Here is a 144179-nt window from a genome sequence, read left to right as displayed (position 1 = left end):
AGCCCTCTCTGCTATGCATAGTAAGTAAATAGATAATAAGCAATGATGTGATAAGCCGTTCAAAAACACATAATGCACACAACCCACGTAAAAGAATAAATGGACACAAATCAGACGTCAAGAATTACAACATTCAAAAACCAATCGGAGAACACTTCAATCTCCCTGGCCACTCGATTACAGACCTAAAAGTCGCAATATTACAATGAAAAAATTTCAGAAACAGACTCCAATGAGAGATTGCTGAATTGGAATTAATTTGCGAATTGAACACCATCAAATTAGGCTTGAATAAAGACTGGGAGTCGATGGGCCATTACACAAAGTAAAATTATTTCCCCATGTTTATCCCCCGGCATGTGTGCGTGTGCGTGCGCGCACACACACACACACACACACACACACACACACACACACACACACACACACACACACACACACACAGTTCCTTAAATCTCCTTGTCAGTGCTGGAAATGGGCCATTTTCATTACCACTACAAACAGTTCTTTTTCTCTCCTGCTCCTTAACTGATCACTCTCCTTACAGCGTGTATGGTAACACCCTTTGTTTCATGTTCTCTGTGTATACATATATATCTTCCTACTGTATTTTCCACTGCATGCATCCGATGAAGTGGGCTGTAGCCCACAAAAGCTTATACTCAAATAAATCCATTAGTCTCTAAGGTGCCACAAGTACTTCTGTTCTTTTTGCACAACCCACAGTATCCCATCCATGATGTCCCAGCTCCAAGAATCCTAGGAAGCCATTTCTTTAATCATTGTCAGTTTCTTTGGAATGTGTATCTTTTCCTCACCCAAAACAATACAACAAAAAACCCTCCCCACTGTCAGTGTTATATAAATATGCAGCCAAGTTAGGCTATTTTACAAACGTTTCCTTCAAAGAAAGAGGATGGAGGAAATAGCTCATAATTTCATGAGAGGTCCAAGTGGGTTTGGAATGGCAGGGGCTAGAGAATACCACCCTGGGACAGTTATTTCCTAACTGTCCTGCTGCTCTACTGACATCCAGCTAAATGTGCCTTCTATTGTATTTCTGGGGAGCAGTGCTGTCCCCTAGTGGCCAATTTGCGTATTTCCTATGGATGAGCCAAGGCAAAAATTCACTGCCCACTTCAGCTTCTAAAATAGGGGGGGGGGCAAACTTTTTGGCCTGAGGGCCACATATGGGCATGTAAATTGTATGGTGGGCCATGAATGCTCACGAAATTGGTGGTTGGGATGTGGGCCCTGGGGTGAGGCCAGAAATGAGGAGTTCAGGGTGCGGGAGGGGTCTCCAGGCTGGGGCAAGGGGTTGGGGTGCAGGTTGGGGGATGAGGACTCTGGCTGGCTGCTCGGGCTCTGGGATGCAGGAGGGTGGGGCCGAGGGGTTCGGAGGGCAGGAGGGGGATCAGGGCTGGGGCAGAAGGTTGGGGTGCAGGAAGGGGTGCAGGCTCCAGCTGGGTGTGCAGGCTGTGGGGTAGGGATGAGGGGTTGGGGGTGCAGAAGAGTGCTCCAGGCTGGGACTGAGGAGTTTGGAGGGGGATCAGGGCTGGGGCAGGGGGTTGGAGAGCTGGAGAGGGTCAGGGACGCAGGCTCCGAGTGGCACTTACCTCAAGCAGCTCCCAGAAGCAGTGGCCAGGCAGCTCTGCACACTGCCCCATCCACAGGGACTGCCCCTGCAGCTCCCATTGGCTGCAGTTGCCAGCCATTGGGAGTTGAGGGGGTGGCACTTGGGGAGGGGCAGCATGTGGTGCCCCCGGCTGCCCCTACACATAGCAGATGGAGGGGGGGACATGACTCCGCTTCCGGGAGCCACGTGGAGCCATGGCATGTGCAGAGCAGGGCAAGCTCGAGGGCCGGATTAAAATGTCTGAAGGGCCAGATGCGGCCTCCGGGCTGTAGTTTGCCCTCACCAGTTCTAAAAGGTGCCTGGCTGTAGTTAATGAGGTCATAATAATATTGCTTTCTTTTGTAATATTCCGTTCATGGTGTCACACGGAGAAGAAAGCCATTAAGGAGAGAGATCTTATTTTCAAAGCCTGATTTGTCTCCCTCATGTTTCTAACTGGGCAGAACCCAAACTGGCTCCAGTCTTGTGATTATGTGCACCAGCCTCACTGGCAACCTCCAGAGAAAGGAGCAGGGCTCTGGGAGTAGGGTGACCAGATAGCAAGTATGAAAAATTGGGACACTTTTTTCGGAGGGCAGGGGGAGGGAATAGCTGCCTATATAAGACAAAGCCCCTAATATCAGGACGAGACGTCTGGTCATCCTGCATGGGACTAACTAGTGTTTGGCATAGCTGCTGCAGCAGAGGGAGCTAACACATTTTAATTTGCCACATAACACTGGTGGCTGATTTGGGTGTTTTTTTGGGGGACTTTGGGGGGGGGGGATGGAGGGGACTGGGTACACCAACGCTGGTTTAATTTACAAAATTCTAGTGGCATCTTCATAAAGTCCCCTTTATACATCCTTCTTTAAAGGCAAGAAGGGTTCTAACTGAAAGCTAACAGTGAGGATGAATGGCCCCCTGGTTAGGGCTTGTTTGACCTTGGGTGAGTCACTGAGGCCCAGCTCCACAAAAGAGACGTGGGTGTTGGGTTGCTCAGTGTTGCAGCACCCAGAAAGTAACAGGAACAACACTGTGACCCACAAAGCCTGAGTTTAGGTGCCTACGCTCTTATAGAATGAATGGGGACAGGGAGGTACTCTGGAATATGATCCACAAAAAACAGCATGCTATGTGGGGAGCCGTCTAAACTAACCAATGGGGAATGCCAACAGGAGATGCATATGCTAAGCCCCGGCCCTTTTATGGCATTTTGTGCCTAAATCTGGGCTGCAAGGAGGCGCCTATCTCTGCTTGTGATTCACAATCTGGGGGAAGATAGATGCTTAGCTGCAAAAGTCACATGTGGGCCCCGATCCACTCGGTGTGCTCAGAGACTTTTGTGAACCACAATCTAAGGTGCCTGTTTCTCCCCGTTCATTGTACGGGAGCCTAGGCATCTAACAGAGGCTTGGTGACTCACACTGTGATTTTCTAGGCGCACAGAAAATTAGCATCAAACCTAAGTACCTTTGTAAATGTAGGCTCCCCGGGCCTCGGTTCCCTGCCTGTAAAATGGCACGTTCAGCCTCACAGGGGGTGTGTGAGGATAAATCCATTATGGATGGCGAGGGGCTCTGACACTATGGAAGTGGGGGTAATATAAGTACCTAAGCGCTCTAGGTTCTAGTCAGACTGAACTCTAAACCCAAAGGAAGCTTCTGAAACTGGAATGGGCTCTCAGGCCTGAAGTAAACTCCCAAAGCTCATGCCAGGAGCTTGCTCTGAGCTGAACTAAACTCTGGGCTCCAGAAGTCTTCTGAGTTATGTATGTCACAATCCCCAGCTGGAGGGAGCTTCTGGGCTGTGCTAAACCGTCCAATTGGAAGGAGCATCTCCTGGAGCAGGCTTCCCAGCTAAACTGAATCTCCACCTGAAATTGGCACCTGTGTGAGAGCATCTGTATAGTCCCTTAAACCCACTCCTAATAGGTTTTGCCCAATCATCCCCCTTCATCTGACTCAATATGGAGCCTCACAGCTACTAGCCAATGCTGCAGCCTTTCCCGCTGCCAAAGAAAACATCACCAGTGTGGTACCCCAAGGTGAAAATATGTCAGTCCCTGTTTTGTTTTGTTTTCTAGATAAAGATAATTGGAAGGAAGAAAGGAGAAACCCCCTGCAGAGCACTCCCTGCAATTGGGTCCTATTTCTCTGTCCCTCACTGGGACCCAGAAAGGAATTTTAATAGAAATTAACCATCTCACAAACCAGCTTTCTGGGCCACCATCTTCTCTATTAGTTCAAAGCTGTAGGGCATGAGGGACAGTGAGAATGACTCCCTAGTCCGGTGGAGAGGGCACCCAGCTGGGAAAGCCAAGATCTATTCCCTTTACTCCAATCACTCTTTCATTTTTACCTACACTGGAACAAACAGGAGAGACCATGGGACTCCCATGTCAGAATATCCCAGTGCTTAATCGTTAGAGCACTCACTGGATAGGTGGAAGACCACTGTTCAAATCTTTGTTCCCCTCTGCCAGAGAAGGGGGAATAGAACCTGGATCTCTCACATCCCTAGTGAGTGCTCTAATCACTGGGCTAAAAGTTATAAGGTCGGTAGTGCCACCACTGCTGCTGCTGCTCTGGGGTTTAGGTGGGAGACAGGCATCTGAACACCTAGCGGGAGGCAGCAAGACACAGGCCCAGAGGCAGAAACATAGGTGCTGAGGGAACTTTTACCCTGAACACTTAGGTACCAAGTGTGTTTAGGCACCTATGAGGTTTGAGGGGAGTTTTGTGGATCATAGTGGCATGAAAACTAGGACTCACACACTTAAATCAGGGGTTTAGGCTCCTTAGCACCTTTGTGGATCTCACACAAAATAACTAATTTCAGCAGAATAAAACCACCCATCAGTGTCCTATACATGGGTATTATTAACTGGCCTCCAATATTAGCTGTCGTTGGCAGCTGTTGTGACTTATAATTAACATGATGTTCCCAAAGTTGCAAAGCAAACTCCACTTTGCTAGTTGTTTGATCACAGCTCATTGCTCAGGCTCTAGGGTGCAATGAGGCTTTCTGCGTGCCTCCAGACTGGCATCTCAAAGTCAGCGCCTGTATTTCCGATTCAAAACAACTGTGAGTCATCCAAGCAAAGATACTACAACTAACCTGTGTGTAGTGGAGAAAGCCACAGGTGGTGTAACTACAGTGGTGTAAGTGGTGCACTCACTGGTCAGGGACCACAAGATTATAGGGACTCGACCAGAGTACTATTTCAATTTAGAACCTAGGAGTCCAGAGACCCAAGGCGGGTGCCGTGCTCGGTCTGGAGATAAGGGGATTGCAACCCTAACTAGTACAGTGGATAGGGCCCACACATCCAGGAACCTGGATACCTACTGCCTGGAGATGTAGATGCCAGTTGGTAGATACAGACTACCTCCATTGGACTGAATGCAGGTATCCAGAAATTGGGGTGACGGGCTGTCTGTGCTGATGCTGAAAGAGGCTTCTAGCTGTGTAGGACACTTGGATCTAGCCACATATAGATAACCCCATTCGTGCCACCACCAGCCCAGCAGAAGCTGAGCCAAGCCATGCCATGCAGCAAAGGAGACAGGCCTCTCGGGGAGAGTGGGGCTCATTGGCCCCTGAGGAAGGGCGCAGCTGAGAGGTGGGTCCACTCCAGCTGGGGCAACCCTGGGCCTCAGATGTGAGCAGCTGGAAAGGACATGCAGAGAAGGCATGGGGGCATTGCACTGTTGGGGGTTGGGAGCAGCCTGGAGACACTCCTCTTACTTCCCCTCCCCCAGTGGAGTGCAAGGTAGAAGTATCAGCCACTTTGCATGGTGGAGGTGGCAGTGAAGAGGAACTGGAAACTTGACTCCCAGCTCTGCTTCCCACAGTGCTCCGAGATCTGAGTTGGGGAGTGGGGGTCGGGGAGCTGAACTGGAGTTGTTGAGGGTGGGGGAAAGGGGTTGGAGTGGAGCTCAGGGGCTCTGGATCAGCACTGCGAGAGGATGGTTGGAGGGGAGCTGAGGGAGGGATTGTGGGGGCCTGGAAAGGTGGGAAGTGTGGGGCAGGCAGTGAGCTAAAAGGGGCTGGAGGGGGGATTAGATCAGGGTTGGGGGAGCTAGCGTTGGACTGAAGGAGGCTGGAAGGGGGTTGAGGAAGAACTGGAGGAGAGCAAGGTGGGCCATGGAGGGAGCTGGAGGGTTGTAAGGGAGCTGAGGCTAAGGGGGTGCTGGAAGGGGGTGGATTGCAGAATCAGGAAGAGGGCTTATTCTAACCTATTCTAACCTATTCTTGCACCAGGACCCTCTGAGACCGTCTTACACCACTGAGTCACAGCTTTGGGGACATGTTCCAACAGTGACTTCCAGCAAACTCATTGTAATTCACCTTCTTTTTTAATTTGGAACTATTAATTTCACAGCTGAGAACCATCAGGACTGCAGCTGCAAACTATATCCTAACCAAGTTTTCTCTAGAGCAATTACTTTGCAGGTTTGATTGAACATAATATCATCCAAAAATGTAGAGAGGTGAAGAAGGGGCAAGTGTGTTAACTATTTGTATTGCAGGAGTGCCTGGGAGGAGAGAAGAGGGCAATTGGGACACCTGTGCCTCTGAAAACTTCCCCCTCCGCACCTCGACCAGGTCAAGGCCCTGTGAGCTTGTGCAGTGGATTTATTTAACCTTTAAGAGTTGGGGGTGAAGTTTGCTCTCAGTTTACTCTGTTGCAAATCCTGAGTGACTTCACAAGAGTTTCTGCAGCTTCACTCTAGCGTAACACTGTGTCTACACTACAACTTCTGTGGGCAAAACTGATGTTGCTCAGCGATGTAAATATTCCACTCCCTTGAGAACATGTTACGCCAGCATAAATCCTAGTGTGAACAGCGCTGTGGCAGCGGGAGACAGCTACCACCACTCGTTGGGAGGGAGGGGGCGGATTAATTATGTCAACAGAAATGCTCCAGAGCGCCTACATGAGAGCTCTTACAGTGGCACAGCTGCACTGGTACAGGGGTGCTGCTGTAAGCTCTCTACTTTAGATAGCCTTAGGCTATGTCTACTCTGGCAACTGAACAACAAAACTTTTATCTTTCAGAGGAGTTAAAAAAAAAAACTGAAAGACAAAACTTTTGCCACAACAAGTGCCAGTGTGAACAGCTACACTTGGCAGGCTTGACATAATTTTGCTGCTAAAAATATTTCTCAGTTCCATAGCATCAGTACAGTTTCTGGAACATCTCCCAGGGTAAGAACCTGCAACAGGAGGTGTGGAGGGAAGATCGAGTCTTGCTTCCTTGACTCCCAGCACCAGTTGTTTCAGATCACCTGTCTCCCAAGTCTAGCATGATGGGAGCTTTGTACCAAGACAGAGAGATGCATGTAGGGTGACCAGATGTCCCGATTTTGGGGTCTTTTTCTTATATAGGCTCCTATTACCCCCCACCCCATCCCGATTTTTCACACTTGCTGTCTGGTCACCCTAGATGCATGTGTCCCTCATTTTCTCCTTTTTGGTTCTCTGATTTTCCCCAGAATCAATAGGGCTCTAACCACTGAAGCCTAGAATATTCCCTGAAATTCCCATCAGGTCTTCCTGGAGAGTGTGACTACCCTCCCCACCCCTAACGGAGGATAAGCAGCAGCTGGAACATCTGCTGCATCCCACAGGCTCCCTGCTCTGCTCTTGCTTTGAAAGACTCTTGGGGATCTGAGTGCAGACTGTCATTCTGGCTGCTGAATTTAGTGCCTCCTTGAACAGTTTTGAATGGGTTCTTCGGGGTTAAGTTGCTCTTTCATTTTGATGCATCGGGTTTGGGGAAAGAACAAACAATTCCTTTTCTGTTGCCTTCCTACGCACACTTTGGTTCCAGGAGTTTACCTAGTCTGTCAGGGAGAACTGATACAATCTCAGGCTAACCCAAACCTGTACTGAAATAAAAAACCTAGGATAGCCAAGTCCCCCTCTATGTGGTACCCAGCTAACCTCCCTGCACACCAGTGTCTCGTTGAGTTTCCACTTGCCTGTTGGTGGTTGTCATTGGATTTAAAGCAGGTCTAGGACATGACAACGAATGCCTCCTTCAGCAGGTCACCTTGAAGAGACCCAGAAAACAGTCCAATGCATGTATCACAGGCTGCATCACAAAATAGCCAGGACGTTCATGCCATTTTATCAGAAAGGCCCCATGCACCATAGCAAGTTGCACTTAAATTCTGCAGCAAAGCCCCCAGATTGTGTAGCACTCCAGCAGCGCAGACTGAAACAGAGGGTGGTCCAATAAAAGATATTACCTCACCCACCTTGTCTCTGCAAACTCTGCAGAAGTCTACGTTACATTAAAAGATTTAATCAAATATGAAAATAGAATCAGTGCAGTAAGGGGAAGGGTTACATTACATTTATTTTGATGCTGTCCTCACACTTCTGTTTTCAATACGTCAAGGATTTTTGTACTGACATGATACAAATGAATCAGAGAAGCCAGAGGATTAATGTTGGCATTTAACTTTTCATGTTCAGGTTTCTGCGTTAACTGCTGGTTAAGATGGACAGACCACTGCAGCCCTTTGAGCTATTGCTTTAGGCTGTCTGCAGACTTGGGGAGACAGCACTGCATCAGTTTACACACTGCTTTCAAGGTTATCACAATCATGAGCACTAGAAACTTTCTTTAAAAAATGAAAGCTGTGGTTCTGGACAGGGCCGGTGCAACCAGGGCCCCTGGAAATTTCCACTACATGCATCTGAGGAAGTGGGTATTCACCCACGAAAGCTCATGCTCCAAAACGTCTGTTAGTCTATAAGGTGCCACAGGATTCTTTGCTGCTTTTGCAACCATTTAGGCGACCTAGGCGGTCGCCTAGGGCGCTGGCATTTGGGAGGCACCATTTTCTTCAGCAGCAACAGCGGCGTCCGGATCTTCGTCTGCCCCGGTCGCTGCAGCATTTAGGCGGAGGGAGCTGGGCAGGGGAGCATGGGGAGGGCCGCCAGCAGCCAGTAAGTGGGGGGGGCGACATGCAGGGAAACTCCCCACCCCAGCTCACCTCTGCCCTGCCTCCTCCCCCAGCACTTCGTGGCTGCTTCACTTCTCCCGTCTCCCAGGCTTGTGGTGCCAATCAGCTTGGGGGGCTGCCTGAGGGCGGCGGGGGGAGCTGCCGCAGGGGGGCGCCTCAGGGCGGAGGAGGGGGAGTTGCCACGGGTGCGGGTGCCTCAGGGTGGGGGTGCGGGGGGGGAGGGTGCAAGGTGGAAGTTTCGCCTAGGGCGCAAAACATCCTTGCACCGGCCCTGGTTTTGGAGCATGATTCTATGGCAAATTCCACAGCCTGAAAGTACACAGTACTCTGATTGTAACTTGGGACTAGAACAGGATTTAGCCCGATGCAATTAGATCAACCTTTAAACCCGAAAACCTCTCTCACTTTTGGCAATCTTGGTAGTGATGCGGGGTCTGCGTGCTTTTCGCAAGGAGAGGGAGAAGGTAGCTGGGCTGCCACAGCAGCAAATCTGTAACGCATGCCTGCTTACATTATTTCTAGCTAGCATGGCACACTGTTCCCTCTCTTGCCAGTAAGGTCAGTTAATCCTGCCCAGCACTTTCATGCTGTGTTTGTCACTCTCTTGTTTTAGCGAAGGAGCTGGTCCAACAATAACCCTGCGGCTATTCACTCCTGTTGGACACACGATCTGGAAGTGGCCATTCCATCACAAATCACCGTTGGAAACTGCCCCACAGAGAACAGGAAAGCGGAGACACTTGCAAGTTTTGACTCTTGCATACGACGTCCCTTTGTATGTTGAGCACGCGCATGTAATATGACAAGATAGTGTCTTAAGTGATTATTGGTGGAAGCTGGCATAGGGTATCTCTGCCAGGGTATGCAGATTTTTTTATGTCTCTGGGAGGCCACAATGCTTATGGCCATCTCACCGTCAGGCAGGGCTGGCTCTCCTGTTTTTGCCACCCCAAGCAGCGCACCGAATTGCCGCCACAGACGGTGGGGGCAGTCCGTGTGCCATTAGGGCGGGTCGTGCATTTCTGCAATGGCGGCAATTCAGCGGCAGCTTCTGTCTTCAGACAAAAGACAGAAGCTGCGCCGCCGCGGACAGCTGAACATAGAAGCTGTAGCCAAATTGCCACCGCCGTGGAAACGTGCCTGTCGCCCTAACAGCACATGGACTGCCCCCGCCGTCCGCAGCGGCAATTCGGCGCACTGCTTGGGGGCAAAAACACACGGACTGCCGCCCCTTGCAGATTGCTGCCCCAAGCACCTGCTTAGAATGCTAGTGCCTGGAACCGCCCTCCTGTCAGGATTGCTCTTGTTATCCCTGCTCTTTACTTACATTCTGATAGATACTGTGTCTTCAAGCTGCACTAATCATTGTACTGTGCTAGGGTATTTCCACATAGCTAAGCAATGACTGGCTGAATAGATTATCCATAGTGGATTTCTTGAGAATTCTGTCCTTTGCCTGTCCTAAGTTCTAGGAAGTTCTGCTCTTGTTTTGTTTTTGTTTTAATTACCAAGACTATATTAGGGAAAATATGGCTGTGCTGAGGGTCGGGCTACGGCTTAGCCAGTGTGTGTACCCGTTTTAAATTCCTATTGACTCATACTCACTGCACTCTTGTGGGACCAGGAAGCAATAGCAAGATTCCCATTGACTTTAATGGAGCCAAAATTTCACCTCAGACATTTAAGATCTGCAGCCAAAAGCTTTAACTGTTCAACAGATTTAATATGTCTGTAAAGGTACTTGCTTATAGTGCTCTAACTGCCATTAGGTCAGGGAAACGATACCATGAAAGGAACTTGAAGAGAAGTCACAGATACTCCCATTGCTGAAACATGTACTCAGCCTAGGGTCACCGGTTGTCCCAATTTTATAGGGACAGTCCCGATTTTGGGGACTTTATCTTCTATAGGCACCTATTACTCCCCACCCCATCCCCATTTTTTACACTTGTTATCTGGTCACCCTAACTCAGCCAGACCCAATCCAGAAGCTCTACTTGTTTCTACTTCCAGGTAGTGTCTTTCTACTGTCCCTGTTACTGGGTGTCTAAGGGTATAAAACAACTGGTGCTTTTATTTTCCTCAGAAATATCTGGAATTCAAAGCTGAACACTGGATGTGTGTTCTAAGCAGGACTGACAGCCAGGGCCAGTGCGAGGATGTTTCGTGCCCCAGGCGAAACTTCTACCTTGCGCCCCCACTCCGCCCTGAGGTGCCCTCCCCACGGCAACTTCCCCCCCCCTGCCCTGAGGCACCCTCCTTGTGGCAGCTCCCCACCCTCCACCTTGAGGCACCCCCCCCCGCCCCAGCTCACCCCTGCCCCGCCTCCTCCCGGAGCACGCCCTCACTGCTTCACTTCTCCTGCCTCCCAGGCTTGCGGTGCCAATCAGCTTAGGCACCTCAAGCCTGGGAGGTGGGAGAAGTGAAGCAGCCACAGTGTGCTGGGGGAGGAGGTGAGGCAGGGGTGAGCTGGGGCGGGGAGTTCCCCTGCGTGCCGCCCCCCCTTACTTGCTGCAGGCAGCCCTTCCCGCGATCCCCTGCCCCAGCTCCCTCCGCCTAAATGCCGGCGGTGACCGGGGCAGCCGAAGATCGCCGCAGTCGCTGCCAAAGAAAATGGCACCCCCCCAAATCCTAGTGCCCTAGGCGACCGCCTAGGTCACCTAAATGGTTGCACGGCCCTGCCTACAGCCTAGCCCAGCATGGTGGATGGTTATTAGCAGAAAGAGATACTCCTTCATACAGCCCCCTGTCCAGTCCAACTAACCAGCATGAGTCAAGCCCCAGATGTTTTTACTTCTTGGTGTGACGTTCCACTGTCAGAATGAATCTTAATGCAACAGGAAATGTAAGGGCATTAAGAGCATCTGCACTGACAGCATCCTTTGCCCCATTCAGAATGCAGCCGATCAGCAGTTTTTCCTCATACCCCCTACTCTTTTCATGATAGGACTATTGCATACAAGGAAGGCATAATATATAAACCATCTGAGCAGTTATGAATGTTAAGACCCAGCAGTGGTATTGTATGTCTTAAGAATTTAGTGGGGAAACAAAACAGTAGAGATTCTTGAAAAAAACTGCATTACTGACAGGGCAAAGGCATGAAAAGAGCAGGTGGAGATACACAGCAGCAACTCACTACCTCTGACTCGAGAAGAGCATCAAAGCTGCTACTTGCTCCTAGTTGAAGACAACAGTCTTTTAAAAAAAAAATAAGACTATTAAAACATGGAAATAGTATTAGGAAAGACTCTGCTCTTAATAGGAAATGTCTAGTTTCTCTCATGTCCTATTTGGGACCCCCATCTTGAAAAGCTCTAAAGCATGAGGTTCAAACTCTATTTGTCTAGAAGACTGACTTCCCCATCTCACTATAGGCTTTGGTTTGGGTATAAATTCTAGACCACAGACACTCTTCAGTGCACAGCAATTGAAACTCCCCCAGATGTCAAAGGGAGGGCTCCACAAAGGGGAAGGGTTATATATGGCCTTTGTAGTAATTGAACTTTTAGTTATTTATTACTTGTTCATTTCCTTATTGTCATGTACCATATCATTCAGTGGGAATATCAGCTTCTCTTCAGGATGTGGCTATTTCTGACCTGTGTTTCTCATCCTCCTTTCTTCCCTCAGCATTTCCATCTCAACAGCAGCTCCTAGTTTCCTCCATGGACTCCAGTCCTACCCCACTCCTCATTCATCTGCTAAAATTATGGGCAATTAAACTGTTTATTGATATTTGATATTTAATGTCATTATCAGACATTAGACTTAACCCCCAATGACATTTTTAGGGACCAGGGAAATTTTACACCTCTCCCAGCTATTGTTTCAGATGGCATGCAGACACCAGAAGATAACATTTCATTGATTTAACCAAGTATCTTTGCAGGCACGTGAGCTAGAGTCAGGGCTGTTCTACAGGAGACAAGCTGCACCAGCATAATTCTATTTAAATTCATGCAGGTTACACTGGCGCAAATCTTTAATGCTGATGCACTTAAACTGGTTTAAACTTCACATATTTTTATTTAGCTAAAATGTTGGTAAAAGACTGAATCTAAACTCACACTATATCTTGATGCATATAGATATCTAGAATCCCTATTGTTGCACTGGTGGGACTTTCTAATATAGATAATTGCTTTAATTTTTCCCTTTTTCAAAACAAAAGCTTAGATTCTGCAGAGCCTGAAGAGGCCAGCTAAATACATCTCCAAAGGTGGGTGTTTGGCACCGAGCTCTAAAATTTGATGCAGGGCTCTGTTATGGAGTTCCCCTATCTCTATTTCAGTGAGTAGGTCTTTTGATGAGAGGGGTTGTATTTTTTTTGTTTTGTTTGCAGGCTTAATGAGGTTTCCTGGAAGGTGCTATATAAAGATTTCTTGTGATGCAAAGTAGAGCTCAAAAAAAATCAGCTTCACTGTTAGGCAATATTAGGAAGTTTCACTTTTTTGCTGTAAAGTTTATAATATGCTTTAAAACATTGAGTTCTGGACACTGATCTTATTTGAGAGGTGTTAAATCTTTAGAGGAAGTTTTACCCCATTCTAGTTCTCTAGATTTTATCTTTCTTTATGTTTGCTTCTTAAAATCTGTGGTGAGGTAGTTTTGGTTTTTTTTCCAATTCTCAGCTATTTGACTTAGGCATGAGGGCAGGTGGATAAAAATTGAGTTTTTGAAAAATCCAAAAAAAATCAATTTTTTTATTTAAATTGAATTTGTTTTGTTGTTTAAAATTATATTTTCTTTTTAAAAATAAACCTGTTTAAAATAAAATCTGAATTTAATATAAAATTTAAGGCCTAAACTTATCTCTTAAAACATCTTAAATAAAAAATAAACGTTCTGAATCCATGAGCTTCTGTCAAAAGTTTTGAGTTAAAGATTGCTTTTCTGCATAAAAAACAAATCCAGATAAAACCCTCTAACTTTTTAATTAGAGTTTTATAAATATGCACAACAGATCATGTATTGTATAAAGGGTTTTAGTTAATAAAAAATTATATGCTGTTTCGTGTGTTTAATTAAATTCTATTCACTATCCTATCAAAGCTCAAGAGAAAGCATGAATAGTTAATTATCTAGCAAATGAGCAATATATCATTCACCATTTTCTAACATATAAAAATGTACAATTAATAAGAATCTGAAAATATTAAGCTATGTAATTGCTTAAATAAATCCACTTGGTGATTTAAATGGCCTTGATTTCAAACAAATCCACCCTGCATGATGGACTTTATTTTTCAGCATGTTAACAGATTGTGGTTTAGGAAGCTGCAACTGGCGACAGCAGTATCTGTAATAGATAGTAATTACATGCTAAACTCATTTTAATTGGTCTGTTATTTAATGATTTGGAAAACAGTGGGAGGGGGGAGAACACTTGGTTAATTAAGAGTTGGTTTAACCATGACTAAATGTACTTGTCCAAAACAGAGCTTACTTTACTACACAGCTTTCAGAGTCCCTGATTTCCAAGGCTTTCAACTGGGAAATAATATTCTTAATCTATTCTGCAGTTTTAAATGTTCAAGATGGCCCCTTCCTGTTTGACTGGCTTTTATTCATATTTTAAGATGCTTAGGCCCTGATACTCCATTACATCTGAGCTCTGCTTGGATGGAGTCAGCATAGTAGAACTCTGCTCCCACTTTCCCCTGACCTGCTCACAACCCCAACACCCCTTCCTTACCCTCACACCAGGAGGGTGGTGGCAGCTGGTGTTGGAGGTAGCTCTGCAGAGTTCCCCTGCACAGGTTTGGCTGCTTTAAGTCCACACTGCACTATTTACCTGGCCTTAGTGGATCACAGAGTCTAGCCCTAATAGTCTTCCCTGGGATTTTTCTTTTTTGTAATTACATGAAGCAGTCTGAATCTCTCCTATTTTGATGGAGTTTCCTTTAACACCAGAGAATTACCAGGTACCTTAAGGAGCAAGTGTGAAAAGCATCTAGATTGCGCAAGAAACATGAGCCTGGTTACCTGGCCAGCAATAGTACAACCAGAGTCCAGGGGGCTTCCCTCATTTAGGACATCCATTAATCCATTAATGGAATATTGCTTGCTGGAGGAAAAAATGACTTATGAGGAAAGCCTGAAGAAGCTAAAGATGTGTAGTTTGGGGCTGATACAAGGACATAACTGAAAGGCAAAAACATCAAGAAGAGTGTCTAGCATTTAGCGTGGCACTACAAGGAAGCATATAGCGTACTGTATCTAGAACTACTGGGATGCAATAGAGAACACTTAGGCTTTTAATAAGTTATTTAGCTATATATATATATATATATATATATATATATATATATATAATTTAAAGTACCTAGCTCTGCCTCTAGGTATTTACATATATTTTTGTATTTGTAAATGGCAGAGTATAGCTATCATACTATGCTGTTTGCACAACCCAGTGATCTCTGGTCAACTTTCCACTAAGCCTAGAACCCCTAAATACAGTCACCCTTTTCCTCATGCATCCCTTCCCTGATGCCTTGTTAAATATGAAGGAAACTGGTAGAAAATACATATGGCCAGATCCTCCACTGGCATAGCTTCATTGAGTTCCATGGAGCAACATTGATTTATACCAGCTGAGGATCTAGCTCATATTCTGTAGAACAATTCTATCCTCACAGGAGGATGGACACTAGATAGCCTAACAGAAGCTAGAGATGGGAACAGAGCTATTACTCTTGTCCCTCAGACTCTGATGCAATTAACTCTTACTTGCACAACAGTTATGTATATGCATTGCTAGTGGCAACAGATATAGGGATGTGTGCAAATTTCTGTTATGTAGTATGCAGTGAGAATCAGGTGCTGTTGCATTGCAACAGATCACATGGAGTCATTTTATCCTTCGGCTACCTAACATCACTTAGTAATTTTTCTTCTTGGGAAGTAATTTTTAAAGTAAGATTCAGAGTCTAAAATTATTTCCCATCCTCCTCCTGAAGTATGTTCCATGAGACGCCTTCACAGCCACGTATGCACCTGAAGCCTTGTTTCACAGAATTATTTATTATATGGTGAGAAAATAAACTCCAGGCAGAATGAACAGGGCTGCCCAGAGGATTCAGGGGGCCTGGGGCAAAGCAATTTCAGGGGGCCCTTTCATAAAAAAAAAGTTGCAATACTATATAATACTATATTCTCATGGGGGCCCCTGTGGGGCACAGGGCCTGGGGAAAACTGCCCCACTTGCCCCCCTGCCCCCCGGGTGGCCCTGAGAATGAGCAAAGTAGGAGACTCTAACAGAGGCCTGTGAGCTAGATCACAGGGAAAGGCTTTATAGATTTTGCACTCTTTTTATTATTGCTGAGCTAATCCAACACATCTCTCTATAGTTTGCAAATAATGAATGCTTAGGGAACTAGTTTCACACCAGGAGGATGTCTTCAGGGGATTTCCAGGAGGTTAGGGAGGTCTGCTAGTTGGGGCTGTAGTGAAAGGAGAAGATGTGCTTTCTAAGTTCAGGGCCCATACTGTGATTCTTGCCTGCAGTGCATTGCAACTGTTCCCCACTGCTCTTGCTCTTGACACTTCTTGCTTCCCTGAGGCAATATGCAACAGAGGTTGGGAGCACAGAGGTTCTAGAATGGAGTCCAGCAGGGCCAGTGGAATCAGGGGGGAAGGAGGGGCTAAAACCCCCACAATAGAAATATTTGGGGGGCACCTAATGTATCTCCCCCCCCAAAAAAAATGTTTTCTGCCTCCACAATATCCCACAAAGGCAAGAGCAGGATTTGGCTCTGTTACTGTCTCTGCACATAAGTGTGTGGGGGGTGGAGGTGAGGGCAGGCTGTGGGACCCAGAGAGGTTCTGGAGCAGTTGGCGCTGGCCACCAGGGAGCAGGTAGCAACATCTCTCCTCTCCCTGCCTTCCAGCCACTGTGGGTCCTGGAGGAGACACCTGGCCTGGGGGAGGGGCAGGAGCACATGTGCTGTTGGAGAGGGGTGGGGGACAGGGCCCAGCATCTAGGGGGCAGGGGAGCATCAGTGCACAGGATGCCAGCTACCAGGGGAGGAGGCGGAAAGAGAGCACCAGGCACCAACCGCAGTAGGGACTGTTGGGATGCCCCTTGCCAATCTGGAGCTACCCCCTACTGCTTGCTGAGTCTCGGTAGCTCCCCTCACACCCCGGTTCTGTTCCCCCTTGGAGTCCAGAGTGGCACCACACAGGGAATGCTACCAGTGGCAAAGGCAAAGCAGGGATGGAGCATGAGGCATTCTGCCTAGTAATCAGGGCTCTTCCAGCATTCAGACAAGCTACAGGGAGTGACATAAGATTGTAACCAAGAGGACAAAACCCTGCTGCAGGGTTTGAAGGATTGGGACCTGCAGGGTCTTCCGATGGAAAGTGGGTGACATCTAGTATGTATATAGGCTGTTTACTGTTTTATGTTTTTTCCTAAAATAAATGTTCTGTGCTCTGTGGAAGCTGGCTGGGCATTGGTAATCCTGTTATTGCCTGTAAGAGACAGCAAATCACAGATGTTGGACTAAGATCAGACCTGCTGGGATAGTCACAGTGAATGGAAGAGAGGACTGCCAGTCTAAATTCTTGGTCTGGAGGGAGAGGGACATGAGTTCCCTCCCATAGCAAGGTGACAGCTGAAGGCCTGGGACTTAAAGGGGAGCCCCTGAGAAGATCACGGATGGGGCAGATGTGCAGTTAACTCCAGATTTGTAACACTGATGTCAGGTAATGCAAGAATCTTGACTTAAAAAAAAATAAAATAAAAATCTACCCTTCCTGGTTGCAGAATAAAGCTCAAACACGAACCCAAAGGCTCAAATCAAAAGGAAAATAAAAAGAACCCTAAATTTATCATTTGGTATAAAAATCATGCCTATTTTAATGGTTGGGGTTTGCAGTGTCCTAAAGTTTGATAATAAAGATGTTATTACATTGAGATTTAAATGCCACCACACCGAAGTATCTGCAAACATTTAAGAAAACTCACTCATGCTATTAACTGAAAGGATTTAATTTCTGGATTCTTCAAAAAGTTTCTCAAACTTCTTCCTTTCATGACAGTGAAGTCCCCTAAAAATTGCACTGTATTACTAACTCCACAGAAGCAGCAATGTGTAAAGCAAAGAAAATCCAAAAGGACAGCTGACAATGCACACAATTTCTTGGCAATAAAGAGACTGTTGACATGCCAGTGGCTTTAAGCACTTAACTAACTAGCAGGCTCTCTCTCTACTACAGATTGCAAATCCAATATACTCTACCTGCCTGAAACTTTGTTTGCAACATTCTACATCAAATCAACTTTCTATAGATACATTATGCAAAAAATAAATAAATAAATAAATCTGAGAGGGATAAGGTGCATCATTGTAAGAATGTGTGTTCAGACTCAGAATAGCATTTGCATGATCCACCATATAACTTCTGTAGTCAGAGCAATGGACCTCAATCTTCTAGGACAAAGACTTTGATGGTACCATCCAAGACCTCTCTTCCTCCCTCCCATTCAGTTATGAATGCTCTAAGCCAATGTGGTGCTTGAGCTGCTCCAAACTCAAGTTTGCCTATGATGGTCTCCATCTCCCACAGATGTCAATATTAGCTGAGGATGCTAAGCAATTTATAAGATGAGACTGTCAGAGCATGCACCACAAAATGAGGTGTGCTCAGCATAGAGGCTCCTACATGTGAAACCTAGAGCGCTAGCAAGAAGCAGCCTGCAGTACCAGGATTGGTGTATATACCAGTGGCTGAAAGTAAGTGAGGACCAGATTCTCATCTGCAACTCTCAGTAGGGTCTTGTTCACTAGGAGAAAGCCACTAGCCTCTGAGCCTGAGCAAAGTGGGAACTCCACACCTGGTGCAGCTTTTCAACAGCAAGGTTTGGGCAGGCTATGGAACCACTTCCATTTGGCCCTCAAGACACTTTATGGGGTAGTGTGAAGGGACAGCTCTGTCATACCCATAGAACTTCCAACCAGATTCACTGAGGCACCCTCTAGCAAAGCAATGACTCACTGGTGCAGCGCCTCCTGCTTGTCATCTTAGGAATTAGCTCTCTAGCATACAGAGCGCCTCCTCCTGGCCGGTATCTCACCTACCGCTGGCCCCCGTGTCCCGCCCAGACCCTGGTGCGCCTCTACCTTAGGGTTCTGCCCCAGCAGTACCCCACAATCTGAGTCTCCCCTCCCAGGGGAACCCCCAACCCTCTATCCCCACCTTGTCTCAACAGCTACTGCCAGTCTTCATCTAGCCCCTGCTCACTGAAGCAGACTGCAGTCTGTAAACCACCCATCACTTGCAAGGAGGGTTTCAGACCTGCTGCCTTTGCCTAACCCCAGGCTACACCTGTGTAGCCTCAGTACCTCTGTAGACCTTGCTCAGGGCCTGCAGCCTAGGAAGTTGCCAGGCTGGAGCTCCTCTCCAGCACTACTCTGGTCAGGTCCCCTTCTCTCCCAGGCAGCCAGGTCCTTCTCTCTCTACAACTAGAGAGAGACTGCCTCAGCCCCTGGTTCACAGCCCTTTTATAGGGCCAGCTGTGACTTGATTGGGGCGTGGCCCCAACTGTGGCTGCTTCCCCAGTCAGCCTAGCCTTTTCTCTCTGGAGCTGGGTAACTGCCCCACTACACACACCCGACCCCGAACTCAGTGGGTTCTGTGGCCCTGTGGTTCCTCCCCTTAGGCTGGGGGGGGATCCTTTAGCAGTGGGCGGGCTTTGCCCGCCCACTTCCCAGACACCCAATAGATACACACACCCGACCCTGAACTCAGTGGGTTCTGTGGCCCTGTGGTTCCTCCCCTTAGGCTGGGGGAGGATCCTTTAGCAGTGGGCAGGCTTCGCCCGCCCACTTCCCGGATACCCAATAGATACACACACCCGTCCTCAAAATCCCCACCTCTGGGGGTAGCAGCGACTCTTGGCCTGGGCTCCCCGAGGCTGCCCCTCCAGGCCTGCCCACTTCATCTCTGAAGCCTCCCAGGCTCTGGCTATCTCTTGCGTGTGGGCCTCTGCCTTTCAGTGGGCCCTCTCTGCAACCTCAAGCTGCGCCCTCAGGTCCATATCTCCTAGACCCTCCAGCTCTGGGTCTGGGTCCATTTGGTGTCCTGTACCACAACCACCTGGGTCCTGGCAACTTGCCAGGCCCACTTGGTCTCAGTTTCTTTATTTGCAATGGGCTCAGCGACAGTCTGGGTCCTGCTGCGTCCCTTCCATCTCCATTGTTGCTTCTGCCACCTCCCATTGGTGGCCCAATGGCTGGTCAGCCATTATCTCTGCCGCCTCCACCCTGCCCTTGAGGGGACAGTGTCTCTTAACGTGGCCTGGTTTCTGGCAGCCCAGCAGGCTCCCCACCTTCTCACTGCCTTGGGCCTTTTCCCCTCCTTTCTGGGCCTAGCCCTCCCTGGGCTGCCCTGGGTCATGTTCCCTGGGCCTGGGCAATCCCTCCAAAGGTGCCCTCATTGCCCACAGGCCCAACATGTCCACAGCTGCCTGGATTCCCTCACCCAGCGGACTTAGGGACTTGTCCCTGTCCCTGCTGGGCTGAGGCATTCTACCTCCACCCCAATAGGGACAATCTCTTTTTAAAATGTCCATGCCTTGTACAGGCATAACATGCTCTATATTCCCTGCCCAGCCTCTGGGTCCTGGTACTGGGCTTTCCATCCTGCTCTCGGCGACTCCTCCGAAACTCCCCCCGGAAGAGCTTTACCAGGGCTTGCTGCTCCTCCACCAGCTGGCCCAACTGTTCATGAAGGGCCCACTTCATCTCCTATAGTCTCTGTGGATCGTCAGCCCCTTTTCGCCGGGGCACTGATGCCTGTCCCCAACCAGGGGTACCAGGGGTAGCAACTGGGGCTTCGGCAAAGAAAGCCCCAGTTTACCTGGGTTCCATTGTCTCCTTTCTCCAGATCGCCGGGCAATAGTCCCAGTCCTTGCCCTGCCCCTTGTATCGCGGTGGACCATTTATGCCCACATTCTCCACCACATATAGCACAGCAATGACTCACCAGTGTGGTGCCTCCTGCTGGTCGTCTTGGGAATTAGCTCTCCAGCAGACAGAGCGCCTCCTTCTGGCCAGTGTCTGCTTCCCCAATCAACCTAGCCTTTTCTCTCCGGAGCGGGATAACTGCCCCGCTACACACCCACATTGGCTCTGAGTGGAGATGAATCTTGAAAGCCACCAGCAAAGCCTTGTGACTCCCAGTCAGATTCCTGTCACTAAGGAAAATACATGGATAAAATGTTGTTTTTTCCCCTGGGTGGGAGAATGAGTGTGAAGACAGCTCCCCCTTCAATGGAAGATGATGCAAAGTGTGCCCTCCTCTGAAAACTTCCTTATGAGAAAAACCCTTTGGAAGGAGGTGCTTGTTTACAGCTCTTAGTAATGGCTGCCAGCCAGTTTATTGCTAGTCAGACTAATACAGCTATTCTCACTCTGAGATGGAGGTCAATTGGAGACGTCTATGAGAAGAAAAAAAAAGCAGAACCAATGCCATCAAAGTCCTTCACTCTCCATCTGCAGATTGATCGCCTTTGTATTTTGAGGCTGAAAGACTGTTTTGAACTTCCTGGAGAAAAGACAAAATGGATCCTGCAATTGACAAGAGACTGGGGCTGATCTCAAACTACTCCGATCTTCTGATTTTGGACGTCTGAAATACAAAGGCGGATCAGTCCACACTAAGCCATGCCCCTGACCAACAGAGGGTGGCTTGTTTATTTTAGACTTCTTCTGATGTTCATCTTTTAAACTGGAGAGTGCGTGTGTCTAAAGAAATCAGGACACGCGTGTGAAGGGAAACCCCACATGCACCATTTACGTACATTCACAATATATTGGGTGTTTTTCGCTTTAAACTCCAACTTCTTCAAGAACAAAAATCTTAATATAAAAGCTGTGAAATGAAAGAACTTCCACAGCAAGTTAATTTGAAAACATGACAACCTTGACAGCATCCCTATAGCAAAGCAGAGTCACCTCCGCTCAACAGTTACCCATTGTTACAAAATTTCTGAATGAAATAGAATTCAACCCTCTTGAGGATGGTAACATTGAAACAGGCAGAGGAAAGAATCTGGAAAGAGAAATAGTAAAATACTCCACTGCTGTTCTTAATTGAATGTTTCACCAAAGTGCTCCAAATTAATGTGCCTCATCCAATCTGCGTCTGGGCTGCTGAGAAGAAGCTCTGTGAGGAATCTACTTGAATAAAAATAGAACCACTTGAAGAACTATGCAAAACATCTCTTCAAGAGAACTATGACCTCAGATAGACATCCCATGACTTCTGGAAGAGAAACAACATGAAATCCCTTAAAGGGGAATATTAAATACATCACTCTAAAGTTTCAAACTGCATATGGGCTAGTAATAAGCGTATTTCCTGGAGTACATAAATGGAACTGGTTCTGTACTTTGCATGTATATAAAATATAGCTGCAGTAGACTAGTCAAATAACTTTATGCTATAATCCTATTTAGATTTGTAGGCTAAGTGATGTTCTCTCGGATACTGGTACTCTATGCAGATTTTCACCTGGTGGGGGTTGGCTGACTGCAATGGAATTATGCCAATTTACACCTGCTGATGATCTAGCCCTGGCTTTCTTGGTTTGATTAAATCATTACTATTGTAACTCTAGGTGTTATTCCCATTCAAATCAACGGCCAATCCTTCTCTGAATCCTGCTGAGAGCAGTTAATGAGACCAGCTCCTTACCGGAAATGTTTTTGAAAGCATGGCTTTTTAAACTTTCCTTTTTTATTTTTGGTGCATAGAAGTCTTTTGAAAAACAGCCTTGCAGGCTACCTTGTAAGGCTCAGTTTGCTATTTGGTTTATATAAAAGGCTAGTTGAGGGATTTTTAATCCCTTCAATTTAGATGCTACCCTGGATTCCTTTTTAATCAATACAAAGAGAACAACTTGGACTTCCTCTTTTCAGGCTCTCTTGATGGTTTTTATAGTGCTTCTGCCTCTGTGGCACCTAAGCATTGATCAGAATCCCTTGGATACTGGATTTTGGAGGTGGTGGTTAGCACCCTGCTCCTACAATTGTCTAGATCCAGTTGTCTCCCTGCCAAAGCTTTTCAATGCATGAAGGCAGCATGAAGTCTCTGACTCTTCTGTGCTTGCTTTGTTACTGTCTTGCTGCTACTTGGCCAGGAAGCTGCACAGAGTTTGCCTGAGGGGCTTCGCTGTAATAAGCAAAGAGTGGCCAAAGCCCTGCAAATTGATTTGAACTTCCTCTAAACTGACTCAGGGCTTGTCTACATCAGAAAGTTGCAGCGCTGGTGAGGGAGTTACAGCGCTGCAACTTTGAAGGTGTACACATCTGCAGGGCATCACCAGCGCTGCAACTCCCTGTTTGCAGCGCTGGCCGTACTCCCGTTTTGTTTCAGGTGTAGAGGATCCAGCGCTGGTGATCCAGCGCTGGTAATGCAATGTAGACACTTACCAGCGCTTTTCTTGACCTCCGTGGAATAAGCAGGTATCCCAGCATACCTGAGGATACCTCTCTGGTAATCAAGAAAACTCCTCTGCCCTGTGCTCACCTGACCCCTCCTTTAAATGCCCCGGGAAATTTCAAAAATCACCTTCCTGTTTGCTCAGTCAGGCGTGGAGTGCAATTAATCAATCAATCATTCAGCGACCATGCCTCCACGCAACAAACGAGCCCCAGCATGGACCAATGCAGAGCTGCAGGATCTAATTAGTGTGTGGGGAGATGAGGCTGTTCAAACACAGCTGCGCTCCAGAAGGAGAAACTACGATACCTATGGTCAGATATCGCAGTCCATGCTGAGAAGGGGCCACGAACGGGACGCCTTGCAATGCAGAGTAAAAATTAAGGAGATGAGGAGTGCATACTGCAAAGCCCGTGAGGGAAACCGACGCTCAGGAGCAGCCCCCACAACCTGCAGGTTTTACAAGGAGCTGGATGCCATACTTGGGTGTGACCCCACCGTGAATCCTAGGAGCACAATGGAGAGGTCCCGGCCCTAAGCCTCCTGAACAGGGCACTGTTCCTAAATATGCGTGCATCGTGCACCTTTCCAGGCCATCCAGAGTAAATGTCAGTGAAATGCCCACGGTGATCCACAAGCGCTTGCAGAACCACAGAGAAGTACCCCTTGCGATTAATATACTCCGATGCCAGGTGGGGTGGAGAGATAATAGGAATATGCGTCCCATCTACTGCCCCTCCACAGTTAGGGAAGCCCATTTCTGCAAAGCCATCTAAAATGTCCTGCACGTTACCAAGAGTCACGGTTCTTCTTGTCAGTGTTCGATTAATGGCCCTGCAAACTTGCATCAGCACCATTCCAACGGTGGACTTTCCCACTCCGAACTGGTTCGCCACAGATCGGAAACAGTCTGGAGTTGCCAGCTTCCAGACTGCAATAGCCACCCGCTTCTCCACAGAAAGGGCATCTCTAAATCTCGTGTTCATGCGCCGCAGGTTGGGGGCGAGATCATCACAAAGTCCCATGAAAGTGGCTTTCCTCATACGAAAGTTCTGCAGCCACTGCTCGTCATCCCATGATTGCAGGACGATGTGATCCCACCACTCAGTGCTGGTTTCCCGAGCCCAAACGCGCCGGTCCACGGAGCAGAGCACGTCTGTTATTGCCACTAGCATTGTACTGTCTGCATATTGATGCGATTCAGTACCATCGTCCGACTCCTCAATGTCAGTCACACGCACATTTAGCAGCCTAAGGATTAGATCCACAGTAAGGCGAGATGTGCTGGCAATATTCATTAGTAAGGTATTCAGTACCTGAGGATCCATTCTTGAAAGATAATGCAGAAAAACCGCTTTAGAGTCACAATGCTGCCACAGTGCTCCGCATGTGTACCAAAGCAACGCTGGCCGTTGGAACAGGAACAGGAAGCAGAAGGACAATCACACTTCCTTCCCCTTCCCACAAGCCCCAGCGCCGCTGTGGGACGAGGTGCCCTGTGGGATAGCCGCCCACAATGCATCACTCCCAACAGCGCTGCAGTGTGGCCACATCTAACAGCACTTGCAGCGCTGCTAGCAGTAAGTGTGGACACTCTGCAGCGCTGGCCCTATACAGCTGTACTAATACAGCTATAACAACCAGCGCTGCAAAGTTTTAGATGTAGACATGGCCTGAGTCATTCACTAAACACCTTACTCAGACCCTTCAGGTAAAGGGATCCTGCATCTTGCTCTGTCTCTGGGCCAATAGCAAATCTCACCTTCCTCCTCACCTGCCGTTGACACCATTTCAGACATTAGCATTAACTGCTGATCTGTGAAGCTGAACAGGGTATGAAGAGGAACTGAAAGGTTTAGACCTTACAGCACTATGGAGTAGTACATGTCCTATGTAAATGGCACTGATGGTGGTACTCATATTCTTCTATTTCCCTGGCCCCCAAAGCACCACAAGCCTCCTTCAACAGCTAATTCTTCCTCTTTTGACACCCCATCAGCTTCCAACCTCCCTTGAAACCTTCCTCCTGCCTCCCCACAAGAGATACATTTTTTGTCAGCTTCCTAACAATCCTGCATCCCCTTCTATCTGCCTCTCCTGTACAAAAGGCCCAACACAACACCCTCTCCTTCTTCCTAAGAAACATCCTCACTCATTTCTCCACTATCACATGATCCAGTTTTCTACATGACTGCAGATCTGTGGAGAACCTGGCAATCACACTTCCACCTGCTAGACATGTTCCCAAGTTCAACAAATTAGAGCCCCTACCAAAGCCATCTGCTAAAACCTAAATTTCCCCTCTCTGTGTGTTCTCTATGTGGTGACCAGCCAGTTTAAAAGCATGAGCATTGCTTTGTTTCCTAAATGGAATGTGTAGTTGTAATTCTTGTGTCAATATACCGCCTGCTCACAAGGAGGGGGCAGACAAACTGGCAGAGCCTTGGCCCCATGTATAAACATTGAGTGCATTGCTTACACTAACTAGCTAATGAAAAGATTAAGATCTAGCAAATCCCCTGTAAGGAGGGTGGGGGAGACATCATATTCTGCACTTGCCCAGGATGGGTCCATAATCTGACAGAAGTGCACTAGCTGGCTTCCCTCTCTAGTAATCTTGGAAGTATGAGACCGCCCCCCCCCCAAAAAAAAATGTTAAAAGGATTAGTCTAGATCAGGGGTAGCCAACCTGCGACTCATCATAAGTTAATATGCAGCTCCTTGCACAGGCACTGACTCTATGGCTGGAGCAATAGATGCTAACTTTCCAATGTGCTCAGTGCTCAACACTCTGCTCTAACTCAGGCCCTGCCCCTACTCCACCCCTTCACCCAAGCCTGCCATGCCCTCGCTCTCCCTCCGCCACATACACATCAGAGCCTCCTGCGCACTGCGTAACAGCTGACCACAGCAGGCAGGAGGTGGGGGGAGGGAGCGGGATGCACTGATTGGTGGGGCTGCTGGTGGGCAGGAGGCACTATGGATTGGAGTGGGGGGAGTTGACGCAGGGCTGCTGACATAATAGTGTGGCTCTTTGGCAATGTACATTGGTAAATTCTGGCTCCTTCTCAGGCTCAGGTTGGCCGTCCCCTTGTCTAGATGAAAGATTAAGTTAGCCACCAAGTTGAGGGGGCCCTCAAGTTAGATACCAAAATAAATCAGGCCACTGTTTTGACGTTTTTTTAGGAGAGATACTGAGGACCCACAATTTCCATGGAAGTTACTTGCCACTTATTTGGATGCCTAAATAAGGTGCCTAACCTAACGCTGGAAATGTTAGCCTAATTGCCCTTTTTCATTTAAGACCAACTTCAGTTTTGCTTTGTTTTAAGTACTAAAGTCTCACACTAGAAAATTTAACTTTTTCTGCCACTCAAAATCATCGCTTTCCCTGCACATCACCTCAGAACAATTCTCATTTGTATTGGCAAGTGTCAGCCCAATGGGTTTGGAAGAGGCATAGGCTGAGGTAGGATAAGACTAGGGGAGCTTGTGGTCCCTCCCCACTCTTCTCTCTTTCCATAGAAAATAACATTGCTGCCTCTATGGCAGTAGCTTGGTGAAGCTCATGTTACACGAGCCAGGCCTGCTAGAACTTGTACTGTATTTCAGAAACCCATAACCCCACAAAGAAAGCTACATGAGCAAAGTTAGCTTAGATTTATACACCCAAAAAGGGTACCTACCTCGAGCGCTAAGATCCTGACATAACTGAAAAATACTCCAGAGCTCAATGCACTGTACTCCTAACTACCAACCCAGGGACAGTACAAACCTTAAGCATTCCTCCCAATTCTGTCCCCCTTTCAAATCCCTGGGAAAGAAAGATGTGCTTTGCAGTATGCCCTTAAGGACATCAGACTTGGGCTAATTTGGACTGGCAGCTGCTTCATAGGTCTGCTCAACAAGACTTCAGCGTTAGCAGCCTACTGATTTCAAGTATGAAGCTGGGAGGGAGGCAAGACTCCATACGCAGGTGAGTCCAAGGCCAGATGACTCTTCCCACTTGCCCACAACTGCAGCTGCCATCCATTTCCTGACTTCTGAGAGTGAGGTTGGAGGAAATAAGGTTCAGTGACCCTGTTCAGAAGTTGGTCCACATGGAGAAACTACTCCCAGCCCTTTTTGCCCATTCTGGCAAAGGGAACAGAGCACAAAATCAAAAAGCAACTTGAGGTCTGAGCCAAGTCCCCCTCTGGCATCGTCGCATCTGCCTTTGCTCAGGCCCCTGCAAATCGCAAGGCTGGCCTGACTCAAGGAAAAAATTAGCTTAGAACTGTGTGTCATTAAGTTACCTCCCAGCAGGATTCAGACATGGGAAATGCTTTTTGATTATAGCCTCTCTGTGCGTGCTTAATGGTAAGGAGTGTCTAATTCAGAAAAGATCAGCAGAGGAAGAAGTTTTAATTGCTGACTTTGAGGCCTAGATAAATATCCCAGCAAAGGCTCCGAAACATGTTTAACTTGCCTTCAAAGTGATAATGTCTGCAGTACACAGGGATTCATTGGATCACAAACCATCTGCAGGAGCCAAAATGCATTTAGAAAACAAAGCTGAGAGGCCCCAAGTTCCAGTTCTTGAGATAAAAATATCAAGTTCAAGGGCAGCATTTAGCTACAAGGAAGGTATTAGACTGTGAAGCTCTTGGCGCTAATCAATGTAATACTTCTGGGTGCATTCATCACAGATTGAGCAGCACATGCTTTTAAGAAGGTTGCATGGTCTTCAGTTTGATGCAAGTGAGGGACTGAGGAGCAATTCCCATCCAACGTTACCCTATGGCTTCGGCAGAGGCATGGCAAGTGGGGAGCTTGAGGCTTCCTGTCTGTAGATAGACTCTTCTGCCATTCAGGCAGGCTACATGGGCAGTTAGGAAGGGAAGAGGACTGGGGAGAGGGCCAGAGCTCAGGTTATTGTGGGGGCATGAGCAAGTAGATAAAGGCGTTTGGGACAAGTACCTCCATGAAGAACACGGTGGACTAGGACCCATGAAATTATTTATCTATAGTGTCCTAAGACTGTAAAATGTTATACTAAGGAACAAGATTATTCTTACAGACTTTTTTCTATCACACCAAAAATATCAACCAAACCCTCAATCAGAAAATGTTTATCCTGTGAGCACCTAAAAGGGTTTAGTGGGGCAGTCAGCGGGTATATATTACATGCTCGCGTTTCTCTTTTTAGACTCTCCCCCCTAGGAGCTTAAAACCTAAGACAACACAACGGAGATATAAGATGCAGCAGCAGATCCAGAGGGAAGTTTCATTTAAAAATACAACAACAAAAACTAAAAGAGACACACCAAGTGGCTTAGCATTGAGCTTGGCACATTCACTGTAACATGTTAAAGTGCTCACCTACCACACCTATTTGAGTGTGGGATAGATTAGATATTATCCATGATAGTGAGTTGTGGGTCTTGTGGAAGAAGTTTTGTGAAAGGATTTGAAAGAAGAAAACCTAGCTGCCTGGGATACAGCTATTTCTGATTACTTGCATTAGTTTTCTCTTTTACTAACAGTAAAGCTGATGACAAAAATGGACTTGTACAGTTAAACAATGATATGGAACCTTGAGACTGGGTGAGTTTCCTTTCGCTGCTTTCTGCCTAGTAATTTATTACTCTTGCTCGCATTATTGGTCGCTGTCATCTCTCTCTAATAGGCAGCAGACAAGATTCTCTGTTATAATTCTTTTCTGGGAGTCAGGCATCCCAGAGAAATTTTCTTCTTACAGCTTCACTGAAAAGTAAGCAGAAAATCCAAGAACTTTACAGTTACCAGTTATGTTCTAGATTTTTGATGGATCTGGCTGTAATATACAAAGCAACTGAAACAGACTAGAAATACTCTGAATACAATAACTTTGTTTCATCTCCTTTGAATTGAGAACTGGAGGGACTTCACTAAACAAACTGAAAGGTGATCTACTTTTATTGCAGCGCCTGTAAATGCTATATCTTTTGCGGAATGCTGTTTAACTTTTAATACACTTACTCAGTGATTCATATCTACAGCAATAATACACAACGTGGACTCTGAGGATGTGCCACCTTCTGAGGAATAATTGTCTTGGGAAACAAATAAGAGCTAAAAAATTACTCATCTGCTGGTAAGGAAGAAGGTGCAGCAATGAGATGCTAAATGGCAATTTTAGGGCTTCTGTTGTTTGTGTGCTGTCAGGTTTCCCCCCACCCCACAACCCATTTAAAGGGCCAGCAGTTAAAGGATTATGCTGGGAAAGGCTCCTATGAGGGTGTGAATCCACACTGGTAGAGTCTGGAGACATAGAGAGAGGGAGGGGTGTAAAGTCATCACCGTGGCATCCCAGCACCTAAACTGGTTAAAATAATTTTAAACATAACTACATACAAAACCTAGATGAACAAGTGACAGGGCCAGATCATGCCTCTCCAACTTCTTTGCAGGTGCAATAAGAGAACAGAAAAAGGCAAATCAGATGTTTCCTGCATTTAATAATTTCCATCATCACACCCAACACTATTATTTTTCCTTTTGGTCTAGTAACAGAGTATCTCTGTGATTTGGGGCACAGGCTCATACTACACTGATACCAAAGGGTCCTGTACTTGAAATGCAGAGTGTGAAGCCTATTTCATTTACAAGTGCATTAGTAACACTTAACTGTGAAGCTATGCCCAGAGAGCCCAGAAAGTTGTGAACATGACCATAATTTGTTTCGACTCAGTATTTGATGCCCATAAATTACAGTGAAAAGATGTAATATAATGTAACGGCAGGTAAAAATTATCTCCCCTTTATCACTATTTCCATGACAAAACAGGAAATAACAGGCCAGTGAAAGAAGGAAGTAAATTTAGGTCTGAAACAAAGGATGTGCGTTGAGGGAAGGTCAATACTCATACTGGAAGGAAAATAATGAGGTAGCTGGAAAACTGAAGGAAGCTAGCTAAAAAGCACACCATTGTGAAGAATGAAAAACCTTGTTAAAATAAAAAAGTGGAGCAACACTCAGTAATCTTTCCCTCAACTAGTATAAAGCCCTTTCAAAGAGGGATTAATGGGTTACACTGGCTGAGTGGGTTCAGACAATATCACTAGTATATTAAAAACGCAAACGTCTTTGAGTATGATTGGGAAAATAAGCGGTGCGCAAGGAGATTGCAATGATTGCACAGTTCAATAATTGATACAAAGGATGGAGTGAGAGAGAATCCTGTGGAGGAAGAGCACAGCTTGATGTCCTTAGATGCTGGAGACTAGAGAAGGAAATGCAGTAATTGCATAGTTAGACGAGAACTCTCTTTTTAATGGTAGGTGCAAAGCCAACTAAGACCTCACAATGACACAGGATCAGAATAAAATCTATAAAAATAAACTAGATAACTTTTTTAAAAGCTGTCCCTCCCTCCAGTTCAGTTTCACAGACCATGTACATTTAGTAAATTAATGGTACTACCTTAAAATGGGAATTAATTTCACAAGTAGGCACCATCACTCACTACTCACCGCAGTTAGTTTTGGGGATTCCATATTAAAAGGATCAATCTTGATCACACTGAAGTCAATGGAAGCCATATTGGGCCCCAAATTACAAACTTAGGGGCATATATATGGCCTTCACTCTGCCTACGGAATGTCCAATGGTGTCAATAGGAGTTATGGTGATGAATCAAGATGCTAGTTAAAGTCTTCGATGTGTCAGAAAGCTGCTTATGTGGTTTCAGTCAGCTGTGCAAGAGTCAAAGTCTTATTTGTCATAATGTTCCTACACGTTCATTACGAACGTGTGTAAATTTAAGGACTTGATCCTGCAAACATTTTCAGTACGAGTGGTCCCACAGTGGGACTGAGACTTATTTCTGTATGAAAGTTATATAAAATTATCATAAAACATTTCAGTTAATGTATATTCATATTGTGTATACAAATAAGTAAGATGTAGGTTGTAATATGTGCTGCTGGACTAATGTTTGAGAGGTGTCATAATTTAGGCACTTTTTGGAGGAACAAGCAAACGACTATGGAGATTCAGTTAGCAAGATTTAATGAAGAGACATTTAGGAGTATAGGTAGGGTCCTACCAAATTCACGGCCATGAAAAATGCATCACAGACCGTGAAATCTGGTCTCCTCCCATGAAATCTGGTCTTTTGTGTGCTTTCACCCTATACTATACAGATTTCATGGGGGAGACCAGCGTTTCTCAAATTGGGGGTCCTGATCCAGAAGGGGGTTGGAAGGTCATTTTAGGGGGCTCACCCTTATTTTTGTGCTGCCTTCAGAGCTGGGCAGCCACAGAGCGGCAGCTGTTGGCTGGGTACCCAGCTCTGAAGGCAATGCCTACCAGCTGCAGCACTGAAGTAAGGGTGGCAATACCATACCATGCCACCGTTACTTCTGCACTGCTACCTTCAGAGCTGGGTAGCCAGAGAGTGGTGGCTGATGACTGAGGGGCCAACTCTGCAGGCTGCAGCGCAGAAGTGAGGGTGGCAATGCCATACCATGCCATCCTTACTTCTGCACTGCTGCTGGTGATGGCAGCGCTGCCTTCAGAGCTGGGATCCCAGCCAGCAGCCGCTGCTCTCCAGCTGCCCAGCTCTGAAGGCAGCACCGCCGTCAGCAGCAGCACAGAAGTAAGGGTTGCAGTACCGCAACACCCCTTACTATAGCCTTCTGACCCCTCCCAACTCCTTTTTGGGTCAGGACCCCTACAATTATAACACCATGAAATTTTAAATTTAAATAGCTGAAATCATTAAATTTATTATTTTTAAAATCCTATGACTGTGTAACTGATCAAAATAGGCCATGAATTTGGTAGGGCCCTAAGTATAGGCCAGAGAAAAGAAACTGATCTTGACCTCTTCCTTTGGCCAGTCCTGGAACCTTAAAGACAGACCTCTAGCATGACCACATGGAAGGTGGCCAGCTGTGATGGACACAAGTGAGTGTGCCCATGCACTAACATCACATGGGGGTAGGCACTTCAGGTCTGAACGGCTGTCAGTTAATAGGGAGCTGGTCGCACAAAGAATCTTACAGTTCTGGGTATCTTGTTACAGGTTTAACACCAAGTAGAAAGACAGGGAAATTAGCTGTCAGCTCAACAGGAGAGTTTAGGAAATGGAAGATAAGGCACTTTATAAGTGTTCATAGATATTTGGCAGGAGCATATAGGCACTTACCTGGAGCTCCCATACCACTTCATGATGTGAATCAATTAGCTGGATTTCCTCCCTGTTGTCATTATTTTCAGATAATTAGCTTCAGCAAGCACAGATGAGCCTGTCTTGGAATCAGGCTACGATGAGCAACAGTTGTCAGATGTATCTGTGGTTCATAGAGCAAATCACATCTCTCTGGATGAAAGCAGTAAATACACAAGATATTATATTAAATGGTCATTTTGTTTAGAAAATGTAATGGCTATTATTTGCTCTAGAGCTTTCTAAAGACGTTTTGACAGCTAAGTATAAATAAATGCAATTTGGATGCACTCACAATTATATCTCTGACACCTGAGTGTTTGAATACCAGACAAACTTTAGTAATGCCTCAGTTAGATCTTAATTTCCAGCAACCATGTCCACTGCTATTCCCAGAGTCTGCGAGAGGAAAGGAAGAATGGGAATGCTGAGAGAAGTCTTCCCACCCACACTTTTAAAAAGATCACATAATTAGGTATTTAAGAATAACTGTGTTTGTGGGTGACTGCAAATATGGCACCATAACTTCAGTTCCAATGAAAAAGTCATTTTTATCTCCTGGAAAAAGACAAAGTTATTGGGGAAAAAAACTAAGATAATGAAAACTATAAACAAAGAAGTGGAGACACAGTAAGCTACAGTATGTTAGTTTCCTTGACAGTATGTTTAAGTACTAATGCCACTACTGCCTGAAAAATCTGAGCTCCACATGTAGTTAGTTCTGCGACTCCTAGTAGCAAATATCACCGACTGGAGATGGAACACTAGATCGGGCAGGGCTCTGTGTTACCACAATGAATTCTTTCCCTGATGTTTGGCTGCTAGGTCTCTCTGAGATGCTCAGGGTCTAACTGATCGCCTTATTTGGGGTTAGGAAAGAATTTTTCCCCAGGTCAGATTGGCAGAGACCCTGGAGTTTTTTGGCCTTCCTCTGCAGCACAGGGCACAAGTTGCTTGCTAGTTTGAACAGCAGCAAATTTTGGAATCTTTAACTCGTGATTTGAGGACGTCGGTAACTCAGCCAGAGGTTAGGGATCTATTACAGAAGTGGGGTGAGAGGTGAGGTTCTGTGGCCTGTCATGTGCAGGAGGTCAGACTAGATGATCATGATGGTCCCTCCTGGCCTTACAGTCTATGGGTCTATAAACTGAAACCTTTCTCTGGTTATTCTTTTATTTTTTGTAGCTAGAGGCAGTAATCAGAATCTTCTAGCTTAAACTGCATTTCCAGTTCTAATTTCTTCTCTATGTATATTATTTTTAGTTAACAAAATGCAAGAGATTCAGTATAAAAATCTTGATTGGTACTGGGACTCTAAAACAGATGTTTGAGTTACTGTGCCTCTTTCTTCTTTTTAATATATATTGATTCTCTTTCAAACTACAGCACGTAAGTAGACTAGTATTTGACAGACTTGATGATCATCTTGCTGAGAACATCAATGTTAATGTTGAAATCTCACTATAAATGTAAATACATACACAACTTGTTCTTAGATATGTTTTAATGTCAATCACAATTCACAGTATGAAGAAGATGCAAAGGGTCCTGTAAGCAGTCTTTGAAGTATGAAAAACCTGAACAGGGAACCGCTTAAGATTCCTCCCCCACAATTGTATAACAAATATATGTTAATCTCTGGTGCATTAAAACAAGTGCTTTTTAGAAGCTGGTTCTGAAAGATGTGCTATTTTCAAGACAATTCAGCCTGTGTGAGACACAGAAATAACCAATAAACACTTTAAAGTGGCAAATTGCAGTGAAGATTCTTTTGTAACTCACTAAAAAACCTGAAGAATTGAGTTTAAATGACAGGATAGCTTTAATAACAAAACTAACCCAAGGAATCTGCCGCTGTTCATCCTGTTCTTGCATATGTGTGCAATTAAAGCCTGATCTAAAGGGTCCTGAAGTCACTAGGAGCCTTTCCATGGACATCAACTTGTTTTCAATCAGGCCTTTAGACATGCTATCCAACTAACATTAATATTTTTATTTCTTTAGATCCAGCTACTATGACAAGTTTTGCTCTTTCACATGGAAAGAGTCTGTCTGGGTGTGCTGATAAATGAAAAAACTCATTGCAGACTTGCCTTGCAGGCATGTCAGCTGATAACTCTACTAATGGAACCAATGAGAAGAGCCACCTTTTATTACTGAGCTGCAGCTGAATCCTCCAATATTTAAATATTTCTAACGTCATAAGTGGATTAAAAAAGAAAAAAAGAGACAAAAGCATGTGAAATGCAGGCAGTCACACAGCAGTTTCCTGTAAGCAAATTACAACAGACTTTTACAGAAGTGAAGCAAATTCACACTATACTGTCAATAGAAGACTTGCATCAGAACTCAGTATCTAAGGAAACTTCTTGTTTCTCCTACAATTAAATTATCAAAATGCTAATCCGCAAATCCCTTAATTACCACAATAAAGCAAAGTAATTGACAAGATTAGTCATTTGTTTTGCTACCAGTTCTATATTTATGGCACAACTCATGGTTTTCTGATGTCCTTGAAATACATTATTCCAGTAAACATACCATAGATGAGCATCCATGATTAAAAGCAAATCTTCACACTAGGCGAAAGCAAATTGTTCAGAAACTTCTGAACAACATGATTCGTTATTTGAGCCAGAAAGTTAGGAGCTATTCCATGACTGCAGTTGAGTGTTGTGAAGCATGACAACGAAATCAGCGAGCCCTTCAACCAAATATCAAATGCCTGAAGTGCTTTATTGCCAATTAAAGCCAATAAAAATAGAGCTGAACAAAACTTTTAGACAAACATTTTCAGTGAAAAATGGAGCTTTGGGGTCTCAAAACATTTTGTGAATTTATTAATGTCACAGAATTGTCTTGGGTGGAATAGCCTAAAAAAAAATCTGAAGAAAAATATCAAAATGTTTTGTTTAGACTTCAAAAATGTTTAGATTTTTTTAAATTTGAAACTATTTTTCATTTTGAAATTTCCTTTAATTATATTTAAAGAATTAAACATTTAAAATGCTCAAACAAAACAATTCACATGAACAGCTGAGTGCAACTACCTTCACGTTCACTAGGGAGATGCAGCTGAAAAAAAAGAACAACCCCAGGGCCAAGTACATCAAATGCTTCTTCCTGATCAGAGCCAAGACCAATACGACACATCCTGTTAGCACTTTAGCCATCCCTGTTGCACTACTAAGATAACTCTTTTGAAGCCCTAGGTTATTGACTCACCAAATAGACAATTTAGTTTCCTAATTTTATTTGATACTAAACACTCCTCACCTGCATTAAGTGAGGTAAGACCATGTCTTCCCCATTCCCCGCCCCCTGTGTTTAGCTTTAAATATCTGTAGTAATTTAAAGAACAGTTCAAGTAAGTTCCAGCAGACAAAACCACGTGTGTTTGCAAATAGTGCCCATGACTAAGAGAATCCGTTGCAAGAAGAACAAAGGCTGGCCAACGTGTGGATAATGTCCTTCTTGTTCTATCTTAGGTGTTGGGACCAGATGGAAATGACAAGATTTAAAGGGCCAAATTCTGGTCTGTTACACAAGCTAACAATGGCACAGGGCCTAGCAGAAGTTGGTTCAATACGTTTTCTCTGCATTTCCCAAAGTGAAGTAACCTAAAATAAAAAAGGACTTGTTTTCTCAATTGGATGAATAAAAAAAACCCACCCTTTTTTTTAACAGAATGTTGAATTAAATATGGTCCTTAAGGCACTGTTTGCAACACTTATGGAGGAAGATGTGTGAAAATGATGTTACATTATATTAAATACAGGGTAGGGAAATTTTAATTGATTGGGAATTTACATAGGAAATTATTTCCATTTTCTCCCCTCACAGGGCTTCTCCTATCATTCCATTCGATCTCACATTCTCTCCCAGGACGGATTACGTTAAGACTGGATCCTCAATGCCGTGGTCGGGATTGCAAGTGAAGGAGATGGTAATGGCATAACGAGTGCCCCAGCGAACCTTTTCCACTCGATGAAGGTTCTCCGACCCAGAGGTGAAAAAGGAAACCCGACCTGTAAGAGACAAAAGTAGGAGATTGGTGACAGGGCCTATACCAAACCATTGACTAGTGGCTCTCTGTGTGATGTTGCTATGTCTTGGCCCATCTGCTATTTCTTTAGGCTTAACTGCTCCTCTAGTTATCTGAAAACTCAGGACTTTATCACCAGGAAGACAAATGGTATTAACAACTGTGGGCTACACTGAGACAGTTTACTAAGCTGATTAATAGGTGCATCAATCCTTTTTGCTAAAACGAAGACGACACGGGGTTCAGCTGAGCCTTAGAGCTTGATAAAGAGTGGGTAGAGGCCAGGGAAAGTATGAAGCCACTTCTAATTTGCCCTGATAAAGATATAGCATTTGTGTACTGAACTGCCAGGAACGGGACTCAGGTTTGATTTTTCACACTGATCTCTAATTCTATGGACCAAAGGAGCAGAGAGTGCTGCAACGGTAGCAAAAAGTCCTCCAAAGAAGAAAGAAAAATGATTTACCCACTCAACTGAAAATGCTCTAGATAACTTAGGGACAGCATGGACTAACTTGCCCCAGAGTCCCATCCACTGACATGTCTCATGGGTGGGGTAGCCTCAGGACTATGTACAGGTTGCAGACGACATCACCCTTTTCTCCCCATAAAAACAGATCCAGAGTTTCACACATCACTATGAACCTGATTCAGTATGGCCCTTACACCAGGGTGCATGGGCAGGAAAGGGAAAGAGCATGAGCAACCTCCTTTGGAAAAGTGCTTGGGTGATCAGGACCAGACAGTATTACAGTGTCTGCATCTTTAGGGCAAATTGGGATTGTTCCACATGGTACCCTAAGGGAATAGAGTGTGTGTGTCATGGCTCCATCCCTCAAGCACAGGCCAGCAGACTTCACCTGCCACACGTGGTGGGGATAAGTAAGTTGCACTCCACAAAATGGGGTAAGTAACTGCCTCCCTGAGGCAGCTTATCTCTCATTGCTCCACTAGGGCAAGTGGCTCCATATTTCCCACTATGGGCTGCACCTAATCGCAAGAACCTGGCTCTCATTTGTTGGGTGTTTTTACAAGGACTAAAGTCATATAACTACAAAAGACAGTGAAAAGCAGAAGTTTTTAGCTTGATTCTTTTTCTCACTGCTGATTATCCAAGTTCTCAAATGCTATCACAGGCTTGCAACAGGGGCTCTTAAAAAAGCCAGTAAATTACCAAAATTTCTCATTATCAAACATCACAAATCCATCTCATAAGGTAATTTCCCAACCTGGAAAAAGCCAGAGTAGACTTTATACAGCTGTGAAAGGGCACAGGCCATTGTTCAGGTATTTGCAATTGCTTTGTGCACTGTCAGAACATTCATTTTTCAGCTAGATCAGAAAGTTCTATATCACAATGCAGTTCCAATTGCTCTTTCCTTAGAAAGAAAGCAATTCCATAAATGAATGGGTTTGGTGGTTGCTTCATGATGAGCAAATGGTTCTAGTCCTGTAAATAAGTGCTTTACCACCTATGACTTTTCCAGTAGGAGTGTTCCAGAGGGTTTCAGCATGTTTTTTAAAGTACCACAGACTTAGTATGGCCATTCATGCATTCCCAGAATACTAGACATTCTGGTACTTCCAGGAATGGCATGGGCTAACCCCACTGCTGTGACCTCGCACGTAGGATGCGTATGAGGTAATGCCACATAGAGCTCACCATTTTGAAGAGTGTGCTGGTCTGCCCACATGACCTCACACACTGAGGGGCACAGAGGCACACTTTTCAAAGTGGCATGTCTGTTTTTGTCTCAGTACTGGTTAGGGGACAAACCACCCAAAAAGAGGACTATCCAGTTTAAAATCAGACGAATGACCTGCTTACACAGACTTAGAGTGCTATCAAAATAACCAGATAACATTTAAGGCAAAATGCTCAAAGTGAAGCATCAAGAAGAAGGGAACACTAACACTTGCACAATCTTTCACTGCTCCAAATTGCCAATGAACAACACAGGAATTTATTTATTTAACAGGAGTTAAGTAACTAAAGGCATGTCTACACTTACCAATAGATCGACACTGCTGCAATCGAGCGTAAGGGAAGTCGAAGGGAGATGTAGCCATCGCGGTAAGTAGATCTAACTACATCGACTTCAGTTACGTGATTAATGTAACTGAAGTTGCGCAAGTTAGATCGATTTACCACGGTAGTGTAGACCAGCCCTAACTCAGGCTGAAACGGCACGTTGGACTATAGTACTTTTCTTTGCACAGCTGTCCTATCCGAATCCCATGTTTTCCTACTCAGGCAATTTTTCCACTGATCACAGTAGTCTGAGATTTGTTATAAGTTCATCTTGGGGAACTCCCATACTGAGAATCTGACTCCTGCATGCAATATATTAATCTATGAGATGCTCACCAATAAGCCACTGGAGTCATTTGGCTGCCTTACTATTTCACTACTGCAGTTTGCACCATACTGAGGTAAATTGTTCCAATTATGCAATCCGTACTCCAGAACTGGGCACAAACAGCTAATTATGGGGGAGAGAGAAGAAATGCTAACTAAAAAGGTCCAAAAGCTTTGTCACTGCTGATGTAGGAAGTGCATTTAGATGCTCTAAGTGGCATTCATTAGTCAGAACTCAATAAAATGACAAGTCCTGCAGCCTTGGTTGGCAAACTAATCCCTGCTGTTTGCTTTGTTGAGGCTGACAGCAAATCTTGCCCCTGTGGATTCAGTTGCTGTTCAAATGTACATAGGGAACCTGTTCTAAGAGCTAAACAAAAACATTTCAGCAAATAGCAATTTTGCTGAAAAATGCATTTCTTGGAGAACCAAACTTATTTGTGAATTTGGGTCAAATGTGAATAGTGTTAACAAAAAAAAAATGAAGACAAAAATATTGGAAACCATAGAATATCAGGGTTGGAAGGGACCTCAGGAGGTCATGTAGTCCAACCCCCTGCTCAAAGCAGGGCCAACCCCCAGACAGATTTTTGCCCCAGATCCCTAAATGGCCCCCTCAAGGACTGAACTCACAACCCTGGGTTTAGCAGGCCAATGCTCAAACCACTGAGCTATCCCCCCAATGTCAAAATCAACCATTTAAACATTGTTTCAAACTGACATTTCTGAAATGTTTCATTTGATCTCATCAATATTTTTTTGTTTCAGCAAGAAACACTCCCCCCTCCCCCCAAAAAAATCAGTTTAGGCTTGAAACAAACAGAATTTGTTTCCAGATTTGCAGTTTTGGTCACCAAACTGAAATCACTTATTTGGTTACCTCTGTTCCAAACCACTGAATAGCATCGCAGAATCATACGCTGCATTCTGCCCTGCCTGTGGCTGCATGTCAATGGTGGGTAAAGCTATATATAGCATATTAATTTACATGCACAGTTTGTAATGATCCTTGGTGTCCTGTTCTTCTGAATGAAAGGCACTACACATAATAGCAATGTATTACTATCCTTTGAGCATCAAAATGAACATGCCGGCATCTTCTCAAGGACTTAATTCAAAGCTTGTTTGCCCTGAGTGTATTTATTTATTTATCTAGTTTTCTCTTTATGCTCCATCCATGTACCTGGTTCTCTAAATAACCCATTTGTGCTCACTAGCTTTGCCATTGTTCATTTAAACTGACTTTCAAGCATTTTTGTTCAAACTTTTATTAAAAAGATGATGAGCAAATCAAAGTAGTGATGTTTCAATTCATTTTTTAAGCCAGTTAACTAAAGTTGATTCTTTGAACTATCCAGGATGTGATTTTAATTTTCTTCTTTTACAACTGTAGCTGTTTAATTCCAGCTTTTATGTAAAATGACTTATTGCTACTGTGCATCAAATCCCTATTAAACACAGAAGGAAGAAGATACTTGTAGGTGCTGAGTGGCTGAAGAATTCACAATTCCTGCACTGGGGAAACGGAGTCTGTCCTTTTTCCTCGCGTGGGAAGCAATTTTGGTGCAAATAAATTTCAGACACATCTAGAACAAATGGCTTTTACAGTAACACTAAATAGATACAGTGTAATTTATCAGGTGCATAAAGGGGTTTTGAGGGTGTGGAAGAGGGAGTGGGGACGTTTGTGGGCAGAAAGGCTGCAGATAGCACAGGAAATGGCAGAAACAGAAACCTGGGTGTGGAGGGAGAAGGCAGCAAAGAGATGGGAAGGATATTGGAGAGTAAAGGTGTGAAGGAAGGGCAGGTTATAGAAAGCATAGAGTAGAAGCAGCTGAAGGGCAGGGATGGAAGCTGCAGGCTGTGTGTGGAATCCTCAAGAAGCAGAGTAGCAGAAGGTGCAAGCAAGGGAACTGGCTCTTGGTGCTGTTCCGGCAACAAGAGAGCCATAGGGTTGGTTCTCCGCCAGCTGAGAATCCTTAGGTGATGGACAGCTGGCACAGCCTCCCTCCTTCTCCTCTTGGCAGTAGGGGGCACAGCTGGAGCATCTATGCTCCATCCATCCCCAGTTGCCCTAATTCTTCTTAGAAGGCCCAGGGAGCTGCTCTAAATTTTGCCAACAGCTAAGCTGGCCCCAGGCCTGGTGAAACACAAAAGTAATCATAGAAATGTAGGGCTGGAAGGGACCATGAGAAGTCATCAAGTCCAGCCCACAGCACTGCTGCAGGGCCACATAAACCAAGACCAGCCCTGACAGATTTTTGTCTAATCTGTTCTCATATACCTCTGATGATGGGGATTCCACAACCTCCCTTGGAAGCCTGTTCCAGAGCCTTAGAGTTAGAAAGTTTTTTTTTTTTTTTTTAATATCTAACCTAAATCTCCCTTGCTGCAGATTAGGACCATTACTTCTTGTCCTACCTTCAGTGGACATGAAAAATAATTGATCATGGTCCTCTGTATAAGAGCCCTTAACATATTGGAAGACTTATCAGGTCATCGCTTAATCTTCTTTTCCAAGACTAAACATGCCCAGTTTTTTCAGCATTTCCTCAGAGATCAGGTTAGCTAAACCTTTTATCATTTTTGTTGCTCTCCTCTGGACTCTTTCCAATTTGTCTATATGCTTTCTAAATTGTGGCGTGTCCAGCTGGGGCCTCACCTGGGCCGAGAAGAGCAGGACAATTACCTCTTGTGTCTCACATAGAACACTCCTGTTAATACACCCTAAAATCATATTAGCCTTTTTGACAGTTGCATCACATAGATGACTCATATTCAGCCTATGGTCCACTATAACCCTCAGATCCTTTTCAGCAGTACTGCCACCTAGCCAATTATCTCCATTTTGTAGTTGTGCATTTGATTTTTCTTTCCTAAGTGAAGTACTTGAAACTTGTTTGTACTGAATTTTATTTTGCTGAATTCAGAATAATTCTCCAATTTGTCAAGGTCATTTTGAATTTTAAAATTTGTCCTCCAAAGTGCTTGCAACCTCTCACAGCTTGGTGTCATTTGCAATATGTCATAAGCATACCTTCTACTCCATTATGCAAGTCATTAAAGAAAATATTGAATAGTACTGGACCTAACACTGACCCCTATGGGACCCTTATAGAGTCACCCTCCTTATTGGACAGCAAACCATCGACAACTACATTTTGAGTATTGTCTTTAAATGAGTTGTGCACCCACCTTATAGAAATTTCATCTAGAGCACATTTCCCTAGTTTGCTTATGAGAATGTCATGAAGAACTGTGTCAAACCTTACCAAAATCAAGGTATATTATGTATACTGATTCCCCACACCCACTAGGTCAGTAATCCTATCAATGAAGGATATTAAGTTGGTTTAGCATGATTTGTTTTTGACCTCAGCTTGATGCTTGAATCACAGCCACTGTACAGTTTGATACTGTATATAGTCTTATCTGCCATTTAAAGGATTCTTCTGTGGCTCACAGAATTAAAGTGAGAAATGTACCTGGGAGCTTTCTAGCTAATACTACACTGTAGTAAAGCTACAGACTAAAATCCGTACCATTCCAGGAGTTCATAAGACAATTTGCAACCTCCCTAAAAGTTGTGTGTGATGAAAGTCAGGACAGAAATTATACTATTATTGGGAATATTTTCATCTTGATGCAGGGGAATTTATGTGTCCAGCTCTCATTAGCACTAGAGGTTTATTAAGAAAAAAATTCACTTTAAAACTACATCTCTACTCTGATATAACGCTGTCCTCAGGAGCCAAAAAAGTCTTACCATGTTATAGGTGAAACCGCGTTATATCGAACTTGCTTTGATCCACTGGCGTGCGCAACCCTGCCCCCCCGGAGTGCTGCTTTACCACATTATATCCAAATTCGTGTTATATCAGGTCGCATTATATCGGGGTAGAGCTGTACTAACTGCTTTCTAGTACTTCACTCATTCTTCTTCTTCGCGTGATGGTCCCTATTGGATTCCACTGAGGATTTCACATGCACACCATGTAGGGTGACCAGATGTCCTGATGTTACAGGGACAGTTCCGATGTTTGGATGTTTTTCTTATATAGGCTCCTAATACCCCACACCCTCTGTCCTGATTTTTCATACTTGCTGTCTGGTCACCCTAACATCATGCACCCAGAGTCGGAGAATTTGGAAGTAGCGTCCAGTGGCCTACACCCCCACCACACTGCAGTAGTTCTTTATTCTTAACAGGCTAAAAATGCACAAAGGGACAGCAGTCTCCAGAGAATGCTTAATTCCACTCCCAGCAGATAAAACATTTGAGGAAGCAACTGTATCATCATTATCCAGAGAATCCTGGGAAAAGACATCAATGAAAATGAAGCACTACAGTAACAGAGAGACTTTGAGAAGTCAAACGGTTCATAGTTACTTCATCTATTAGACAGAACAAGGGCATAATGAGACATGCATGAAAGCAGAGAACTTATGGTCCGGCTTAGAACAGCGACCGAAGGCAAAAATGATGTATTGTGTGAAAACATCCTGCTTCTTTGGGAACAGCTGGAAGACCCACCTAGTGTTTGAATTTTCTTTGCAGCACCATGTGCTTGCAGTGTGAGAGCTCACCCAGAACTGCTGCAGAAGTTGCCTAACCAGAGAGATTTTCAGGTAGAACTACAATTTACTTCTCCGTGCACACATGCAGTACAGGCTTTAGACTTTCTTACTGAAACAAGAACCTTCTCTAAGCCATACTCTAGCTTTAATCCACAACATTCAGGAGCTGTTACAAGTTTCACTATTACAAGAAAACAAAAGACGACTTAGAAAACAGCTTCCAAAAAAAAAAGGGAGTGAAGTCAGACTTAGGCTCTTCCTACATCGTCAGGTTTGTCATTTGTCCTAGATACAAATCACCTTTTGGTCCAAGATGTTCCACCAGCAATTCATAAGCTGTGAACCACAATCCACAGAGAGCTGGCTGGTCCCATGCTCTTGGCTCTGTTTCCAGCTGCTAGATTTTGTTAAAGGAAGTTACAAATATATAACAGAAGATAATATATATAGTTAACATTACTTTCTCACATAGCCAACTGCTATAGTTGCCACATGGATGCTGTGATTAGGAGGGGATACGTTCACAATGTAACCTCTCTATTTAGAAGTCGTGCAGACTGCGAAAAACCCTGGGGCTGCTAGACTATTTTGAGCTTCCATGCAGAAACACAAACGAGTGATGTTTTACACATGGAAAAGGGTAGGAGAGCTAAGAATAGCCATTCAATCCATATGAAACTTGCTTATTATATATCCTAGCATTTCCCTGCCAAGAGTGACTTTTGTCTTACAACTTTACACTGACCTCCTGAGTTTCTGTTATTATTTCCTTTGTACTTTTCTTTCATTCTCTGAATTGTGAACTGCCTTTGATGGATGTTTCCCCTCCCTCCATCTTAACAGATTTCTTTTCAAGCACACTTTTCTGCTTCATTAAAGAAGACTTGATGGTTATTTCTCAGCACATAAATGTCAATTTGATTTATAAGCACTTGCTGTTAAAATGGCAACAAAGGGTCCTCAATACAATCCAGGACCAGGAGGTTTAAAAATAAAATAAGATGTATTATCTTAAAATAAAAAAGGAAAATTATGTTATCCCCGTGAGCCTTAAAGAACGAGGAGACATTTTTCCTTCAACCACTTTTTCTGAGTTTTCAGGGAGAAACTGGTCTTTGCTTGGGGCCAAGGGAGGCTGCAGCCTGGGATACATGCTTCCCTGAATCCGGAATTTGACACCCAGGCATATAGTCCTACAAGAACGGTCAGTTCTGATGTTGCAGAATAAGGAGTTGCAGTGTAAGGATGCTGCAAAGTACCCACCAGACCCCCCCAGGCCCCCCCCCCCAAAAAAAATGGCCAGCAGAGGTCTTGCATCTGCAAAAAGGAGACTGTTTCCCATGGATTCCCCAGCAAGCTGAACTGCCCACCAGGTCAGCAGCAAAAATACAAAGGTAGCATGAATCATCCTTTTTCTTATCAGAAGAGCTAACCTGCTGTCTGAAGAATAAAATTTCATCCAGAACATCCACAATTCAGTCATTAGTATTTTCCCTGTCACTGCAACACCTGGAAAACTCAGCACTTGCTTAGTTTGAGGATTCTTTAATATACAATTCATACCCAGTGGCCTGACCCTGCAAAAGAATTTCTAGACTCAAGGTATAATAGAAAACCAGGGCCACTCTCTTCATCTTCTACTTCTCCCCTCCTTTGTACAGCTCTGTCCCTCCCTGTAGTGCTCAAATTGCAGAGATCAGCGTGGCAACATGGCACTCTTAGTACTTGGACAGACAGGGTTCCGCTACAAGCAAAAGGCACTTTCACATTTTAAATGCACTTAAAACAACAATTTCCTCATAGGGATTCCAGGGCCCTAAACCTTCCCTCCATCGTCCCAAATGCTGCCTGTTTTTCACCCACAACTCCCACTTCAAAATCTTCTGTGCCAGTTCCCACTGAACTCCAATGTTTCCTGGAAGGCATGGCACCCCACCTACTTCCCCAACTACCAGTCAGTGTACATACACAGGGAGAACTTAACCGTCCCCTCTGGATACTCTGTGAGGGGATGAAAAGATCCCTCTCCCCTTGTTCTCTCCTTTCCTCCCCATGGACCATATGAAGCACTGATTAGGAGGGTGTGTGGGGTGTAGTCTTGTGACCCAATAAGAGCCTTCTGAATGACCATCCAGCCAACAGGTTGAGAATCAATGTTCTAAAGGAACATGGGTCCAGGGAACAAGCCTCATCTGCGGTCCTTCCTGAGAGACCTACAATGACTGTGATGGTGTCAGCAATAATCAGTCTTCCCATGGGTTTCTAAAACCCAGAAATGTTGCGATCAAAGTGTAGGGGGGGGGGAGAGCTCCCTTTTATGGACACCCAGCTAGGCAGTAGCTATAAAATCCCTCTTAGTAACTCTTCTCTAATTATCAGAGTGGTAGCCGTGTTAGTCTGGATCTGTAAAAGCAGCAAAGAATCCTGTGGCACCTTATAGACTAGACTAACATATGTTTTGGAGCATAAGCTTTCGTGGGTGAATACCCACTTCATTGGATGCATGTAGTGGAAATTTCCAGGGACAATACCTCTCCCTGGAAATTTCCGCTACCTGCATCCGACGAAGTGGGTATTCACCCATGAAAGCTCATGCTCCAAAACGTCTGTTAGTCTATAAGGTACCACAGGATTCTTTTCTTCTCTAATTGCTCTACCTGTAAAAGGTTAAAAAGTCTCACTGCAATGTATAGACAAAAGGAGTGGGCATCTGGCCAAAAGAGCCAATGGGAAGGCTAAAACTTTTTAAAATTGAAACAAGACTCCCCATTGGTCTGTCTGTCTGTTGTTCTGGTGGAGAGGCAAACAGGGAGCAGTTATGCTGTGAGAAGCTTGGACCAGGTATGAAAAATTGTTAGTATCATACCTAGAAACTACTCATCTAAAACCCCAGATATATAAGTAGATCAGGAAATGTCTAGGAAGATGCAATTAGGTTTATCCCTTTTATTTCTTTATAGCTCGTGGATTCCCCTGTGCTAACCCCAGGTGCTTTTGTTTTGCTTGTTACCGTTAAGCTGGACCTCAAGAGAGCTATTCTTGATGCTTAATCCTTGTAGTTTGTTTTTTTTTCAAATCTAGCCAAAGCCTACGTTCCCAGAGGTATTTTCTTCTTTTTTTTAATTAATAAAATTTACCTTTTTTAAGAACAGAATTGGATGTGTGTGTCTTAAGAGGTTTCTGCACATGTTTAATTAGCTGGTGCAACAGCTGATTTCCCTTTTTTTCCCCCCTTTTCTTTCTCAGCTCTTCCCCGGAAGGGGGGAGGGGTGAAAGGGCTTGAGGGTACCCCACAGGAAGGAATTCCTAAGTGTATTTTCCTGGGCTCTCAAAGGGGTTCTGCACTTAGGTGGTGGCAGCATCTACCACTCCAAGGTCAGAGAAAAGCTGTAACCTTGGGAGTTCAATACAAGCCTGGAATGGCAAGTATTAATTTTTAGAGTCTTTGTGGGCCCCTACCTTCTGCACTCAAAGTGTCAGAGTGGGGGAATCAACTTTGACAAATGTGCAGAGGTCTGTAACTTGGCACAACAAGACTTCAACTAAGCAGTGTATTTTTTTCCTTCCAAAAAAATGTATTTAAAATAAGGCTGAAACCCCCTCCCTTGGGGTTCAGAAAATAAACCACAAGCTCTGTTCCAGGGGGTGGAGGGCAGACAGAGTCAACACTCCAATCTCCTTGACAGTATGAAGGAGCCTTGTGGGTGCTTCTCACTCTGTTTGTCTCTGTGTACCCCAGTGACACCTGCTCTGCTGAAACAAAACTGCTGTAAACAGAAAACTGAAACTGTGTGGGGAGAAAACTGTCACAATAAAACCCCATCCTTTCCACATAAGCCACTTGTCTATGGTGAGAAACTGCCAACAAGATCAATCCCAAATATCTATAAAAGCTGTGCTTTGTCATGACAGGCACCGAGCTCCTTAAATGCTATCAGGCTGAGGGAAGCTTGTGTTGTTAAGTAAAACAGAAAAATAATGGGGGCCGGGGGAGAGGAGATAAGAGCTTTATCATTTAGAAAACTTTCCTTCCCCCGCTTTCTTTCCTGTTCTTAAGGAGCCGATTCTTTCTCTGATTCACAGGAGTCTCGTTTATGAGCCTGAGCATCAGACACAAGATTCAGTGCTGTGAATTCCATTCGATCTTAATTCTGATCAAGAAACCATTGGAATTCCAGTCAGTGACACTGGACAGACTACAAAAGTGAACAAGACTCCAATACATACAGTAGTAGCTGCTATGTTAGAACAATCACTCAAACTGCATTGGGAGTGGAAACAATGGACAAATAGTGGTACACGCTGCAAGCTTTTGCAAAACACCACATTTGTTTTCCCAGTTTTTACTGCGCTGGCAACAGTTGCCCCTTGCTGAAGATGAAACTGAAAGAGAATTAGTTTTAATCTCTTTGGCCATATTCAGAAGAGGTAACCACCGCTAGAAGACGCCGATGGACAGGTAAGTATTGCATCTGCAAATACAAATCATGTAAGAATCATTTTCATTTCTATCTGGTTCATCCTCAGATGAAGAACCATTTTCAGTATTAACATTATTACCTTGACCTCAGTTTGAGAGGCAGTGTAATCTAGTGGACTGAGAAAAGGGAACATTCGAATGCCAGTCCCAGCTATGCCACTGATCTGCTGCGTAACCCTGAACAAAGCACTTAATCTGTGTATATTTCCCCATCTGTAAAATGAGGATAATACTTACTGACACCTCCTAAGAGGGCAGCTGAGAGAATTAATTCATAAATATTGGTACAGTACTTTGAAGATATAAATCAGCAATATACATGTTTACATCCTTCTCTTCCTCTTATTGGGACTGGAAAAATAAATAAAGCAACAAAGTTATAGTATAAATAGTAGAAAATACAAAAACAAAAGGCTCTGGAAGCATAATAAATATATTATTGAAACAATGCAATGCTCCATCATGAAACAGAACTACGTTGCCTGGGTAATGTCTCTAATATTAGCATGTGGAAGGGCAGCATGTGTCCTTTAACTCAGTAGCTAAAAGGTCATTACACCCTAAACTGCAGGCAATAACAAGCTTCTATAGTTTGCCTGTAAAAACCTATCTGAGCCAGCACTGTCCTCTAGGTCTCTCACTGCATTTTGTAAACACTCTCCACTTTAACTATAAGCTCCTGGCGGCAATGACAGCACCAGGATGGACTGCAGACTTTAGGTTAAGCTGTCGCAGCCTTTTCTGAACCACACAGGAAAGTAAAGGGAATAAATGATACCCCACTTGCTACCCTGCATGGCTTTTTTCAGATTGTGACTAGCTGTGAGGAATAACAGGGGCTATTCACTCAACACTCCACCCTGCAAGCAAATGGGTGGGAAAGGGGGTAGAGAGGAACAGGGGAGTTGGTAGGAGCTCTGTTCTGTCCCCTCTACTCACTAGCTAGAGTAGCTGAGTGGGCACACAGGGGAGAATTAAGCTGCTCCACAGGAGGATGAAGTAACTAACTTCTCTTCCAAAGCAAGGGGAAGCAGGAACTGTTTCTTAAGGGTTCCAGACCAAATCAGGCATTTTCCCCCCTGTGAACTGACAGGTTTGACTGTCTCAAATTTACCAGCCTAAAGCTGTTACTCAGGAAAGGAAGATAAATTATGTCTCAGATGCTGAGTAATACTAAGAGAGAAGTCTGAGAAATGGAACAAATTATTAGGTTATTATCCTTGTCATCAATTTAAGATTAATTGCAAATTCATTCTCATATAAAATGTCAAGAAACATTGTATCCTGAGGGAAACAATTGGATCAAAATATTTGCTGAAACCAAGGAAACTTTTATTAAATACGTAAATATAACATGAAATAGAGATTGTTTTATGAGAGTACCTTGGAACTCCAGTATCCACAAGGGCCTTGACTGCGATGAATGGTGGAAGTCATACTTCTCAAGTCCATATTTTCAGGCTGTCTGCAAACTCAGGCAACCTCTATTGCTGTACCAGACTATGCTTTCTTTATATTTTCAAGGTTGCTTTCGCAGCCATAAGGACTGGAAACTTATTTTTTTTTAAATGACTGCTGAGATTCTCTGGCAATGGATGAATTGCAGGGCTGCAGAACCATAGAACATGTGTGGTTCTATGTACAGGCAATATGGCACAGAGCCCAAACTCTGTAGATGCAGTACTGGACCCTACAGATGTGCCAGTCAGACTCCGTGCAACTGCTTTTCCGGAATTTCTTTGACACTTTGACTTGAAAGCAAGAGCTTCTGAGGTGTCTTCTCATAGCAATGTAGCATTCTACAACCAGCTGCAGAGCTGGTGGTGTGCACTCCTTATGGACTTCCCAGCTCTCATTTCTTATTTTATACTGCTAATCTGAATTCAGCTCAGGCATGGACCAATTTAACAACTGTCTCTGGATGCTAGAACAGACTTGTAGGTGTTCTGCTAATTTGCAGGCTAAGGTGCAGGAGAAGAGGCAGCAAGGGCACTGGCAGAGAGCTGGAGGTAACCACTATCCTTACTTACAGCAAAGACTCAGTGAAGTCAGGGGTGTTACACAGTGATCAGGCCAAAGCACAATTTGGTCCGTAGGGTCAAATGCTAGTTTATACAATGAATGAAAAGGAGTTTGATGGTGCATAGTGAATATTTGTCTTTGGGTCAAATTATGTGGTGGCTTTTGTGACAATTTGGTACATTGGCAGTGTGCCTAAGAAAGGCTCAGACTAGCAGGCATGCTACAGGACAAAACTGAGGTTCTTTGGTTAAGTTTGCATAGAAGGGAAACTTGAGCAGCACTTTGCATCCAGCAACATCCCGGGCCACTGACTCTTCATTTTTATTAATATGAAAGCCACACAATTAAAACACACATCCTCCATATTATAGAAATAGGAAACATGAATTCCTTTTGTAGAATCATAGCTGGCTCTGCTTTTTGGAACATAATATAATGGTAAACATGAACAAAGAAACAGGACACAAACTAATAAACATCTGGCATCACTAAGTTAATTCTCATGGTATATGGTACCCTAAATCCTGATTAGCCTCACATAATAAAAACAAAGCAACAAGTTGCTTCACCAGTGTAAGAAAATGCTATGCTGCTCACCTATGCAAATCTGATTTCTCACAGAAAGACTGACGCAAGAATAGAATCTAAATTCATCAGTCACTTTGAGCTTGAGGTGTTTTGGAAAATGTTGCCTAATCTTGGTCTTGCTAACATCAGAGTTGCACACACTAAAGGGACTGACTGCAGCTTAGTAACTGAAAAAACAGAAGCAGGCAATTCCTCCTGGCCAGATGCCCAATGTTAATGCCTCATCATCAGAGCTACTGTGGCAGGGACATCTCTTACTCTTTTCCCCCTCAGAGATAGCTGAAAAATCTGTCACACGCTGGAGAAATTAATGCCCAGAGAAGACTACAATTACCATAGATACTGAATAATTATTAGTTAAAATTATTGCTCTGAATTCATTTTCTAGACCCAGAAATTACTAGATCTTTATGAGTAAAATCGGTGATTGGCCTGCTGAACTCTTTCACAGCTGGCCTGTAATTCTCTAAATTATTATTACTACTTTCATGCATACGTTTTTACTTTAAATGCACAAGCATTTCCAACTTATTTAAATTATAGTTTTTAAGTACAGAAGTAATTAAGCTGTCCATTTATCACTAAGCATATACATGTTTTTTTAGATTCAACAGACTCCCTCCCTGTCTGTTTTTTTCTACCACTGCAGTTGGCTGCTCAAAATATCAGCAGTTCATACTTCACATTTTAATTCCCAAAGGAAGGCTGACAGTTTAACGGGTCACCTAGAAATGAAAACTGCCTTCTCTGCATCTCATCAAGACCTCTTCACTCTACTATAGGGTGACCAGATGTCCCGATTTTATAGGGACAGTCATGATTTTTGGGTCTTTTTTGTATATAGGCTCCTATTACCCTGCACCCTCTGTCCCGATTTTTCACACTTGCCGTCTAGTCACCCTACTCTACTACCTCTCCCCTGATCCCTTCTTCTCATCTGCATCCTGGTGCCCCAACTCCAGGGCTGTCCCCCCTGCTGTCTCTCTCCCAATCTACCCCTCGTTGCCATACTTCTTACCATACCCATGCTGCTGTGTATCATCAACCCCTTATGCGGGCCACTTCCTCTCTCCCTCTTTTTGGAGATGCCTTTGGGGGTGCCCTGAGTTTCTGTGGAAAGATGCACTTAGAGCTGGCTCCTTGCAGCAATCTTTCATGTGCCTATCATTTGCTCCCCACATCAGGTTGCAGAATTTATAAAGAAAGGGGTGTTTGGGATCATGGTGAGCTGTGTGGTACAGACTACGGGTGTTAGAAATGAGGCCTTGCCTATGTAACTTTTTAAAAATCCATTAATTGTTCCATCTTTATGGAAGAGAGTTCTGGCTTCAACGCAGTGTTGAGTTCAAATGGATGAATTTCAAACTGTTTTTATTACTGGACAACAAACAGTAATATAGAAAATCAAAAATAAAGTTTTATTGACTTGCACATGCCATTGGAGGCATGCAAAAGTGATATGCAACTGTTGCATGCACACGAACAACAAAACAAATTCAATTCTTAGCACATTTAGTTCATTTTGCAAGAGAACACCAGAGTTTGCAATAAGAGCTGAGTTAATGCATTATGATGCCTTACTTCTCAAATGCTAGCATACACGATGCAGATTAACTCAGCTTGAACCAGTTCAAAATCCCTGTGTAAACAAACCCTAAGTCTTTGATGTGAACAGATAAAATGACTAACATAGAAGGTCTTTAGTGGGAGCTCTTATTTTAATGAACCATCAAGCTTGCATTCTGCTCCTGATCACAGCAGTGTAAACTCTCCAGATGCTGAAAAGAAATAAGTGATTACTAAGAATAATGCTCTGAAACAAGAACCTGATTAAAAAGAATGAGGTTTATGATTAAACCTTAATTACTGACAGCAGAGGTGATGTCAGGAAGAGTGCAAGAGTGTCAAAGGTCAGAAAGCACTTTAAATACCGAAAGAATCTGCTCAGTTACTTTACTGAAGCTAGGGATGTATGTGTATATGATGACATCCTTCCTCCTACTTCTCAGGATAGAATTTCATCTAGGTGTCATCCCTCCAATCAAGCTGGTTTCATTTAAGAGAATCTGTGATACCTTAATTACCCCGAGATGCTTTCCTCATTTCTGTTATACATTTTCTTCTTCAGACAATGATGAAATGCTAGTTTCCAGGCAGACACCACAGGAGTCATCATAGAAGTTTAACCGGACATCCATTATCAGCAGACACAACTGTACCTCCATTAATTAATATGTGTAACTCTAGGAAACTAATTTATATGCCTGATTGTAATGGATTATAAAAATATTAACCATTTAATCTCTAAGAGAAATGTTTATTCTTCCACTCTCCCTTCAGCAGGTCCACTGGTAGGATCACTGTTAATGGCCTGAAAAATGACTTTGCAACATGCTTCAAAAGAGCAGCATGCCAGTTTGCAGCTCTCAGCTGGAGCTTCCAGGCATCCATCACATTATGGGTCTAATTAAAAGACTAGCTCATTTAATGACACCACTATCCCAGCATTAAGGATTACTACAGTAAGAAACTAAAGTCTAGAAGAATGTTCTCCTTCTTAAGAAAAACACCAAAAAGAGAAAGGAAAAAGAAAATCCTCAGAGCTCTACAATGGAAAAAAGAAAAAAACAGTTGCTGTACAAATTTGCTTCAATGGATTTCTTTCATGATCCTGCTACATGTTACTTCTTCATACTTTTTTCTACAATTTTTATGCAATCATCTCACCAGTCATCTTTGTAGTGACTTACTGTTTTGTGAGCAGTGCCATCTCACCTATATGCCAGGTCTATGCATTGCAGTGCTGGTCAGCTGGGAATTACTGTAGCAGCTAATGTCCCCATGCATTTACTATGATACCGGACTTCGATAGCTGCCATGTAACTCATGGGGTTCGTAGCTTTCACTGTTGGTGATCTACCACCAGACTGAGATGACCTAGGCCTACCGCAAGAAGCTGACTAAAATTAATCCCCTTGCATTCCAAACTACAAGGCATCTTCCAACTTCATATATACAATGTAAAGAAACATCAAAGCAACTACAAATTTGAGATTAAATGTCAAATTAAAAAATGGGTTCCTATGGCATCATTAACTTCACCATACTGTACATATGTAATATAATACTCTGAATTACTAAATTTATGCTTTAAGTATAATTATCGTGGCTGCCTTACTGTTGCTATGGGAACTTTAAATCTGAAAATTCTTGGCTTGTGTGCGTTTATATTTTCCATCGTAGCATTCCATTCTTGCAGTCTTTAGTAGTGCATTTCCTTGAGTTGGTTTTTTAATAAGTTAACAAAAAATACACCCAATAATACACAGCTAAGATCTCACTTTGAAAAATTATAATACACTTCTGTGAATATGTCACTGGACAGTCAAATGATGTCTAACCACTGTAATAAAGACAGCCACATTTATTTCAAGTTGTGTACTTACATATTCAAAATCACAGAGCGATCCAGAAGGCCATTCTTGGGCCCCCAATTCAGAAAAGCACTTCAGCACTTGCCTAAACTCATGCATGTGCTGAAGTGCTTTCCTGAGCAGGAAAGACTGACAAATCAAGGCCTTGAAGCATCAGTTATTTCAATATGAATAATGAATGTTGTGCCCTTAAGCTATACCGGATTTCTAAATAACTCAAACGTTCTCAGACTTATAAAACCCTACTTTTTCCAAAGAGGGCTCCGCATTGCACAGGTCAAATTTGACAGTCCAAAATGAATCTGGTTTCTGAGTTATCCAATCACAAAAAAATGCATCTGGATGTTTTTAAAGCATGAAATATTTGTTCCACAATCTAAACGCAAAAGTTTTCTTCCTCACATTCCCCCACCCATTTAAAAAACGAAATCAATTGTGAGTTGAGAACAAGCACGGCACAGTTCAGGTTAAAGGAAATGTTGTTTCTAAGCAGATAAAAGCAAAAGTTTAGAATGGAGGGTCTATTTCCATCATTACTATAGCATGACAGGATCACAGGACATGAACACAATCATGTCTCAAAATGTCAGTCCTTGTCCCTGTTTGCAGTACTGCCAAACCCAAGATTCAAAAATCATGAGATTTTTCAAAAATATTCATTTGGGGATATTTTTCATTTGCTTTCTGACTTTTGAGAATTTAGGGTTCATGTTTTCAAGCTTTCCTTCACAGCCACGAAGGCTAGACACTTACTTTAAAAAATAAAAGTTAAACTCTGATACACTCATGTCATCTACATGACTCTAGGAGCTGCGAGTTCAAGAAAAAACATCAAATATTGCAAGAAATCAGAATCACTGTTTGTCCCAGTGTTCGACAGGCACATTATGGTCTTCCTGAATTTTGTGTTTAATCACCATAACGGCTCCACTGAAGTTATTTTTGCATTTCCCTTATTTCCCAGCACGGAATCACAGAATGGAAATTGTTCCAACGTTGTCATGATAAAGAAGCTCTCTCCCACCCCAAACCCATTCCTCAAAAGTTGCAAGTTTTTCGTTTGCCTGGACTCCACAGTGGCAAGATAAAGAGAGAATTGAAGTCTTGCTGATTGAATTAATGGCTCTGGCATTTTCTAGACATATACTATACGCCCCCTCAAAAAACAATATGTGGTAGGATACTAAGCTTTTAAGAGCAGGGCATGCTGAGAACCCTCTGCAGAATATAAAATTAGTAAGTTACAAGGAGGAAGAAGTCTGGATCAGGCTATCATGGAAAAAAGGCATTCAGGCAATGCAGTAAGGGAGCAGTAAAAGAACCCTGTTTGGAAGTATGGAATGCATCTGATTTTTTAAAATTATTTTTCTGTCATTGCTAATTAACTGAGATTTAGCCTTCTATCCCTTCAGTCTTTGCAAATTTATCATTTTTAAAACACACAAACAAAAATCATTGCAGGCTTTTTAGATTTGGCCAACATAGCTTGGACCTAATCTTAGTTGCTTTTGCTATTGCCTTTGGCTAATTAGTTTTCATACTTTAAAGTACTCTTAGTTTTAATACCCAGACCCCTCGAATTAACAGAAGCAAACTCATGAGGAGAGAGAGGGGCGAGAGTTCTGGCAACTCCGAGAAATAACAAGGACACCTTTTTGCCAATAATTTGCACAGCCTGTCTGTGCTATTAGTTTTCATTTGCTTCAGGATCTTCAAGGTCCGTACCTCTGATACACTGATTTTTTCCCCCTTAATGTTTGAAGAAAATAAAGCTTTTCTTTTAAACGTGTAAAGTATCAAATATATAGAACTTGAACTTAGAAGGAACTTGAATTCACCACATCTATTCCAGTTACTTTCATATTAATCAAAGTTTGATGATCTCCCAGAAGTATCCCAGACTAAAGCAGTGGCCCTGCTATATTGCACCATTCTATGACCATAATATCTGACACAGAAGCAAACCTTAAAGAGAACTGTGCAGCATAATGTAAGCTCTTCCTTTACTGTTGCGAAGAAAACCTTCCAAATGTGAATTGAGGATATATCAAAGCAAGTGCAAATTGTCCCAAACTTTTTTAGTGGACAGTTAATTCTGAAAACTAATGACGCTTCCAATGCCAACACTTAACTATTTCACTGATGACCATTTTAGCAAATACATCCAGCTAATGTGATTATCCATAGGGGCAGGTAGGAGGGCAAGATATAGTAGAGCAGGAGTTCAAGCCCCCACAAGAAATCTATAGCTTCTCCTTTGACATGTCTATACTGCAGTTGTGTGCTGTCAGCACACTGAAAATTTAGTAGCAGTGTAAACTACACTGAATTTAATATCACTCCTCCACCAAAAGGAATTCTGTACTGTCTTAATTATTTAATGTTTCTACATTTACTCTGACATTTCCTGCAACAGAAAGCCACAGAAGCCAGGTGGGCTTGTCACTGTGTTCATGGAGCCTCAACTACAGAGGAATACTGCTTTGGAGAATCAGATTTTAATTGCTGCTGCATTTAGGTCCTTCTCTTGAGTAAAACTATCCTCATCTCAAGTCTATGATAGTTTAGATTAAGTGTTATAACAACAGAGGTACAGTTTCAACTTTGGGAAAAGGATGATCAAAGTCTTCTTGTTTCATATTTTTCAACATAGGAATTTCTTTCAAGAACTATGCAGCTTCTGCTGATGTTCTTGTTGCAATTCTGCACCTCGCTCCAATTTTGGCTACCTTATTTTAAGAAAAAGATTACCAATTTATACAAACCCCACTAACTTTTGCTGGCATCAAAAATAACTCAAGTATTTAATAGTTGTAGCTGTAATTGGTATTAACAACAGGCAAAAAAGAATGCATGTGGTATTGCTGATTTTATAGCGTTTTGATCATTACTGCTTGAAACGGAGTTCTGCTTTTCCTTTCCCATGAAAGAGTAATCTACTGAGAAATGCAAAGATGTATTGAAACTGATTTTATTTATTATTAACAACATTATTTTAATTTGGTGAAAAACATTTATTTTTAAAGTGCATTATGAACAATATAATCCAGACAGAACCCTAAGAGTTTCCAGTCACAACTGCATCAACCTTGTTGGTGCCAGTCAATATCTTCTTTTAAACGTAACTAGCCACTGATGAGAATTTTGACTTATAAACAAATCCCAGAAAGCAAAAGCTGGCAGCTTCCAGCAAGAGAAGAAAAGGAAGCCAAACAGACTGAATCTGAATAGGCCGAGTCAGTGCACAAGAGGTGGGGGTGCTTTAGAATTCACACCCCTGTAGTGCACATTGCTGCCTGGAACAGACAGGTCCTATGCAACAAAAACTAATGAAAGCAGAACTGGTTGAACTGCTGTGAAATGGGAACTGCATTCAGGAAGACTAAAGTTGACTGGGCTGGTGTTGGAGGGGGAGAAAATGGAGCAAACAGACAGAATATTTGAGAAAAGCTCCGAAGCGTTGGTTTTGGAGATGAGAAGGATGAAAAGCATATCATTTGGGAGCAATAGTCATTACCTTTCAACAGTTCTAATGCTCTTCATTTCAGCCCCAAATGGAATGTCACTCTATCGGGGAATTCTCTCACTGGTAAGGTACTTACAGTAGGGTCTCAAATTAAATAGAAAGACATGAGTACACGCACACATTATTTTGATTGCATCCAAGCTAGCTAGGAAAAATGGGTTCCTTCCATACAGCAGAGTCTGCTGGCAATTTGCCAAAAGTCTGTACATGTGAATTGGTGAAATAATATAATGATTTGTTTTGCATATATAATACATTCATCTTAAGGGCCTCTACATTAAGAAGGGATTTTAACTCCTTTAATTAGGTAATCAGCTATATAAAATATGAGTATGGGGCATAAAGGTAATATTAATTAACATGAGAGATGTTTTTTAAGAGTTAAACTAGTCAGCATTGTAGTGATGCTAATATCTTTAAGATGGTCCGTATTGCGCTCTCTCTCCCATCCATCCTATTTAATTTGTGAGAAAAGGAAACTTCTATATATTTGCGTATACTTGTATACAAGTAACATTTTGGGAGATGGTAGACAATGCTTTAAAAATTAGTCTCCAACTGTAGTTTGCCATGTCACTGAGAAACTAGTGCATTCACTCACCCAGGAATTATACTCCACTTTCAGTCCTATGAAAAACATTCAAGGGGCAATAGTGAAGAGTGTCCTTGCAGCATTTCTACCCAACAGAAATCCTACAATGGTTTATTGTTAATTTACTATCTCCCTTCAAATGAGTAGTTTTTTATTCAATTTCATCAATTTTGTACTGTAATCTTTGACACTCAGACAAATTATTGTCTGAGAAGAAACTTAAGCACTTATTTCAGCACATGGTATCGGTTTTCCCGTGCTGCATACTAAAACTGCAACAATAAGAAAGATAAATGTTTTCTACACTCAGAATGATATTCGAGCTATGACACAGCTAAGTTAGCTGGCAAGGAGTCAGGGACTACTGGAAAACAGTTTCTGAGAAAAATGAGAATTAAGCAAAACTTATGGACAGAAATTTCATAAAACAGTTGTTTAGGGAGAAAAAACAGCAGGGGTCAGAGAACAATGTGAAGAGCAGAGAAGCATTCTGAAAGTGAAAACTATAACACAGCTTGCTTCCATGACAGAAAAGTCCTCTAGAGTTACTTCTTCTTGGTTAATCAAAAGGACCCTCTCATACAAGTTACATTTTACCAACATTATTAATTACAGTAGTGCCTAAGAGCCAGCTCCACTGTGCTAGGCACTGTACAAACACTGCTAATAGCTGGTCCCCGTCCCAAAGATTTTACAATCTAAATACACAAGACAGACACAGGGTGCGGGAAAGGGCACCCTGTGATGTGGCAGCAAACATCATGTTACTTGCACAAGTTGGGGGGAAGTAATTAGAAGGAGATAAGCTACATGGAAAGAAAAGGGAAGGGAGAGGGGACAATGAAAGAGGAAAGGGTGAGAGGGACAGGGCAGAGACAAGCAGATAAGAAAGACAGGTGTGGTGTGAGTGAAGCTAAAGTGAAGAGACTTCTAAGGAAAGGGGAGGGTTGGAGCAAACAGCCAATCAACATAGGGCAGAGAATGACCAGTCAAAATGGTACAAAGTTCTCTGAATGTTCAGAGGACCAAAGGTCTCTGCTTTGGCTGCTTCTGATCCTACAGTCTGAAGCCTCTCGATGGCTCCTCTCTGCAGGTTTACCTAAGGCCACACAATGGGGAGGGGTTGGAGAAAAGAGAGAGAAAGGCACTATCTGAGTACTATACCAGCTGGAGTTTGGGAGAGAGGTCTTCCCTGCACAGCTCTGGGTCCTCGAAGGAATCTTAACGCTCCACAGCAAGACAGCATTTTACATTGTGCTTTTACATTGTGCTTCACTTCAAATTTCCCAGCCCCTTCTCCTTTTCACTCGGGAGTCTCCAAATCACTTATTGGTAATGATAATTTATGTAGCACCATAAATGTTAATATCGCTGTACTTAACACAGAAAAGACAGACCCTATGACAAATGACTTTACGTCCAACACAACCTAGCTAACCCACCTAATGCCCAGCAACCAACTTCCAACAGCAACTGGCTGTAGTGACAGTGCTGACTACTCTTTGGGACGTCTCTGGAAATTACATTATTATTTTCAACAGTCCCTCTTCCAGTTTCATGGCCTTTCTATTGGATTTCTTTCTCAGGAGAGAAGCAAAGCATCAGACTCACCTGAATCAAAAAAGGCCATGCACTTAGACTGCATGTTGTGAGCTCAGAATATTCTTTAGAGCTTTTCTTTTCTGTGCCTACTAACCAGACGGTTGGCGTCACCCCACTGAATGAGCACTTATCTGCAAATTAGGCATCATGGCCTAAATTCTCAAGTAGTTAATGATGATTTTGGGTGCTTGAATTTTCAGATGCCCCGTTTGAGGCACTTCAAAGGACCTGATTTTCAGATGGTGGGCGCTCAGCACTTTCTGAACATCAAGCTCCTTTAAAGTGCCTCAAGTTAAACACCCTACAGCTGAAGTGTCCATAATCAGTAGTTACTTCTGAAAATTATTCATTTGTCAAAATGCTTAATTTGCCAATGATTAGGAGTTCATTGGAGTAACATCAAAGAGGCCCATATATCCCTACAAAACAAAATTAAGTGGAACTCAAGACACGGTAATGGCCTAATTGCTGTTATCACTATTCTTGTATTGAGGTAACACCTAGAAGCTCCATGCATGTACTAGGGCCCTGCTGTGCTAGGTGCTGTATGAATGCAGAACAAAAAGACAGTCCTCACCCCAAAGCACTTACAGTTTATGTGATACATTCATTTCTTTTACGTTCCAGTTTTAAAAACATTTGAAGAACGCTTTTCAGGTGTCAAAGATATCCTTTGAGTTGTTGCAAATCTGAACAGAACAACAGATTACAGGAAAAAAAACCTCCTCCTTTCCCATAACAGACTTGCATATTCTTTATATAGCTCACAGCCCATTTTTTCCCTGCTTTATTCAGTTTGTACTAATGTGTTCATTCAGTGCCTAGGCCACATACATTCAATATAAAAACTATTACGAGAAATGTGCAAAAAACTGGTCCTCCTAAAAAAAAAAAAAAAAAAAAAGACTCTTTCCACTACCCCCATATCCTTCTGCTCCTCCGATCTCTCCAGTAAAAGCCTGGGAGAACAAATGGGTCTTAGAGCGTGACCTGGAAGTTAAAAGGCTTGGGGTGAACAGAAGTGGCTTCCAAGTTGAGGACCTCTTGCAATTAAATCAAGGGAATGTTACTAGAGCACCTCAGCTGAACTCAACACCTCCAGTATTTGGTTAAGAGAGAGCTGCTCTCCACACTAACCGGAATCCAACACATTTAAAGCTTTATTTGTTAAAACTGACACTTTTGAATTGCACCCAGAAATGAACTGACAGCCAAGGTTCCTGGAGCAAATACTTCTCAAAATACAGATGGCAGCATTTTTCACCAGCTGACATTTCCAAGTTTAGCCTATCTTCACTCGACCCTCAAGGCACAACATGGCAACTCTCCTCATTTTTGTGGCCAAAGCCAGGATACAGGTACCCTCAGAGACCAGGCAAGCCCTGCTTAACTGGACAGAGATCAGCAAGAGCTGAACATTCACACAGCTCCCTCTTCCCAGGAACAGTTGCCTCCACAGCAGTTCCAGCCCCAGCTGGCTTAGGGAGTGGAAGACTGGAAATCAACCTTAGGGAAAAGTACTTCTTAGCCATAAAGGAGAAGGCTTTAGAAAGACAATCTTGTGAATCCTATTTAAGGAATGCTGTGGCTTTTCAGGCAGTTATTCCATGTGCCTGGCCAGTCTCAGATTAACTCACACTTGGCCATTTCTAGTCTATTTCACCATTTCTTCCTAAGTAACTAAACTTTTGTCAGAAACAGGATGAATTTTACTGCCTTCAAACCATTAATCATTAATGTGGCCTATCCACTGTCCCAGGTCACGTTACTGACTACCCACTTGAAACACATTAGGCTTAATTCTATCCTGTCATACTGTGGAATTTCAACTGGGGTAGCACTGGTTTAACTGAGAACAGGAATTGGTCTACGGAGAGTTATATAGTGAAGGTAAACTGAGAACCCTACCTGCTCGGGGTTCTACAGTCCTGTTAGCACCAACATCCATGAACACAAATCGTCCACCACCAAAATCTTCAGTGTAGTCAGACAGATAGAGCAGAGATGTATAGTCAAAGGAGCCGTAGGTTACCTAGGAAGAAAGAGAGCACATTAAATTAACTGACTCCAGTCTGGCCTCTCCAGAATGCAAACTCCAGATCCAATAGGTCTGAGGGACTTTTCCAGTTTTTCACATCTTATTTTAGACATTCACTAAAAGGCTCTCTAAAGTTGGGAACAAACTGTTCATTTCCCAGTAGCTTTAGGAAGACTATCGACCTCTGTCAGCCTAACTCCTCTAGCTATTTTTTCTCCTAGCAAAATGGATACCAGCTCCTGACCTGACATTTTGGCCTGATGTTAAAAAAGTATAGGAACACAGAGATAGAGAGACTGTATCAAGGTGAAAACTCTGCAGGGCGGGGGATGAAAAGGATTCTCACAAACTCTGACTGATTAGTTTCCCCTCTCATCTGATCACAGATAAAAGGATTATCTGGGCAACTCACCTTTCACTCCCTCACCCTTCCTCCCTTTCATCTGCTAGCATACAAGGACTCAGATGTGCTGATGATTCAGATCTTCCAAGTAGACTGACATCTGTTAGAGGAACAGATCCTCTTTTTTACTTTGTTTTGTTAAAAAAGTTCACAGATGGCTTTGGAAATAAAATGTTTTTCTACAAAGCACTGAGGACCACATGTTTTACGTTCATCACACGCTATTCCTTTTAAATGTCATAATGCCCTTCAGACTTTGTCCTTAACAATTTCTTTTTTACATTGCTAATTTTGCTTGATACCTGGGTTCAAGAGGAACAAAACAGAACTATTCAGATCAATAAATGCCTTGCAAACCCATAAACTGTCTTGACATTTCCAGTTCAATTTTTTTTTTAAGTATATGTGCACCAGTGTCAGATAAAGCCAAAATTTTGACCGAGTAGCAGTTGCATACATGAGGAATGACTATGACAGAGAGAATAAAATGAGATTTGGAGAAAATTAAGATACCAATTGGAGGATGAGGCTCTTCTTTACATTTACTTCATTTTGCTATTTTGAGCCTAAGGATTTAAAAGAAAAGTTACATCAGAAAAAACAAGCTGTATTAAAATCTAAATCTGGAGTAAGGGAAAATTTAAATTTCAGCCTTTCCCTTTATCCTCTTTGTCTAAACCACATTACAAATGCAAAGAAATGTGGCAGGGCATTAAAGAAAGTGATGTTATTAATGACATTTTAGTCCCAACACCCTGAAGGTTCATCAGCTTTTTCAGGCTAGTAATAAATCCCCACTCCATAATTCTGTCTTCCTTGCGGCCAATACTGCAGAGACACCTTCAGCTAAAAGGACATGTTTGCTTGCACTGGAGATAAGATCACAGGTTGCTTCAGGAATGGGAAGGCTGCCTCTCTCATTTCACAGCATTCAGTGCGACTTAGGGCTTGGCTACACTAGAGAGTTGCAGCACTGGTGAGGGGGTTACAGCGCTGCAACTTAGGATGTGGCCACACTTGCAAAGCATGGCCAGCGCTGCAACTCCCTGGTTGCAGCGCTGGCTGTACACCCGGTCGAGCCTCGGGTGTAGGGATTCCAGCGCTGGTGATCCAGCGCTGGTCAGCAAGTGTGGACGCCCACCAGCGCTTTTATTGACCTCCGGGGTATAAGGAGGTATCCCAGAATTCCTGTCCACAACAAACCGGAAGAAAGGGAGAGTTCGGAGTTCAGCCAAACTGCTTATTTAAAAAACAAATACAGCTCCTGTTTGCTGAGCAAGCAGAGGCAGGCAGGGGAATTACTTTGGAATGTTCACAGCTGTTTGCTTGAAGAGAGAAACAGCACTCTCACACGGCAGGGGGGGGAGGGGGAAGTCCGTGTTCAGCAGTTGCTGATCTGGTCTGACAGGTATTTAGCAGTACATAATTTGTATTTAGTGAATGAGAGAGGAGTGGGGGAAGGGGGTCAGAACTTTTAAAATGATTGAAGGTAGGCACAGTCCTTAGAACTTGCAAGGCAGGGAGCTGAGAACAGTGTCAACTCCAAAAATCCATTCTGTCTGTCTCCTCCACGCTCCCTGTCACATTTCACCCCACCCCCCTCTTTTGAAAAGCACGTTGCAGCCACTTGAATGCTGGGATAGCTGCCCACAATGCACCACTCCCAACAGCGCTGCAAGTGCTGCAAATGTGGCCACGCTGCAGCGCTGCAAAACTGTAAGTGTAGCCATACCCTTACTCTCTCTCTTCCATGCTTGCAAGTCTGAGGCTTTAGGGGCTTTCATTATGCTATACAATCAACAGTGCAGTGCTCCTCTCTCCCTCGTGATGTCCTCCATTCTCTCTCAACCCACCCCACCAACTCTGACCCTATGACCTACAAAAAAAATAAAGGCTAATGTGGCTACCTATACTTTTTCAGACACTGAAAAGGGGACATTCCTCTGACTGCAAACCAAGTTAGTATATCCAGTTCCTCCTCCTAATTTATAAACTTGAAAAAGAAATTGCAAAACCTTATTTGTCTATGTTTTCAGCAAGACCCTGGCTAGTCCTCTGCAAAACCAATTTTTCAGCAATAATGCATTTGCACCAGTGATACTAACAAGTGATACTAACCTGAGTTTTTTTATTTTTTTAAGTCAGCATGTCTATCTAACCTTTAGCAGCAAATAGCTTTTTCTATTACTGTTCTTCACGATTGCTAGCACTCAAAGGTAGATCAGTATTAAGAAGTGGTGACACTTTATAAGTGGTCACTGAATGACACTAAATTATAACAGCCTCTCTGGAATAACACAACATCCCCTGAATATCAAATGCATTTATTATCCCACTCACATTAAATATCAAAAGGCTTAATAAATTACACAAAAAAAACTCTATTCTAATTGAAACCAACTAATAAAAGTCATACCGACAACTACAGACTGATCAATTTTCAAAAGTTCTTTATGAATAATTTAACTTAAAACATATGGATCCGGCAAAGCAAAAATCATTTAGACATTTCTGCTAATTAGTTTGCACAGTCATTCAGCATGAGCCAAAGTGCACTATGTTAATCTGTACACCCTTTATAATTTGCATGCCAAAATGACAGATTTAATAGCAGATGCTAATTTAGGCCTCATGTTACTAAAACTGCTTTATTTTTTCAATGACAATATGATTAGCACATTATGAAGTGTTATATGTTAAACTAAATTACAACTGTCAAAATTAAGATATTTTGTAATGGATCCTCCTTGGTTTTTTTTTTTTTAAGTTTTGTTTATTTGCTTACTCACCAATTTGATCATTTCAGTAATGCAGAATAGGTTTCCCTGTTATCATTAGCAAGAATATAATTTTTATTTGTGTTGTGCTTCAAGATACAGATACTAATGTAAATAGGCCTGAATTTGTACCCTATCCATTTTCCAATCACATGGTGCATGGCATATAAGGAAACTGATAGATCAGTAAACTGGTTCTGAGCCCAAAATAAGAACCCCATTCAAATGCAAACCAGCTATGATGCAGAAAAACTGCCTTCTTACAGAGATGAAAACTGTGCCCCTATTGGCATTCAGATCTGTCCAGGCAGTCCCTGGAGCCCATTCAGAGCCGCACTGAACTCTCTGGAACACTCTGTACAAAACCGTAGGAAATAAAGTGCTTTCCCAGACAGCAGGTGGAGATGTGGGGCATTTTTGTTTAAAGTTCAGCACATTGCATTATCAGTAGCAGAGAGGAATGGCACACCATAAACAGCAGGGAAAGGAAGGTGGGGTACTGATTATGTTTCACAATCAATTCTTGAAAGCTTGGCATGTGGATAAGAATTATTTTCAGAGACATTCCAACACTTTAAAAAAGTCTAACAAATCTATGGTTTTAAACACTCTCCTCCCCCAATTATTCACCAAGAATTAGAGGTAAAGAACTGGTGCTTGCAGATGAAGCTGTTTATTTACAGACCCAAAATAGCAACATTTCATCATCAACCACTAATAACTGTCAGTTTTTATCATGTACCTATCATTTGATTTGATTTCTAATAGGGTCTGTGACAGGTTGGACCTCCCCTTCTGGGGTGCCAGCGGATGTGCTGGGGTCCCAAAGCCCGCCAGTCCTATCAGCCTGGGTTTTCCTTGCACTGGGTTGGTGTGTCAGGCTCTCAAACCCCTTTCCAGCACACACCCAGGCAAGGCCATACCCAGCTGCAGACACAGACTGAAATCAGCTAGGGGAATGGCCAGCACTCTAGTGCACACACCACCTGGAGTATAAACCCAAGAATAAGATTGTCTTGTGCTGTATAGAAAGATCTGCACAGCGCAAGCTCATAGAAATTCGCCCTCTCCCTCAACGTGTAGAGAGATATGCACAGCTTTTTGCCACCATTATATCAATTGCACAAACTGGGCTTTGAAATAAACAAGAAATAAGTTTATTAACTACAAAAGGTAAATCTGAAGTGATTAGAAGGGACAGCAAACAGAACAAAGCAGATTACTGAGCAAATAAAACAAAACACTCAAGCTAAGCTTAATACACTTAAGAAACAGGTTACAAAATGTAAATTGTTCACCCTAAATGTTGGTTTAGGCAGGTTGCAGAGTTTCTGTAGTTTAGAGTTCCAGTTATTTCTCTTTAGAGACTGGACCCCTGTCTGAGCCTGGACTCAGCCCCTGCCTTTCCCTTCAGGTGTTTTTAGCAATCTTCCTTCTTGAACAAGGAGGCAATGGAGAAGAGTCTTGATTGCCTTACTCCCCAGCCTTAAAAAGAATTTACATAAGGCAGGAACCCTTTGTTTCCAGTGGAAAAATATCAGCAGTGCCCAAGGTGGTACTCCGTAGCAGGTGACATCATCAGATGACCCATCAGTGTCAAAGCAACATCCCAGCAAGCACCTCAAGACGGTGGGAGATTAGTATCTTCAAAGTTCTTTGTCCTTCTTAAATGGCTCATTCAGGCTGATTGCCTACTATCTGGTGAGCGTTCCCCCAAATACACACACAGTTGTAATTGTTACAAAGTCAACATTCCTAACCTCAGATACAGAAATGATACATGCATACAAATTGGATAAACACATTCAATAGATTATAACCTTTTCAATGATACCTCACATGACCCATCTTGCATAAAACATATCTTAGTTATGCTATATTCATATCATAACAATATTTGTATGACAAATATGGGGTGTAATGTCACAGCGTCTACATTCAACAACCACCTCTCTTCTCAATCTCCAACTAACTCTCTTTTCTAGCACACTTTTCCCCCTGACTTCACTTTTGGCCCTGTCTTCTTAGCATATGTGCAACATGCCTCAAGTGGCACACAACCAGGATTCATCATCAAATTCGGACTGCAGGTTGGATCATCAGCGTCCCCAGCCCGGGCACTGATGGGAAGCATGACATGAACTCTGATCCATGTCCCTCCTTGGCCCTATAAAAATACTGAAGTATCTTTTTTATGTTCATATATGGTGCTTAAATAAATAAAAATAGTACTACATACATAGATAAATTCATTCAAGTTGCAATGTTTGGATCCTTATTTCAAACACCTCTATGTTCAAGCACCACGCTAATAAATAGGAGATGTTATCAGAGCAAAAGGTCTTCAGAAACTTTATAACAGAAACACTGAAAACAATCAGGAAGTTGCCACCATGTGCATAGACCAACTGACTAGGGGAGACTTCAGCAGAGCATTCCCAAGGATTTAAGACTGGATATTTCACTCCAGCTGAGGTAAATGTAACTTAAGGAATGTTATGGAGAGATGAAATCATCTTTTTTCCTGTTCTCTCACCTGTAGATATACCACTTAACATAAAACCACTTGAATTTGGATGCTTGTGGTATTGGTGAGCCATTAGATTTGAGATATTTCGAGGGCTTGGAACAGTAATTTTACACTCACACATTCCCTTGTGAGCTCACACACATATAAGGAATTGCAAACTTTAAATCTGTCTCAATATTGGTTTGCAAGAGTGGGTAATAATACAAAAAGTGTTTTAAAATGATTTTTGTAATAAGTAGAGTTTCATTGTATGCATCATACAAACGAGTTTATATAGCAGTATTAGAAACCCTAAGTATGCAAATGTCATGAAACAGATATCCCACCCAAAAAAATGAGATTGGCTTAAAATCATGATACTTTTTAATAATAAATAATAAATTTTAGATTCTTTTTATTTGCCTTTTGAACCTTTAAGTTACACTCTGTTTACGCTTTCCATTTTTTCTATACCAAGGTGCAAACAGTGCGACTTAGTGGTTGAAGCAGAACCAGAGGTGGTCAGGAGTCAAGCCAATGATCAGAGCCAGGAGTTAGGAATCAGGAGATTAGAGGTAGGCAGGGACTAAGGCTGGAGTGGAGCAGGCAACGGGTGGAGCAAGGGCCAGGCGAAAAGCAGGTCTTGCCCAGCTGCAGCCGTGGAGTGCATTGAGCAGCCAGTGTGCTGCTGTTGCTACATGGTTTAAATGGTGACCTGTTGGTTCTTCTGACCATTCAGGGAGTACAGTCACTTAGTGAGGGTTTATTGGGCCCAGCTGAGTTAACGTTTTTTGCCCTGCAACCCAGCTCAGAGGCACCTGTGTTCCTGACATTTTCTCTGCAACCAGAAACTAAAATGTTACCTTTTTTTTTTTTTTTTAATAAACACTGAGATTCTCATGACTCCGGAAGTTGAGGATTCAAGAGAAATCCAAATATTGCAGTAATTGGCCATGAGGAATAGTATAATCTAATCTCAAAATAAGCACTGCAAACCAGTAATACACTGAGATCAGAGAGATCTGGGGCACAAATTGTTTACAAATATTTAGATTACTTCTGTCAATGGATACCTCTGCCATGGGACAGTTATTTTTCTGCTCTATTTTATATCTACAGTCCTCCAAGAAGCATTATGAATGTTAATATTCTGCTAAAGTCTTCCTCAGTTTTGTCTGTATAACAGGAAAGACATTAAAAGCAGTAGTATACATATATACATTTGATTCTGGTTTTATATTTATTTCAATTTGGAACTGAAACAGCGGAGATCTGGAGGACCATGAAATATGTGTAAGTGAGGCCTCCTTTGCATCAAATATTTTATCTAAGCCAGCACATTGTGTTTCATACAGTGCTGTCACTTAAAACCTAGCAGATGCACAGGACGAAATCCAGGTATTTAATGGGAAGCACCACACTGTAACACACATTTTCAATTCCCTTTTGGAAAGATTTGCACTGTCACTTTTTATGCTACAATAGGCACTTGATTTGAGAATGCACAAAGGTAGGCAGCAACTTTAGCAGGAGCTGAGGGTGCTCAGTACTTTACAGGAATAGGCCCAAGAGCTGCCACTCATAGGTGGGCTAGCCATTTCCCCAAAGCTTCTGCACATCTACAAGAATCACACATTTTTACAGCTTACTAAACCCACGTTCTGGTCATCTGGTTCCAGTGAAGAGTATGTCTGGGTTATCTATTAGCGAATGTAAGATTCATAAGGAAGGGACAGTAACATGCCCTCAGTCTGAATGCAGCCCATGCTCAATAATGAGGAGTTCAATGGACTACCTCTATTTTCAAAAAATGGAATCTATTTTAGGTTTTTTTGCAGGACAATATGTGAAAGACCCAAGACACTCTTTTTTACTTTTTTTAGACCGAAGTATCACAGTTTATTTCCTATTCTAGGAAAAGGTCGAACTGTGGTCTCAAAAAATACCACTGTATGGTAACTGTTGGCAAATGCTGACTTTTTAAGAAGTGATCACTGTAGCTTCAGGAGCATGAAAAAGATAAATAATGTAGTTATCAGGGAAGAGGATTAGTCTTATGGCATGTCTACACAGTCATTTATTATGCAGCAGGCTGGTGTGTAAATCTACCTGACACTAGTGTGCCATGCACTAGCTGTCCATGTGAATGCTGCTGTTGCACACTGAAAGTTCAATCCCTAGAGTGCTCTGACCTACTGTAGTTTTAACTGCCCTTACAAAATACGAATAGCTGATAGCCTATAACTTTTCATAAGATTCCCCAGGCAGATTTTTGTATCCCCTGCCAAATGCCCAAAGATCTTTCCAAATGCAAGAGGGAGCTATGATTCCTTATTAGTACATGCTACAAGAGAGCAGCATCACAGTGTGTCTACAGTGTTTCTGCATTATTTTAATTAACAGGACAGGATGCTGAACTGTTTAAAATTCACTATAGAAGTGTGGATGGCTGGAGGGTGTTAATTTCACTTAAATGCAGTTTAAACATTAAATACATGGGGAAAAAAAACAAGCAATAGCCTATAGGAATGTATGGGTGAGATATAGGAGCATGCCCATATTTTTATATTTGCACCAGCTGCGCCCTCCAAATGTCCTTATTGACAGACAGTTAATGGGGAAAGAGAATAATTTGCACGTCAATAAACAGGGGTGTGACACGAAACAATGAATCTCCGCCTCCAAATTTTCTTCAAACTATCAAGTTGAGATGATCTTTGGTGATCCAAAATTTTGGGAATATTTTGGAAGTTATTCTGTCATATTCATTGCTGCAATAGGATGGGTTACGCCCAGTATTATCAATGCTCATGATTTTGTCATGAGTTTCCTCCTAATTACTGTTTTCCTTAAAGCCCCAGCTCCTGGAATCAAGTGAATATGTGATACTTTCAGCCTTCATTTCTTAAAGAAAAAGTAAGTTTCTAGCCCTCGTGGCTGTGAAGAAAGCTTCAAAATGTAATCCCACTGAATCCTAGAGGCTCAAAAAGCAGAAGGCAAATAAAAATCTATTATTTTTATATAATCTCATGATTTTTGAACATTTGGGGTTGACAATACCGTTCATCTCTCTCAAAAAAGGCCTATTTCTGAAATCTTGTTAAAACAATCTGCACCTAGTAAGTAATTAAATAGGATAATTTGTTCCTCTGCAAGGGGAATGCATCAGAAATCTTAAAGCACTCCTAAGTATCCCATGGAAACTGACAGGGTGACTGGCATGCTAAGCTTTCATTGATCTTTACTTAATTTTCTAGCACTCAAAAAAGCCCTTTTTTGGAATGACACTAGGAAATGCTATTGCTCTTCACTATATAGAAACTCTTGATATCTAGTTCTACAGCCTATACATTTCCCCCCGCTTTTCCAATTATAGACTGTAAATGCACAGTGAAATTTTCCAATCCTGTGCTCTGCACAGGAGATAGAAGAGATTTAAAAACACACCTCAAGCAGATTGGATTGAAGAAAATAAATCAATGGCATATCTTCCAACCTGCAAAAATTGCCTATCACATCTAGCCGTCCCTGAAATATATGTTCCGGCTTATTAACCTTTTCCTTGGAATACACCTGCACAGCTGTGAATTTTAACGATGCATTGGCAAAATAACCATAATTAATTAATTTCATTCTGTTTAAACAGATCCTGATAATTAAGGAATATATGTGAACTACTGCTCCTCTCTAAGGCCACGATCCCAAACACACCCCCAAGTAACCTTAGGCTCACAAGTGGCCCCATATCTATTGTACTTAATGGGACAACTCATGTGCATAAAGGTTTGGAGAATTGGGACATCATAAAAGATGGGGACAGGAAGGAATTATATATTAGACACCTTAAATGGGAGAGGGGAACCAAATGCTACAACAGTAACTTTGCTATGACTATGTTCCCCCAGATCCTGGATCTTGACACTGAGTTGTCAAGTCCTGTTCTATCAGCTGGTGGTGTCCACATTACCCTGCTTCTGCCAGTGATGCATGTCCTCACTAAGAATGCTTGCACTGACTTAAGTGAGGCATTGTGGGGCACGAACAGCTGCGCAGGGCTCACAGCTGGAGCCCCACACCCACCTCAGGGTGACAGCCCAAGCTGTGAGCCCAGCAGGGGCTCAAATTCATAGCACAGAGCCTACCAGCAGTGAAACTGACATTCTTGTCACTTTCCTGGCTCCACCTGTGAACCCCGCCCTGCTGCTCTGAGCCAGAGGCAGCCGTGAAACTGACAAGAATGAAAGCCAACAGCCAATGTAAGTAAGGCAGTGTGTACAGGGACACAGCATCACCCTAACTACACCAACGTAAGTGCTATGCCTCTCATGAAGATGAAGTTATGATGTTGGTGTAGCAGGCCACTTACTTAGACGAAGCAGCATTCTAGTGTAGACACCAACACAATGAGGTCAACATAAGGCAGTTTACATTGACTTAATTCTCTAGTGTAGACTAAGCCTTATCCTGAGACCAACAGAGTAATATAGATGAGCCACCAATGTGGAAGCAAGAAACAGTCTTTGAAGGACATTGAGTATGGGTGTTTGGTGGAGGTTATCTGAAACAAAAAAACAGAACAAAAACAAAAAAAAGCCCAACAAAACATGAATCTGCGTCCTGCCACAGACCAGTAGAAATACAATCAACTCCTGGAAAGCAAAATTCTCTTATTTGGGCATCTTATGGTCCAGCTAGACCAGGGGTCTCAAACTCAAAGGACCATGACGGCCACACAAGGACTAGTACATTGGCCCGAGGGCCGCATTACTGACACCTCCCCTCTGCTGCCCTCGGCCTCGTCCTTACTCCACCCCTTCCACGGAGCCTCATCCCTGCCCCACCTCTTCCCACCCCTTCCCTGCCCCCATTCCAACCCCTTCCCCGAAATCCCCACCCCAACTCTTCCCCCTCCATGCCCCTTACATATGGCACTCCTGTTAATACACCCAGAACATTAGCCTTTTTCATAACTGGCTACATCGTTGGCTCATGTTTGATTTGTGATCCACTGTAACCCCCAATCCTTTTCAGCAGTACTACTCCTTAGCCAGTTATTCCCCATTTTATAGTTGGGCTTTTGATTTTTCTTTCCTAAGAAAAGTACTTTTAAACCTGCATTTATTGAATTTCATCTTGTTGACAAATCTCAAAAACCTTGGAAGAAGAAATGTCAATGGCCAGGAGCTGATAAAAAAAATAGCTAAAAAATTAAATAGTAATATATTCAGGGAGGTAAAATGATTACCACTCAGTGGGAACAGCACTGATTAATACTTCCAAATGATAAAAATCGATGATATTAATTGGCTCCCAATCTCATTGATTGCTTCGAGCTAGGTTTCAAAACACAATACATGAAACTGGTATTTATATAATGTTACATACCAACAGACAGCTATAATAAGATCACTTCTGCAGTTGCCTACAAACTGATTGAAAATATTCCCAAGCTTAACACCTGCTTAATGGGAGACTGATTACAAGATTGGGAATGACAACAACAGAGTGGTGAAAGCAATGGGCAAGCATACCATGGTTCCCAAAATCAGAACAGCAAATGACTTCTAGGACTGTGGCTGGTGCCAGGGCTCATAATGGATGGAACACTACAGTAACTCCTCGCTTAACATGGTAATTATGTTCCTGAAAAATGCTACTTTAAGCGAAACAATATTAAGTGAATCTAATTTCCCCATAAGAATTAATTTATATATAGGGGTTAGGTTCCAGGGAATTTTTTTTTGCCAGACAAAAGACTATACACACACACATAAATACACACACACATAGTATATGTTTTAAACAAACAATTTAATACTGTACACAGCAATGATGATTGTGAAGCTTGGTTGAGGTGATGGAATTAGAGGGTGGGATATTTCCCAGGGAATGCTTTACTGACAAATGATGAACTAGCACTTGGCTGAGCCCTCAAGGGTTAACACATTATTGTTAATGTAGCCTCAAAATCTACAAGGCAGCACGAATGGAGAGAGGAGACACAGCATGGCAGAGAGACACACACACACATTCTGTGTGTGAGTGAGTGTGAGTGAGATGCACTGCCCCTTTAAGTACGCTGACTCCACTCTAAGTACACTGCCTTTTTAAGCAGATCAGCACACTGAGACAGTAGCTACTGCCAGCAAGTTCCCTTCGTCCTGAGCCCTGTCATGTCCCCCAACCCCACTCTGTGGAGATGAGGTACAAGAGCGGGGGAGGCAGAAGCATACGGAGCGGGGGAACACCCTGACATTAGCATCCCTCCCCTCGACTCACCCCCAAACAGCAAGCAGGAGACTCCTGGGAGCAGATCCAAGGCAGAGAGCAGGAGCAGCACAAAGCTGTGGGGGGAGGGACAGCTGAACTGCCTGGCAATTGATAGCCTGCTGGGCAGCTCCCACACAGGAACTTAGGGGAGCTGATGAGGGGGCTGCCTGGACACCCTGGTTCCAAGCCCCCATCAGCTAGCTCCAACAGGCTGCTCTTTCTGCAAGCTGTGGGCAGAGCAGGCGGCTGCCAAACAACATTATAAGGGAGCTTTGTGCAACTTTAAATGAGCATGTTCTCTAATTGATCAGCAACCTAACAACGGAACAGAGTTAACCGGGACAACGTTAAGTGAAGAGTTACTGTATTTCCACATAGATACACACAAGTAACTTGGAATGTTGCAGATGGAGTCATCAGGAACCAGACAGATTGTCTATGTAATGGAAGGAAATTTTGAGCAACTCTCCAAGGCATCAGAGCATACAGAGAAGACAATGTTGGAAGTGACCAAAATTTATGTGTAGCAAGAATGAAAATTAAACTTAAGAAAAATAAAACCCCCAAAAGAGGCAAGACAGTTAGCAAAAAGGAAACAGAGAAGACATTACAGCAGCAATTTCAAACTGAACTGAAGAACAGAGTATAGATTCTGTAGGACTGAGATCCACTACAAGAAGTCAACATTGACATGTCATGATCCTTTCTGCATGACGGTGTCACAGATGCTGCAATAACTGTAGTTGGTTTCCAGACATGCAAACCTAAGGTCTGGATAAGTGAGTCTATGTAGAACCGTGTAAAAGAAAGGGACAAGCCAAAGCAAACATTCACTCTTCAAAAACACCTCCAGAAAAAGCGGCAGCAAAAAAACTTGTTTAACCCAAAAGACACAGCAGTGAAAAGCAGCATGAGAAGAGAAAAGAGGAAATATATGGATAACATTGCCAAAGAAGCTGAGGCAGCTGCTGAAAGAGGTGATTGTAAGACACTTCATCAATTCAACAGCGTTCTAACTGGCAAGTTTACACCAGCCAGAGGGCCTGTTAAGGGTAACTAAGGAAAGACTTTACCAACAGAAGGAAAAAAAAAAAAAGAAAAAAAATGAGCGATGGGCAGAACACTTTCAAGAGATGTTAAAATGACCAAAGCCAAAATAAATTGTTGATTCTGACAAAGAAATTAAACACCCAGAAATAGACAGCACAATATTTCATATTGTAAAAGATGCACTAAAACTGAAAACCTCGGAAAGCTACAGGCGAAGAACAGGGAAATTCTGCACGTTTGTGCTGATGAGATCATCAGTAAAATCACCAAACTTTTCAATAACACATGGGACCAGGAACAGCTTTCAAGACAATGGAAAAATGGCATTAATTGTCAAAATACCAAAGAAAGATAATCAAAACAACTCTAACAACCGGTAAGGTGTTACACTTCTTTCAGCAACAGGCAAAGCCTTCTGCAGTATCATCTTACACAGAATAAAGGAAACAGTTGAGCTACCTGAAAAGCAGGCTGGATTTTGATCCAGTAGATCACAAATTGAGCAGATTTTCACCCTAAGAATAGTCAGGTAGGATATGGAGTAACAAAACCCACTTCTCAGAAACTTCACAGATTTGAAAAAAAACATTTGACAGTCTCCAGCCCAATTTATTCTGACATACCTTGAAGTGTTATGGTATGCCAACAAAACTAGCTAACATCATCAAGGCTTTATATCAAGGTGCAGCTTGTACAATTAAAGTAACACAGACTTGAGTGAATGGTTTAACAGACACTGGCATCAAACAAGGATGCATTTTTTCACCTCTACTGTTTGGCATTGCCATTGACTTCATTATGACTTGGTCTACACTCAAAAGTTAGGTTGACAAAACTGCATCAGTCAGGAGAGTGAACCTAACCTATGCCAACCCAACCTCCAGTGGAGATGTAGCTGTGCTGATGGAAGAATGCTTCTTTTGCATAGGTACCATTGCTCAGGGAGATGAGGTTCCCACACCGATGGAAAAACACCTGTTAGCATAGGCTGTGTCCACAGTACAGAGTTATGTCAGCATAGCTATGTCAGTGTAATGTAGACAAGCTCTTATGAGAAAAAGCGTAGACATACAACACAGGCATTGCACAACTTAAGAAGGTTTAGATTTTGCTGACAACATAACTCTTGGTGACAGCTCAACCAACATGCAAGCAAAGACCAAAAGACTGTCCAGCTGTGCAAAAAAGGCTCTTAATAATTAGTTATGAAATAACAAATCTGTGAGATCCCCAGCAACTCCCTATTCAAGTCTTACATTAGAAAGCAAAGGAATACAAGAGGTGAGTCAATCCACATATGTTGGCAGCAACCTGCAATCAAATGGGGGCTTTCCAGAAGGAAATAATGTCATGAAATAGCAAGGCAGGAGCTGCATTCACCAGTGTAAACAAGATTTGGTCATCAAAAATCTATACATTAAAGACCAAACTACAAAACTTCATCTCACATGCTGTTTCCATGTAAACAATTGGACTTGAAAGCTGGAAATCCACCAAAAGTACAGATAGATGACTAAGTGCCATGAGTACAGGGGACTGAACTACTGACCTCTCGAGGTCCCTTCCAGTCCTACTATTCTATGATTCTATAAACAAATGCCTGAGGAAAATATAAATTCATTCAATTTAATATCTGTTTTAACAAACGGTGAAATACATCAGCGTTCAGCTCCTCACCTCCAGAGTTATCTGGAAAAGGTAATGAAAACATCTGGGTCACATGTTAAGAAAGAAGCCAGAGCATCTGCCATGCTAAGGGTGTCATTGAGCAGCTGGAGGATCATGTAAAAGGTGCTCAGCAAAAGAATCCCTCCATCAAACATTACTCAGAGATAGAAAACTTATGAGACTTAACATCAGTAAGGGCATGCAAAGAGTGGCCCAGGATAGACAGGGATGGCGGAGCCTTGTTTGTGACTTAAGTGACTTTTGATGGCATGGGAAGTATTTCAGATTCAGATAACTAGTTTCTGTCCCTTTTGCATCAGTCCTGTGAAATAAGAGAGGTAGGGTTCTTTGGGAAAAAAATAAATGTGATTACGTAACAAAAGGCTGTACTGAGATGCATACACACAAGGTGACAGAACTTCACGGACAATCGTAAAATTCACATGTCCCAGCCTTAAAGTGCTTAACTTTGCAGTCTAAACATTCATTTAACATATAGGTTTTTTGCATGGAATTTTCTAGGTTTTGGGGGCTATTTTTTAAATCAATGGTAAAAATTTTCCAAAGCAACTAAACCTTTTCAAAAGTGACTTAGACACTTCAGAGTCTAAATCTAATTGAAAGTTTAATTGGTATTAGGTTTCTATATACCTAAGTCAATTCTGAGGATGGGGCTTACGTGTTTTTGAAAATGTTGCCACAATTCTTTGTGTGCAACTGAAACAATCCCTACATCATGCATCAGCAGCAGTGTTTGAACCCTGAACCTTCAGGACTGCAGTACAGACAGCTACCATTTAAGGTGCAGGCTGATGGCAGGACAAGGCTGTTGTCCCAGAAGGAAGATAGACGGTTGGGTCTAGATGCTGCATCTGGAAGGTGTCTGTCTGTCTCCTCCCCACACTCAGGAGTTCAGAGAGCTCCTACTCCATGTGCTGCCCTAGAATGGAAGGGCTTGGCTACTGGTGTCATATGCTGAATCTATAGAGTGGTTATATGGAGTCCAGTTTGTCTCTCTCCCCCTATCCCATTTCTTCCCACCCTGGGAGAGCTCTGGCCCAGTCTTCTGAGAGCAATACATGAAGAGGGTGTGATCCACTAGAGCTATGTACTGGGTCCTGAGTGGGTGAGGAGAACCCCTCCAAGTCCCCTATATACTCACCCACACTGCTACTCCAGCAGTTCCCAGTATAGTGTGCATGGGTGTGTAGGGGTGTCGATGGGAGAGCAATCGGCAGCCGATTTAGTGGGTCTTCCCTAGACCCGCTAAATCGACCCCTGGTGGATCGATCACCGCACGTCAATCCCCCAGGAAGTGGAGACAAGTCCAAAGAAACAATTGCAACTATCTTTTATAATTGAAATGTTTGACAACCTAAATATAGTGGTTGCTACCAGCTCCTCTCATAATTTCTATAGTGTGGTCTAAGCATAGAACCAATATATCTTTTAGAAAGCAACTTTTATTTCAATATAGGTCACATTTTCATATCTTATGGACTCTGGGTGACTTTCTGAGCTTGTATGCTTCAATAAAATGAATAATCATGAACAGGGTATTTTGTGACTGACATATTGTCTCAGTCATCCCAAATGGACACAATCACATCTTCATTAGTATCACAATCATGTTACCAAATTATTTACCATGACAAGAATCAGTGTATAAATTTTACATGATGCATTTAAAAACTAAGTTACACTTTTGTTGCTGTTAAATAATAGAAAAACAAAAGCCATTCAACCAGTTGCATAGCAGATCTGCTCCCTTGACAGCCCACAGTTCACCTGCAAGATGATAAATGAGGTGTGCACAAGGACACCTGGATGGGAACAGTAAAAATGCAACCCGCTGGCTGCTCTGCATGTGCATTGTCAGGATACTAATACAGAGAAGCCTTTGACAACAACTTTCAAAAAGAAAAATTCTCCTGTTGAAAATAAATTAGTTTCCATATGACAGGATAACTTGCAAATTTTAGGTGTGGCCTCAACAGACACATCTGCTGCCCAGATTAAATGACCATATTATTACTTTGCTGATGCAAAACAAATGTGGAAAATAGTAAAGAATGCAGGAGAGAAGGAACAAATATAGTGCTCAAATAATGCAAACACATGACAATTATAGTTAGTAGCTACAGAATTCAAAAATACACTCTAATGTATGAAAAGAGACAAAAAATGAACAAACAATAATTACTACAGTTACAGCTCTTTCCTCCACTGTGTCGCTCATTCAAATGAGTTAAAATAACGAGCTCATCTTGTTTTCCTTCCACACACACACAAATCCCCATTCCCCATTTCTACCTTGAAAGTTCCCCAGATTGTAATGACAGCACTCAGAGAGGGTTCTTGTGCGATTACTAGTGAGGACAGGGATAAGCATTGCCAGCATTGTCTGTTGTGTATATTTTTAAAATTAGTTTTCACTGAATTTTGGATCATTTCATGATAGAATTCACAGATGGTATTCCAACATGCTATTCACGCAACACACTCCTTTCTGGCCCAGCCTATGGAACAGAAGAAGAGTCTTAATGCAAATCGTGCCTACCAAAGCCATGGAATTCCTTCCCAGGGAGGAACCTCACTAAAGTGATATCCCAGCACAAAGACTGTGCATCACTGATGTACCACGTAAGTCTTATTTTAGAATTCAGAAGATATGGTACTGGCCTCAGCACAGGGATGAACAATTCTAGATACACTCTGAGTACCACACAGTGCTATCAACCAAAGGCCTCACAGCCTTTGCTCCCAAGTGTTGGTGGCAGGGGGCTCCTTGTTATGGATCTCACAGTTTAATTTCCTTTAGTTTTTAAATATTCTCTCCCAGCCTGTTGTCACTTTGATTAAAATACTCTTGGAATTGCAGCTATACTCTTCAAACTTATTCAGCCCACTCTGGCTCCTAGGATGATGTCCGTGACACAATCATAGAGTGCAAGGCCAGAAGGGACCACCAGATCATCTAGTCTGACCATCTAGCCCAGGGGTGGGCAAACTACAGCCCATGGGCCGGATCCAGCCCCTCAGAGCTTTGGATCTGATCCGCAGGATTGCCAACTCTGTGGCGCCATGGGCCCTGCGCTGCTCCCAGAAGCAGCCGGCACCACATCCCTGCAGCCCCTGGAGGAAGGGGGGGCAGAGGACTCTGCGTGCTGCCTTTGCCTGTGGGTACCTCCCCCATAGCTCCCATTGGCCAGGAACAGGGAACCACAGCCAATGGGAACTTCAGAGGAGGTACCCACAAGCAAGGGCAGCACATGAATCCCTCTGCTCCTCCTCCCCCAAGGGCCGCAGGGACATGGTGCCGGCTGCTTTCCTGAGCGGCACAGGGTGGAGCTGGAGGAGGGGCAGGCAGAAAGGGAGCCTGCCCTGACCCCAGTGCATGCCGCTGCCACCCCAGAGCCACTCCAGGTAAGCGGTGCTGGGCCGGATTCCACACCCCAAATCCCTCCTTTACCCTGCACCCCAACTTCCTGCTTGCACCTCAACCCCCTGCCCTGAGTCCCCACCCCCTCCTACACCCCAACCCCCTGCCCTGAGCCCCTTGCTGCACCTCGCACCTGAGCCCCCTTCCACACTCTGCACCCCTCCCTGCACCACTGCCCTGAGTCCCTTCCTGCACTGTGCAGCCCCTCCTGCACCCCAAAAATTTGCTCACCTCTGATCTAGCCTGGACATTACAGGCCGCCAACACCACCTAGAACCCACACATTAAACCCAACAACCAAAATTAGACCAAAGTATTACAGTCCACAAAGACCAGACTATTATGTGACACAAGGAGAGAACAGGAGGGACGGAGACACAGCAGTGGCTGAGGGCACCACCCCCCCAATGACATGGTGATTATTTAAGTGAGATACACCCAGGTAATGTGTTCTTGCTGGTGACGAGCATACAGCCAGGAAACAAATGGAAAGTCACCAGCTCCCATAGGAAATGTAAACTTCACCCATATTCATTTGAACAAAGTAATTGTTCATATTACTATTCTCCCATTCCGAGCACTCCTACCAAGTTCTATGAAACCCTTCCAATAGATATTTTGCAAGTTCATTGGCTGTGGAATTATATTTGTATTTTAAAAGTATTAGTCAGTCATAGTAGTCATGATAGAGGTTTGCCTTCTAATGCAACACTTGAATTGGAAGTTGCTGGGGTTCTCCAGCCCTTGGGTGGACTGAAGAAAAACTGCTTAAGAGAAGATGACCATAAAAAGAATGGCGTTTATTTTACAAGGTGGGGAAAACTCAACAGTATTTCTCCGGCACACCTTAGTTAAGAAAAAGTGTGAACATGATCAGTTTCACTTGACATAATCCAGTTTCAGAAAAAATGCAGAGGCTTTTTTAGGTCATTTAGATTGTAAACAGGGCCATAATCCTGGAGGCAGAGAGAAAGATGAGCTTCAGAGGATCTGAACTCTAGCTTAACTCTTGTTCTGAAAAACAGCCTAAAAAATAGTCTCCAAAAATTGGTGAGTTGGCCGAGACATTAATAGACTGTAGCAGCTCAAATTACCTTCATTAGTTTTAAGCAAAAGTCATTGTTAAATAGACATAGTATCTCCAAATAAAACATTGCCCTGGGGTAGTGTATTCCTATTACATGTTCACTTATTACACAGCTTGTCAAATTCTTTGTTGACAAAGTTTCACTGTGCAGAACAGCAGCATAAATACGGGATGTATTTTCTCATTCAAACCACCTCCAGTTACATTTTCAAAACCTGACAAAACGCATAGTGCAATCTTCAAACTAGTTACCATTCTTGAGTAATTCTCCTTCTTTCTGGCATTACACCGACACTTTTTTCTTCTGTTTATTACAGATTTGTAGTAACCTAAAGCTGCTGTGGAATGGTGAAGATGCAACAGTTCTTTGGAGAATAGACTAACAAGGAGAGTCAGAGTGAAAACATATGACGTCATTGCATTTCATGGAACTGGAATCTTTGCTATGATGGTGTCCCCTGTAACAGACCGGAGCATGTGATGGAACTGCCAGAAGCCACTTCAGCACTATTTTCTTTCTAGATACAGTCCTTATTAGGATCAGTTTGGGTAACCTGCACTGCATAAATCCTCCCCATCTATGTTACTCTGTATTTACAGTACCTCTTTCACCAACAATCTTCAAAAAGCTGATGTGGGTTATCATTGCTTTATCAATGGCTCTACACTTGATCTTGCATTACTGTCCTAATTTAAACTGAGGCTGCCTCAAGCATTGCCAGCCTGTCACAACATCTTCTGAAGTTCAGCACAGCAGAATGAGCACTTTGTGAGAGAGCATCAGTTCATAGAAAGAACAGGAGGACTTGCGGCACCTTAGAGACTAACAAATTTATTTGAGCATAAGCTTTCGTGGGCTACAGCCCACTTCATCGGATGCATGCAGTGGAAAATACAATAGGAAGGTGTATATATATACACAGAGAATATAAAACAATGGGTGTTACCATACACACACTAACGAGAGTGATCAGTTAAGGTGAGCTATTACCAGCAGGAGAGAGAAAAACTTTTTGTAGTGGTGATCAAAATGGTCCATTTGCAGCAGATGACAAGAAGCTGTGAGGAACAGTGGGGGGAATAAACATGGGGAAATAGTAGAAGTTCAGCAAATTAAAGGTGACTACCACAGCTTTGACTGATGCTGTCAGAAACATGGACAAAACATAAGAGCTAAGTATTTATTAATTATTATTCCATGCAACTTGTTCCTTTTAATATCAAGTATTTTTCCTGGTAAGAAATATTCCTTTGTGTGACTTCTAATCAAGGATGTTTAAGTCATGCCCTTAGAAGCCAGCCTACTCATAACTTTTACCTAGTGACAGTGAGGCACTGATAAGCTTTTGGATGGCTGTATATCTTAGATCTGGTTCTTCTTGGCATGGGTGGGCCATGATTCTGGAGCAATTCCAGTTTTTAAATCTCTGCTGAACTCCCAAGTTATTTAGCTATCTGGCTTTCTCACCAGTACTTTGAGTTCTGCTTATTTACATAGATCCCCTTGGATGCAATGTATGTAACTAAACTCAAAAGCAAGACTCACTCAGTTCAATCCACTGAGAACTTCACAAAAGGTCATAAGCTATGATCTCAGAGATAAAAGACCACTGCTATGTTTACAAAATCACTCAATAAACCTTCCATAATTACCAAAATCAGATCATGAAAAAGTCACGTCTCCTCCATAGAACATGCAATAAAATAAACCTTGCACATCACTGATACATAGGCATGGGAAGTAGGAGTGCAGGGGTTGCTACAGTGTTTTGCACCCAGCATCCTGGCCACCAGCCCTGCTGCTGCCTGGGGGCTCCGCTGCCGGCCCCAGGTCCCACTCATCCCTCAGCCCCGGGTCCCGCTCAGCCACAGGACCTGTGCCCGGGGGCTCTGCTACTGGCTCCAGGGTCCCGGCCGCCAGGCCCAGGGTCCTGCCCGGCCGCCAGGACCAGGGTCCTGGCCACTTGGACCAGGGTGCCGGCTGCCAGCTCCAAACCCCAGGCTCTGCACTCACTCCTAGCTGTAGCCTCAGCCTTCACTGCCTTACCCGTGTCCGCATCCCCCACCATGCAGACAGGGGTAAGAGGTGCAGCTCATCACCCTACCTCCAAAAACTGTTCCAGTGCCACTGCACTGATGCCTAAGTATTTAAATTATCTGTGCATATTGATAAGTGCTTTAAGACACTGAGTGTTCATCACACCTCTGAAACCAGGGCTGGCCTTCAACCAACTTCTTGGGGTGTCAAATCAACAGCTGAGGACAAGGAGAAGCTTTTGCTCAGCCAGTCTGCACAAGGGGTGCCAAAATCATTTTCCATCCTAGAATCTGAAACAGTGATTACGAGAGATGTCTGAAAGTTTTCTGAAAAAGAGTTTTCCATCAGGAAAATGCTACTTTGACAAAATTGAAATGTTCCACAGGAATGCATTGATTCCATTAAACTTTCAAAAGAGACCAGGCAGCTAGGCCAGCTAACCAACCCTGCCTGGTTTCCTGCCAGCCCAGACTGCCCAGGGCTCTTTCACAAGCTGCCAGGGTGTCAGGAGTCCCTGGGCTCCAGGGTCTTCAGCAGCCCATCTAGTGAGCTCTCCCAGAACTGGGACTCCCCAGCAGTTTGCTTGGCAAGCTGACACTTAGCTGGAGAGGCTGGACCAGAAATTTTCAAAAAAATCCCTTTTCAGTTCTTCTGAAACAAATTGTTTTTAAAATGTCCATCTCACAGAAAATGTTACACATCTGACTTTTCATTCGGATCCAGAATGAAAATTTTTCAGAAATGAAAATTATTCGGTGGGATGAAAATTCTGGTTCCTGCACAGCACCAACATTTACCATCATACAACATATCCCATAGCACAAGTACACTAACTGACACAGAAAAAACTGCTTGCATCAAAACTCTTACCTGGAGGGATGTCAGAAGCTGAAAGAATTCTCTCTGCCACTCAACACCCTCATATTGGGCTTTCCAAGACAGACCATGGATAGATGAAATACCATCTCTCTGCTCCTCTCACATCCTCAAAATAAAGTTATTTTTGGCTCAAAGAAGTTTTTTCTTTTCCAGTTTATGTGCATGAGTGCTACAAGGTTATAATTAAAACACTACTTGGGAGGTGGGTAAGTGATTAATCAGTCAATTTATTAAAGCACTTGTCAAAATCCACCCCTAATTTTAAAAAACAGATCTCAGCAATGAGCAGATGACAAACTTTTCTGTTTTGTTTAACATTCAGGAGTGTTATTGAGTATCTTAGATGGGGTAGCCCCTCTTCAGAACAAAACAATCAGACATTTTTCTTTTTCATGATGTGCAAACCAGAAACATGTTTGATAGGACTGCTCAGTCGTCGGAATTCCTGACTGTATTTTGCTCAAAGAACATATGACTGTTTTCTCTTGATGCCTGAATAGTAATAAACATGATCAGAAATACAAAGGGAGGCAGGAGTACCATATGTATTTATACATATATGCTTTTCGCCTTACAAAATTTTAGACTGACAAGCATTGTACATTACAGAATGTTTTTATTCACCTGCATATCACAAAGTTATAAATCACCAAAAGAGAAGGAAAAGTGTAATATACACAGAGATCTACTAACTAAAGCAACCTCAGTCTACCCACCATAATTAGCCAAGAGCAAAGGATATTAAACTCTAACAGACATATCACATATTATGAGATTACTGCTAAGTATGAGTGACGTGTCCCACCACAAGGGTATCCTGAATATACACTAATATTTATTGGCACAGGATTGGGATATGGGAACATCATGGCAGATGCTATTAAGTATGTGTCACAATTAAGAGTTGCATCATCTTTTATCTGACACCAAGACCCCAAACCTTTTGATCTGCCAGGCTTGGAGGAACAAAGCTCACATTAGAATCAGTATTATATGGCAAGGTATTTCTTTAGACAAAACACTGCCTTTGTGTTTATGTTATTTTAAAATGGGTATATACATATACACACACACAGAGAGGACAGACATCTCTCCTTTCAACTGGTGTTGATACAGTAAAAGCTGTGTTATCCGGCACTTTGTCAGCCAGTAAGCTCTATTAACTGGCACTTCTGATATCTCCCAATACATATCTTCAAATCTAATAACCGGGACTAGTATACTGCACAGGACACTATGCAACTGTACATTCTGCACTCTACTTTTATGCAAGAGAGGCAGAATACAAGTAAGCAAGCTGATATCAGGGATTTATTCAAAAAGCAACTTCCGGGGTGTGTTATAGGGTCATTACAGATTCAGCCAAATCTCCTACACCTTCGACATCTACAGTGATAACTGATGTTGACAATGATGAGCCTGAGGCACTGAAAGATCCTGAAGTGCCTTCTGAATCACCAAAGAACAATTAAATTATGTTCAGTAGTTTTAGTGTTAAGTGTATTTTTAGTGATCTGGGTGTACACCATGTGCGCCCATAGTGATATGTAGTGTCATAAGAACGTACTGTATAGAAAAGTTACTGTATAGAAGCTTTACCTGTATACACCTAAGTGCTTCAAGAAACGAACCATTCTGCAGTGCAATACTACTACTGGATTGGTGAGTACCTGTATACTATTTTATACTTTATTCATTTTATAGTATTCTAATTCTTTGAAAATTGGTATTCCATTTGTAAGATAACTCTTAGTTAACCAGCACCCCCCATTTCTGCAACATGCCGGATAACAAAGCTTTTACTGTATTTACAGAGTATCTCATGATTGAAAAATTCTAGCAGAAAATACCAAAGATTTCAAAGGAAAACTACACTTTTGAAAAAAGGAGTGATCCTGTCCGGCCCTCCCAGCATGACAAAGGCAAGCTGGCGTATTCTTCATCCATGTTCCTTTAACTGAACCAACTTTTAAATCACCAGCCTATAAACATCTCCCAACTGCAATTGTTATTATGGTCTGGTACACTTGGGTACTGAATCTCCAAAGTGATTTAATCCCAAAGGAAACACATTCTGCCTCTCTGAACTTGCCACTTACCTTGTCAATGTGCGGGTGCCAGTACTCATCATGCGTTGTCTTGGCCTCTGTGCTGTTTATTCTTGAGAAGAAGGTTGGCTTGGTCAGATACATGGAAGAGGAGCTGATACCAAACGCCTGAGCTATTGTTTGCTGAATTCTCCGCCTTACATCACTGCAAAGAAGAACACAACACAGCACCTTAGACACAGGGTATGAAACAGCACCGTGGCACAGGTTCCTATCTAAACCAGAGTGACATTATCAGTCTGCTGCTTCTTTCACTATGGTTTATTGATTGTCCACTGTCCCTGCTCTTCCTAGCCTAAATTTCATCAGATTTACTTCTGTAAATATATTTCAGGAAGTTTGGATTTTTTTCCTCCCTTCGTCTTAAACCTGGATCATAGCTATAAGAATCCACCATCTCTAATCGCTTTCTTTTTATTCTCGGAAGCTAAAAAGCAATATTTTTCTTTTCTTTCTTTTTATATATAAAGTTTGGCATTTTGCTTACAGGTTTCTAAGAGGGCATAACAAATTGAAGAATGAAAAAATATATATAAGCTAGTTATATCATGCAGCTGCTCTTTCCTTCTCCACATCCCTCCTCCCAACCCATTTCTTTCTCATCTTTCCAACAATGAGCCATACTCCCAAGTCAACCCAATAAAACCAAAAAGTTAATAAAATTGCAAGAGAGGAAGAGAGAGACACACAGACAGAAACAAGGCTCTAGATTTTAAGTTCCTTGGGGCAAATTCTGTGGCCCCAATCTTTTTGTAAAATGCCACATACACCTATAGGCTTAATAAATAATACAAAAGTAAAACAGAAAATATTTGACAGATCTCTCTTTAATCTGCCGCAGGCAACCAGGTAAGATATATATATCTTCAAAAACTTGCATCTTGAGAGAGACAGACAAGCATAACGAAGGAAACTAAGTGTTCAGATGGGAAGACCAAGTTTTAATCTTAACATTGTTTTGTTTTCTTTCAGTTTTAAAAAAATATTTTAAACTCTTCAATTATTCTCCCTATTCTTGCTTTTCAAGTGCAGATTCAAAAAAAAAAAAAAAGGTACATTGAAAAGGGTTTCATTTGAAGTAAACACATTTGTAAAGCTTCCCAATGGAACTGCATCATGATTTTTTTAGCTTATACCCATTATTAAAAGTTTCTCCAGTATGAAGTACTAGACTTCAGAGAGATTTCAAGAAATGCTCTCAAATACTTTTCTAGAGGTTTTAAATAGAGATCGTCACAAGAATAGCAAGGCTGAAAGTCAGAGCTACCAGCTTTCAGTCAGGTTTGTGGGGCAACTGCTTATCACAGGACTGCCAACCCCATGCATTCAAAACTCTCGAATCAGCCCTCTTATCCTGCCAAATCGTGAGATTTTACAAAATAATACATTTGGGGTACTTTTAATTTGCTATCTGATTTTGGAGCCTTTAGGAGTCACACTTTCCAGATTCTCTCCACAACCATAAGGGTCAGATTTTTTTTTTTTAATGAAAGATGAGATTCTCATGTAATCTCACATGACTACAGGAGCTAGGGCTTCAAGAAAAACATTAAGTACCATGAGAGCTGACAAGACTGAGGTCAGAGAAATGGAGAATCAAAGAGATATACAGTATTGGGTCTTTGAAACCATCTTCCTGTCCTGAAGGAATGTTTCTAACACCACTGCATATTGCTCACACATCACACTTTATGGTCCCAATTCAGTAACGCATTTAAGCACATGCTCACCATGAAGCATGAATAAGCTGAATAGGGATGTGTAAGTACTTTGTTGAATTGAGGCCCAACAGGCCATGTTGTCCCTCTGTTCTCATGACCAAGCAGAGATTCAGTGGGAGCCCAATCCTACAAGGCATTGAACACTGTCAATGTGCATTTTGCTTCACCATGAATTGAGGGCACTAATGCTTTGTAGAAATCATCACTAGAATGATTAACAAGGGGAGGGGTAGCAGCCACAAAGGCAAAGAAAAAAACAATCTATCCCCTGGGTTTGATGCTGGTGGGCCCAACCCAGCTGACAGCTACAATATATCTATGCTGAAGTGCTTGTCCCTAAAGGCCAAGAACATGTCATCATTTCATTTTCAGGCCATCCTTCTTTACGCTGATTTAAATCTCAAATATTTATTATCATAATAGCTCAGTGGTTTGAGCATTGGCCTGCAGGGTTGTGAGTTCAATCCTTGAGGGGGCCCATTTAGAGAACTGGGGCAAAAATCTGTCTAGGGATTGGTCTGGCTTTGAGCAGGGGGTTGGACTAGATGATCTCCTGAGGCCCCTTCCAACCCTGATATTCTATGATAATGAAGAATAATGCCTATTTCACAAAGAGTACTTTTCATCTATAGATCTCAAAGAGTTTCACAATCTTTTAAAGATATTTAAACTACTCTGTGAACCAAGGAAGCATTATTAGCCTCAATGTACAGATAGGAAACTGAGGCACAATGAGGCTAAGTGGCTTGCCCAAGGTCACACAAGAAGTCCATTGCAGAGCAGAGAACTGAACCCACATCTCCAACATCCTCACCCAGTGCCCTAACCACTGAACCATCCTTCCTCTTAGTGTCCCCAGGCATCTTGTTCTAAATGCCAAATATTTATAAAGTATATAACATTTATGCCCTCAGAGAACCTTAAAAGCAACACTGATTTCCCTCATAGTCTGATGCTTTTTCCTTTTTAAAACCTTACTATTGAAGCACATTCTCTAGTCCTTATAAGATGCTTTAAAGCTTCACTCCCCAATATGACAACTTAGGACAAGACAAGACTGCATGATTTGTAAAATGGGAAGGGGGAAATAAAGTTCTGCTCAGATCTTCTTCATATACAAGAACGGCAAGAAAAAGTAACTGGCTCAGGTCTGTCAAAGGTTACTATAAAAGTTTATTTCCTTTTCCTAAGCTTAATTTGCTGCTGAGTAAAAAATAGCACATCCTTCAAGAAACCGAAATCTGCTTCCTGTTTATCAAAACCATCCCAAATTTTTTAGCTCATCTTGAACAAGTCTTCTTCCCCTTCCCTCCCAAAGATAACAAATAGGGCCAAATTCTGGAGTTCAAGTTAATGCAGAATTTGCATCACTAGTTTCATGTCTTTGTGAGCCATCATCTGGCTATAGTAGCTTTTGTTATTCTGAAAAAAAATTAAAGCAATCAACTCATTCTTTTTAAAAAAAATCAGGAACATCTGCAGTGACTATTTTCATTGAATATGTGAAGACAGTCTTTATACAGATTTATTAAATGTGCATGAAACACTACCTGCCCCGTTGAGTGGACATCAGGTCCAAGGATACATGGGCTTAGATTTCTCCGAGAAAGACAAAAAACTGGTCCAACAGAAGACGATCTCTGTTTTAATAATTGTCTAGCAATTATCCTCAAATCTGGACAACTTAGTTTAAAATGCTTAAGGGATATAAATCTGCTAAACAGATCTCAGAAGGAGTGTTATAATAAAAAGCTTTATACGAAGAAAAGTAAAATGTGGTCAGAAAAAAACACACTTTTTTTTTTAAATCTGCAGAGGGTTATAAACAGCATCTAGCAGCTGATTTCCCATGATACAGTTAGAAAAATGAAATTTAACAAAGTAAATGAACTAAATTACCAGAATTATATTAACTGATTTCATAGTTGTTCTTTTGCTTATTAACACAGAGTTACATAGAACTATCAGTTAATAAATAAGCCTATTAAAGCTCCTAGTACAGGAAATCAATGTATATCTACCTAAAGGAAAGTCCCACTCATGCTTTGCCACAAGATGAACCACATGTTGCTGCTTAAATTGCCATTTATTTTGTTTATATTATTGCTTCACACATCTGACTTCAAAGAGATATAGTGGTGCATCAGAGAACGGATCTAAAGCACCACCTCATTTCCCCACCACCACACACATACACAAGACCAGCATTACAGGTAAAGGACACTCATCATTTAAGTTACAAGCATAGCAGAATGAGCAGAAGGGTTACATTTATTATAATAAAAGTTGAAAAATATGGGGGGGGACGCAAAGTCATGAACAAAATACACCTCCACTTCGATATAACGCTGTCCTCGGGAGCGTTATAGGTGAAACCACATTACATCGAACTTGATTTGATCCATCGGAGTGCTCAGCCCCACCCACCCCAAAGCACTGCTTTACCGCGTTATATCCAAATTTGTGTTATATTGGGTGGCGTTATAACGGGGTAGAGGTGTAGTAAATAAGTCTCATAGTGGGAACAGGACAGAATCTCCCAGTCTGTTCTAACCTCCCTCTCAGATTAAGTTGTATGGACAGTGGGAAGTACAAGTTATTTTTTAGGGTCTGATCCAACACCCACTGACGTTAACAAGGATCTTTCCATTGACTTTGGTGAGCTTTGGATCATGCCTTTGAAACCACAAGCAAACATGACAATGAACAAGTACTTCTCAAACAGTTCAGTGCAAACACTGAACTGGGCCCCATCCAGCAGTCCTTGCTCATGTGAGAATCCTTCTAACTAATATAGGATGATCCCCCTAGAAAGGGTGGTAGGGATGGGCCCTAAATGGAAAGGAAATATTAGAGAATGAAGAAACTTCTGAATACACACATTCACACACACACCATGAAAAAATTTTAAAGCACTAACCCCAAAGTTCAGAGCTAAGGCTGAACTGTAGGTCACATATTAGGGACTAAGCCTCACTCACCTGGACTTCAGTAGAAGCTCTTCAGAGAGAGGGCCTTTGGCTATGCCTATGCAGCAGCACACAGATTACATACAACTGTGGATTATGCACTGTTTCAAGAATCCTAAAATACCTGGCAATGGTGCTGGAACTAGGGTTGCTGCCGCACCCCCTGGCTTGAAGTAGTAATAACATACACCAAATACATGATCTCCATCATCAGCAAGCCCATAATAAAAATTGTTCGAGCACCCCAATACCTGGATATTGTATGGCGACACGCAGAGTGACAGGCCAACTCTGTAACTTTGCACTCCCTAGTGTTGTTTTTAAACAGTGTGTGTTGCCAGAGCGATAAAATTGCAATAACAATCTTCATCTGATATAGTTCCTCTCAATAATGTAGTCCAATATATTTTAGACTACTGAGAGCTACTGAATAAAAGAAACTATATATACAGTACATACATCCAGAGAAACAATTATATAATACAAAGCAACAAGTAACCCAGTTACAGAGGAGCACCAGGAGAAAATTAAAAAGTAGGCCAAGGTGAATAAAATATGTTTCCTTGTGGTAAGTAAAATGAGATGGAGAGCTGATAAGGTAGAGAGATTCTGGAAACATATTTCAACGAGCAAGTCCCTATGTCTCCTTCTGCCCATGTGTACTTTGCGGGGGTCTGAGAATGTACTTTGCAATTTATGATATGTGCTAGATGAGGACAAAAGTATCCCTAAACCTACAAACAGGAAATTCAGAGTTAAGTCAGACCACAAAAGTTAATTTTAAACTTAGTTTGTGTTTAATATGTACTTCCCATAAACATGGGACCAGTCCAAAAATCTGCAAAGATGTGAATCCTCATAACATTTAATGAATAGGTCAGGATTTCTAAGTTTGTCAAGCTGCTGCAATCCAGAATAAGTTATGCTACATATTGGGAAACATAAGAAGCCTACTTTGTGCTCCCAGAAAAGAAAAAGGCAACAGGCTGCATGTTTATTTTATATGATTTGAATGCCCTGCATTACTATATTAAAGACAAGTAAATACGATGAAGATCTCACTTTGTATGTAATACCGGTGAACAAAAGAATTTATCTATGATATCCTAGGACAGGACATTTATGCAGAGCAAGCAGCATGTTTTGCTGAGTGCTTTAAACAGCACCATGTCTCCCCTCCTTCCCTACATATACACTACATTCAGGAAGCCTCCATCATCTATCCACAGCAGATTGGTAAATATGCAGTTACAAGACAGCAACATTCTGATCTTCTTCCCATGAAAACAATCTTCTATTCACTCTCTCACTTTGTGATAGTAAATTAACTTTGTGTGTGCTGGAATTAATTGTCTACCCAAATGCCATGAATCTGAGATATCCCCTTTTACAGGTGCAGATGTTCTCTAGAGTCATACAAATGCCACTTCTCTGGATATATATTATGCAAACAAAAGGAAATTAAAGTAGTTTATCCAGAAGCTAGCACATCCCTTTAATCAATCTACTTTGTGCACTGGTTTTAAAATCATTCTGCTTAGCCTACAATCTTCCCATTACAAACAACTTCCCAGGCCTCAAACCTGGCCTTCAGACTTTGCAACATGTATCAAACCCATACTAAAATCTTTTGCTCCTGTTCCCCTTGTTTCTATTCATTTTATCTATAAAATCCTTTGAGACCCTAGAGAGCCTTTTCTATCTACAACCATACTATATTGCAGCTCTATTTAAAAAACTCTTGTCCAAGCAAACAAATCCTTGAATTTTCCAAAATGAAAATCATTGTATCTTGCCCCTACTTCATCATTGCAATTGCTCAGGATGTATTCCCACTTTGATCGGACGCAAGGGAAATAGCCCTGCTAGCACAGATGACATCTGACGAACGTGAGCCCAAGTCAATAGTAGAAAGAAAAGTAGAAAGCTCCCCAATAATTTCTGTTGACAGCAACCCTGTGTATTTTCACATAATGAGTCATGGATGATGCGGAAATACATATGCTAAATTTAGGGAAGAACAGGACAAACTTAGGGAAGAAAAGCATTGTGGCACAGTTACAGGAAAGGGAGTAGTGAAATCTACTCTGTACTAAATTAGAGGAACAATGGGGCATAATACTTTGTCAGAAAAGATGGGGAAAACCAATAGCAAGGCTAGAGTCTAAGAAAAAAAAAGACTTCAAATTAACCCCCTTCATAAGTTTGGAGCCTACAGCACTGGCATCATGGAAAAGTATGTGCATAAGGCCTCTTCCCATTGAACTGAATGCTGGAAGAGGGAAATAAAAATAGTTGACATGAAGATTTTTCATCTCTTTGTTGTTTGGACTCTCACAAGGGCTGGAGCTAAGAAATGAAAAGCAAAGATTGCCCAGGGTCGACCTGGGTTATGCTCTAAAAAGACTTTCAGTGCTCTCAGATTACCACATCTCTGTCACATTCTGAATCACAGACTGAAAGTCATGTGTGCATGTATGCTTGCTTCCTTGAATCTGTAAAATAACTCATTTCTATCGCCTAGTTAAAAAAAACTTTAGTTAATTTATTACAGAATTGGCTACAAGCATAGTCTTTGGTGTAAGATATAAGGTACAAATTGATCTGGGATAAGTGGCTGGTCTCTTGGGACTGGAAGGCACCTGAATATTCTCTGATTTCTGGTATATGTGACCATTTATCACTAAGTCCAGCTTGCCTGGGTGGCAAGATAGACTAGAGAGCCCAAGGGCACGGTCTCTGACTTCATGGTAAGACTGTTACAATGATCTAGAAGTTCACATTTGTTATGAGTTGGTGAAATCCAATTATAGAACATACCACCAGTTGGGGGTATCTGTCCTGCTTTTGACAGTCTGCCCTGAGGTTGGCACTCTCCGTCGTGAGCCACTCCCGACAGCATGACAATGGGCAAGGTAATAAATACTCTTTGGCTTTCACTCAATTCTTTGCACATCTACACTCTGACAAGTTTTTCAAACACACAAGCCCTGATGGTGTAATTTTCTTCTAATGCCACGGACGGGGAGCAGCTTTTAAACCAAGGATGCATATTCCAAGGTCTCCATTCTGGATAAAGATACAGACAGAAAGGGTCGAACAAGAAGAATTACTATCTTGGGAGCTAGAGGATAAAGCATGAGGGCACAGAAATTATAATTCATTCTGAAGCAGCAGCTATTTTGACACAGCCAGTTTAGAAACCAGCCTTCTGGCTCAGAATGTCTGCTCTTATTTGTTATTGTTGTCATCAGGAACACTCAGATGGGCATTTTATTTAGTTAGTGCTCTCCAGAGTGTATTTTTAAACAGGCCTGGACAGGTAAATGGAAGTAATAAAGTTAAATGCTCCTCAAGATAGCATACAACAATCCATTAAAGATATATGCTACTGGAGTCCTGGTTAAAGAGGAACAAAAGCATTTAATAATAAATTTTGTTTGTGACTTGTCTCTAGGAGGTTGAAACATTCTCTATACTGACTAAGGAGTCCATAATCACTAGCTGCTGCTTTAATCCCCAAGTGGGAAGAGCAGAAATGTGAAGTACTTATACAATTCTTCTAAATTCCGGTTTGTTTCAAATAGGGAAAGACATAAAAAGAAACCTCATAAATTAATCAGGTTATTTCTACAAGCTGGGAAGGAAAAAGAGAGAATTATAGTTATTTCTAAATTCTACTAATATGGTGACAGGAGTTGGGAGGTATATACATAGATAGGATTAGATAAAATCTAAAATAGTTTTCATGTATAAAAACATCATAGCTCATCTATAAGATGATGGTATCTACAAAGGCCAAGTTAGACAAAGATTAGCCATTTAAAGTGGTCAAGTTAAATCAGATAAAACTACCAGAGTAATACAACTCCAATCCAACTCCAACAGAGAGTTCATTCACAAGGCAAAAAAAACTTTGATCAGCATCCATCGGAACTTAATGACAGAGCTTTACAAAGAATTGATTTTTTTCCCATATAGACAGTGAAATATATTTTTTTTAAAGTTTGTCTTGAGTCAAACACAATGTTTTGTTCAACTCAAAATAAAACATTTTGTTTCCATTTCAAGTATTTTTTTAGGTGAATTTTTTTTAAATGAAACTTTTAAACAAAGCCATTGCAAATTCAAAAACTGAAAATGTTTCATGTTTAAATTTTTTGGGCAATTTTTCATTTATTCAATGTAACAATTTGGTGAATCCACAACAAATTTGCAAAGTGCTACAGTCGACCCAAATCTGCATTTTTCTGCAAAAAAGTTTCACCTGAAAAAAAAAATTAATCCAGTTAAACTTGACAATAATACTTTAGCCACTAGAGGGAGCTCATATTCCTCCATAAGGGCAACAGAAATATACTGAGAGTTACAAGGTAAAATTAAATAAACTTGGAATATTCAAACCAAGTCTGCTCTGCAGTTCATGTCAAGATCTACAGTTACACAAAATTCCATGAAAATCAGAATTTATCTACTATGCCCATTCAGCAAAGAAGTAATAAGGCTTGTTCTTAAACGTTGGCTATACATGTCTTCAGAGATAGGAAACTTATTAAAACATGCTGTGCACATCATGTCAGTGAGTCAATCTGTATAAAAGATTAAATACCACCACCACAAGGTATGTTCCTTTACAGCAATATTCCATATTCTGACCTTGTAAAAAAAGAGTGTTACTTTTCTAGCCAGACAACCAGAGCATTCAAGAAGAGTCTTTTGCCCCTTAACTATTTCAGTGTCTTGACCTATCCCATCACCATTATTTGAAGCTCTGTCCCAAACAATGCAACAGGACAGGACTCCCTTCAATTTTTATTACAATATATATCCTAAAATACTCATGAAACAAGGCCTAGAGCAAAAATGCATTAGACCTCCATCAATGTGCCTTAGTGCTGTGGCTCCAGCCTCTGGATTCAGGTAAAGCACCTTCCTTTCTGGTTGCATTAGTAGATCAGCTGGATGGGCCTATCTGGGTCAGGAGTTTTTCAGTGTTAGCATGGGAGAGGTAGGAAATCTTGTGGAATTGAGAACATTCTGTTAACATGGCATCTCAAAGGGGCAACTCAAAAATTAATAAATGAAGTTATATTTTTGGTTAATTCTCCAATTACTGAACGACTTTACCGGTATAACTGGAAATCCTCTTCTGTAAAGATCTCTTGAATTTTATCCCCAAAGTATCTACAAAAACAAGAGAGAGTCTAAGAAGAGGGATTATGAACCCAATTGTTTGACATTACCAGTCTGTGCTTCATCTTTTCCACAAATAATCAATAAATTAAACTTGATATAAAAGCCCCCCAAACCTTCCCACTGTTTGAATGTGATAATTAGAGAGATGCACAGCTCCCAAAGTGTTGTTCGAAAATGTTACTAAAATAGAAAGGAACCTAAACTCAATAAATATTGATATGATTTACCAGGCAAAGAAAATATCCTTTAAAATAAGAATGTGGATTTCCCCCTTTTAAAAGGTTGGTGCAAAACCCTGTGTTTCTTCTACTATTGATACAGCTGTGGACTTTGAACTGCACAAAAGTCATTTGTTATCCAGTATTACACAAAGGTAAATCTTATAACTGAAATTACTAATAGCTTCCTAAGAGCCCAGTTCAAAAACAATTATATCAGATTTGGTGCCACACAAGCTTTCACGGGGTCCAAGAAACTACTGAAAATCTATCAAATCCCTAATACATGAGTCCTTATGCACTGTGAGAAGGTTTAACACTCAAGCTGTAGGAGGCTAAAGGAGAGAGAGTAAATCATTGTCCCACTTTACCTGTACAGATTAACAAAATGCTTCCCCACTGAAAGAGCTCCAGAATGCAAATCCAAGATTGAAGCCTGGGAAAGGAGACAGAAGTAAAAGGGTGGAAAAAAACTAACTGATAAGCATGGAAAAGCTTGTCATTATTTTCAATCATCTTTCTAACAAACTACCCTAATTGAATGCTGTTTCCCTCACTCTTCAAACAGAATTATTTGTTCCTCAACAGTCAGATATACAACGTTAACAGCTATTCTCTTGTAGGTCTTTCTAAGGCTCCTATCAATTTGGTATCTAAATGAAAAAGGCGGCACTGGATTGGGACTCTAGAAATTCAAGTTCAGACCTGGTCTTGCCACAGACTTCTTGCACGATCTTGGGCAAATCAGTCTCTCTGTGCCTCAAACCCTCATTTGAAAAATGGAGATACCTCCTCGTACTCACAGTGGCATTGAGAATATGAATTCATTAATGTTTGTGAGGCACTCAGATATCAGTGATATGGGCCATAAGTACCTAGATAGAGAAGCATTGGTATCTATTCTCTCCATACCTTTTCTTCAGTTAAACCTTTTCTTTTCCCTCCCCGCAAAACAGCAGCAAATTTTATTTCCCAGGAGCCTATCCTGTGCCTTACTCACATTGATAATATTGTAAAATTAAACAGAGAAAGTCTGTTTAAGGCAGCAGTTATTGATGTGAAGCCAAAAAGCTAATCCTCCTAGCGCCAATGGTAACTATTGCATTTCTAACATTTTAGTTATTAAAAATAAAGACCTAGAACAGGGGTCAACAACCTTTCAGAAGTGGTGTGCCAAGTCTTCATTTATTCACTCTAATGTAAGGTTTCGCGTGCCAGTAATACATTTAATGTTTTTAGAAGATCTCTTTCTATAAGTCTATAATATATAACTAAATTATTGTTGTATGTAAAATAAATAAGGTTTTGAAAACATTTAAGAAACTTCATTTAAAATTAAATTAAAATGCAGAGCCCCCCGGACCAGTGGCCAGGACCGCCACTGAAAAATCAGCTCATGTGCCATCTTCAGCATGCGTGCCATACCCCTGACCTAGAAGGTAACTACAATTTTTCTCCCCAATCCTGAAAATTCAATCTATTTCCTCAGTCTGAGTCAAGGCATCAGAAACTCAAAACAGATGATGCAGTCTCATCAACTGTTGCCATTCCACTAGTATCTCAGGAAAATGTTAAACAGCAGCTTCTAAAGTTAGACATTTTTAAATCAGCAGGTCCAGATAACTTGCATCCAAGAGTTTTAAAAGAGGTAGCTGAGGCGCTCACGGATCATTAATGTTGATTTTCAAGTAGTCCTGGAGCACCAGGGAAGTTCTAGATGACTGAAAGAAGCCAATGTTGTGGCAATATTTTAAAAGGGTAAATGGAATGACCCAGATAATTACAGGGTTGTCAAGTCTGATATCAATCCCAGACAAGGCAATGGGGCGGCTGACATGGTACTCGATTAATAAAGAATTAAAGAGTAACATAATAAATGCCATTCAACATGGTTTTATAGAAAATAGTATCAAGTTAGTTTGACAGGATCTATTTTTTTGTTTGAGACTACAAATTTGGTTGATAAATATTAGTGATGTTATTCAGACTTCTGAAAGATACCTGACTTGGAACAACATGACATTTTGATTAAAAAACAGAATGATATACAATTAACATGGCACACATTAAATGGCTTAAAAGATGACTAACTGATAAGTCTGAAAATGTAATTATAAACAAGGAATCACCATTTAATGGCTATGATTCTAGTGGGGTCCTGGCAGGGATCGGTTCTTGGCCCTACACTATTCAGTATATTTATCAAGGACCTGGAAGAAAACAAATTCATCACTGATAACAGTTGCAGATGACATAAAAATTGGGGGAGTGGTAAATACTGAAGAGGACAGGTCACTGATGCAGCGTAATCTAGGGCGCTTGGTAAAACAGGCGCAAGTAAACAATGTTTGTTTTAATATGGCTAAATATAAATGTACACGTCTAAGAACGAAGAATGTAGGACACACTTACTTGATGGAGGACTCTATCCTGGGAAGCAGTGACTGAAAAAGATTTGCAAGTCATGGTGGATAATCAGCTGAACACAAGTTACCAGTGTGATGCTGCAGCCAAGAGGGCTAACGTAATCCTAGGATTCATAAATCAGGAAATCTCGAATAGCAGTAGAGAGGTTATTTTACCTCTATATTTGACACTGGTGTAACAGTGCTGGAATAGTGTGTCCAGGTCTGGTGCCCACAATTCAAGAAGGATGTTAATAAATTGCAAAGGGTTCAGCAAAGAGCCATGAGAATGATTAAAGGATTAAAAAAGATGCCTTATAATGCTAGGCTCAAAGAGCTTGATCTATTTAAGCTTAAAGAGAAGTTTAAAGGATGACTTGAACGGTCTATATGTATGGGGAATAAAATATTTGATAATGGACTCTTCGGTCTAGCAGAGAAAGATATTACACTATCCAATGGCTGGGAGCTAAAGCTAGACAAAAATCAAACCAGAAATAAGATTTAAATTTTTAACAGTGAGGATAGTTAACCATTGGAACTTATCAAGGATCTTTGTGGATTCTCCATTGGCAATTTTAAAATCAAGATTTACATCTAAATCAGAATACATTTAGCTGAACCTGATTTAAAAACTGACTCAACTAATGTAATTTTCAGTGTAGGCAGGGGTCCAACTGGCAAGAGATAGATGACATTCTTCGAGGTGTACATTCTTAAATATTCTCACCATGGAATGCTGCCCTTCTCAAAGTGATACATAATGGTCTCTCTGCTACCTGTTTGACAGGACCTGTGACCACTCAAGTTGTTTGGATAGGTCACAGGCAACGATAGTTTTTCGGGGAGGGATAGCTCAGTGGTTTGGGCATTGGCCTGCTAAACCCAGGGTTGTGAGTTCAATCCTTGAGGGGACCATATAGGGAACTGGGGTAAAGATCTGTCTGAGGATTGGTCCTGCTTTGAGCAGGGAATTGAACTAGATGACCTCCTGAGGTCCCTTCCAACCCTAATATTCTATGATCATACCACTAGGTGATCTGTCCATACACAATGCAAACTCCATCTTTCCAGCAGGATGTGTTCTAGTGCTCTGATAGCCCTTCTTCATTAGGCAAGAATCCACATTTTTATCTTTACATGTTATTTGAAGGACAAAGATGCCATACATAGATGACCAAGCTATCTAGTGGCAGCACAGGATATGGATACACAAGACTGCTGACCAGTCTAAGCTAACAATGCAGCTGCAGGCTCACCTCCAGCCTCACGGCAAGGTTTTGAATCACTCACTCACCATTCCTCTGGGACCATGCTTGGCAAGGACATCGCTAGTAGCCACATGCAGCCTCTTAGCCAGAAAGCGTTGCTGCAACCACGAGTTTTTGAATGCTTGGGGTTGAAATACAGGAATCACAATGGATTCTGCTTCAGCCCCCACAAGGAGGAAATATCCCTCTTCCCCCATCCATCCATGTGTTTTCATCAGTCTCTTAAAGTGCATACATTATCAAGTTGTTAAAATGGACGTGGCATGGAGTGCGCAGACTCCAACCTTGTAGCCCCCATAAAAGCGTTTGGAGGACTAATGTAGACAAGTCATCCTACATCAAAAAAGTCAGCCAAGGAGAGCTCCTGCAATAAGCTTTATTCAAATTTCAGTGTACTACTCTTATTTAAGACCTCAACTTTTGTGCAACTATCTAAGGTACAGCCATAACTGTGGAGTTGCTACAGAAGCTCTGTAATGGTTGTAAGCATTTTTATAGACAAGACCAGAAAATTTTATAACCAGGAATGGCAGGACACATAGCTGAATGAGTAGGTTTAATTTAAAAAACTCCTTTGCTTCCCAACTTCAATTTACCTTAAGCATTCATCCAAAATATCAATTTTCCTCTTGCTTCCTGAAGCAGCATGGGCTTGCAGCAATGCAGGGGATCCAAAACGATCAGTCCTGCTAATGAAAAGGCAGTGGATGGGCTCCCAAAAAATGAAAGATATCCATAGCTGGGAAGATAATGGCTGCAATATGAAGCCTGGAAAGGCAGATGGAGGAGACTGAAAAGAAGCAGGGAAGGGAATGAATAGTCCTCAGCACTGCCTTAGAGAGGGAAAGGAGACTGAATGCCAGAGGTATATAAGGGCTCAATTATACATATACACAGAGCTTCTATTTGTTCAATTGCTGTCCTGAAAAGAAGCTGAATCACAGCTATTTTCGCATAAAGCCATCTGAGAACATTAGGCGCTTATTGGTCTTTCAGTACCATTTTCTACACTTGGGAAGTTAGCTTGGAGGAAGACTATGGCAACACTACACCCAAACAAATCTCAGTGCTCTGATCCAGATATGTCACACCTCACTTTAGCTCAACACACCAGCATGAAAGCCTTGATAAAGCTTGTACAGAGATGGCAGGACGATTGCTAACACTTTCCACCCACCTTTTAAGAGTGATTATAATAGAACAATTTCCCTTGTGACACTGCACAGAATTCCTGCTAGGAAGATTCTGGACTTCCCTTAAAAGAATGAAGCACAAATTTAGACATCGTCACATCCCCAAGTCTTGTTAGTGGTTTCTTTGTCTATCATCCTCATATTGGGGAGACAACACTGAACTGGGATTTGCAGGTGCTCAGCAACACTGATGACAAAAGAAGCTCACTGCTCGCTTTAAAGCGGTGACAAAAGGGACATCTGACCCTTGCTTTGAACACTGTCTGCTAAACAGATGTCAACAAATAAATATTTGCCCTCTGCCTCAGCAACTCAGTTTTCTCCCCACACACACAAACCTCCCCACCCCCTGCTTTGACAAACGGTTATTTAAAAGTGGTTATCTGAAGGGAAGCTGCATGGACACAAGCTGCTCAAGAGGAAAAATAAAACAAAACAGACTCCTGATTTTAGGGGGAGAGGTTGGTATTGCTCAGAACCTGTCTGATTTTCCGTATCTCTTCCACATCAACACTCTTATGCTTGTGTGTGAAAAGTAATGTCAGTTCTACAATCGCCAACTCTTTCTCAGCAGAACCAGACACTACCAGGCCGAACTGTATGTAGTTGTGCTCAGTTCTCAAAACAAATTCCACATTTCAACTTCCACCTCAATTTGAATCTTGAAAGAAGAGGTGCAAGAGATGAAGTGTTCATCCACTGTGCTGCCTAGGTCTTGTGCAGATTAGGTTCATCAGGTACAATACACATGAAGTCTAAATGTGGAAGTTCCCAGTCAGATTCCAGAGAACACAGGTTACCATAGTTAAATCAATATTTCACCATGGTATCGATGCACCTTTGCATCGGATACAGATTGAATGCTTCTTGCTGATTAGACAGAGTCAAATCTTCATGTTATGAAAACCTTGCTTTGTTCCTTTAATCCTGCTACAATTCTGCAAGCTTTATAAGATGACTCATACCCTAACTGCTATGGCTGAGCTTTAATTCCTGCCAAAGGAAAGAAATAAGGTTCAAACGGTTCTAACAGCACTTTGTTGTGCGAGACCTTTGGCCAGGGACGCAAGTAAGCAGAAAGGCCAAGATGGGTTGTGAAAGGTGTAGGCAGACAGGTATCAAGAAGAGTCAATTTTAACGCTGACTGAGAATTAAGGAAAAATGAGGAGTCCTTGTGGCATCTTAGAGACTAACCAATTTATTTGGGCATAAGCTTTTGTGGGCTAAAACCCACTTCATCAGATCCATTAAGTGAAAAGCATCTGATGAAGTGGGTTTTAGCCCACGAAAGCTTATGCCCGAATAAATCTGTTAATCTCTAAGGTGCCACAAGGACTCCCCGTTGTTTTTGCTGATACAGACTAGCACAGCTACCACTCTGAAATCTGTCACCATGCAAGGCAGAGAAATAAGAAGCACCTCACAGGTGATCAGTTCAGCTTTCAGAGCTAGAAAAAGGGCTGGTAGAATCTGCTTGAGCAGACAAGCCAGGGAAACAACAGTGAGCCAGCAGTGAAAGAATTCAATTCCCTCTAAATCGACAAGGGGAAGGAATACTCCAGGCAACAGCAGGAAATAGCTGGGCAGGACATCAAGCGAAGTGGAGGATGCACATTGCCGAAAGAGATATAGCAGCTACTTACAAAGGGGTAGTAAGATGCTTAATATACGGGAAGAACCAATTTGTGACCTGCAGGGACAAGAAATGGGAAAAAGAAGTGTTATAGGGTGCAGAGGACCTGCCTCATCCCTGGGAAATAAAGAGCTAACAGCAACTCAGGGGCTATACAGATATCCAGGGCCATGAACCAGGAACAGGATGGGAGATACTGCATGCGAGAAAGCTGTTATTCACCCAGGCAAGAAACCCTGAGCTGGGAAATGTGTGCACTTGTTATCTCTTTCTGTGACCAAGAGGTACAGTTTTCCCTGCAAAAAGGGGATCTGAACGGCTGACTCTGTGGGTTTTGTGCTAAACAAGGAGTAACAGAGAGGCGACTATGGGAGGAGGAAAAAAGAGACTGCTCTCTGGTGTCTCTACACAAATGCCAATAGCACCAGTAATCAACGGGATGAGTTCAATTTACATTGGAGAGAAGTCATGAGAACAGTAATTACTGAGCCATGAAGGAATGAATCACAACTGGAACATTTAACACAAGTAGGAACACAGTGTAAGGGAGGCATAGAAAAGCAAAGGTCACTGTCTTTGTAGAGAAGCAACTAAAAACTAAATGAAGGCAAGTGGCAATCATGCCAACGAGAATGACAATAAAATGAAACAATGATGAGTATAGCTATTTGAGAATCAGTCTGTAGAGAGATTAATCATGGTTCAGAAGCAGCACATAAGTGGGTGAGGTTCTCTGGTCTGTGTTGTGCAGGAGGTCAGGCAAAATGATCGTAATTGTTCCTGCCAGCCTTAAAATCTATGAATATTTATCCATGAATCATTACTGAGGGAAACAAGAGAAAAAGCTTAGCACCATAACTTGGTGACTTCAGCAATTCAGAAGTTTGCTGGGCATTTCCTAACATGTGAGGGTGGAAAAGTCAAGGAGAAAATAGTGTTTTACGCTTAAAATTCATCAACAGAGGGGAAAAATAATAACAGACATAAAGGGAGGAGAAACTAACAGGCCAGAGAACACCAATCTTTTGAGTTTAGTACATTTAGTCATGATATCATGTCCAGCCAAAAAAATACCCTGAACCTCAGTAACTCTTAAACTAAAAGGCATGGCAGGCAATATCCGGTTTGTCTAGCTGTGAAAAAACAATGAAAGGGTATAGAAAGTTAAGAGAGATGGAATAGAGTCTACATCTTAATATGAAGCAACTCAAATCAGGAGGCCAATTGCAAACTGTGGAGAGATCAGTTTGGCTAAAAAGAGGTCTAAAAAATTAAAAGGGAGGAAAAGGGTTTATATGAAAGATTTGAAAGATTTAAAAGTTAACAACTATCCAAAGAAAAATATGTGCAACTGGACAGAGAGTCATCCAACACACTTTATAAGCCCTAAGAAAATGTAAGAAGCAGACTAATTCAAATCCAGTCCAACATGCGTGCAGTTTTTTTGGTAGGCGGAAAGAACAGCTAGATGAAATAAAATGTAAAGCAGTCTGTAAACCATCAGGAAAAGAGGGGAGGATGAAAGGCTCTAATGAGATAAGACACTTTTGTCTGGATATCACCAACATCAGATACAACACATCATAACCTGGCCTAACAGCTGAGAGCTCTTTGACTAATGGTGTGGGAAATGCAAGCACAAGCATTATGTGAGATGGAGCAAAAAAAGACAGGGCAACAGTAGAGGAAAAAATACGTAAGAGAAAGTGAGAGTTAAAGAACTTGTGTCCAAAGGCCTCCCCTCTACTGACATGAAAGAGGATGGAGTAAAGCTTCAGCAAGCATCATGAAGGCAGATGACCCCAAAATCTCAGTCCACTGGGAAAAAAAATAAGTCTGTGGTGAAAATAAATAAGACTGCATTTCAGTGGAGCTCTCTGGGTTAAGGGACCAGCGTGAGGATCATATGTCCTAGGATCAGGCCTGCAGTCAGGAGACCAGAAAACCCAAACCCAAAGCCCAAAGGAAGATGAGGGCTGAGGACTCTGAGAACCCCAGAGGTTAGGAATAAAATCACTCTATGGCAGGACAATGAGGGCACCAACTTAATGCAATTTGTTTCAAACCATTCACTAAAGCTAGCAGCACTTGGATAAGGGACATTTACACTTGCTTTTTTCAAGTGAAGCAATCTGTTACCAATCTGCTGAAAAGCAAGAGCTGCCCCCAGCATTCAACGTCTGAAGCAGTCCACAGCCGAACAGTTTCTCTCATAGCTGCTAATCAAGATATGATTCCACATACTACAATTATCCTTTATGCTGAGAAGAGCCCCTTGTCCTCAGATAAATCAGTAATCCAATTAATGCTCCCTCGCCAATTCAAAGGGAATATATGTACCTAACGCTATTCAAAACTGTGCCCAATTCAACTGTTACATCAACACAAAACACAGATCCACAACACAATGATAGCGGATACAGTAATGAAAGAATGACTAGCTTTACACGAGCAGAGCTGGCATTCATTGATAATGAACTCAATGTTCTGTTCCCTGAAGAATCAATAATAAAATACTGCCTCAAAATGCAGTGCTGTGAGGATGATTGTACAGTGCTTTGAACATGTAACATGCTATATAAATGCTAAGTGTTGTTACTATAGCATAAGTGGGAATATTTATGTAAAATGCAAGAGGTTCAGTGGGATGCCCCATCATCTACTGTTCTGTGAATTATTTTCAAAGCCCTCAGAACCTTCCTTTCATCTAATTAATTTAACAAAAAGGGACAAAGTAGGAACTAGGAAATAATTCCAGGTGTGGGATCCTGGGCACAATATAAAACTAGATCTACAGTTGACATGAAGGCTGCCTTCTTCCGAAAGACAATCCAAATACCATTTCTATTTCTACCTAAACTTAGTACCAAGGAAAGCAATATATTTCGTGGGATGATGACAAAACAAAAGAGCTACTGACTCCACAATATATCTCAATCTGGTTCAAATATAATCTGGAAAAATTCAGGGTGATAGCTCATACCTACAAGGAGTCCCTGACTTCCTTGTTTTAGCATCTTTATTTAATGTTCAGACACATTCTATGAGAGATCAATGAGATACTGTAGGTGATGCCAGATACTTTTATATCCTCTGCCATAAACTTGTGTACGTACTGTATTTAAATACAGAACAAGGTTAGTGTATGTTCCAAGATGTGATGGAGAAGTTGGAATAGATTGGAACTGAGAAACCCCCCTGGACATTACATTCAATTCCACAGTTGCATTAATTTATTCTACTGCCACAAAACCCATCCTCCTTTCCATGCCCTCCACCCCCGAAACACCCAGCTATGGATCAAAGTTGAAAATACTCATTGGGAAATATTTGTTGATCATTATTTTCTATCTTGATTTGGACAATAGGTTTTTCATTATGCACTCCAACTGGCCCAGCTCCACTCCCCAGGCTTTGGCTCCCAGCACAGAACCTCTTCCCCTCCCAAGTGCATCATGGAATAAGGAAGTTTGTAGCCATCTTATTTCCCCAGGCCTCAGCTACTGCACTCTTTTCTAGGCTGCCTAGCTCATCAGCTCACATTTCTGTCTACCCCATTCCCTGGCAACAAGCTGGATTCCATCTCTCTCCCCCACCCCCAATACCTTGCTACCTGGCTTCACAAAACAGCATCAGAGACATGCACTGTAAATCCAATTAAAATCTGCAGAACAAGAGACAGTTCCCAGCAGGGCAGGGAGACAGCTATAACATGTTTTGGTTCATATTTGAGGTTCTTTCTGCAACCATAAGATCTAGAAATGATTTCATATTTTAATGAAAGCTGAGATTCTAGAGCACAAATCTGCAGCAATGGGGTGAATTCCACAACTGCTAAATTGTGGGATACACAGGACCCTGAATAAGATGTTTCTTATTCCTTGTTACATGCTTTGGTAAGCAGTGAAATAATTAAGAATGTTGCCTTTTAAATTAGCATTGCTGCTATCTGAGTTAGAAACCATTAAAATAGAGCAGTTCACACCTGAGAGGTTTTTTTTCCAGGGTCTCTGAAACGTTGGGAAGGCATCCCTGCATTGGTTATACTCAGCTTGTGTTTTCAAGGTTTTCTTCGCAACCATAAACTGGAGATTTATGGGGGAGGGTTAAAAATGAAAGTGGAGACTTTAGAGGACAAGTAAGAGGCCTGTTCACATTCCCTTGGACAGTTCTTTGCACTCCACCCACAGAGTTACACTGACACTTGGGGAAATTGGCTTTAAAGCAAGAACCTGGTCTCTCTGGACCAAATCATTCCATCTTTACTCAAGCAAAACTCCCAATAATTTCAATGGGAACTTTGCTAAAGTAAGGACTACTGGGTTTTTGCCATTAGAGAAAAATAAAATTTGTGTGGCAAAGGTTAGGTTCCAGATTAGTAGATTGGAACTGTATGACTGAATCATATTACATAGAAACAGACATCCAACGGCGCACCTACTCATAAAGCGGGTGGACAGAAATGGGATTCAGGAGGAAAACCAATATTACACCAAACTTTTTCTTGCTTTGACTAAAACAAGACAAAATGAAATCACTTATTCAGTAGTTAATCAAACTATTAATTTTGTAGGTGCAACTACATTTCTACGCTGCAATGGACAAAGACAAATCCATAGATTTGAGACCAACATGATGATCTGAGTGCGTATGTAACCCACTCACACACCTCCTTGGGTGTGGTGTTCTGCCCCATCTAGTGGCACTGAGATCACTTAGAGAGAGAGAGTTAAACAAGTCTGCTCTACAGCTTTAACTAAGAGTCAGTTAGTTTTTCACTCATGCGGTAGAGGCTCATGCACTAAACTCCAGAGGTCCCCAGTTCAATCCTCCCTGACGACAATCAGAGTCTGTCGGTGTTACACTTAAAGTCTGCCTGAAAATAAAGGAATATAACTATGGTAAACATGTCCTGCATTTCCACAGGTTTTATATGTCACTTCACCTGTGCAAGGACTGCAGCTGGAGAGTTGTGGCACTTGGTTAGTGAGAGAAAATAAAGGAAACGTAAACTGGGATTACAAAACAGCTGAAAAAAAGTCAGTAAAAATGAAGGCTACAACAGCAAAAAGTAGCATCAACTGCAGGAAAAAGCAAATGGTATTATTAGTCTGAGTAAATGAAGGCTTTATTTAAAATTTAACATTTAACTCCTTCCCCTCCTAACTTCTCTTCTACCCTTCCAATGTGTATTGCCAAAAAACACCAGCCTTCGTCCATTTCTGCAGAAGCAAGTCACAATCTAATTTCTCCAAACCTGGGGCACAGAGAACTCTTCCCAGATGAGCGGTAGTTCTCCATGGGGTTTTGGGGCAGTGCTCATTAAAGAGCTGCTATACTGAGGCCTCCTAGGAAGAGACTTGAACCCTTGATTTATAAACAATTTTTGTTTCTGTGTCTCATTTCCTTCATTCCTTACTGACAAGGATATCTGCATGAAAATGAGAAAAGAATTTCTCAAATTTCTATCAACTCCTTGTTCATTTTCTTTCTAGTCCTAATTCAGCAGAAGACTAAAGCAGGTGCTTAACTTTAAGCATGCAAGTAGTCATATCAGGATTTAACAATCACGTCATCTTCTACCACAAACTGGGATGTCACAGATTACCAATACAGGTGGGGAATAAGCAGCCAACTCTTCAGAACTAAAGATTCTATTCCTCACACAAATATGCTGAGGAATAAAGAGTGAGGGAAGAGAAATGAAAGGGAATGTACATCAAAGGAAGAGAATTGTTTTTAAACAGAATGTTTTTCAAAGGTCTTCTTGAGGCACCAAATATGTTTCATGTTACCCCAAAACTGATCTCTAAGGGGTTTCAACAGTTTATTTTAGAGGCACAGTTTTGAAGAACCAGGAGTCAGAGGTCAATGCACCAGCGCTGTAGTTAATAGCATCCATGTCCATAGCACAATATCATGCACCAGACTGCAGAGTACAGCATGGGCGTTATATTTACAAACTGAGCAACAGGGAATGAGTAAGTTATAATGCAAATGCCATGATCTCTGCTACTGAGGAAGATCAACATCTCCATAAGGAGATCTTGCCAAACCAGGGTGGCCAGAGAAATTATCTATCCTACTTCCTCCCTTACCCCCTCCCAAAAATGCATTTAAAACCTGAAAATCTTGCCTTGACAACAGAATAATGTAAAAGGTAACAGGACGCTGCTCACCCCTCCATCAGATCCTCCCAAGGACAGTCCCCTCTCCGCTATTCTGCAGGTGAAATAACAGTCTCAAATCAGAACTACAGCCATACCTCTTTGTCCTTAACAATACAATTTACAATGTACAGCTATCGGGTAAATATTAGCAAACACAACACACGTAATATGCATTGGTGAAGAGAGTTGTCATTGGCTTGAAATCCTTATGATCTTGCCGTTACAAGTCACAAGCAGACAAATAAACCCATGATACCAAGAAGGATAGAGCATTTGCTTGCAAGAAGGTGGCTGCAATGTGGGACACCCTCAGTCCTCTTGCGGGAATCCCAAAGATGCTTTAAAAAATAAAAATCCCTGGCTTCCAAAGATGTCCTGCCAAACAGGACTAATGTGAAGAGGCCTACATTTCAATTCTAAGGGCAATAATAGAAAATCTCTACATTATACTGGAGTATGAAAAAAAAAGAGACCAGAATTTGAAAGGGATGGACTCTTGGGTTAGCTGGTGAACAAGCCATTACAATATGTGAGGACTGGGATCTATACCAATCGTGCATCAGCAGGGGGCTAGGAGACTTAAGGCTATGTCTACAGTACAGACCTTACAGTGGTACAGCTGTACTGCCACAGCTGTGCTGCTGTAAAGTCTCTCACGTAGCCGCTCTATGCTTGTGAGAGAGAGATCTCTTTGCCAGTATTGTTAAACCACCCCCAACGAGCAGCAACAGCTATGTCAGCAGGACAGCGTCTCCCGCCGATATAGCACTGTCCACACCAGCACTTCTGTCGGTAAAACTTACATCAGATGCGGGGGTGTTTTTTTCACACCTCAGAGCAACAAAAGTTTTACTGACAAAAGTGCTAGTGTAGACATAGCCTTAGAAACAGTGTTCTCAGTCAACCCACAGTTTACAATACAGACCACATCACTCAGGCAGCACCTAGTGTTTGGTTACTGAAAACAACTGGTATTCAATTAGGCTGTTCACCTGCCCAGCTGTGTTAAGTTCAAGCATCTCTTAGCACTTGAGCACCGCACCACACATTGGAGTCACAGAGGAAGCCATCTGCCTTACTGCGTTTTGTTAGCTCTAGCTCACAGCAGCTCATAGCTATTGCTGTACTATGCACAGAAAGGAGATAGGGTTACAAAAAACGGGGGAAGTTCTGACTGGGAACAATGGAGTAAATGAAAATCCCTAATTCAATCCAGGACAATACTATATTTCCTTCCACTGGGACATAAGTCTTCCTCCCCAGCCTCCAGTGAATAAGACAGTGTCCCAGATGACTAGAGCAGCTAGTTGCAAAACAGAAAAAGACTTTGGAAAAGATTTTAACACCCTGAACTGTTAGCCTTAGTCCTCAGCTAATGACCTTTGCACCAATGACATGGTGTAAACACTTTAAATGTAATCCTACTTGCCTCTAGTCCAGTGCTACTAAGGTGATTTTTTTTAAGGCTAAAAGAAAAATTACCTACGGATTCTTTCAGCTTCCTCCCTGGTGATTACTGCGTCTGTTATGCCTCTTCCGCACTTTCTAGGAGTGCATCCTGGAGATGGACGATAAAAAGCAAAGACTACATTACGAAGAACCACACACTGAACCTCAATATCCCACCTCCCAGTTTCCCAAATTTTGTTCTCCTTGAAAGGAAAATTGACAGGTTAAAAAATGATATTTTGAAAACTGATTTCTTGACCTGATTACTACCACCTGCCTTAGATCGTTAAAACTAAAACCAATCCAAATTTACATTTCGAGTCCCAGTTCACATACATGAGCAAGATGTTTGGGTTAAACACAATGCAAAGGAATGCTATGCCCTTAAAAATAAACTATTACAATTAACATGAAAACAATTCCTGGAAACATTTATTTTGCTCCTAGGTTTCTGTAAAAATAAGCTTGTTAAAAAAAAAAAAAAAAAAAAAAAAAAAGGCTTACACATTAACCTATGTCCCTTTGATAATCTATCAAAATAAACAGACTCAGTGCATCCTGAGATTAAGATTTAGTGCCAGAGAAGTTAGCCTTTGTTTAGAATGGTATCATGTGTCAGGTATGACTATATCAGAAACACCGTACTTCATTCCTGTACGTATGAAATAGGAAGTGGGAAACATAATGACCTCTCACTTCTTCCCAAGGGCAGAATTAAAGAAGGCAAAAATTCCTGCTTGCATAACGGTCCTTGGAATGCAGAAAGATATTGGCTGGCCTGGCCCCACATGCAGCATTTCAGCCCACGGGCAAGCAGGGGCAAAGAATACGAGATGGTTCAAGGTCTGGCAATTCTACACAAAAGCTTTTCAGCTCATGTCAACATTTCAAATCCAGCCTTGGTCTGAAACGATTTACTATCCAATGACCTATGTGTGATGGGTTTGTCATTTCTGTGCATTTTCTAGTGGATGACCATCCCAAATCACTACAAACACCTCTACCTCAATATAACGCTGCCCTCGGGAGCCAAAAAAATCTTAACGCGTTATAGGTGAAAACATGTTATATCGAACTTGATTTGATCTGCCGGAGCGCACAGCCCCACCCCTCCGGAGCACTGCTTTACTGCGTTATATCCAAATTAGTGTTATATCAGGTGGCATTATAATGAGGTAGAGGTGTACCACCACAATTAGCGCCCTAGAAATTATTATTTGTATTATCCTACGCTTATGAGGATGGTCCAGGACTCCACTGTACAAACACAAAACAAAAAGATGGTCCCTGCCCCAAGAAGCTTACAATCTAAGTAGTTTGCAGTCTCAGCAGAAAGGCCAGGGATTGGATTGCCATGGGGAGCAAACGAGCTCCGTGCAAGTAAAGGGAAGGCCCACCAGTCCACCTCTACTGGAAGAATGAGGACTGCTGCACAGGGCTGTGGAAGTGAAATATATGAGGAGCACAGGAGTGCAGATCAGCTGAATCTTGCAACACCATTTAAGAGATCCAGCTTCGGGACAGACCTTAAGCATCTCTGCAATCAGCCCCATGCTAAGATCTTGGTGGTAAAGAGTTCTAAATACTCTCATGAGCTGGCTTCTCAGGCCACAGAAAATGATGACCTGAGATGATAGTAATCATCCCTTCCCTCTCAACTGCATGGAAGTGTGCCATGACATCAGCAGGCAAGCAATGAAGGGTAGGGAGAGAAAGACAGACTCAAGAATATAACCATGGAGAAGAGGCAGGACCCATAATTCCCAGGCCTGAGGTGACCTGATTACATTTATAAGAGTAACTGTCCAAAAGGGCATCTCTGTTGCCAGACAAAGCACCAGAAAGGGTATAACTGGGACATTGAAGACTGTCACATCCATCAGCTCTGCAATTTTGTAGTGTGTGTGTGTAAACCAATTATTCAAGTAATTTCCCTTTGCTGCTATGTGAGAGCAAATAGCTACAAGGTGAGACAGAGAAGAGAGGAGACCATGGGGATACAGCTTCAAATTACATGGCAACTAACCTTTAAAATCCACTTCTGCAGAACACAGCAATAATATAAAAAGAGAAGCCAGCACTACAAATCTCGTACACTCTTTATCTAGTAGTCCTTGAGGAATCACAGATGTCCAATCCAGAGAAGCTTCAGGGCAGGAATAACAACTAACATGTACTGTAAACCACAGAGTTCTTGAGACTTGGCATTTTATAGATTTTTTATTTTTATTTTTTGCAGAGGAAGAGGGGGTAATTATAAAGCAGTAGAAAAGCCTAGATCCACATATTTGCTGACATCTGCCAATACGCTTACTGCTTGTGAACTGAGTTTTCTCAGACAAAAAGGTGCCGGGGGGGAAGGAAAGCACTTCTAAAAAAATCAGTGAACGTATCTACGCAATCCAACATCATCAGGCAAACTGTGAACAAGAGTAAGAACAGGGCAATGGGAAGGAGAAGCAATTGGCATGGGCGAAAGGCATTACAAAACTCCTCTCCCCACCTTGGTGAGAAATAGCTACATCTGTCAGCCTTCTGGGCCTGTTCCAAAGTCCAGCCATTTCTCCAAGGCATAGGGGAGGGAAAGAAGCAAGGAGGAATGCAATTGGTGGGTAGGGTGGGCTACTCTTTTCCTTCAATTGTTAATTTTTTAATCACTATTTTCTTGTTTGGGTAGAAGAGGAAGCTGATAGTTTTATGATTTGTTTCAAATATCTGTCAGAGGCACTTAGAGCCCTGAATAGTAGATTGCATGTACACACACAGTTTCTTCCCCCTCTCTCTCTCTCACACACACACACTTCGTCTGCTCTCTCCAATTATCAATCACAGATCTGTTTTTCCCAAACAAACATGATCCTCATGGCTCAGTACTTCCTGCTTATCCCTGTCAATCATCTCTCTCTGCATTGTCCAAAAAAAGATTTTTTTCCTCTAAATCAAAAAGGGTAAAAATTAAGTAGATAGGGCCAGTAACAAATCCCTGGGAAAGACCATCTAACCGGATTAGAGACCAGAATGATTAATGGTGTGCTCCATGAGTATTCAACAATAAATCACCAAAGTGTGCTGAAAGATTCATACTCCAAGAAGCAAATAACAATCAATTATTTGGGAAGCATCAGGGGAATTAGACGATATAATGCAATGCCAGCGAAGAACCTTGCACTGCAGCAGGAACGTAGCAAAGACTGTGCTTAGCTACTACACCAAAGGAACTGTCTGCATCAGTTTTCCCCCATTGCCCCCCTCCAGGTTAATAGGGAGAAAAACAGGATCCAGGACCATCACTAAGCGGAAATTACAGTGTTTTGCATCAGAAGAGAAAGTTCAATATGAACTACTAGGATCAAGCAGGCCATAGAGAGCACTCAGTAGTAATGCCAATCACAAGTATTTAAAAATCATAACTCAGGCCCCAAATAATCACAAGGTTTTGTGTCTGTTTTTTAAAAGAAATACATTGAGGCAAGTTTTTAAGATTTTCCCTGCAATCAGGAAGGCTACGAACTCACCTTTTTTCTTAAATGAATGCTGAAATTTTCACACAATCACTTGACTCCAGGAGCTGAGGACTGTCAGAACACCAAATATTGTGAGACTTGTTGAATTTCCAACTCTCATGTTTTTATCATACCAGGTCTGAGTGGATGCCCCGCAGCCTCAATTTGTAACAAACCTGTAAACCAAAACCCTTTTGACAAGATTTTTGCCTGCCCAGCACCAAAAGACACAAGAATTCCATGTTGCTGTGTTTTTAAGAGGCAGCTAAAGAGGGACTGAATTTTGGTTGATGTAAACTACCAGGCACTTTATTTTTAACAGCCTGAACCACACCCTCCACTGAATCTTTTTGCAACAATTACCACCAATAATACCTTGTATAATATATTCTCCTAGTGGTATCTGTAACTCCAATACACCAGTGGCGAAGAAAATAGAAGCCACAGGAAGAATGACTGAGCATTAAGCCTGAAAATTCAGGGAGTAGAACTTGATTGTCTCACTAGAGAACAGGATTGAAAGCCACAGGCCAAAAGGAAAAGATGGATCTTGAGATGAGATTTTAAAGAGAGCCTGGAGGACAACTGAGCACAGAAAAGCTGGGATGCTTTTCCAGATGGCAAAGACAGCCTGAGGGCAGGGAGAGGCGGGGAGACCTTCGACCTATCATGGAGAGAATTAGTCTCCTACTGGAGGACCAATGAAAACAATCTGTAGGTAAGAGGAGCTGAGATTCAAGAAACAAAAGGACTGAAGCTGGTGAATCAGGATTAAGCAAAAGCACAGAATAGGAGATGACGACATGAATAAGAGCTTTGACAAAGGCATTCTGAAGGTAACAAAGATTTACAAGCCTAGATATAAGCAATATAAAGATATTTCAGGAGTTAGGCCCTGACAGTAAGAGGCCCTAAATCAGCTAGGCCCTGACAGTAAGAGATGAACACAAGATGCGAGTCTAGGCAGAAGCAGAAGGTGGATCTGGTTTGTTTGAAGATTATTTCATCAATTATCAATTTATCAATTAGAAAGGTCCCACTTTCAGATAAAGATGCATTTTAAATGGTAACACTTAAAGACAGATTTAAAAATATACTGACATTTTTAGCTTCTACCTCACCCTCCCCAACTCCAGACTCTGTTCTTTATTCTAACCAAATTCCTTTACTTCTGTTAGTTTTCCTGAAGAAAATTTTCATAGAAACCTAGGCTGGTTTCACCTTCACAATGAAATTAGAAATGGGGGGGGTAGTTTCACAGGGTTTCAAGTGTCAGTAGGGATACTGCGTCCAGTTGATACAAAGACACTCAGTGATATACTATCAGCATCACAGCTTTAAAACAGCAAGCTGCATGTCTTCTCTGACAAGGATCAAGAAGAATGTGTCAAGATACTCAACAAGTCAGAGACACACGGCAATCACACAACCTATTCGGTATGTTGGAGGAAGAAAGAATGTACCCAACACCATACAGCTGGCCAGATCTCCTACACCTTATTTTTCATCTGAAAAGCTACATGCCTAGGCACCATACAATGAAGAGGCTGTGGTAACTGGGGAATGCTCCCAGGAGCAAGAAGTTTGTTAGTCACAAAGTTCAACTGATGCAACCCATCTCAAAGCAACATAGCAAGAGGGAAAGATGGCTAGGACGACATTCTTGTAACAATACTTGCAGCCTAGTTGCTGGATCTTCTGATCCTACTTGTCACACACTTCCCATCTGCCTTTCTGTATCCACTCCTCTAACCTCTGGATGATGTCACATTGATGTTACCACCTGGATCTGCTTCATCACTGACAGGGAGAAGTACCATTACAGCACAGAAAGCAATCCACAAAGAAGGTTTATCAGTAGAACCATGACCACCACCATAACTTTAGAGTGAAAAGTACACTTTGAGGAGACAGCATAAGAGAGGTTTGCACACATGATTTAGAATGCAGACCACAATTCTGATGATCATGACGCACCACATCTTATTCCCTAAATACAGAAAGCCAGGAGCTCAGCCTCTGACAAACAATGCTCTGAATTTCCATATGAGGGATGTTCACTACCATGCAATGGTCAGGAATAAACTTTCAGCTGTGTGACACCAATTACAATATCAATTGAAGCAGGCTGGAAGCACAGTGCTTTAAAACCAATTATAATGGCTCAAAATCCAGTCCCGGAGGCCTTCTTTAAGTCTCTTATTGATGTCACATTGGATGCAGGAATTACCACTTCAAGTGCTGAAATCTCCAGGCTATGGTTTACTAGTCTGGATGCAGAAACCACATTAACAGAAACCTAGGCCAGCATCTGAATGTTCAACTGTATTTGAATCTTTACATGGATTTTAGGTGAACTTTGGAAAGTCGGCCTAAAACATTTAAAGGCAGGGATATTCAGCACGTTTGTAGCTACTGATGACAGTAGATGATAGACCATTACAATATTTGTATATACTTCATGAAATACAGCCTCAAATATTTAATAGCAACAGTTTCTTAAGCTTCGGCCCCAATAATAAAACAAAACATAATTTAAAGCAAAAGCTAAAGAGTGAACTTATAGCCACCACTCTGCTTTTGCATTTTAAGACAGAGTGAAAAAACATAGTAGCCTCATTTTTCAAAACCAGCACTTCTGATTTATGGACAGCAACTCCAGACTCTCCATGTTTACTTCCAAATACCTCCAGCTTTCCCTGTGCCATTTCTCCAAAATCCCATCAAGACCAGCACTTACTTTACTGTCTCTCTTTCAAATAGCCAAGGAGCAATGCAGAGGCACTGTATATAGCCCACAGGGAAAATATACACTCTTCTGGACTATGCTTCAAGCAACCCTTGTGGACAGTGGAGTTCAAAACCAGACAGGATGTAGTTACCTATATAGGTTACTCTCTCAAATATAGCTGATAATATCTTTCTGTTCTCCACTCATTATGGCCAGAAAGAGGAAGTGCTGTCCCTATCTGTAACTAACTGATTTGAAACAATTTGGGAGATTACAACTCTGGAAAAGTTAACTCATGTCAAAGACAAATTCACTATTATGCATTTTGAGCCACTACTTTTGGATCTGATGCAAAGGAACTCCTAACTGGCTAAGTCCATAAGAAACGCTAGCTCTAAATAGATCTAAGAAAACATTTAGTGGCTTGCTGGTCGCTATCCATATACTTCTAATGGTCATTGGATGTTTGTCTGAGCGCTTTGAATAAGCAATGGCAAATAAGTGAATGCCTGATACAAGTAATGAACAACAGAACCTGTCAGATTTTGTTCCACAATGAAACAAAACAAGGGTGGAAAAGGCTAGTTTTAATGTAAATAAAGAGCCAGCAATAGTGGTTTTCTCCATGTCCGGGCTTCTGGGTGGAGGCTGAGTGTTTGCAATTGCTGCTAGGCTATGATCAGAGTTCAGACTGTATCAAAAATGATCACTTTAACAAATGAGGAATTTTATTGATGGTTCTTCTGCTACATCACAACATTGGATTAAAAGAACCTTCGGGTTCTTCTCCAAGAAACTATGCCAAGGCTCCACAGGATGCTGCCAGGCTGAGAATCCCAAGAGGGCTGCAACTGGACTCAACACCAGAGGGCAATAATCTTCATCTTCTTAACTCTTCCCTGAATCCGCACTTCAAAAACAATGACAATTCACAGCTCTGTGCTCAGCTGCATAAAGGGAACAGATTTTGCATGCTGCTACTGCTGGCTCTGGACGTACTTGTAGTTCTATTCTGCAACCTAATTACCCTCTTAAAAATAATAAATTATTTTAAAAGCTCAGGACCCAGAAGATAGCCCTGATCAAGTCTGTGTCCTTTTTAACAGCAAGGGCTTGGTGCATCTTGGAAACAAGAATCTCAACCTATAGAAGACGGGGAGGGACATGGATGGAAATCCCTTGCATCACTTAAACTCTTAAGACAAATGATGCTGATGAGCTGCAAGAGGGAACTCATCCAGTTTTCCTGAGCTGGAAGGAGGGTGACTGCTGAGACTGGGGGACAGGAGCGTAAAGATAAAGGCTACTGGAACATTGTAAACACTTCTGTTTAGTGACGCAGGGAGGAGCTAACGTCTGGCAAATGGCCAAAAGGAGCAGATGTTAGGCTGAAGGAGAATAAAACAGTTAAGGTATAAAGTACAGTTTCCAGCAGATTACTCAAAGCTCTGGAGCTGAATCCAATTTGGCAGCACACCAAGCTAAATGTCTGAATCACTAAGCCACCTGCAAATTACCTTTGGAGCGACAACAGCTTTCTGGCCTTGTCACCCTATAGCATGGAATATATTTCTTTAACCATCTCAACATCACCCCCTTGTGGAGACCAAGCGAAAGACAAGAGCTGACCAACCACAAAATTCAATACACATGACAACGTAAACTGAATTATCTTGTTAATAAAGCAGGTTTGGAAAAGCATCAAATACCTCAGGTGAATTCTTGAAAACACAGCGTACAAAGCCAGGTTTTTAAAAAGTAACCACTTATGGGTAAAAAAAATAAAGTAGCATAAGTGAAGAAAGATATAGCATCTAATAGCTCAGAAACAAAGTGAAAGGTTTCCTCTACCCAGTTTTAGAATGGTTCTAATGTAGCTCCAAAGCTACTCTTCCTTTATGTGATTGGCTCTGCACCTATAAAGACATCATCTGAGCTAAATAATTCAATCATAATACAAAGCTAAAGGTGTACAGAACTAGTCCATAGTGCAGGAGTATCTAGGGAGTGGCCTGGTCAGTGCTGTGAGGGGAAGCAGAACTCTGGCAATTTTTCTTTCCTCATGCTCTGCAGGGTTCTACCCCACGGTTAAATGTAATAGCCGACTAGATGAAATTCTCTACTCTGTATTATGCAAGAGGCCAGACTAAATGATCACAGTGGTCCCTTTTGGTGATGAGATCTATGAATTAGGCAAGTATTTTCACATATCGAGACCCAAGAAGTTTCTCAACCCAGCAAGCTCTCCAGCGGGGATCTACAATATAGTGTTTTCTTTGAGCCCAGGGAGATGGAATAAATCCCAAAAGAGCAGCACCTGCAGGTGTCACAGAACACACCAACTATGCCCAAATTCCACTGCAACAGATGTGGGAACTACATGGCCCCTGAGTGTGTGTCATGTTTAGTCTGAGAGTCACAGGAATCATATAACCACAGTGGTTACGTTTCAGACCAACAGTGCCCAGGTTGGCACCTAGGTATTTAACACCAAGGGGAGATAAAAAGCTTATTCACACAGCCCTAGGAGTGCCACTCAGAACCTGAGCAGAAGATAGCCCACCCTCTGGGAGATTCCAGCATGAACTTTCCCCATTTCCCAAGGAATCCCAGAACTCATAAATTACTGTGCTATACCACATACCCCAGAGGAGAGGGAAATCTCACTATCTCTAGATGCTCTATCACCAGGAACCCAAAGTAATCATAAGTGGATGGGAAGATAGGTAGCTAGTTGAGAGAAAGCAGTCTCCGGAGCTGGACCTATTACTTGGAAGGGGATGTGTAACCAGAGACAGAACCCACATGCCTACTGCATTTAGGAGTGATAATAGCAAAGCTATGTTTTAATTTTCAGTCACAATCTTGCCGGGGAAACTGGCTCTTAACTACGGTACTTAAACACATGATTCTGGAAACAACCTGTATCAGAAGCTAGCGCCTATGTGATTACTGTGTGCTCACAGTGCAGATGGTACCCAGAATTAGTTCCACCATACATCCTGAACTGTATTTACAAACTCCCACTAGAGGAGTCAGCATAGCATGAAAAGGAATGAGATTGATTTAGCAGGGAGTTTAATTTCACACTGTCCTAATGAAGCAGTTTGAGGTGGGGAAGATACATGGAAAGACAGCAAAGAGCTTTTGGAACCAGCAGATCCTGGAGTGATATAAGAGACCTGAGCATTTTGGAAGTCAAGGAATGTGTGAGTTATGATGAGGTACATGCTATAGAAAGAAGAGGTGAGTATTAGGGACTCCAGTGGAAATGAGACAAGCCTGCTGTAGCACGAGAGGGCTGCCCTAACCCATGACACTTGTGTACAAATACCTTCAAATCTTTTATGGCTGTCATAGTCCTCGGAGCAGGGCACCTCAATGAATCTGTCCTGCAGACTTTCGCTGTAATGAGCCAGAACCTCGGCGACTCCATCTTCGCTGACCAAGTAGCTCCAGTTCAAGAGGCTAACGAGGACAGCAGAGGAGACTAGGAATGCGACTTTCAGCCACTTCCTCCGTGATTCTTGGTAGGCTCTGCTTTTCCTCACACTAAGAACAGAACACAGATAAATCACTGTGTAAACAAGTAACAATCTTATTTACTGTTCTGCATTGCAGTGATTAGGAATCACCTTGGGAGCTAGCTCATCAGCTGGATGAACATTCTCAGCCCTGTATCAACAAGCTGTGATAAGTAGGGCCCTACCAAATTCACACCAACGGAAACACAACATGGACCGTGAAATCTGGTCGTTTGTGTGCTTTTACTCTATACTATACAGATTTCACAGTGTTTCTCAAATTGAGGGTCTTGACCCAAAAGGGAGTTGCAGAGTGTTCACAGTATTGCCACTCTCACTTCTGTGCTGCCTTCAGAGCTAGGCAGCCAGAGAGCAGCAGCTGATGGCCAGGCACCCAGCTCTGAAGGCAGTGCCTCCCACAGCAGCAGCAGCGCAGACGTAAGGGTGGCAATATCATACCATGCCATCCTTACTTCTGTGCTCCCAGCCAACAGCTGCCGCTCTCCAGCTGCCCAGCTCTGAAGGCAGCACTGCCACCGCCTGCAGCAGCACACAAGTATGGGTAGCAGTACCGCAACCCCCCCACACACACACACAGAGCAACCCTGTGACACACACCCCCCACGACTCCTTTTTGGGTCAGGACCCCTACAATTGCAACTCTGTGACATTTCAGATTTAAATAGCTGAAATTATGAAATTTATGATTTTTCAAAGCCTATGACTGTTAAATTGACCAAAATGAACTGTGAATTTGGTAGGGCCGTAGTGATAAGGCTGCAGATGCTTAACAGAAGTGCATGTGAGTATCTAGGCTCATGCCAGATTTGGAAGGATTATTAATTTTTCCTATTTGTTTTAAATCAATCCTGATTTTTTAAAATTATCAGTTTAAAGCTGCCCCCTGCCCCATTTCCATCAATCAGGGTCTGTTTCCAGAGGAACCAGTAGGAGTTAGCAGAACTCTTGTAAATTGTAGATGCTCAGAGCTGCACATGGAGCGTTGCCATCCCTGATCCTTAAGACTTTAGGATCTAACACTCCCCTGAAGTCTGTTCTATGTTAGCTTTAGAGATGGGAAGGACTTAAAAGTGGCCTGCAAATATAATATAATTGTCATTTATTCCAGCAGCAGTGTTGCATGCCCCCACTAGCCAGGTTTAGGGCCCAATTCTGCAGTCCTCACAGAGGCAAAATTCCCATTTGCTTTGACAGGAGTTACTCACACCTAAGGGCTGCATGATTCAGCCCTGCTAAAGGAGGAAACTCAGCACAATCAGATAAAAGTCTCCTTCTTATTCCTTTTTCTGGCTTCCAAAGAACAGGTGCATTACTTGTTCTCTTTCCCCTGCCAAACTGCCCAAGCATGCCCCAGGCTTTGCCATCAAGGGCACCAGGCAGCCCTGCTGAAATGCAGAGCCAGAATAATGGGCTCAGCTGTAAGACCCTGTACCGTTCTGATTGTTTTTTAATCCTCTCTGCATTCCAGTGGTTTAGAATTCCAAACCATTCTACAGTGCGTTTTCAGAAACATTTGGCTCCACTCTAAATCACAACGAAGTTCTAAAAATGGCAATTAATTTACCTTACTCTTAACAGGCAGAACTTGGCTTTCCAACAGGGAAAGGAAGACAAAAAGCCCAGAAGAACATAAGTCTGTTTAATGTATTTTTCCCCATACATACATATTTAAGATGGAGGGGGAAAAAAAATGGAGCAGCTCCCTTCCTTCGCATCTGCCCCACCCCCATTTTACCTAGAAACTGAGTTTTTATTACTAACCAAGGAGGAACTTCAGAGTACCATTTAAAGTAGGGGGCACTGATATCCCCACACATTTGAACCTTCTCTTCCCCTCTCAGGCATCCCCCCTTCACCACCAGCAGCCTGACCCTCCTGGCCCATGAAGCCCTATACTCACCCCCTATAAATGTGAGTGAGTGGCACTGCAAGACCTGTACTTGAACAGGGTCACAGCACCACTCAGGTCTGGCCCAAAGCCTCTATCATGACATAAGTCTTTGCAGGATTGGGGCCTTTCTTTGCATTTGCTGATTTGCACTTTTAACTATGCAACAGTGTGAATGGAATGGCATGTGCCTAACATCATTGTCTATACATAACACTGAAAGCCAACCCTAATAAAAACAGGTACCGCTAACCAATGGATGGGGTGCAGCTCCTTCCTGACCTGTTATTTGGGGAACAGTGCTTCCCTTGCTAAACTTACTACAGGTAACAAACATTAGGTAAAGTATCAAGGAACCACTCAAACCCTTCACAAAGGTAAAGTTTCATACAATCAAATTTTGGTTTTGCTAAGAATTTTGGATACAGGAATAAACTTCAGCTATCACGAAGACTTGGGGGTAGTATTATCGCTATTATGAAACCTGTACAGCCTTTATGTACACAGCAGGGCTTAGATCTGAGCTGCTCAATCTTTCCCCAGATGAGGCTCTTAAAAGAAAATCTGCCTCGTGGACTTTCACCCATGAGGTAGAGTGATCAGGTCTGCAGGATGCAAGCCTGAGACGCAGCTTCAAATCCCCGCTCTACCTGTGTAATCGTGGAAAGTCACTTGGTCTCTGTGTGTCAGATCCCCATCCCTACAATGGGGACAGCAGCCCCCCCACCCCCAACTCCCCGGGGTTGTGCTGAGGAGCAAGGCACTGGCAGTCTGCGTGCCGCTCGGGCACTCTGCTCATGGGAGCCCCAACGACCCAGGATGGGCAGCTCCCTTCGCAATGGCACCAGCCCCCTGCGGGGCCCACGGGGACAAGCGGCTGTTCTAATGCCACATCTCTGCCGCCGGGGCCGCGCGCCCTGCAGTAGCCGGCCACGCACAGCAGCCCCCTGCAGAGCCGCCGGGCAGCGCGGGGCCTGGGCCCTGCTCGCGGCACAGCCAGGCGGCGAGTCCCAGAAACCTTCGTCCCTCGCGGCTCCCTCCTGCCCGGGCCCTTCCCATGATCGGGCTCCCGCACCCCGCCCGAGGCAGGTGGGGGCAGGGCGCGGAGCCCCAGCCACACAGCGAGCGGCGCTAACGGGCACCAGGGGCGCACCCCGGGCTGAGGGGACGGGACCGGGACCCGGACCCGGCCCGGCCCACCCCCTCTGCCGGGACCCCTCGCCCCCTCGCCGGCAGGTACCTGCTGAGGCGCCTCCGCTCCCCTCTGTCCGCCCAGCTCCCCGCGCTGCCCCCGCCGCTCTCGGCAGCCTTGGACCCCGCCCGCCTCTGCGGAGCCATCGCGCTGCGGACGCTGCAGCTACCCGGAGCCCCGCACTAACGACCGGCACGGGGAGACCGGAGCGATGCGCTCACGCAGCCACTGCTGAGGCTGGAGAACAGGGCAGAGCAATCCATACCAGAGACAGGAAGCAGTTCAGGCTAGAGCAATCCACGCCGGAGTGATCGGGCAGGCAGGAAAAGGCAAGTAGATAGGAGCAGTGCTTGTCAGAGCGATGAGCGAAACAGGCCTAAGCGATCTATACCAGAATGGCAGAGCAGGAGGTATGAAAACTGATTAAGAGACAGGCCAATGCAATCTATAGCAGAGTAATGGAGCATAGACATGGTTAGAAGGAGGCTATCCCAGAATAAAAGCCTGTGAAGGGCAGACCAGAGTAATCCATGTCAGAGACGCTTGGAAAGCAGCCAGGACAAAGGCCAAATGAATGAAGGCCGGCAGGGAAATGTGTGGCAGGACAGACAAGAGCAATCCATGCCAGAGAACGGAGCCCTGGAACTCTCTTCCTGCTGCTGGGTCTGAGTGGGGTCCGGAAGGGCGTTAACCCTCGCGGTGCCGGGGCAGGGGGGGTGCCGCTGGCCGGGCGGGCTCTGGACTTGGGGCGCCCACGAATCGTGAGTTGGATCCAAACCCGCCAGACATGCTCTGGCGGAGGGGAGTGGGGCTGCCCCGGCCACCCCAGTGTGTGTGTGGGTCTGCACCTGCCCCGGCCACCCCCAGTGTGTGTGTGGGTCTGCAACTGCCCCAGCCACCCCTAGTGTGTGTATGTGTGTGTGTGTGTGGTGGGGGGCTGCAACTGCCCCAACCACCCCAGTGTGGGGGGGAGCCTGCAATTGCCATGGCCACCTTAGTGCGTGGGGGGTGGAGGAGCTGCAACTGCCCTGGGCATCCCAGTGGGGGGGGGCGGGGTCTGCAACTGCCACGACCACCCCCCGTGTGTGTGTGCTGGGGGTTGCAACCGCTCCGGCAACCCCACTGGGAGGGTGGGTCTGCAACTGCCCCGACCACCCCCAGTGTGTGTGTGTGTGTGTGTGTGTGGTGGGGGGCTGCAACTGCCCCAGCCACCGCAGTGGGTGGGGGGAGCCTGCAATTGCCATGGCCACCTTAGTGCGTGGGTGGGTGGAGGAGCTGCAACTGCCCTGGCCACCCCAGTGTGTATGAGGTGGGCAGGGCCCCCCGAGGGGGGGCAAGTGGGGTAATTTGCCCCAGGCCCTGCAGGGGCCCCCACGATAATATAGCATTCTATAGTATTGCAACTTTTTTTATGGAAGGGGCCCCCGATATTGCTTTGCCCCAGGCCCCTGAATCCTTTGGGCGGCCCTGGAGGTGGGGAAGGAGTTGCAACTGCCCCAGCCACCGCCAATGTGTGTATGGGGTGGGGAAGGGGCTCCGACTGCCCTGGCCACCCCCAGTGTGTGGTGGAGGGAGGCTGCAACACCCATACCCAGCTCCATGGGTGGGACCACCTACACCTGCCCATCCCTTGCCCTGCAACCAGTTCTTTCCCTCCACTCCCCATCACGTCTCCCCCTGCCCTATCTCTGCTCCTCCTGCAGCTCTTGGGATCTTCACCAGGCTAAGGCGGGAGACAGCACAGTCCATTCTCTCCTCAGCTCTAAGGGTTCCTCCCCTCTCCTTCCGAGGCTGGGTGCTGCATCCAGGGGGAGCAAAGGTGTTGTTCCATCCCTGCTGCTCGCAGGAAGGATGGGGGAGCAGAGCCCTGATCTGCTCAGCTCTTCCTGCTCATCTCCTCCTGTAAGAAACAGTTTCAGTGCCTGCGACTTTCTACAGACACTCTGATTGGCTGCTCTTCTTGAGGAGGTGGGTGAGTGGGACAGGCTACCAATCAGAGAGGGATTGCCCTGCCCCCACATAAGCAGGACTGAAATTTACAAGAGGGCTAGAGGTTGTAGCCAGGTCAGACGCACTCCCTGGCTCCCCAGAGCTGGCAGTACTGGGTCTGAGATTCTAGCGAGCGCCGCTTGGCAAGTGCATCGTTGCCAGGGATGGTGGCTTTGTAGGACAAGTTTTTCCTCAATTGCCCTCAGCAGGGCCCGCACAGCCTCAGGGCCCCGCTTCATTACCCTCACTCAGCTCACTGCTCTCTGTGGCAGGGACACAAGTGTGCCCTTTGGGGGGAAGGGATAGCTAAGTGGTTTGAGCATTGGCCTGCTAAACCCAGCATTGTGAGTTCAATCCTTGAGGGGGCCATTTAGGGATCTGGGGCAAAAATCTGTCTGGGGATTGGTCCTGCTTTGGGCAGGGGGTTGGACTAGATGACCTCCTGAGGTCCCTTCCAACCCTGATAATTCTAGGAGTCTAATCACAAATCTGTCAGTGCTGCAGGAGATGGGGGAAGTCTTTCGCTTTCCCAGCACTGGGCTTTCTCTGAGGAGCAAAGAGTTGTCAAACTGTTCTGTCACTAAATCAGCAGATGTGACTGTGAACAGGCCCTGGGAGCCCGTGTGTGGCATAAGAAGGTAGTGTTCGATATTGTTAATCTAATACCCTGTGGCCTCATACCAATGTCCAGACTCTCACTTAAGATAGATGGGTAGCCTGGAACACCAAGTATTTTAGCTGCATCTTCTGTTCACTTACAACATGGAATCAGCCCTCTCCCACAGACGTCTTCTCTGACTTTTAACTCTCAGTGTCACCTTTTCCAAATTTCTCCATCTGTAGCACAGGGATAAGAATAACCCTTTTCTGCTTCCTCACAAAAGGGTAGAGAGGTTAAGTGGCTGCCTGTAAATCACATTTGGATCTTTGGGTAAAAGGTGCCACAGATGTGTAAAATTCACAACTCTCTCCATTGTGGAATTACAAGCCAGGAATCCCTTGTCCGGTTCTGCCCTCTCATGTGCCAGTCTCGTGGATATGATGTAGCTGGGAATAGAACTGGGCCTGCGATCTGTGTTTCAGCACCAATGGTTTAGCTTGTGTTTTTAGTACAGTACCTTCTTATAAATGCAGCTCTTCCCCCAGTTAATAAAATTGGGCTAAATCATGCTTACATGAGGCTTCTGTATTTAAGACTGATATTTAATTGTGGGGGGAAATGCTCCAAGTAATAAGTTTGCTGCTCTCCTCAAGGTAAAATATTTGCTTTTGCTGAAGACTGTTGCCATGCTAAGAAGATGGAAGAAAACAAAATGACCGTCTCCTCACCATTTGGGCTGCACTTAGTGCACTTGGATCTCAAAGGTGCTCCACCAAAGGTCTCCTACCTGGCTGAGGTAACACATTGAGTGCATGCAAGTGGGATTGTTGAATCATCTCCAAAATGATTCCAGTCCTCAGCTGGAGGTCACACTGGGGGTGTAATGCAAGAGAGCATATAGTGATCCATATTGCTTTAATTGGGGAGAGCAAAAAAATTGGTTTATCCAGAGGCCAGAATGTCTCAGTAGAAATTATTTAGGATGCTTACTGTAAACTGCAGTAACCTCAGTCCTTTCCTAGAAGGAAATAATGGTTTAGGATTTCCACTTGTTGCAGATTAAGCTTTCATTCCAGCCTCCTTCACCAGCACTCAATCCACCACACACAATAACTGTAATGCTTTGCAGCTGCATAAGGAATTCAGATTCTAGTTAAGGAAAACCTTAAGCAGAGTTCTCTGTCTAAGTGAAGCATCTGATTGTGGTTGTATCTGTTCATATTTGAGCCATCCAGCTCTGGGCTTCTTGATATCTTGGATCCTGATTTCACTGTGAATGAAATACTCCACATTGGTGCCAGAGAGACTGCCAAAGAAAAGTTAAGATTCTTCCTCACATCCTGATGCCTTTGTTACCTTGGGAATTATGCAGGCTGGGACCTGTAAGACATGAGCTTGTTAAGCTTGTTCGTTGTGAACATGAATATCGTTATTACAAGCCAGACACAGCTCTGCAGTGGTTTCTTTCTCTTGCAGATCTTTCCTTTATTTCATACCCTTGGTGCCAATGGCCTTCTCATTGAGTATGAGGACATGTTTCCTTATGAGGGAGAGCTGAAGCCACTCAGAGCAGAGCATGCTTACAGGTATTGCAGTCAAATGAATCTTGCAAGGGTTGTCAAGTGGCCTTCATACTGCTAGGGAGGAGGCTACAGGCTGAGTCCTGGTCTCTGACTCTTGGACTGACCATCTGGAGCAGCTGTAGAAGCTCCTGGGGGTGGGAGAGGAGTATCACATACCATTCTTAAGAGTCCAGAAGAATCATTGGTGAACCTGCTACTGATGGTTTCCAAAGGGAGTGTCATAGAGTCCATGCATGGAAGGATGGTAGTTGCAATAGGGGGCATAAGGAAAGTGAAAGTGCATTATGAATGGGATGAAGATGCAACAGCAAGCCTCCCCTCAGTCCTGGGGTCAGGGGGGAATGGAGCAGAACATGTGCTGCTGGTGACTGTGTACACCTCTACCCCAATATAACGCCGTCCTCAGGAGCCAAAAATCACTACCGCGTTATAGGTGAAACCCCATTATATCAGGGTAGTGGCGGCAGGACTCCAGTGGTGATTTAAAGAGCCCCGGGCTCCAGCAGCTGCGGGGAGTCCAGGCCCTTTAAATCGCCGGCCAAGCCCCAGCGGTGATTTAAAGGGCCAGGGGCTCCCCACAGCAGCCAGAACCCCAGCCCTTTAAATCGCCAGCCAAGCCCTGCTGTCGCAACCCTGGGATAGCAGAGGCAGGGCTCCCGGGGTTATTTAAAGGGCCCGGGGCTCCCCACAGCAGCCGGAGCCCCGGGCCTTTTAAAGTGCTTCCCGAGCCCTGGGGTTACTGCGCTATATGCGAACCCGTGCTATATCAGATCGCATTATATCGGGGTAGAGGTGTATTTGCTGTTTCCCATTTGTGTCTGTCAGGAACACAGCTTTGGCATTTTCCTTGTTCAATTTTTCTGCACGTAAAATCAGCCCTTCACCCTAAATCTGGTCCACAGTCTTGGGATCTTCTCTGTTGGGCCAAGTCAGGATTTGGCTGGGACTGCTGTCGGGAAAACTCAAGGAAGTAGTGCAGGCGATTCAGTAGATGAGACAGTTCTGTCCAATACAGTGCTGAGGTGTGGTCTAATGTCCTGAACATGGGGCTGGGAGTCAGGAACTCCTGAGGTTCAATCCTACCTTTACCATTACCTCCCTCTGTGGCCCTGGGAAAATCACTTAACCTCTGTGTTGAGTGTCCCCAAGGGAATAATGATACTTAACTGTCTGCCTTCTGGGGTGTTGTGAGATTAGTTATTGTAATGGCTGTACAACACTCTGAAAAGCATACAGAGCTATATCTGAGTGCCAAGTACTTGTACTGGACTGACAGCACAGCATGTTATGAAGCAGCTGCCAAAGATGCCAGCTTTTAGACTAGAAATAAAAGCAGGATCCTGACCTCACATGGTCACTAAGGATCCCAGGATAATTTTCACAGGTGAAGGTAATATTAACCCTTGTATCCAGGCCAAATGCCAACGGAGGTGTTTCTGTTCTGCTCCATAAATACCCCTGCATTCCAGTTGCATAAGGTAAATGCTTCCCTTCCAGTTGTGTTAGTGTTGCTGTCCAATGTTAACTCTATGAAGCCTTTACCTGTGATTTCTGTCTATACAGTGAATTGCAGTCTGTACAGTCAGTAAAGCCTGTGGAGAGCTTTGCATAAAAGGTGCCTTATACATATTAGAGCATCATCCTTCTGAAATTGACATGGTCCTGGCTTTGGTTAACTCTAAAAACACTGTCCCGGGATCCTGGTGTAAATAACCCAAGCATGTGTACTCTCACTCTCTCTCTCGCTTTCTTTCTGTCTCTTTTCCTAGTGCCTCAGAGATTAAAGAGATTTTAAATTTGGCAGAATTGCATGAGTTAGAAGTTATCCCTCTGGTGCAGACCTTTGGACACATGGAAGTAAGTGCATGTCTGGATTTGGGAGATGTTGTGTAGGTCAGAGTTCTGGAAAGCAGGGAGTAGGCCATGGGTCATTGAGGTTTCTAGTGTTTAGCATTTGGGGGATAATATTACTCTGCACTTTTAACAGCACCTTCCATCCAGCAATCCAGAGCACCCCAATGACACTAGTGATTTCATCCTTTCAGCCTCTCCAGTGAGACAGGGAGTTCTCTTATCCCAGTTTTTATGTGGAAAACTGAGGCACAGAGGGGGGATGTGACTTCACAGCGGACATAAGTGGCAGCACCAAGAATAGAACCCAGATCTCCCATTCCCAGGCTTTAACAACAAGATGATTTTTTTCCTCCCCAGTAGATAAACTGACAGAATTTTTCTGTTGTAGAATTCCACCCCCCAGCCCAATCAGCCCTCCACACCACCTGCCTTGCCACCCCAGTCAGCACTTCCCTCCCTGCTGTAGGTTTTAGGCACCACAAACAATGCAGTTGTAACCTCCTGAGTTATCCATGTTACCCCTATATACATATGTTGGTTATAGCACTGTGATGGGGTGCGCAGCTCCCTCTGATCTGGGGGAGCAGCCACTGCTCAGCGGTGTCTGGGCTAAGATGCTCTATGGAAGGGTGAGAGCAGCAGAATGTGTCCTGCCTCTGCTGTGCCTGGCTCTGGCATGTCCTCTGCCTCTGTCATTTTCCTGAGCACAGCAAAGTTTCCAAAATTGTAACAGTGGCATCCATTGGACCCCAAAGTGACATGAGACAGCACCATAGATGTGTCGATCTTGCAGTCATTTTGTGGTTCATCCGTACATCTCATCTCTTTTGTAGTTTGTCCTAAAACACCAAGAGTTTTCTCACCTCCGGGAGGTGGAGATGTTTCCAAATGCCCTCAATCCACACAAAGAGGAATCCCTGATGCTGGTCAGTGCAATGATTGATCAGGTGGTGGCGCTGCACGATGGCTTACGATGGTTTCACATAGGCTCTGATGAGGTATGATTCTCCCTAATGACACAGTTTCTCTCAAGTGCTGAGGGAAAAAGCAAGGGTTCACGCAGAAATCTTTTTGTGCCTGGGTGGACCAGGGACCCCGTGAATTTAGTGATGGATGCTGAGGACATATCTGAGTGGAATTCCCTTTTCAGGCAAGGGAACCAGCAAGATTCCAGCTCTGAGAAGCTAAATCTAAAAGTCATTTTTAATTCTTAATATCTCTGATTGCAACAGAAGCAGTTTATTTTCTTTAATAGGTTGATCAAAAGTAAAGTACTAGCTCCAGAAAAGTGCTTCTAACTCAGCACTTGGCTTGAGTAACCTTGCCTTAAAGGGCTTCACTTGGGATCAGATTTCAAACCTGAGGTCCTGACTGGTTATGTTCAACTATATATTAGCCCCATTGTCCTGGCCAAATTCCTTCTTCTTAGTTAGGCTCTCCGGGGCAGGGACCATCTTTTTTCTGTGTTTTTACAGCACCTAGCACTACGGGGTCCTGGGCCATGACTCCTATCTGCTTCTGCAATACAAATAATAGATAATGCAACATACATTCTGCTGACAAAAATGCTCCCGCAGTTTCTGTTGGGTGACATAGTCCTCTCTTCCTGCTGATATGTGCTGTTACGCAACTGCCATGAGCTATCCCAGAGGTAGCTGCACTTCACTGGTGTGCTGAGTGATTTCTGTCTGCAAAGTGGTTTGGTACAATAAGGTCATATTAAAGTCTCAAAGAATCAAAGCCATATCTCCTCACTACACCACTTCATAGAAGTAGTGCCAGTTACATTGGTTAGGATTAGGGATTCGCATAATGAGAACATCCACAGTCACATGAATGGATATATAAAGAGCGTTAGGCTGAGGCACTTTTGTTCGTTAACTATCTTGGAAACGCCGACGTAGTTTTCCAGGATCATAATCTCTTCCCTCACCCCTCTCCAAGCCCATTGATATCTACACGTGATTTTCAGTGCCTTAACCTTGTTTCTAGCTGTGATAAGTTTGATGGAGAGCACCCAGGTAATTCTACAGGCAATTGGATGGCAGATGTACAGTGTCACCCTAAGGCAGGGAGCCCAACCCATGGGAACCTTAACCCTTGCCCCAAGTACCCCACCCAGAGGAACTCTAACCCGAGAGTAAGAAGTCTTATCCATAAGAACTCTAATCCTAGCTCCAAGTACCCTTACCCTAGGGTGCAGAGCCACATTCCAACATGCATGTCACTGTGTGATTTGAAAACTGGTGTGATGGCTCTTAGGTAAGATGACAGGATTATTCAGGCTCCTGGAGGAGTTGTACTTCAAGGTTCTGCCCACTCTTTCCAGGAGGTGGTTATTCTAACTTCCAGAATCATTGAAAATGTTTTCTTTAAGTAGTTGAATTCATTAGGATATTTAACCCCTTCATTTCTGTGCAGACTTTCAGCCACCACAGCTCACAGGTCTTCAGAAGCCTGTAGAGGCCTCCGTGGGCTGTTGGAGCCCCACACGAAAGCTACTGAGACTGGAGTGCTCACGAGCTGTGGGATGGGATTTAAACGGAATTATAGGTCAATGTCTTACCAACATGTGGATGCTCTGTGCTTGCTGCCTGCTACAGGCTCAGGGAGGCTTCGACAGGGAGATTTCTTGGGAAACTGAGCTCATGTCTTCCTTTTGAATAGATGGGGAATCCATCCTTCCCTCCCCTTTTCTCTTCTCTTTGATCAGCCAAAGGGAGAATAAGAGGAGACAGGGATGAAGGAGGAGACATATTAGAAGAGCCTCTATGATAAAGCAGTGTCTTCTGGTTGGTGTCCCCAGGTCTACTATCTCGGTGAAGGGGAGGAGTCAAAGCAATGGCTGCAGAAAGAAGAGAACAGCATAGAGAAGCTGTGTCTGTCCCACATGAAAGCTGTTGCAAGTTGCATGGTCTCATCTTATCCCGAGGTGAAGCCCATTGTGTGGGATGATATGCTCAGGGGAGTGAGTGAGGAAACACTGACAGGTATGTGAGCTGGGCAGAACACCTCTCATAACCTTATCGCATAACAAACTCTATATACCCACTTTTGAATCAGACTGTATTGGGCAACTCGTCATTCAGTTGTGACAATTAGGAAGAGGTAAGAAGTGATTTCACAAAGAGCTAAGGAGAGGAGAGGGATTGCCCAGTAGTTAGAGCCCTAGCCTAGGACTCAGGAGGCCTGGTGTCAATTCCCTGCTTTGCTGCAGATTTCCTAAGTGACTTTGGGCAAGTCACATAGCCTATGACTCAGTTTCCCCTCTATAAAATGGGGATAATAGCACTGCGCTACCTCACAGGCCAGTCCTGAGGATAAATACATTACAAATAGTGAGGTGCTCAGATACTCTGGTAACAAGGGCCATATAAGTACCTAACATAGATCAAGATGCCATGTGTGGGTCTTTGTCTTCTCTTTCTGACCATTTAAAAAAATCTCATGGAGCTTTATGTAAAGACAGAGGTTTGAATCAGTGTCCTTAGCCTCAACTTCCACACATGCCTGGGCAGTGTTTTGTGCACCAGTTAGTAGTTGCTCTCCACAGAAGTGCCTGCATGCCCATGATGCAGACTAACGGAGAGAAGCCATGACTGGGTGTCTTTGACATTGCTGTTTATCGCTGTGGATATGACAGCGATGTCCAGAACTGAATTGTGGGATTGCTCAGTGATCTCGTTCACATTAGCCTTTTTCCAACTATTGCTAAACTTGGTCCAGCCCTGGTATAAATAGAGAGCCAGCCAGCCAGCCAGCAGCATTGTCACCACACTAGCATGAAGACCTGCTCTGAACAGTTTAAAATGGGGTTTGGGTTAAACACTGAATTTTTGCAATGTTTACTAATGCTTGGCAGCAGCTTCTGCATGGCCAGTTAGTCTTCAGTGTTTAAATCCAAGTGAATTACACAGTAACTTGGGACCAAACCTGCACCTTTGTACATACAGAATTTGCACTGAAGTTGGAGGAAGTTTGACATGTGCAAAGAATACAGGATCAACCCTTTGCAGGATCCTTTGTTTCTGCAACCACATGCAGTGGTAAGCCCAGAAAACTGATAATGAGACTGGCTAGAGATGAAAGACTGTTATGCTATGTCTACTCTACCACCTATCTCAGCAAAACTTACGTCACTCTGGGATGTGAATATTCCACCCCCCTGAGCGACATAAATTACACCAACAGAAAAGCATTTGTCGATGGGAGAGCTTTTCCTGCCGACAAAGCTTATGCCACTTGTGGAGTTGGTGCTCTCCTGTCGGCATAGAGCGTCTTCACCAGACGTGCTGCAGCGGTGCAGCTGTACCAATACTTCAATTGATATGGCCTTAGTCTGGCCAATAGACAGGTGTCCATCCTATGGATGGTCACTAATTGATCTCTTTGTTGACAGTCTCAGGAAAGAATCTAAGGATTGAATGGAGCCTGAACTGCCTCTCACCTTGGAAGAGTCCTCTCTAAACCAGAGTTTGCAGGGAGAGGCCAGGAGGGACTTGCACTCTGGAGCTGCCTGTGTTCTTGTCTGTTCTGTACGTAGAGAACATCTGCGTCCAAGGCTGACAAACCCATCCTGTGGGGTTTGATGCAGGGCTGATTACTGCAGCATTAACACACAAGTGGCTTTCACTGACCGTTTTGCATCACTTAAAACAAATTCTGCTCCTTCTAGAGTCCGGGGTAGCTCAGCTGATGGAGCCAATGATTTGGGACTATGCAGCGGATCTTGATGAGGATGACAAAGGTTTGTACTGTTGGTTCTGAACTACTTGGAGCTGCAAAGTGCTCAGTTAACTTAAAAATGGCCAGTTTCTAATTCTTACGTCACATGGTCCCCAGACACCAGAAGCTTTTGCTGTATTAAATAAACCTTCTCCTACTAACTTATATTAATTAATTATAACAATCTCTGTAAGTGATGGAGACAACTATGCAGAATCTTGCTAGAATCTGTGCACGCTGATTTATTGCTCCTGGAGAGGTTTTCAAGGGGAGTATGGCCCCTTTCTTTCTAGCAGAATATATGGAAAGATGATCCTACCCTCCTCTTCTGTTAAACTGAATATAGACTTCAGGCATGTCACTTCTTTAAAAAGCACCTTATATTTGTCATCAAGAATCTCTCACCATTTTACACTGTCAAAATGAAGTTGTAAGCAAACCCCTTTGCTCTGACATCATGGCATTGTACCTGTTCCATCTAACTTTATTTTTCTCTCTCCACTCCTGTTGTGAAGGATTTTCATCTGTTAAAATCAGGATTTTCACACCTACCTGTCATCTTGTTTTTATTGGCCTGGGCATTCAGCATAGTCAATAAGGGGTGTCATTTGAAAAAGTCCTTAGCGTTGGCTTAACTCTGCTTCTGTTGAAGGTTAATGAGTGTTCTTCAGTGAGTCCAGTTAGGCCAATAGTGAGCACTTCTGAAAATCCCACCCTAAAGACCTCATACAAGTTCCCTGGAAGTCAGAGAAAAGGCTCGTATTTGATTCCCATGGGAGTTGGATCAAGCCTTAAAGATTTTGTATTCAAATGCTTAGGGTATTTCTATACTGCAAGAGCTATAGTGGCACACCTGCAGCTATGCCATTGTAGTATAGACACTTTCTACAGTGATGGAAGAAATGTTTCCATTGCTGTAGTAAATCCACCACCTCAAAAGGTGGTAGCTAGGTTGATGGAAGAATTCTTCCATTGGCCTGGCTGCATCTATGTTTTTACAGCCCAGAGAAATGTAGCTTGATCGATCTGTGTTTTAGATGTAGACCAGGACTTAGGTGCAACAGTAACTAACAGTTGTTTGGTGTTCCATAGAGTCAGGTATACACCCAGCTTTCTTAGCACTCTAGAGATGAAACTTAAATCTCCCAAGTGTTTGAATTCATTGGGTCTGACTTTCTTCTGATCTGCACCAGTGTAAATCTTTGGGGGCAGTAACTTCTGATTTACACCAGAGTGAAAGAAGGAATTGGCCCTGTGTGGACTCTGCTATAACAGCAGGGTATTCCAGATGCCCAGTTCTGCAGTCCTTACTCAAGTGAGTAACACTTGGCCATGCAAGGAGTCCTCACATGGGTGAGGTTTTCAGAATCAGATCCTGAATGAAGTACCTTGAGAATATGGGCCTGATCTTGTAGACAGCAAGACTCTCACTAAAAGCTGGTAGGGGACATTTGCCTGCAAATGGACTTTGGCTTCAGAGCCTGCATCCTGAATAGCCTTTGGTGAACAAATGGACTATGTGTCTCAATGAGTGAAAGTGTGACATGCTTATGGCCCCTTCTGGCTCAAACCCTGAGCTGTGTATCTTTTGCAGAAGAGTTCAGGATCCAGAATTTCTCTGAACAGGAGTAATGCAGCTAAAACTGAGCACCTTGTACTGTACATGTCCCTTTGGTCTTATATTTCAGTGCTTCTCATAGAAAAGTACCACAAGTGTGGCTTCCCCAAGCTGTGGTTTGCCAGTGCCTTTAAAGGAGCCACTGGGGCAAATCAGTCTCTAACCCTGATTGGACACCATCTAAAAAACAATCTCCAGTGGCTGAAAGTGGCAAACAGCACCCCTGCTGATATGCTCCAAGGCATCGCCCTGACTGGCTGGCAAAGGTAAGGGCCGTTCTTTAAGCAGTTTCATGGAATGTATGCAAACAAATTCCCACCAAACAATATCAAGATAGGCATAAAGGGGCCCAGGATCCACAGGGACCAGAGAGTGCTGCAGAGAACTCGGGAATACTGCAGTGCCTCCTGTTGCTCACTTATAGCCCCTCCCCAAGTAACTGAGTGTTGTTGATGGGTCTCAAAAGGTTCCTTCCAGTCCTCTGGCCCAGGAGCATTAAGGCCGTGGAGCGTGGAAAACTGAAGGCTCTTCAGGTCTAAATCCGACAACGATTAATATTTGCTCTACCTGGGAGTAAAAAACTCAGTTAACTCAACTACATTATTAATGAGGGAGCTTGTGTTTTGTAGCACACTGGGTTAATCAGTAGAAATGACTCTTAACTATTGGATGTGTCTCCAACAAGTCTTAAGGCAAAATTAAGATTGGAATTTCAGCCTTTTTAAATGCTGCTTTGTGCCACCTTGAATTGGGTTTTATTTCACTCTTCTTTTGGGCGGGAGGGGGTGGAGGGGATGTATTGAATACACATTTATTACAGATTATTTTCTGCAGGTGCATGAAGACCACTTTACTCATCCTATGCTAATATTTAACATTCATAGGACTAATCCACATACCAACTAACTGGCCTGCAGACAATGATTATTTAAACAAACCATACCACAGGATGCCCTCAAAATTGTTTGCACTTTAAACTCAGATAGCATGAGTTATTTTTATCCTTCATGGGATGAAAATATGAATGTAGCTTGATCTCCCAGTCCAGTTAAACCCTTGAAAATGGGGGCTATCCCATGAAATGTGGCCAGACACTTAGTTTCTCCTTCCAATGCCGCTCTAGTTAATACCCAAGTCCAGAGATGGAGTAGTTAAAAGAATAAACTATTGTAATGATGGTTTCAAATACCACAAAGCTGCGTGAGGAAATAATTGTAAGTATTAGAAGGAGAAAAGCATTTCATGAGACAGAGGTATAATCTAAGACAGGGGTAGGCAACCTATGGCACGTGTGCCGAAGGTGGCATGCAAGCTGATTTGAAGTGGCACTCACATTGCCTGGGTCCTGGCCACCAGTCCAGAGGGCTCTGCATTTTAATTTAATTTTAAATGAAGCTTCTTAAACATTTTAAAAACCTTATTTACTTTACATACAACAATAGTTTAGTTGTATATTATAGACTTATAGAAAGAGACCTTCTAAAAAGGTTAAAATGTATTACTGGCACGCAAAACCTTAAATTAGAGTGAATAAATGAAGACTCAGCACAGCACTTCTGAAAGGTTGCCGACCCCTGATCTAAGATAAGGCCAGAAATCCCGAGTTCTAATTCAGGCTTTGGCCCTGATTTTCCGTGGGCAAACTACTTAATCTGTTTCTCAGTTTCCTCATCAGTAACAGAGGTATAATTATCCCTTTGTGCCTTGGACGGGGAGTTAGGACGTGCTTTATCCTGAGAGATGGACTAATGTTTATAAAACACTTCAAGACTGTTGGATGAAATGCTAACATTTAGCACAGTTATAACACCTATTTCCAGCAAAACATTGACTGAATGGACATTTATTTATTTCAGGTATGACCACTTCTCTGTCTTATGTGAGCTTCTTCCAGTGGGAATCCCATCACTAGCTGTGTGTCTGCAGGCACTACAGAATGGTACACACTGCTTATATCCTCTATCACAGCTAATACCTATTCCAAAGTAAAGTTAACTGTGACTAAAGTTCTGCAAGATCAAACCACCTCTTAAATGTAACAGGCATGTCCATGATCATGAACATTGTTAGATTATAAACAACGTGTTTCTGATCTAATTTCATACCCTTTATAGGCACACAGGCATGACTATGGTAATAGCAGCTGCTGTGGTTTCCACCCATTGTGTGGTTCCATTAATTTAATAAAGAACCTTATTATACTAATCCCCTCGTGTTTTTGAGTAGCGCATAAATTGACATTGATTTCCTTTCTCAAGTGTAATCTTTTTTAGCATTAGAAGCTATGAATTGCTTTTGAAACAAATCTGGTTAAACTGATTTTTTACTCATTGCTCATACAGAAATGAAATTAGTTACACATAGACCACATTTCAGTCTAAGGTCTTGTCTACACCCACAAGGTGTTCTGCTTAAACTATACCAGTGTGGATAAAGGAGGACAGCCCCCCTAAAATGGATGCAGCTATACCAGCATAAAGGTGCTTATAGCAGTATAGCTTATTCCCAGATGGGAAGGGGCATAAGCTATACCAGTAGAAGGTATTTATATCTGTATAACTGCATCCACACTAGCAATTGAATCGGTATAACCATTTCAGAAAAAAAAGACCCTTAACCTAAATAGTTATACTGGTAGACTAGGCCTTAACCTGTAGAATTCTGCAAGGGTCAGTTCTGTCTTCTGCATTTCTTATTTTGGGGGCTGGGAAAGCCTCCTGAAACTTTTTTTAAAAAACTAAGAATATCTAAAAATATTAAGAGGGAAATGCAATGTAAAGAAAACTTAGGCAGACAAGCCTGGGGTGGCAGTAGTAATTTCTCAATGGAGAATTAACACGCTGTACTGAAGTCTGTAGGGAGGATTTTCATAAGTACTCAGTTTTGGCCTAACCCTGCTTCTGTTTAAGTGAATGGGAGTTTTGCCATTGACTTCAGTGGAAGCAGAGTTAAAATCCCTCCTTACTTGTATTATAGCTATTTGTGTCCCCATTTTACCATTAGAGGCTTCACTTTTCCTCTGCTCCCCTCTTACTTTGACTGTCCTTTGCCCAGGTGGCTATTCTGAAAAGGTTAAAGAAAATGTGGAGAAACAGCTGGGGCTCTCAAGTCTGGAAATCGACACTTTCATGAGGTAAAGCCCCACTTGCAGGATTCAGATGCTTCCTGTTGTGTTGTGATGTAATTCTGGAGACTGACACATTCTCTTTGGACAGTGAAAGTTCAGGGACCTTTCCAGGGAGTGACATCTTCACACTTGTGACTCAGGTCTGCTGCTATCTGAAGCCCTCAGTAGATGAATTTCTTGAAAGAAACAGGTAAGGAAAAAAAAATCAACTTGGTATTTTTGCTGTCTCCTCATAAGTGATTGGCCCATAATGTACATAAATGGTGCAAGAAAACTTAAATTGACTTCTCTAAGGTGGCTATTATGTTATTAGTTGTGAAGCTTAGTGGGTGGCTAAGGTGTCACATGACCCTCTGCTCTGAAATAGAGTGATACCAGCAGAGGATAACACATATAGACCTGGATTCAGCAAATTGCCCGAACACTTGCTTAAGTCCATCCCTTTTTATCACAGCACATGCTTAAATTCTTTGCTGAATCAGAGTTTTACTGGCATTGAAGACAAAATGTAATTTCTGAAAGTTCTAGTGGGAAAATGATTAATGTTTAAGTTATAAAGGCAAAATATTGTGCCTTAGGACACAAACTATCACTCTCAACCAAATTCAAAGGTGATGTGTAAAATGGCATAAATTAGACTCCCTTACACTAATTTAGACCGCATTAGATCCATTCTACAACTGTGTCTACATCAGTGTGAGGGAGATTCCAACTTAAACCACTTCTTAAATCACCTCAGTCTGGCCTGCAGCCATCTGTCCCCATCAGTCACTGCTGTTTCAAGGAATATTCAGGCTGAGATGTATTTTCAGGTTTGTCACAGGCTGGTTCAGCCCCTACCACAGAAAGAGGAGGATCGTTCATCCTATAATGATGCATCATTTTCAGCCGGATGCACTAAGGTAACTCAACACTCCACTTTGCAAGATACTGGAAATAAAACTCGTGTTTAAAACATCATTCTGTGATTTCAAGCTTGAGCACCCCTGTTTGGAATAAGTCAACATTAAGCAACCTAGTTGTTATAAAACAATCGAACATGAAGCATATAGGTTTTGGGAAGACAGCTTCTCAGAAAGGAAATGACTATGCAGTGGCAGGATCTGGAATAGAAGCCGATCCTCTGACTCCTAGTCCACTGCCAATGCAATTCATGGTCTTGTTTAGTATATCTGTGTATATTTTTATCCATTTAAATTTTCACAGTTGTGGGAAATCACAGGGGTGGAGGAGGTCAGACAACAATTATCTGACAAACGTTGAGATTCAAATAATTAAAGCTTTATAAGCCAGCTGTTTTAGCAGAGCTGTAAATACATGCTTTTAGGCAGCATTCATTACAACACATTTTATACTCATTAAGGTGGGGCTCACACAAAGTAAGGTTCTCAACCAGAATTCCTATCATCAATGGAAATTCTTTTTGGTTGGTTTGTGTGTGTATGTATGGTGAAATCAACATTTACCAATAAAAATCTAATCCTTCCAAAGTTAAAGCCTATTTTGTCAATTCATATGTTATGCTGATTTTTTAAGAGTTACTATGGCAAGGGGAATTTAAGTTTCAAAAACTGCTTTAGTGACTTAAATCTCTACTAATTCAAGGTCAGGTTTCAAATACAAAAAAAAAAGGCACAGTTCCTCATTAACTTATACACCTTTGCACCATTTTTTAAAACCACTGAATGAGTGAGATGCAGAAGTTAACTGCCCTCAAAATGCAAGGTACGGTCCTGCAGCTTTAAATCCATTGCAGTCCTGTAAAAGATAACGTCCTTTCCTGCAGGAGAAGTGAAACTTTAAAGCTCCAGCACAGTATGCTAGAATTCCATTTCTTCTCTCTGCAGAGTGTCACCTGGTGATCTCATCTCATCTCTTTTGTCATGACTTAATTGCAAATGTAGTTGGTGCAGTTGGCTAATAATCCTGGTGAAGAACATAGACTGTAGCATGCTCTGTTCACTTCTTCCTTTGATTTCTGTTTAGTCTTCTAGCCAAGTGGAATGCTGTGATGCAAGAGCTTCAAGCAGCCCTTGAGAGAGTTTTCTACATGTGTACCCTAGAAGAGTGGATGGAAGAGAATGTCCATCCCAGCTTTCACAAACTGCAGGAAGTAGTGGATGACCTAGACAAAGCAATACAAGCACAATCCTAGCTGCCCTCAGAAACTGCCAAACGTCTTATCTGAGACTCTGGCTGGTGCAAATTCATGAGTAGCTGTATAGTCAGAGCTTAAACCACCCATGGAATAAAGTAGATGCAACTTCACTGAAGTTGAGTTGGACCATATCCACAGCAAGGAATTTGAAGCTAGAATGACGAAGTATGAAGATGTGGGGTTCTATCTTTAGCTCCAACCAATGCCAAAACTCAGCCTCTGAAATCAGCTACAGCAATGTGCGTACTTGACCAGACTTACTCCTGTCTGTAACAATGAAAGCAAGAACGAGGCCAAGCTTGGCTGTGTCCTTAGTAGTGAGAGTATAGGGAAAGGAGAAAGTGCATCAAGACAGATCTTGAATTTCGAAAATCTTTCTCTTTTAGGTAAAAGTGACCTGAAAAAGTAATGTGGCAAATTCCAGTTGCTCACCAGTATGAGCTGAATGCCCCCCAAGATTCTGCATACTTCTGCCTTGTTGTAGGTCTTTATCTCCTTCCATTACGGCCATCTGATTCTTGCTCAGAGGCAGTGTTCCAGTACGCATCCTACTGCAGCATCATGACAAAACTTCAGTCAATCCATGGCTCTGGATACGTTCTGTCCGTGACATTCTAAAGTATAGAAAGGAATTTTAAAAAACAAAAAGCCTACATCCAGCTTTGAACAGGTTCAGATCTGGAACTGAAGGTCACAACTTGACCTTTTAAAAAAAAAAGTTATTAAAATACAGGTCTTAACTGGCTTTTTAGGAGAACAGGAGAGATTCCCTGAGGGCTGTGACATCACAGCATGGTGTATGACGGGGCATCAAAGCAGGAGTCAGTTGACTTCAGTGGACTTACAGGACTTGAAATGAGAGGTGGGAAATGAAGTTTTGGTAACATGCTGAACACTGCAGTCTGGTTATTTGAGGAAGTTTCTTAAAGCCTCTCAACATAACTGAAAAGTACCCAAATCACTTCAGACACCCTTCAGTTGTTAGCTTCATAACTATAAATCTGACTTTTGTTGCATCTACTTGCAAACTTAGAAACTAGTCTGAAGTCAATAGAAAGACACCCATAGGCTTTTGGTGCTTGAGGTGACGGCTCTTAATGGTTTATAGACAAGTTCATGTTTCATGGCTCTTGTAAACTGGTTAACAAGCATATTGTAACTACTGGGCACAAAATAAATCAGTGAAAACCAGATACTCCAAGTGTGAATTTACAATAAACATTCAAAATACCTTTTAAAATCTTTGCTTCATTCATTGCTTTCTTGAAACATCTAAATACAGAGTTTAAAGAATGAGTATGGGGCCAAGTTCTAACGTCTACTTTGAAATTAGCATATATCTAAACTACTGAGAAATACAGAGAGATACAATAAATGGGGAGAGGCAGTGTAGAGTGGGATTCACAAAAGCTATCTCACTAGGCAGCTCCTTGCCTAAGGTAGCCAGTGGGAGATGCCAACCTGAGGGGGGCATGCTAAGCCCATCCCTCTTGGAGATGGGTGCTTAAGTGCTGGCTGCAGGGACATGCATCCCTCTACTTGGGATTCACAGCTGTGAACCCTCTACATAGGCACCTAAGCTATTTTTGCAAGAAGCTGGGCAAGAGGGAGGCCTTCCTTCAGCTTTTAGTCCAGTGGTTAAGGTACTCACCTGGGATGCAGGAGAGCCCTGCTTCAAGTCCCCTCTGCCACCTCAGGTGAGTGCTCTAACCAGTGAGCTATTCTGATGTCTATTTCAATATCTCCTGTGTACGCTGTCCACTGTGGATAAATAATGCTACTTTTTACACTACTTTAAGGCCTAGTCTACACTGGGGCGGGGTTCCGGAGTCGACGGGAGCGTGTTCAGGGATCGATATCACGTCTAGACGAGACGATAGATCGATTGCTACCTGTCAATCTGGCGGGTAGTCTGGACGTACCCTAAATGTCCTTGCCTCAAAGAGGTGGGCCTTTGGTTCACTGTATATGATGCACCTTGCTCTGGACTTCTGAGGAATAAACAGATGGGTTAGCCTCAGGACATTTGGCTCAGTTCAGATAAGCCCTTTTTCAGTTCTTTTCATCAGTAGATCTCAAAGCATTTTACAAAGGAGGTCAGTATCATTATCTCCATTTTACAGGTGGGGAAACTGAACCACAGAAAGGTGAAGTGGTTTGCCCAAGGTCACTCAGCAGGCCAGTAGCTAGCTGGGAATAGAAATCAGGGCTCCTGAGTCCCCGTCCAGTTCTCTAATCAGAAGCAATGTTATTCACAGTGAGAAGTGGAAGGGATTTAAATAAAGGCCTGATTGTTTAAAATGTTACCATCCCACTACAGAATGCTAGTTCCCCCATACCTTTACAGATGTGCCTTAGAAATAAAGCCCAAATTAGACTTTAACACTTCAAATTCATTTATCTTCATTGGTCCATGCAGCTTCCCAACCCCAGCTGTCTGGGACAGTGCTGCCACACCCCCTGGCTTGAAGTAGTAATAACAAACACCAAATATGTGGTTTCCACCATTTTAACACCCCCACTGTAAAAATTGTTCCAGCACCCCTGGACTAGGAGTCACCTTACTGGCTGAAGGAGCTTCACTAGCACCTACACTGGCAGATGCCTGCCTTAATTCTCAAAACTTGTAGCCACACAGTCCCTTCCTGTTTACATTTGTAGGCCTCTTTTTTCTGTCCTGCAGACAGCTGCTCCATTCTCTGTTATCTGACCAGCAGCATGTACATATGCCATTTTGGTTTCATTCAGTGGCTCTCAACCTTTCCAGACTACTGTACCCCTTTCAGGAGTCTGATTTGTCCTGCATACTCCCAAAGTTTCACCTCTCTTAAATGACTTGCTTACAAACTCAAACATAAAAATATAAAAAGTGTCCCAGCACACTATTACTGAAAAATTGCTTTTTCTCCTTTTTACCATATAATTATAAAACAAATCAATTAAAATATAAATATTGTATTTGTCAGTGTATATATACAGAGCAGTATAAACAAGTCATTTGCCTGTATGAAATTTTAGTTTGTACTGACTTCACTTGTGCTTTTTATGTAGCCTGTTGTTAAATGTCTAGATGAATTGATGTACCCCCTGGAAGACCTCTGTGTACCTCCAGGGATACATGTACCCCTGGTTGAGAATCACTGGTTTAATTCACCCTTGAAGTCAGCAGTAAGACCATGACTTCCCCATCTCATGCCTGCTCCCCCACTGGACCCATAGGGTTGGGAATGAAAGGCAGAGATTCGATCTTAATCCTATCTGTCCCTTGGAGTCAAAGGTAAACATGTTCCTGCATGCTTTGCTGGACTGGAGCCAGCATGCTCAAAATTTTACAGAATCAAACTCTTAGTCGATCTCCCACTGAAACCACTTGTTCTTCTTTGAGTACGTCCCTCTATTAGTGCGGTACCCTAAGATGTGCCACATGCCCATGCGCTCTTGACCAGATTATGCAAAGCAGTGTCTGTAGGCCCATGCCTGCACAGAGCAGCCACTCATGCTTCCCAAGAGGGCATATAAGATGGCACAGACCCACTGCCATTCAGTTCCTTCTCAACTGCCTGCAACTCCAGGTGGACTTTCTTCCTGCCTTTTCTTAACATAGCGATTTACTCTTAGTGGTTTTCTTTTTTCTCCTTGTTTAGTTATTTTATCTTTTTACTTTAATTTTAGCACAGTTGTGTTTGGATGGGGTAGCTATT

The 144179-nt window shown here is 42.9% G+C and overlaps 2 protein-coding genes across 11 annotated transcripts; one reads left to right on the top strand and one right to left on the bottom strand.

Moving 5' to 3' along the window:
* Positions 1–32274: 32274 nt before the first annotated feature.
* On the bottom strand, positions 32275–122984 carry OGFOD3 (2-oxoglutarate and iron dependent oxygenase domain containing 3). 5 transcript variants are annotated; one of them, XR_007768729.1, is made up of 10 exons: positions 122872–122984; positions 119533–119750; positions 109998–110073; positions 108525–108567; positions 96215–96279; positions 95557–95613; positions 85731–85884; positions 61379–61502; positions 36055–36272; positions 32275–32397 (listed from the first exon to the last, which is right to left on the bottom strand). XR_007768729.1 is itself a non-coding variant. In XM_050919395.1 (9 exons), exons 1-9 carry the CDS (start codon positions 122967–122969, stop codon positions 36136–36138), a joined length of 972 nt encoding a protein of 323 aa, XP_050775352.1. In that variant the 5' UTR covers positions 122970–122984; the 3' UTR covers positions 33731–36135. The 5 variants fall into 5 exon arrangements, 4 of the variants coding, with proteins under 4 accessions (XP_050775352.1, XP_050775353.1, XP_050775355.1 ...); XM_050919395.1 differs by lacking the exon at positions 32275–32397 and having other exon boundaries at positions 33731–36272; XM_050919397.1 differs by lacking the exons at positions 32275–32397; positions 36055–36272 and adding an exon at positions 51771–52094 and having other exon boundaries at positions 122872–122979.
* A 117-nt stretch (positions 122985–123101) lies between these two features.
* On the top strand, positions 123102–141718 carry HEXD (hexosaminidase D). Of its 6 annotated transcripts, none has more exons than XM_050919352.1 (13): positions 123103–123486; positions 126067–126209; positions 126890–126999; positions 128766–128853; positions 129684–129848; positions 131657–131840; positions 133526–133597; positions 135264–135459; positions 137050–137132; positions 138248–138326; positions 138409–138510; positions 139133–139222; positions 140307–141718. In XM_050919352.1, exons 2-13 carry the CDS (start codon positions 126111–126113, stop codon positions 140473–140475), a joined length of 1437 nt encoding a protein of 478 aa, XP_050775309.1. In that variant the 5' UTR covers positions 123103–123486; positions 126067–126110; the 3' UTR covers positions 140476–141718. The 6 variants fall into 6 exon arrangements, with proteins under 6 accessions (XP_050775312.1, XP_050775309.1, XP_050775310.1 ...); XM_050919353.1 differs by lacking the exon at positions 123103–123486 and adding an exon at positions 123501–123584; XM_050919354.1 differs by lacking the exon at positions 123103–123486 and adding an exon at positions 126641–126795 and having other exon boundaries at positions 126123–126209.
* The last annotated feature ends 2461 nt before the right edge of the window (positions 141719–144179 follow it).

The sequence above is a fragment of the Gopherus flavomarginatus genome, chromosome 12, assembly GCF_025201925.1.
Source record: "Gopherus flavomarginatus isolate rGopFla2 chromosome 12, rGopFla2.mat.asm, whole genome shotgun sequence".
NCBI classification, from domain to species: Eukaryota; Metazoa; Chordata; order Testudines; family Testudinidae; genus Gopherus; species Gopherus flavomarginatus.
The sequence above is the reverse complement of the archived record's forward strand: the minus strand, read 5'-3'. Positions and strand labels throughout refer to the sequence as shown.

Bases quoted from the DNA above. Each gene is read 5' to 3' on its own strand.
- OGFOD3 (XM_050919395.1), bottom strand. From the start codon at position 122,969: ATGGCTCCGCAGAGGCGGGCGGGGTCCAAGGCTGCCGAGAGCGGCGGG. The intron at 110,074-119,532 runs GTATTTGTACAC...GTCCATCTCCAG, and splicing joins CAGCCATAAAAGATTTGAAG to GATGCACTCCTAGAAAGTGC. The intron at 95,614-96,214 runs GTAAAGTGGGAC...TTGTTTTTGTAG, and splicing joins CATTTTGTTAATCTGTACAG to ATACTTTGGGGATAAAATTC.
- HEXD (XM_050919352.1), top strand. From the start codon at position 126,111: ATGGAAGAAAACAAAATGACCGTCTCCTCACCATTTGGGCTGCACTTA. The intron at 128,854-129,683 runs GTAAGTGCATGT...TCTCTTTTGTAG, and splicing joins AGACCTTTGGACACATGGAA to TTTGTCCTAAAACACCAAGA. The intron at 129,849-131,656 runs GTATGATTCTCC...TGGTGTCCCCAG, and splicing joins TTCACATAGGCTCTGATGAG to GTCTACTATCTCGGTGAAGG.